The sequence below is a fragment of the Cynocephalus volans genome, chromosome 1 (genome assembly GCF_027409185.1).
Source record: "Cynocephalus volans isolate mCynVol1 chromosome 1, mCynVol1.pri, whole genome shotgun sequence".
NCBI lineage: Eukaryota > Metazoa > Chordata > Mammalia > Dermoptera > Cynocephalidae > Cynocephalus > Cynocephalus volans.
Window position 1 is genome coordinate 108,030,227 of NC_084460.1, and position 135,935 is coordinate 108,166,161.

The 135,935-nt window shown below is 49.6% G+C and overlaps 8 protein-coding genes and 3 non-coding genes across 23 annotated transcripts; 8 read left to right on the plus strand and 3 right to left on the minus strand.

Annotated features, from left to right (window-relative positions):
* Positions 1 to 5,447: 5,447 nt before the first annotated feature.
* On the plus strand, positions 5,448 to 18,029 carry ECE2 (endothelin converting enzyme 2). Of its 3 annotated transcripts, none has more exons than XM_063089608.1 (19): positions 5,448 to 5,486; positions 5,739 to 5,963; positions 6,161 to 6,296; positions 6,522 to 6,737; positions 7,202 to 7,326; positions 7,451 to 7,597; positions 7,746 to 7,811; positions 11,161 to 11,349; positions 12,030 to 12,172; positions 12,679 to 12,793; positions 14,168 to 14,278; positions 15,170 to 15,268; positions 15,370 to 15,447; positions 15,998 to 16,101; positions 16,296 to 16,406; positions 16,531 to 16,598; positions 16,753 to 16,943; positions 17,055 to 17,150; positions 17,853 to 18,029. In XM_063089608.1, the coding sequence occupies exons 1-19, from the start codon at positions 5,448 to 5,450 to the stop codon at positions 18,027 to 18,029; spliced, it is 2,436 nt and encodes an 811-aa protein (XP_062945678.1). The 3 variants fall into 3 exon arrangements, with proteins under 3 accessions (XP_062945678.1, XP_062945686.1, XP_062945695.1); XM_063089616.1 differs by having other exon boundaries at positions 5,739 to 5,825; XM_063089625.1 differs by lacking the exon at positions 5,739 to 5,963.
* Positions 18,030 to 24,353: 6,324 nt separating this feature from the next.
* PSMD2 (proteasome 26S subunit ubiquitin receptor, non-ATPase 2) lies at positions 24,354 to 32,993 on the plus strand. The gene is made up of 21 exons (XM_063098511.1): positions 24,354 to 24,539; positions 24,984 to 25,040; positions 25,409 to 25,573; positions 26,450 to 26,571; positions 26,739 to 26,963; positions 27,256 to 27,414; positions 27,567 to 27,711; positions 27,878 to 27,938; positions 28,193 to 28,339; positions 28,508 to 28,614; positions 28,806 to 28,933; positions 29,155 to 29,242; positions 30,041 to 30,203; positions 30,329 to 30,430; positions 30,635 to 30,780; positions 31,043 to 31,126; positions 31,299 to 31,467; positions 31,558 to 31,652; positions 31,828 to 31,954; positions 32,390 to 32,508; positions 32,653 to 32,993. The coding sequence occupies exons 1-21, from the start codon at positions 24,405 to 24,407 to the stop codon at positions 32,833 to 32,835; spliced, it is 2,727 nt and encodes a 908-aa protein (XP_062954581.1). The 5' UTR covers positions 24,354 to 24,404; the 3' UTR covers positions 32,836 to 32,993.
* A 3,828-nt stretch (positions 32,994 to 36,821) lies between these two features.
* On the plus strand, positions 36,822 to 56,416 carry EIF4G1 (eukaryotic translation initiation factor 4 gamma 1). Of its 5 annotated transcripts, none has more exons than XM_063106120.1 (33): positions 36,822 to 36,956; positions 37,777 to 37,833; positions 38,058 to 38,151; positions 38,446 to 38,532; positions 39,608 to 39,784; positions 39,951 to 40,050; positions 41,123 to 41,235; positions 42,058 to 42,150; positions 42,355 to 42,421; positions 42,714 to 43,538; positions 43,809 to 43,897; positions 43,990 to 44,176; positions 44,259 to 44,392; positions 44,534 to 44,692; positions 44,832 to 45,020; positions 45,212 to 45,409; positions 45,631 to 45,777; positions 46,022 to 46,258; positions 46,394 to 46,498; positions 46,579 to 46,738; positions 46,949 to 47,049; positions 47,812 to 47,914; positions 48,152 to 48,254; positions 48,488 to 48,720; positions 48,871 to 48,989; positions 49,115 to 49,287; positions 49,605 to 49,730; positions 49,885 to 49,966; positions 51,950 to 52,048; positions 52,165 to 52,299; positions 52,443 to 52,524; positions 52,665 to 52,805; positions 55,787 to 56,416. In XM_063106120.1, exons 3-33 carry the CDS (start codon positions 38,092 to 38,094, stop codon positions 55,969 to 55,971), a joined length of 4,809 nt encoding a protein of 1,602 aa, XP_062962190.1. In that variant the 5' UTR covers positions 36,822 to 36,956; positions 37,777 to 37,833; positions 38,058 to 38,091; the 3' UTR covers positions 55,972 to 56,416. The 5 variants fall into 5 exon arrangements, with proteins under 5 accessions (XP_062962190.1, XP_062962207.1, XP_062962217.1 ...); XM_063106137.1 differs by having other exon boundaries at positions 44,835 to 45,020; XM_063106147.1 differs by having other exon boundaries at positions 36,823 to 36,956; positions 38,386 to 38,532.
* LOC134365871 (small nucleolar RNA SNORD66) lies at positions 43,593 to 43,666 on the plus strand. The gene has a single exon (XR_010022193.1). It is a non-coding gene; the product is annotated as a small nucleolar RNA SNORD66 (small nucleolar RNA).
* LOC134365868 (small nucleolar RNA SNORD66) lies at positions 46,793 to 46,868 on the plus strand. The gene has a single exon (XR_010022192.1). It is a non-coding gene; the product is annotated as a small nucleolar RNA SNORD66 (small nucleolar RNA).
* Positions 56,417 to 57,014: 598 nt separating the features above from the next.
* FAM131A (family with sequence similarity 131 member A) lies at positions 57,015 to 65,724 on the plus strand. 3 transcript variants are annotated; one of them, XM_063100471.1, is made up of 7 exons: positions 57,015 to 57,188; positions 58,327 to 58,387; positions 59,378 to 59,520; positions 61,781 to 61,874; positions 62,129 to 62,311; positions 62,494 to 62,610; positions 63,934 to 65,724. In XM_063100471.1, exons 4-7 carry the CDS (start codon positions 61,805 to 61,807, stop codon positions 64,407 to 64,409), a joined length of 846 nt encoding a protein of 281 aa, XP_062956541.1. In that variant the 5' UTR covers positions 57,015 to 57,188; positions 58,327 to 58,387; positions 59,378 to 59,520; positions 61,781 to 61,804; the 3' UTR covers positions 64,410 to 65,724. The 3 variants fall into 3 exon arrangements, with proteins under 3 accessions (XP_062956541.1, XP_062956532.1, XP_062956523.1); XM_063100462.1 differs by lacking the exons at positions 57,015 to 57,188; positions 58,327 to 58,387 and adding an exon at positions 58,464 to 58,730 and having other exon boundaries at positions 62,494 to 62,553; XM_063100453.1 differs by lacking the exons at positions 57,015 to 57,188; positions 58,327 to 58,387 and adding an exon at positions 58,467 to 58,730.
* A 325-nt stretch (positions 65,725 to 66,049) lies between these two features.
* Positions 66,050 to 79,867, minus strand: CLCN2 (chloride voltage-gated channel 2). The gene is made up of 24 exons (XM_063094705.1): positions 79,796 to 79,867; positions 77,396 to 77,552; positions 77,116 to 77,247; positions 76,624 to 76,752; positions 76,404 to 76,537; positions 76,225 to 76,302; positions 76,053 to 76,131; positions 75,793 to 75,918; positions 75,613 to 75,697; positions 75,422 to 75,523; positions 74,429 to 74,513; positions 74,126 to 74,281; positions 73,477 to 73,546; positions 73,114 to 73,224; positions 72,690 to 72,903; positions 72,227 to 72,360; positions 71,824 to 71,996; positions 71,588 to 71,702; positions 71,310 to 71,383; positions 71,015 to 71,074; positions 70,842 to 70,880; positions 70,569 to 70,673; positions 66,368 to 66,454; positions 66,050 to 66,244 (listed from the first exon to the last, which is right to left on the minus strand). The coding sequence occupies exons 1-24, from the start codon at positions 79,865 to 79,867 to the stop codon at positions 66,050 to 66,052; spliced, it is 2,712 nt and encodes a 903-aa protein (XP_062950775.1).
* Positions 79,868 to 81,785: 1,918 nt separating this feature from the next.
* POLR2H (RNA polymerase II, I and III subunit H) lies at positions 81,786 to 85,872 on the plus strand. Of its 2 annotated transcripts, XM_063109579.1 has the most exons (5): positions 81,788 to 81,986; positions 82,927 to 83,010; positions 83,095 to 83,188; positions 84,035 to 84,118; positions 85,496 to 85,870. In XM_063109579.1, the coding sequence occupies exons 1-5, from the start codon at positions 81,914 to 81,916 to the stop codon at positions 85,611 to 85,613; spliced, it is 453 nt and encodes a 150-aa protein (XP_062965649.1). In that variant the 5' UTR covers positions 81,788 to 81,913; the 3' UTR covers positions 85,614 to 85,870. The 2 variants fall into 2 exon arrangements, with proteins under 2 accessions (XP_062965658.1, XP_062965649.1); XM_063109588.1 differs by lacking the exon at positions 82,927 to 83,010 and having other exon boundaries at positions 81,786 to 81,986; positions 85,496 to 85,872.
* A 3,350-nt stretch (positions 85,873 to 89,222) lies between these two features.
* THPO (thrombopoietin) lies at positions 89,223 to 92,812 on the minus strand. Of its 3 annotated transcripts, XM_063075565.1 has the most exons (6): positions 92,800 to 92,812; positions 92,440 to 92,567; positions 92,076 to 92,162; positions 90,122 to 90,289; positions 89,808 to 89,888; positions 89,308 to 89,691 (listed from the first exon to the last, which is right to left on the minus strand). In XM_063075565.1, the coding sequence occupies exons 1-6, from the start codon at positions 92,810 to 92,812 to the stop codon at positions 89,308 to 89,310; spliced, it is 861 nt and encodes a 286-aa protein (XP_062931635.1). The 3 variants fall into 3 exon arrangements, with proteins under 3 accessions (XP_062931618.1, XP_062931635.1, XP_062931627.1); XM_063075548.1 differs by having other exon boundaries at positions 89,223 to 89,876; XM_063075557.1 differs by having other exon boundaries at positions 89,308 to 89,871.
* LOC134365730 (small Cajal body-specific RNA 8) lies at positions 91,673 to 91,796 on the minus strand. The gene has a single exon (XR_010022160.1). It is a non-coding gene; the product is annotated as a small Cajal body-specific RNA 8 (non-coding RNA).
* A 3,743-nt stretch (positions 92,813 to 96,555) lies between the features above and the next one.
* On the plus strand, positions 96,556 to 105,086 carry CHRD (chordin). Of its 2 annotated transcripts, none has more exons than XM_063107613.1 (23): positions 96,556 to 96,703; positions 96,935 to 97,038; positions 97,507 to 97,636; positions 97,767 to 97,895; positions 97,980 to 98,079; positions 98,223 to 98,310; positions 98,675 to 98,816; positions 98,932 to 99,072; positions 99,157 to 99,239; positions 99,317 to 99,464; positions 99,625 to 99,731; positions 99,851 to 99,970; positions 100,577 to 100,733; positions 101,076 to 101,296; positions 101,758 to 101,871; positions 102,202 to 102,474; positions 102,563 to 102,656; positions 102,742 to 102,798; positions 103,056 to 103,159; positions 103,605 to 103,707; positions 104,018 to 104,172; positions 104,328 to 104,427; positions 104,767 to 105,086. In XM_063107613.1, the coding sequence occupies exons 1-23, from the start codon at positions 96,556 to 96,558 to the stop codon at positions 104,820 to 104,822; spliced, it is 2,874 nt and encodes a 957-aa protein (XP_062963683.1). In that variant the 3' UTR covers positions 104,823 to 105,086. The 2 variants fall into 2 exon arrangements, with proteins under 2 accessions (XP_062963683.1, XP_062963692.1); XM_063107622.1 differs by having other exon boundaries at positions 104,770 to 105,086.
* The last annotated feature ends 30,849 nt before the right edge of the window (positions 105,087 to 135,935 follow it).

The following is a 135,935-nucleotide window of genomic DNA, read 5'->3' on the forward strand; positions in this document are numbered from 1 at the left end:
TATTTAAATTAAGATGAGGCCATACTGGATTAGGGTAGGCCCTAACTCCAGTCACTTTATAAGAAGAGGACAGATTCACAGAGACACATACACACAGAAAAGAAGGCCACATGAAGGAAGCAGAGATAGAAATGATAGAGCTACAAGCAAGGAAACTCAAGAGTCGGGCCGACCCAGTGGCGCACTCGGGAGAGTGCAGTGCTGGGAGCGCAGTGACGCTCCCACCACAGGTTCAGATCCTATATAGGAATGGCCGGTGCACTCACTGGCTGAGTGCCGGCCACGAAAAAGACAAAAAAAAAAAAAAAAAAAAGGAAACTCAAGAGTTTCCAGGAGCCACCAAAAGCTGGAAGAGGCAAGGAAGGATTCTTCCCTAGAAACCTTCTGAGGGAGCAAGGCCCTGCCGACACCTTGATTTTGAACCTCTAGTTTTTAGAACTGTGAGAGAATAAGTTTCTGTTGTTTCAAGCCATCAATTTGTGGTACTTTGTTACTGCAGCTCTAAGAAGCAAATACAAGCAGTTACAAGTATTTTGGGTGTAATCTTTTTACTATCATCTCTCATGACTATGTTTCTCCTCTTTTAAACTCCGTCTGGGGGCACTTTGCTCCTACCCTGTCCATTTGAAGGAAGCCCACACTGTGAGGGTATTTCCAGGATTCATCCCATTTAAAAGAAGCTGAAAAATTACAAAAAGAGAATGAGATAGATATGTGTGAACAGGCATGGTAAGATCTCCAAGCCTTGCCAAAATGTCACCATACAACAAGTGTAGAGTATAATTTCATATATGTGCAAAAAGTATATATACACACACTATATATATACATACATATAGTGTGTTTAGGTATGCAAATATATGTAAAAGAAAGATCTGGAAGGATCCATACCAAACTGCTAATAATGGTTATCTCTGAGGATGGCCCTGGGATCCCAGCAGAATGAATTTCATCTTTTATTCTATATACTTCTGGAGTATATTACATTTGCAATAAAAAGGTTTTAATGATTCTTTTTAAAAGGTTTAAAACCAACGAAATAGTCCATTTACCAAACATCATGCTCTTGCTCCAGACAAATCATTTGACTTTGAAATGAGAATAGTGTAGTGGTTAAGAGCGTGGAGTTTAGATTCAAGTCAAGGCTCTGTCTTGTACTTGCTGTGTGACTTTGGGCAAGTTGTTATACTTCCCTGTGTCTTAGGTTCCTCATCTGTCAAATAGGAACAATGATACTGGTAGAACTTCTCTTATTGGGTCAATGCAAGGGTTAAGTAAGTTAACATATATAAAATGCTTAGGTAAATGTTGGACTACAGAAATGTTAGCTATTATGCTGTATTATACAGAAACAAATACAGAAGAAATTAAAAGTAACATCATCATCAGATACATTAATACTAACATTTTGTCACCTGCCCTTCCAATCTTTTTGTAACCTGTACTTTTATACTTTTTACTTCACAAAAATGAGATTTTGTAACCCTTTTTCTCCTCCACTTAAATCCATAGGGAGAACATTTCCTCCTAGCATTAATTCTTCTTTTCTGTCATTTGTAAATATTACATAGTATCCCATTTTGTGAATGTTTGATTTATCAAGTCCTCTACTCTTGGACATTGAATCTCCCCCCTTAGTTTTTTGGGTTTTGTTTTGTATTATAAAAAGTGCCGTAATAAACAAATGTTGTAGGGAAAAAATGGCCACAATATTTTGTAGTTCCTCCAATCAAGAAGTAGAGCCTATTTCTCCATCCCTGAATCTGGTTTGACCATGTGGCTTAAAGCCCAATGGGAATAGTAGCAGATGTTATGCAAGCAGAGGCTTAAAAAATGTTTTTGTACTGGAGCTTGCCGCCTTTTTTGTTGCTGAGAATCCTAAGACCACTATATGAAGAAGCCTGCGCTAGCCTACTAGAAGATGAGAGACTACAAAGAGACAGAGTTCAGACATCCTAACTGAAGCCCAAATATGTAAATGAGGCCTTTCGAGGCCATCCTAGACCATCCAGCTCCTGCTGAGCTGGCTCCATGCTGAAGAACCACCCAATCAAACCATAGAACATGAGAAATAATAAACATTTGTTATTATGGTTATTTTGGGGGGACAGCTGGCTGGTATGAGGATCCAAATCCTTGACTTTGGTGTTATCAGCACCATGCTCTAACTTACTAAGCTAACTGGCCAGCCCTTCTTTTGTTATTTTAATCCACCATGTTTGGAGTGGTTTGTTATGCAGCAAAAGCCAACTGATACAAATGTCCTATGGATAATGATTTTCTGAAACAAATTCCTAGAATTATACTTTCTGGGTCAAAGAGTGTGCACACTTTTGCATGTTTTGATTCTTATTGCCAAAAGGTCGTATCAATTTATAAGCCACCAGCAATATATGATAGTGCCCATATTTCCCATATTTCTCAATACTGGACATTGTTGTTTCTTGTTATCCTCATGACTACATTGTGCTTGTAAATTTAACACAATTGTCCATTTCCTCTCAATTTACAATCAACACAGGGAAAGAAAGACCAGAAAAAGTTTACCTATGTAGGAAAGAAAGAGAAGAGACAAAAAAATAAAATAAGAGAATAAGAGAAAAACAGAGTCAAAGGTGATAAACACAAAGGAAAGAAAATAGACCTATAGAATAGAATATCCTAGGGCTAGCCTGTGGCTCACTCAGGAAAGTGGTGCTGATAACACCAAGGCCAAGGATTCAGATCCCTATAGAGGGATGGCCGGTTAGCTCACTTGGGAGAGTGTGGTGCTGACAAAACCAAGTCAAGGGTTAAGATCTCCTTACCGGTCATCTTAAAAAAAAAAAAGAATAGAGTATCCTGCAAACCTCCTATACAGAGGGTACCTAACATGTAGTCAGGAATAGTGATGAACCTAATAAGTGATTTTGGTCATGAAAAAGGCATGAAAAGAAAATGTCCATCTAGGCCAAACCTAGTGAATTCAAGAACACTGTAAAAATAGCTACCAGGCTCTTTCATAGGTGGTTGCATTTAATTCTCACAGCACTTCTCTGAGCTAGGGATGATTGTTCCCATTTTATAGATGAGAAAAATTAAGGGTAAGGATAAAAATCATACAGCTGATAAAGAATTGAGCCCAAATTTTAGTCCAGGTCTGCATGACTTGAAAACTGATGTGGTACAGGCCAGCCAAGAAACCAAACAAATGAAAACTGAGATGTTTTCACTTACTCTTCCTAGAGGAGATTAGCAAAATACTAGCCACTAACGTTGGGAGAAAGTACAGCTTCTTTTTGACTCATATTGCTAAACTGTTCTTCAGAAAGGAGCCAGACTCCCTGGGTGTGAATCCCAGCTTTGCCGTTTACTAGCTGTGTGGCTCTTAGCCTTTCTATGCCTCAGTTTTCTCATCTGTAGAATGGCTTCATAGGTGTCATGAAGGTAAATGAGTATATAGATGTAAAGCATCTAAAACAGTGGCTGGCACATAGTGAAGTGCTGCATAAGCTTGCTATTTCCACTGTGGTGTTGCAGTGGCCATGGGACTATTTCTAATGATCTTGCTGCCAGGAGGTCATTATGCAGTAGCTTTGGTTACACTCATATGGCCATCCTACCCTGCTGCCATGTTTTCTTTCATCCAGTCTCATGGGGAAAGGGGGAAAAGGTGAGTGCTCTGATGTCACATTGTCATCAAAGTGAACATGAACAACTCCAGAGACTTGTCCCAAGTAGATTTCCCAAGGCCTTGATATTGCAGCCTCCAGTATGGCTGGATGTGAAAGCTCCTTGCTCAGAGAACCCCTGACTAACCTAGAACCCATATGCCTGCTCTACCATGTGGGAAATAGTACAGGCCACCTCCAGCCTTACAATTCTCATTTCTACCTATAGCATGTGAATGATAATAATAATTCAAATGAAATAAATAAATTAATTAATAATAATAATAATAAAAAACACTGAGTGCCCATTATGTGCTAGGCACAGTCCTAAGCACTTTACAAGTACTGTTTCATTTAACTCTCACAACTGCTCTTTGAAGTAGGTCCTATTCTTATTTTATTCTACAAATGAAAAAACTGAGTCTGAATCTAGAATCTTTCACCCTAACTGTGATACTGTAATGTCTCCTGTTTGAGAACATTCAATTTTGGGGTGGAAAATGTCAAAGAAAGCAATCCAACACTTTTCAGCCTCATCCATCCATCATCCACTCTATCTCAGGCACAGGAACATTCCAGTTAGAACCACTTGCAGCGAGATGTCTGAGAACAGAGGTGGGAGTTGGGAAATGGATTATGTATTTGCCACCACCCCAAGCCTTCTCAGGTCAAATTCTTGTACTCTCTTGGTGGGGAGAGATGTGGGGTGGGGAGAGATGAGTTGCTCTCTCTTCTTTTTCTGTTTGTAAAAACCACTAGGCACTCTTCAGTGCAGCAGACTGCACCAACACCGGGCCAGATTAAGGAATGAAAATATGGAAGGCAGATGGCAGATGCATGTATGCTACACTATTGCCTTTCAGTTAAGTATTGCTTGGTTTTTCCCCCCCTTGTAAACCTCCCGAATAAAATGGTTTGCTTTCCTCAAGATAGAAGTGTTAGCACGTCTTTTCTTTAAATATCTGTGCATGGCTGTTTTTTTCCCTGCCAATTTGTCACCATCTGTAACCCTCCCTTTATGAGATGATCTGATGACAGCAATTATCTTGGAGAGTAAAAGTGCAGTCTTGAAGCAACATGTAAAAGTGGAGTCAGTGTGGGCTGTGTGTGTAGTGTATGCTGCCCTGTGCTTCGTGTGTGAACGACAGTGCACTTTGTGGGTTGTCTCTGGGTTTGTAGTGCACGCATACGTTGTGTATGTTTACAGTGCGTATACCTTCTGTGAGTGTCTTAGGGGGGTGTGTGTGTGTCCATATGCCTGCCTGTGTACTTGGGGTCTGTGTGTTCTCTGTGCAGATGTTGTGTGGACACCCTGTGTGTGGGTGAACTGCGTGCGTGCTCTGTGTGCACTGAGAAGAGCGGCCGTGCGGACTACTGGGGGAGGATGTTCCTCAGGAGGGCATCATTTCTCTAAGGTATTTAAAGGGGGTGGAGTGGAGAAGGCTTGAAATTTGGGGAACTGGGCCAAGCAGTATTAGCAAGGTTGGGGCCTGGGTCAAAGGAAAGTAAATTATGGGTGGCTTGCGGGAGCGTGCTGCCGAGATCGGGGGCTGACCAGGAAGAAGTGGCGGAGAGCCGCGGGCGCGCTCCTCCCCTCCCCCACGCTCCCCCCACTCCCGGGCACCGCGCCGCGGGGGAGGGGGACTCGGGCAGGCGGGGGCTGCGGCGGCCGAGCGAGGGGCTGTGGCAGCCGCCGAGATGGCGGGCTGTGGCGGGGCCGGGCGGGGGGCCGGGGCCGCGGCTCGGGAGAGGGCCGGCCGCCGGGAGCCCTAAGACGACACCCGGCCCGACTCTACCATGAGCGTCGCGCTGCAGGAGCTGGGCAGCGGCGGCAACGTGAGTGCGGGCTGCGGACTCGGGGGAGAGGACCCGGGTAGGGGAGGACTAGGCGGAGGGACGGGCGGCGTCGGGCAGGGGTTCCGGCTCGCGGAGATGGGGGTGGGGGATGGGGACGGCGTCAGAGGGTCCCCAGGCCGGCACAGCTGGGCAGGCCGGAGAGTGCCCCCCGGGCGAGGGGCACTGGGGCGGAGCCGTGGGCAAACAGCCCTCTCTGCCTGACCTCGGTTGGCGCCCCCGACTGTCTGGCAGATGGTGGAGTACAAACGGGCCACGCTTCGGGACGAAGACGCACCCGAGACCCCCGTAGAGGGCGGGGCCTCCCAGGACGCAGTGGAGGTGGGCAAGGGGGTTCCCCCTTTCTCACCAGGCCCAAGCTCTGGCATGACGCCTGGCACACCCAGGAGCTCTGGGCTGTTCTGGAGGGTCACCTGCCCCCACCTCCCTTACATCTCTGGCCTCTGCGCTGGGACTATGGTGAGGCGATTCTAAGCCATGACGTTGCACAAAGCAGGCTCAGGGCTCAACTCGGCCTGCCTCATTGCCCCTGGGCCCAAAGTTAACCCTATTAGCGTTTTTTGCTCCACGGCTATGGAAACTGCCTGTGCCTTCACCCTCTGGTGATCTTGGGTCCCCTGCAGCTCAGTTGCCTTCTGTCCCCCTGTGTTCCCCAGGTGGGATTCCGGAAGAGGACAAGACAACTCTTAGGCTCACACACACTGCTGGAACTGGTCTTGGCAAGTGTCTCTCTACTGCTGGCTGCACTGCTTCTGGGCTGCCTTGTGGCCCTGGGGGTCCAGTACCACAGAGGTAGGTGGGCTCACACCTATTACCAGCCCTCATAGATGGGGAGGGGGTGCGGTCTGGAGGCTGAAGGACCTCTAAGATTTTCTCTGGTTGAGGCCAGCCTTCCACACAGAAAAGCCCTTGGCTTTTCTTTTTCTTCCCAACCTTGCTGCTTTCGTGGCCCTTCCAAACAATTTGCTTCTCCCAGATTGACTGTCTCCTACCCTCTGGCCATGTCCACTGCCACAGACCCATCCCACAGCACCTGCCTCACAGAGGCCTGCATTCGAGTGGCTGGAAAAATCCTGGAGTCCCTGGACCGGGAGGTGAGCCCCTGTGAGGACTTTTACCAGTTCTCCTGTGGAGGCTGGATTCGGAGGAACCCCCTGCCGGATGGGCGTTCTCGCTGGAACACCTTTAACAGCCTCTGGGACCAGAACCAGGCCATACTGAAACTCCTGCTTGGTGAGTGGTGCTGTGAGGGAGGTGTTGTGCCAGGTATATGCCTTATGCTCACCACAGGGCCTGGCACTTAGTTGGTACTGCATAAATGTCCACAAATGAAGTGGATAGCTCTGTGAACACTCCTGAGGGAGGGGATGCAAAGAGAAGGGGCTCCTGAGAAGTGGAGGTGAGTTTGAGGGGGTCAGACCTCTGAGTATAATGGAGGGGCTCCTCTCTGCACTCTGCCTGCAGCACTGTTGAGGTATGTTGGACATCAGGGGGCCTATAGTGCCTAGATCTCTTTGAGGGTTTCCATGCATAGGAGAGAGGAAACCACGATTTGCTGTTTCAGACAGTCTTCCTGGGTCTACATTAGGAGGACTGCTCATTGAGAAGCCAAGGAGAAGAACCGAGAAAGGGCCAGGGACTCCCCCTCAGCGGTTAACCTAATTAATTACCACCTGGACCCTTGTTCTACCCCACAGAAAACACTACCTTCAACTCCAGCAGCGAAGCTGAGCGGAAGACGCAGCGCTTCTACCTGTCTTGCTTACAGGTGGAGCACATTGAGGAGTTGGGAGCCCAGCCACTGCGAGATCTCATTGACAAGGTAGGGCCACTGGGTCGGCTGCGGGCAGGAGGAGCGGGGGGGGGGGTGCCCTGGGAGAAGATGTGGCCCAAGATAGCTTTGGGGGCTCTCTGTGCCATAGATTCCACTTATGGTCTCTACTCAGATCGGTGGTTGGAACATTACGGGGCCCTGGGACCAGGACAACTTCATGGAGGTGCTGAAGGCAGTAGCAGGGACCTACAGGGCCACCCCGTTCTTCACCGTCTATATCAGTGCCGACTCGAAGAGTTCCAACAGCAATGTTATCCAGGTGCAGGACTGGGGAAGGGTGGGGAAGGACTTCAGGTCCCATTGCTGAGTCCAGACGCCCCTCTCCTGTGACAGACAGGCTGGGCTGGCTTCCCTTGCACAGGAGTCCAGGTTCCTGGGAGTCTCACCTTCTTTCTTTGCCATTGCAGGTAGACCAGTCTGGGCTCTTTCTGCCCTCTCGAGATTATTACTTAAACAGAACTGCCAATGAGAAAGTAAGTAGCATCCTCAGAACCCCTGTCTCCACCCCTTGCTGAACTGGGCTGATCCTTGTTTACTTTTCCCTTTGCTCAGGGTCAGTGTGGGGAAGGCGAGTCTATCCTGTCACCTAGTGAGCCAACTGCCCTCTCTTCTTTCCTTTCTGTTATTCTTTCTGGAAAACATTTTATAGGAACCTACTGTGTGCCAGGTGCAGTGGCGGAATCCTGAGATATAAGTTTCAGAGCCGTTGTCACAAGAAGCTTTCAATGTTGATGGGTATATTGACCTAGATAGTTGAGAACAAGGCTCAGAAGAGGGTCTCTAGAACTCAGGAGAGACTCAGGTAGCCAGAGAAGGTTTCCTGAAGAGATTTGAGCCAGGCCCTGTAGAATATGTAGGAGCAAATGAGGACGTGCTACGGAGAGGGAACAGTTTAAATAAAAGCATTGAAGAGGGGAAAGGCTAAGTGTGTTTGGGCCATGGGAAAGGGTCCAGTTTGACAAAATGTGGTGCTCAAAGCAGATGGCAGGCTGGGAGGGTGGGCAGGGACTAGGACCTTGAATGCCACACTCAGTAGCTTATTCTACAGTCCTCAGAGAGGCATTGCATGTTCCAGAGCAGGGAGGGAGTGACCCAGTGAGCAGTGTCGTGGGAAGCCAGTTTGGCTGGGGTGTGAGAAACCTGGAGATGGGTTAAGAGTCTCTGCAGTACTACAGACTCTGAGTCAATGGCTCAAATGGAGGACATGGCAGAGGGAATGTTAGGAAGGGGAGGTTGCAAGAGATGCAATCAAGTAAGAATCATGAGTTGTTGGTGACTGTAGGTTAGAAGAGGGAAGTGGTAGGGATTGAGGTTGAGCTGTAAGCCTGAGTGATGGTGGAGCGAAGGGGCCCTTAGGGAATCAGGGGCCATTGTAGGAAGAACCAAGTTAGGTATAATGGGGAAGAGACAGTGTAATGTCACAGGAAAAGGAAAGAGTTTGGAGTCAGACCAGGGTTTCAATATCAACTCTGCTGTTTGGTGCAAGTGGGTTATTCTTTTTGAGGTTGTCTCCTTATCTGCAAAAGGGGGATCATAGCATCTACTTCATATAGTGTTTGGGGTGGGTGGGAGAGGTGCAAGCTTATGCTCCAGCATGTGGCCAACACTCAGGGTGCTCATTTTAGACGTGTGAGTTGGAGGGACCTGGGCACCTTCTATACGGAGAGGTCCTCAGGTAGCTTTGAAAGTTGTATGGAGTGCTGGAGAGAAGACAAACCTGAAGGGAGCCATTGGCTTGAGGGGCATCTTCTTAGAGGCCTAGACAAAGGCTCAGGAGAGGTGAGAGAAAGGGGGAAGAATACAGACAGGAAAGAAGGAGATCCTTGTATTTTAAGGGCAGTGAGAGAAGGAGGCAGCAAAGGAGACTGCTGTGGAATAGGATAACCAGGAGAGTAATTTGTCCTTCTGTCATTCACTCACAGACATTGTGCATTCCTTGGCCAGACCTTCCTCTAAGCATGTAGTGACTAAGACATAGCCACTGCCCTCTAAGTGGGGGAGAAGACAGGAAATACCTCATTACACAGTTGTCCTGTTTACAGTTGTTGGGACTGTTATAGAGGAGAAGCATGGGGTTCTGAAAGTGACTATAATTGGGAACCAGCCTAGTCCTAGGGTGAGGGAGGGGATTCTGCAAAGGGAACAGCTTCTGTAAAGGCTCTTAGTGGGAGGGAGTATTCTCTATTGACTATACTCAGTGGAAGAGGGGAGAGGAGAGTAAACAGGTGTGTAGACTCATATTATTAATGAATATTGTGGGTCAAGTTTAGGACTTATCCCAAAAGAAATGGAAAGGGAAACTTAAAAGTGCTGTGAGCAGATGTGTGATTTTGACATCACCTGAGTCATGGGAGGAAAGAATTTTGAGGATGCAGGAGAGAACCACATCATCCAACACTTTGGAAAGGGCGAGGAGAAAGGCTTGGGTTTGGCTGTCAGTGTGTCACTGACTGCCTTGGGTGGGAAACCTCCTGTGCTGGGATCTAGGGGAAGCTGAAGCACAAAAGGTTAAGACAGGATAAAACTAGGAGGAAAGCAGGGTTCAGGAAAGCCTCAAAAGTAAGTCTTAAGCTGAAGGTAAAGAGGTAAGGAGAGAAAGGAGTAGAGTGAGATACTGGTGGAGCTAACCATCCCCCTTAGGGGCTAGGGTGGCTGGGATTGGAACTCAAACCTCTTCCTCTGATGCTGCCTGCAAGGAAAAGGAGAGGTGGGAAAAAGGAGAAATTCTGAAGTGTAGAGAATGGTTATTGAGAGATCTAAAACCTCTCAGTAGAGCAGAAGAGATAATGGCCCTTGACAATTAAAGGAGTCCCATGTGTGGCTTCAGGCTGAGTGTGGAGTGGTCTCTGGGAAGAGGGCCATGGGGAGTTGGTGCTGAGCAGTGCTGAGGGTCTGTTTGCAGATTTTCATCCATTTACTCAGCAAATATTTATGGAGCACCTACTGTGTGGCAGAGTGTGCAAGAACCTGAGATTACAGTGGTGGTGGAAGCAAAGCCCCTGCCCTCTTGGAGCTTGAGTGCCGACAGGTGATGAGGCACATGAATTTGTGCTGGGCCCAGGTAGTGCTGGGCCCCTCAGGGCTGGGCCACGTTCTGACTCTGCCATCTGCTAGCTTGTGATATGACTCCCATCATGTCACCTTCCCAAACTTGTTCCCTCGTGTATAAAATGGGACTAATATCCACTTTATGGAACTGCTGAGGAGGGTGGAGGGAAGATACATTATATGTAAAGCCTCTAACAGAGAGTCTGGTACCTGTATGCCCACATCACTAAATATTTCCTTTCTGTGCTTTCTCTCCCTTGGAGAACAGAGGAGAGTGCTGAAAGCAGCAAGTGTGAGGCCTGGCAGGATGAAAGGTAGCAAATTCCCTGTGGGGTCCAGGCAGCTGTTCAGTGAAGACATGTGGCCACTGATGGGCTGGGACAACTAGAAGGGCTTTAGGAAATGAGGCGAAGCAGTACGGAGCAGGTCCATCCACTGGACAAATATTTACAGAGCACCTATTTTGTACTAGGCTCTGTTCTAGGCCCTAGGGACACACTGGCGAATAAGCCACTGTAACTTGGAACAGTGCTCACCTGGAACTCGCCTTTTCCTTGGGGAAATAGATGACAAACAAGTGCACAAATTTAATAGGACATAGCCAACAGTGGTAAGCAGTATATTAGAAATGAAACAGGGTCATCTAGAAAGGCTTCCTTTAGGAGGATCAAGCAGAGGAGATAGTGAGCCCAGGTGGTGGCCAGAACAGACAGATCCTCTCTGCCTTTAGCAGGACTTGTTGCTGGGCTCTGAGGACTATTCGGGCCTTGACAGGTGCTCACTGCCTACCTGGATTACATGGAAGAGCTGGGGATGCTGTTAGGTGGACAGCCAACCTCCTCACGGGAGCAGATGCAGCAGGTGCTGGAGCTGGAGATACAACTGGCCAACATCACAGTGCCCCAGGACCAGCGGCGCGATGAGGAGAAGATCTATCACAAGATGAGCATCTCGGAGCTGCAGGTGGGGCAGGCAGGGACTAGAGATATCTGGGAGGGGCCAGCCTCTGGTACAGACCACCCAGATTCCCCTCATGCGATCTTCCTGAGGCAGCCAATCCTTGCTTTTCCGAGCTTCCTGACTGCATTGTTGCTATCCTGGAATGAAAAATGGTGTCCATTTTAGGCCATCTCTTGCTAGGCCATCCTTTGGTCCCTTTCTTCTTGCCTGGGGATGCATGAAGGGTTTGAGTTAAAAATTTATAACTTGTATGAAATGTCCATAAAACAGTCAGAATAGATATGGAAGTGTCTTCTGGAGGGCCCTTACTGTGCCACGTATCAACACTTTAGGTGCTGGATTATGGAGAAGTTGGGGAAGGGGGCTTTCTGGAGGAGAGGCCAGGAATGTATGAGGGGTCAGGGGAGTGGTATTTTATCAGCTGTTAGGAAAATATTTGAATATCTGTGCCCTAGCTTAATATCACACATGGTGGGTTTTCTTGTATAATAAGCGGTTGGGCTCCCAGATTGGGGGGTGCTCAGGCCTGGAAAAGGGTTTATTGAAGGAAGGAGTCACCAAGCAGCCAGTAGCTGTTGCTATGGCAATGGGAAGGACTCCCAGGCTACAGCATGTCAGTGGGGGAGGGGTCTGCAGGAAGCCAGGTGGGCTGGCAGGGAGGCCTGAGATTTTTTTGCTTTCAGACTTTGGCGCCCTCCATCGACTGGCTTGAGTTCCTGTCTTTCTTGCTGTCACCACTGGAGTTGAGTGACTCTGAGCCTGTGGTGGTTTATGGGATGGATTATTTGCAGCAGGTGTCAGAGCTTATCAACCGCACGGAACCAAGGTGGGGGGAAGCCCAAGATCCTGGGAGTGGGGTTCAGGGCTCTGTGAAAGTCTCGACAGAGACTGGGCATAGTGCAGCGGCACAACTAGACAGAGCAGCATTTGATAAGGCTCTGGGCTGCCCAGTTAGCTCAGTTGGTTAGAATGCAGCCTTGTAACACCAAGGTCAAGAGTTCAGATCCCTGTACTGGTCAGCTTCCCCCCCCCAAAAAAAAACACACAAAAAAGAGATAAGGCTCTGGACCTTCCAAACATCAAATCAGAATGTCTGCAGACTCTTTCTCTATGCCAGGGTTTCAGGGTGCCCATTTGCAATCTCTATTTCCATGCCTTGTTCCAACTTGACTTCTATAGGCAGGTGTGTGGTCCCAGGGTGAAAGAGGCACTCTGGACAGCTTCCACATATGCGTCTCAGGACTCCTGCTGCCTGCACATCCCTATGGGCTGGTTTTTGGGGGGAAAGGGTACCCTGTCTGCCCCTTCCTTATTTTCTGGTCTGGATGCCAGCATCCTGAACAATTACCTGATCTGGAACCTTGTGCAGAAGACAACCTCAAGCCTGGACCGACGCTTTGAGTCTGCACAAGAGAAGCTGCTGGAAACCCTTTATGGCACCAAGAAGGTGGGCTCTGTGACTCTGCCCCTGCCTTCTGATCCAATCTAGCTGATGCTGCACACCTACAGTGTGTCAGGCACCATTTGCTGCATGGTGCACAGGTACATAGTATGGAGCATAAAATTTGGAATCAAGTTGGCTTGGGTTCCAATTCCAACTCCTTTATTTTTAGCTTATGAGACCTTGGGCATGTCACCCAGCCTCTCTGACTCTCCATTTCTGGGTCTGTGAAGTAGGAATAGCTTGCAAGGTTGTCACGAGGATTAACTGAGTTAATGTAAGTGAAGCACTTACCCAGTCTATGGTATATATAGGTACTGAGCTTTCATGATGTGGATGAAGAAGATGAATAAATGCTGTTTGTAGTTTCAAGGTGCACCATTAAGCCTGGGGTGGAGTGGACATATAAACAAATACATTATATTTGGGGGTGATAAGTGCACACATTAAGTGAAAGACCTTCATTGTGCTATAGGACAGAGGTGGGGACAGCACATTCTACCTCCGGGAACGGTGGGGGAAGGCATCAGGAAAGGCTCTCTGAAGAGGTGTCGAAGAATGAGTTCCTCAAGGAAGTAGGGGAGAAGGGCATCCCAGGCAGGAGGAACAGCATGTGAACATTCTCAGAGGCCAGAAGAAGCCTGGTGGATGTGCACGTGCTCTGGTGTGAGCTTGAGAACAGGGCAACACAGAGGCTGAGTTCAGTGAGGGGGCATAGGGCAATCCATGAAGGGACCTGGATTTTGTGTTAGGAAGTCTGGCCTTGCTTCTTTCACCGATGGGGAACCATAGGAGTAACCATGTATTAGATAATCTTTATGGCGACTACATGGAAGATGGAGAAGAGTGGCAGGGGAGGGGATGAGAATGGAATCAAGTGTCTAGTTAAGAGGCAACTGCAGTTTTCAGGCAAGAGGTGATAGTGTCACAGGAGGGGAAGGGCAATGGGGTAGGCAGGAGAGATGATGAAGAAGTAGAGTTGGTAGAAACTGGTGATAGACTGAATGCGGGGGTCAGGGAGATGGAAGAAGCTGGGATGACTCCCAGGTTTCCGGCATGAGTGGCCGATTGGATGTAAGACTGAGATGTGGAGTGGAGCAAAGAAACTTCTGTACTCCAATGGGCCACTTAGACACTTAAGAGGAGAGTGCTGAGAATAGAGGGAACAGCAAATGCATCCCTCCTGAGGTTTTACTGCTGGGCTTGGCACACTTTGGGACATTGCCCTTCATTTTTCCTGGAGTCCAAGGGAGAGACGGCACCCCAGACCCAGGCCTCTGTTGTCCAGAGCAGAGAAGGGCTAGCCCCAGAGACAGAGAAAGGCCCTCAGACTGTCAGACAGAGCCATCTCTGGGGGCCTGGCTCTTTGTCCCTTGACAGTCCTGTATGCCGAGGTGGCAGACCTGCATCTCCAGCACAGATGACGCCCTTGGCTTCGCTCTGGGCTCCCTCTTTGTGAAGGCCACCTTTGACCGGCAAAGCAAGGAAATCGTGAGTCTCCAAGTTTCTCCAACACTACCCCCTTGTTTTATTTAAAACATATTGTTCATATATGTGTGTACACATAGGAAAAACAACTGGAAGAAAATTTATAAACAAATCAACAGTGGTTGCTTTGGGCAGTGGGATTGTGAGGGATTTTTAAAAAAAAAAATTTATGTGTTTTCCAAATTTTCTACAATGAATTTGTTGCCTATATAATAAGAAAAAATAATATTTATTTATTAGGAGATGATAATGGATGTGCTTAACATATTATCCACAAGGGTGTTTATGGCAGCGTTGTTTGTAGTATGGGGAAATGAAAACAGCCCGAATATCCAACCATAGGGTAAAGGAAAAATAAATTGTAATTAGGACGGATTATGGAGGCAGCCTTTAAACTGATGATTATCTTTAAGTGAAAAAGAGTAGGTTATAAAAAATATGTATATATATATGTTATATAACATAATTCCATATTTTATATGTATATCTGGGCAGGGAAAAACTCTAAAAGTAGATAATCAAAATGTTAAAAGAAGTTATCTCTGAGTAATGGGATTATGAATGGTCTATTTTCTTCTTCAACTCTTCTCAATTTTCCAAATTTTCTATTAATGCCTTTCTTTCACAATCAGATAAAAATCAATGCACTATATTAAGTTATAATTTTAATTTAATTAACTTATTGTCGATTTAAAAAAATTAATTAGAAAAAAAAGCCACCCATAATCCCAGTTCCTTCACAAATGGTGTTTCCAGATGCTCCGCCCTATTTTATGAGTCCAGCCATTCCCACGTCTCCCCTGGAGGGACCAGGATGGGGCATAGGGTGGATGGGGAAGCAGGGATGAGTTAAGTGCAGGAGGAGGCTGACTTGTGCCCTCAACCCACCCCCAGGCAGAGGGGATGATCAGCGAAATCCGGACTGCCTTCGAGGAGGCCCTGGGACAGCTGGTTTGGATGGATGAGAAGACGCGCCAGGCAGCCAAGGAGAAAGTGAGCCGTGGCTAGGGTTGGGGCACCATCTTGAGGTGGGGATGGAAGATACAGTTTTGCTGGGAGCCTGGAGAGGGAAACCTTTAACCTGGTCTCTTCAGGCAGACGCTATCTATGATATGATTGGTTTCCCGGATTTCATCCTGGAGCCCAAAGAGCTGGATGATGTTTATGATGGGGTGAGTACCTGTGCTAACCAGTATTGAGCTTCAGCTCCATCGTGGGGGGACACTATTCCCTGGGCTCTGTAACTGGGACTCAAGCAGTGGTGGTAGGGAAAGAAGTGCATAGCATGTTGGCTCCTTTTAGAGGCAGATGCAGTCTAACAACAGTGTTTAAATTTTGGCTCTGTGCCAGGCTGTGGGCCACACAGCAGTAAAATATAGTGTTAACAAGCAGGGATTTGGAGTCAAACCTGAATCAAAGCCTGTTTCTATCCCTAACTGTGTAACCTTGGGCCAGATATCTCCAGGCCTCAGTTTCTTCATCTGTAAAATGGGGTTCTACTAGTACGTACCTCATAGGGGGGTTGTGATAAGAAAAGAAGGCAGTGTGTGAAAAATACAACATCTGCAACATAGTGCTCTTTAAATATTGGCAATTATTACTTGATATTTTACAGTTGAGGAGACTGAGGCTTGGAGAGGTGCTAATTAGTAGTCAAGCTGGGACTATTATCTTCTCCAACATGTTCTCTTGTTTGCTTTCTACTTCCCACCATTCCCACAGTATGAAGTCTCTGAAGATTCTTTTTTCCAAAACATGTTGAATTTGTACAACTTCTCTGCTAAGGTGATGGCTGACCAGCTCCGTAAGCCTCCCAGCCGAGACCAGTGAGAATGGGGGGCCACAGACACTTGGGGCAGCAAAAGAGGTGGGGAAAGGTTTCAAGGGATGGGAGAAAGGGATGGCATGGCTCATGCCAGACCGGAAGTACAGGCCCTTGCAGAAGGTAGGATAGGACTGTTGGGCTGGGAGCAGTATCAGAAGAGTCAGGAGCCTCAGCCTCTCCCTCTTCCTCCCCCAGGTGGAGCATGACCCCCCAGACAGTGAATGCCTACTACCTTCCAACCAAGAATGAAATCGTCTTCCCTGCTGGCATCCTGCAGGCCCCCTTCTATGCCTGCAACCATCCAAAGTGTGTCTGAGACAGGAGGGGCTGGGTGCCAGGGCCTGGGCCTGTGGGTGAGCTTGGAGCAGAGCTGGTGGTAGGTTCTGGAAGTGGCCTACCATGACCTCACTCAGCATTCCTCACCCACCAGGGCCCTGAACTTTGGTGGCATCGGCGTGGTAATGGGCCATGAGTTGACACATGCCTTTGATGACCAAGGTAGGGACCTGTGGAGTTGTCCCCTCTGGCCTAGAGTTCCCCATGGCTCCTGAAATCCGTTGGGATGTTGGGGCAGGCCCCAGGGGACCAGGGCTGGTGGGGGTGCTCTGGGTGAGTGCTGGTCTGGTGGCATGCAAGGGTGAGTTCTCCTCAGGGCGCGAGTATGACAAGGAGGGGAACCTGCGGCCCTGGTGGCAGAACGAGTCGCTGGCGGCCTTCCAGAACCACACAGCCTGCATGGAGGAGCAGTACAACCAGTACCAGGTCAATGGGGAGAGGCTCAACGGCCGCCAGACGCTGGGGGAGAACATCGCCGACAATGGGGGACTCAAGGCTGCCTACAATGTGAGTGGCCTGGTCAGCCCTTCAGTGGCTGAGACCCAGCAGCTGGGGTGGAAGGATGTGGGTGGATGTGGGCAGGCCCTGATGGACTTGCCGCCCACTGTGCCCACCCAGGCATATGAAACATGGCTGAGAAAGCATGGGGAGGAGCAGCAGCTGCCAGCCGTTGGGCTCACCAACCACCAGCTCTTCTTTGTGGGATTTGCCCAGGTATTGCCCTCCTGGGAGGCCTGGAGGGCTCCATCCCATTCCCTCTGGAGTATGACATAAGAAGTCTGGGGTGTACAGGAAAGGGGCTGGGAAATGGAGTGGAAGTTGGGGTGCGGAAGGTGGGCTGGGACAGCCTTGTCCTCAAGCCTCTAGGCAGCCTGGGGAGGTCTGAGGAGGGAGAACTCCTCAGTAGGAGTGTGCCCATCTCAAAGGGCAGGTCTGCCCTCCTGGAGGGAGCAGGAAGGGGAGCAGGCATTATCCTCATGATGCTCCTGTGAGGTAGGTTTGAAGGAAGAGACTAAAGCTCAGGGGCACAAAGGGGCTACCCAGGAATAAAGTAAGTGTGGAGCGAGGACTCGGGTGAGCTCTCCTCTAGGTACTTTGCACCATAGCAGGCAGCCTCTGGGACCTCTGCTTTTCCCCCTCAACCATGTCCATGCTGGGCAACCAATGTCCAGGGCAGTTTTGGGAGGAATTCTTCAAGGAATTTGGGAGGGAAAGCACATTCTCTTCCCTTTTTGCTGATAGCAAAGGGGTTGGAACTGAGATGCTGGCTGAGCCCCCTGCAGTGTCCCTGAGGCCTCCTGAGCGGAGGGGCTGGGGCAGTGGTGGTCTGTGCCCCTGGGTTGGTTCTGCTATAGCCAAGTCTGTGGCTCGTTCTTCTCTAGACTCCACATGTCCCATGTCTGTCCTGGCCCGCAGGTGTGGTGCTCGGTCCGCACACCAGAGAGCTCTCACGAGGGGCTGGTGACCGATCCCCACAGCCCTGCCCGCTTCCGCGTGCTGGGCACTCTCTCCAACTCCCGTGACTTTCTGCGGCACTTCGGCTGCCCTGTTGGTTCCCCCATGAACCCAGGGCAGCTGTGTGAGGTGTGGTAGGCCTGGATCTGGGGAGAAATGGGTGACTGGTGCTGAGCCTGGGGCAGCTCTCTAGGCAAGGCTGTTTGCTCCCAAGGTTGGGAGAAAGCAAATACAAGTTGGGCCGCTCCACACCACAGGCGACATGAGTCCCAGTCCCTCCTCAACCACCACATCGTGCCTCTGCTTTGGGGATGCCCCTGCCTCCAGCAGAGCCCCCACCATTCACTGTGACATCCTTCCATGTTACCCTGCCTGGAAGAGGTCTGGGCAGGGGCACCAGTCCCCTCAGGAAGGAGTCTGCCTCTTCTGGCCCCAAGCTCACTCAGCTTGGTGGCCATGGGGCCCACTATGCCTGCCCCACGCTGACCACGCAGGGCCTGGGTGGTGTCCCTCCCCAGCTTCTCCCTGAGGTTCACCAAGTGCTCACTTTGGAGTGGCCTTGGCCCGCTTTGGCCCCACACTCAGGGGCTGCCCCTTCCCCATGCTCCTTGTGCTGTGGCTCCCATTACTGTTGCTGACCCTCACAGACCAACTGTGCTCAGCTCTTAGTGGAAGCCTGAGGGTCTTTAAAAGACTTCCTGCTGCCCCCGTTTTCATGGGCTGAGAGGGAAAGTGTGTATATATAGGGGTGCTGGTTCCTGTGTCTTAAGACACAAATCTTAGTGGGTGACTGGTTCTCCCTGGAGCAAGCAGGAAAGCAGATAGAGGTGGGAGAGGGAAGGATAGAGTTTATTTTTACAGGGAAGAGGGTGGGGAGGGTGTGATCCTGGCCCCGTAGGACTCTGTGCCAATAAATAGACACACATCAGTCAGCCTGTCTCTTCCTTCAGTCCTGTTTTCATTTATTCATTTACTCATTCCACCAGTATTTATTGAGCAACTACCATAGGCCAGGCACTCTTCGAGACACTCCTTTACTCACTCACCAGATACAGGGAACTAAGGTTTGGAGAGACAGAGAAAAAGAGGCAGGATGGAGGAATAGACTTAAGTTGAGTGTGGCTGGTCAGATTGCGTCCTCTGCTCACTGGTGGCCGTATCCTCATTGCCGCCTGTTCTGCAGCTGGAGGATTTGCTGCTCCCCTCCATTGTGCATGCAGCTAGGCCCAACACTGAGTCTGGGTAACTACTAAGCCAGGGTCAGCTTGGAAGATGAGTGGCCTTTGCCGTGCAGCAGAGGGAAGCCCTGGCCAAAGTATCATACCACTTCTGGAACTCAGGGCACTGGCCTCTGCTTGTAGCTGAGAAGACAAACATTTCCTGTCACCTCAAAGGCTCAGAGCTCCTGAGAGTCAGTCATTCCACCTACACATCCTCATCGAGGCCTACCAAGTGCCAGGCACAAAGACTGCCAATGTGGCCTCCACCCTCCAGAGAGAGGGAGGAAAAAGGAACTTTTTTTGAATACTGCTTGTGTTCTAGGTGCCTGTGCTAGGTGGCTCATTTCTTTACTCATTCATCCATTTGTTAACTTAAACATTCACAGATGTATTTCCAAAAAATCTATTGATTACCAACAATATGTCAGAAACTGGTGATACAAAGATGAATAAGATAGTTTTTCCCTTTGGGACTTTCTGTTTGCACTTTCACCTTCATGAGCTTACTTAATCCTCATAGCAGTCATATTTCATAAGTGCTCTACTACTCGGCATTACAGATCTAACCCTAACTACTTCACTATAGTCAAAGAGACTTGGATTGAAATTGAAGCTGTGATAGTAATATGAGCTTAAGCCTGTTCCCTAATCTCCATGAGCCTGTTTCTTCATCTGTAAAATGAGAACTACGGCAAAACAGTGGAGTCCAATCTCAATTCTCTTTAAGACTCAGTGCAAGTAGGGGCGAGTTTGTTAAATTTGGAAAGGGAAGAAGGAAGCTTTGGTAGTAATTGTTGCTAGGGTCCCTGGCCCCTTGGTGTTGACACTAGCATGTGTCTCACTGTCTGTATCCTGCCCCAGCTCTTCAGGTCACCAGACTGTCCCCATAAAGAGCTGTATGTGGGTCCCCATCATGTTATCTGGAAATGCTAGATGCTCACCAAGGCAAGGAAATAGCTGACTACTCAGAAAAGAGCAAATTGTTCTCTGGAGCTCCATGACCAAGGAAAGCATGGCCTGAGACTCCGAGAGCACAACTCCAGGGTAGACAGAAAAGTGTATTGGAAGGAGTATGGTCATCACACCTGGAGACCTGGCCCTGACTCCAGCTCTGCCACCCCCTAACTGTGTGTCGCCAGGAATGGCTGATCCCCTCTTCACATCTTAGTATCCTCAGCAGTCTGTAAAATAAGTGGATTGGATAAGATGATCTCTGAGGACCATTTCAGCGTTAATGCTTTAAGAAGTGAATACATGGGCATAGCAAATTCCAGAACCCAAGGAGAGATTAATAAATGACTTTTGAAGTTTGTGTATTGCACAGTAGGTGAGATTTATAATGTTAGAGAGCACAATGACTGAGGAGAGAGGCTTGTCAGGATAAACCTTGCTCTTCCCCTGACACCTGATTTTAGACACCAACTTAGGATGCTGACCAACTGGTCAGTGTGGTATTAAGACTTCATATATGCAAAAAGGTCAAAGTGTCAAATAATAACAAAAATATAATAATAATAGCCAGCTTTCATTACTGAGTCCTCATTTTGCTTGAACTTGTGCTAAGTACTTTAAAAATATTATCTCATTAAATGCCCCCAACAATTTATAAGGATATTCTATCATTGTCTCTATTTTAGAAGTGGAGAAACTAAGGAAAAACATTACATAACTTCGAATGTCAGACAAGACAGACATTAAAGACAGACATCTGTATTAAAGTCAGATTTGGAACTCATGCTTTTAATCTCCAGCAGTTAGTCTTCTATGCCATGGTAGAGTTTAGACTCAAACATAGATGTCTGTCTTCTGGGCAATTTCATTATGCTTTGAGTGGGACTATCACCAGCAGGTGTGTTTCCATGCAACCCAGCTCTCCTGGGCCAGGCACATGTGACAACCAGGCAGCTGCAGGAAACCTAAGCACACGCTGAGCTGGAATTAAGCTAGGTAGCACCTGTTTGTTGAGCACTCTTCAGGTGCTTGGTTCCAGAGGCAAGGCAAGGTGAACATCAGGTGACAGATGTACTCTTTACCCTTATATATGCACCTGTGACATACTCTGGTGTGTTGAAGCAGAAGGGGAAACAAAGGATGGTGCTCCTGGGTTGACACATGAAAGCAATTATTGGTAAAGTGCTGGGCAATCCCTATGCTGTTCCATTGGGAAGTCTGATTGATTCTTATCCACAGTAATGTAATGTATGCCGAGAGGTATGATTTCACACATGGCAGCACTCTGGAAATGTCAGACTGGAAGAGAGTCCCCCCCATAAAAATAAGCACAGTTTCAGTGGGCCTATTATGATTCACAAATGGAGAATTCTGACAATTTTCCAATGACCAGCTCTGGGCTCCAAAGAGCGCCTCCAATGGGTCATTATTATACACAAAGATGACCTGAAGATGAATGCAAAGTCATTCATTCATTCAACAAATATTCATCAAAGCCTATCACAAGCCAGGTATTAGGCTGGGTGTTGGGTGCACAAAGATGAATAAGACACAGTTCCTGTCCTCTGAGAGCTCACAGTCTAGGGAGGAAGAGGTATGTGCCGAGTGTGGTGGGAGCACAGGAAAGAAATGAATAATCTGAACGGTAGACTAGGAAAAGCTTCCTAGACCAGTGACATTGAGCTGGAGCTCAGAGGATGGGTGAATCTACTAGCTGAAAATACCAAAGGGCATACCATACAGAAGGAATAGCAATGTGAAAAGGCTGACCAGCTTGAAGGGACAAGCCATGTTCAGTAATGGTGAAATGTTTAGGATGATCAGAGGGGGTAAATAAATGGATATCATGAAGGATGAGAGTTTGGAGAATGGCAGTAGTAATAGAAGATACAGAAAGAGTGGATTGGGCCAGCCAGTTAACTCAGTTGGCTAGAACACAGCCTTATAACACCAAGGTCACAGGTTCAGATCCCCATACGGGCCAGCCGCAAAAAAAAAAAAAAAAAAAGGAATTGTAACATTTGTTGCCCTTGGAATTAACAGCAAGAAGGGCTACAAGGCAATCTGGCTGTTTGAAGAATATCACACAAAGTAGTAAACCAGTGGAAACAGTGCAACGCTGTGTGGTGGTATGTAACTGATGGCTTTGGGCTGAATGGTTCCCAGATGAGCAAGCCTTCTGTAAGATAAGTAGTTCTACAGGCCAGGTTTTTTTTGGGGGGGGGTTGTAGGGAGGGGCAGCAGGCTTATGGATGCAATTTGAGAAAAGGAGGTAGGAAGGGGCAAGTAATGGGTTGGCCCCTAATTGGAGAGCAGTTTGGCCACAAGGCTGGGAGTTTGGCCAAATGGTAGGAAGGAGTGCTCCTGGGAGGGCAGTCTGGCTGAAATGAAGACTGAGGCAGGACATCTATGTTATCAAGGGGCCTTGAAAATAACTGCCAGACATTTGCATTTGTCTAAGAGAGGCTTGGAAGCTTGAGTGCTTAGAGGTGGGGAGCAGGGGACAAAAACATTTAACTGAGCACTGAAGATTTGAGGTAGTTAGAAAGTAAAATGACGACTGCCTCCTTTCTAGTTACCATGCACCTAGCTAGGCACTTTGTACACACTGTGTCATTTCATACTCACAACTACTTACAAGAGAAATACTTTATTACTCACATTTTACAGAGGCAGAAACCAGCCTGAGAGAGGTTAGGGAGCTTGCCCAAGTCTCATAGCTGGTGAATGGCAGAATTTGGTTTTAAACACCAAGATCTATTTGTCTCTAAAGCTTATGTTCTCTAACTCCAACTTTTTATTTTGAAACATTTCAAATCTAACAAAAAAGTTGAAACATAGTACAACTATTCATATACTCTTCATCTGGAGTCAATAGCTGGTTAACAGGCTGTTATTTATGCCACACCATCATCTCATCTCCTCTAAGGTACTGGTTGGAATATGACTGGTATATAGCACAAACCAAGATCTAACAGAAGGAAGTTATGGAAAGAGGAGAGATTTAGGAGAAATCCCTCTACAGGAAAATGAAATGTATGGACATCCTGAGGTGGGGATAAGATGGGCAGAACAGCTCCAAACTGTTCAATTTCTGTCTGCAGATCAGGGTTGGGGGAATCACTGGCAATGGAAATGGAAGTTCATCCCTAGAATCCAAGCATTGATTGGAAAAGAGCAACAGATTTTAAAAACGGGCTTCAGAACTTTATATCTATATCTGTACATTTAGCCAACATTCATTCAGTGCTAACTAGCATTTTCTACATTCATTAATGCGTATGAACCCATAAAGTAAGACTCCGTGCCACATGATGAGTATTCCCACTAGGTGAAGGGGAAAGAGTTACTTCCTCTTTTCTCACCCTGTAGACACACACACACACGCAGCACAAGTTGAAGAAGAAACTTTGGGATCTGCCTGAAACGATCTAGGACTTGGAAGACTGAAAGACTGTTTCAGATCCTGATCCTATTACTTTATATGATTTCCTCCGTAAAATGGACACAACTCTACTAATTTCAAAAGGTTGTGAGAATGATGTGATCACTTAAAAGCAGTCCTGACACACAAGCAGGTCAGTCATAGTCCTCCTAAGTCATAACAGGGAGAGGAAGATGAAAAGAGACTGCGGGCAAAGACCTGGTCTTGTTCTGCTTTTAGCTCCAGAACTCGGCAGCGGGGCACAGAACTTTATTTGTTGACATCTACTCCACCTGGCTCCCAGAAGGATTTAAGATGGTAGCGACATCCTCACGGTAATATCAGAGCATTCTTCTTTAACTGGGGAGGAAAAAAATTTTTTTAACTGAGTTAACCCCGCCCACCCCCCTTTTTTGACGTCACTGGGAGAAATATTATGCGGTTAATATTCCACAGTGGTGTGGGGTGAGATATAGATTATACGGACGGCAATCAAGCTTCCGGAATTTCTAGAATCCTGTCCGTTTGTCGCATCACGTAGCCAATTGGAGTGTCACTGTGAGTTCTATTCACACTCTTATGAGAAAACCTCTGGGCACGGAAAAGTCGGTATGTCGGCTCGCAGCTCAGCTCATTCATTTACAGCAGCGAGCGCGACCAGCCCCACACTGCACAGCGGGCTTCAGGAAACTACGAGGAGCTCCGAGTCCGGGCGGCGCCCGTGGCGCGCGGGAGGCTGGAGATTGTAGTTTCCGTCCGGCCTCCGTGGGCGGGACCGGAGGGTGGCCTGGCCCGGAGCTTCCGGTCGCGGGCGGGACCTGGAGGAGGAGGGCGCCGCGGACGCCGCGCGCCAGGCCGTCTGGGAAAAGGGGCGGTGTGAGCGGATGCGCGCGCAGCTGGCTGGCAGCGGCGGCGGCGATGGAGGAGGGTGGCCGGGACAAGGCGCCGCTGCAGCCCCAGCAGCCCCCAGCGACGGCCCCCGGCGGCGCGGACGAGAAGCCCAGCGGCAAGGAGCGGCGGGATGCCGGGGACAAGGACAAAGAACAGGAGCTGGTGAGGCGCGGCCCCGGGAGCCGGCCGAGAAGGCCGCGGGCTGAGTCACTGCTGCTCCGTAGGCCGTGGGCCGGACTCCCAGCGGCCCCATCACGCCCGGGAGGGGACGGACGGGGCGACCCTGGGGGCTCCCGGCACCCTGCCCCTCTGCCCCTCATTCTCCGTTCCGTGCTGTCACCCTCGCAGTCCCCACCAACCCTCGCCACCGCCTCGTGGGGTGGGCTTGGGCGGATCACTGTCACCCCATTTCCTAGAATGGCATTCAAGCAGAGACTGGCTGAGAAGCCAGGCTGCCTCTGTACCAGGGCTTCCCCTTCCCACTGTCTTCCCTTGTTCACCTGGTGCCTAGGAGGCAGGCTCACTCTCCATCTGCCCCAGGGTGAATGGGAGGAGGATGTGTTTGGGATCCCTTCTCTTGTTGAGCTTCTTCCCCCAACTCTCTAGTCTGAGGAGGACAAACAGCTTCAAGATGAACTGGAGATGCTCGTGGAACGACTGGGGGTGAGTCGTGATGTTAACGTGAGCGGGTGCATATTACTTGATTGGGATATTACTTGATTGCATTTTGAGGCAACAATTTTTATGTGAGGTGGTCTGTATGTTAGGGTCAGTGTTATGACAATGTTGTGAGGGAGAAGAGTTACAAGGGATATTTGAAAGGTTTTGCAGCTTTCTCTTGTGGAAGAAGCAGAGTTCTTAACTCTTAACTGGGGTTATTTGTTTTTATGTCAGGCAGTGTGCTGGGAGTTGGGGAATCACAGATGAATAAGACAAAGTTATTTCCCTGGGGGAGTTGTTAATTAAATGTCTCTGTCTTACAACTTGGAGGGATGTGATTCCTTTTCGTTTGAGCTCTAACTTCTAATTAGGAGAAGGACACATCCCTTTACCGGCCAGCCCTGGAGGAACTGAGGAGGCAGATTCGTTCTTCTACAACTTCCATGACTTCAGTGCCCAAGCCTCTCAAATTTCTGCGTCCACATTATGGCAAACTGAAGGAAATCTATGAGAACATGGCCCCTGGGGAGAATAAGGTAAAATTATTTCAGAAGCTGGTGGAGGCCTAGTTTAGGAATTCCTTTTCACCTAGACCATGGTGCTCATGGTGAGTGACTGGAAGCCTGATAGGTCTAAGACCTGATCTAGTTGAACAGAGTTCATCACAAGTCAAAATACCCTCAAAAGAGCTGAAAGGAAGGTCAACCTCTGAGAAGACACTGTTTCTGGCATTTGTGTTGGACCTTAGGATTTCATAGCATGATCTGTTTTTAACTTGTGTTTAACCTTGACTCTCTTTCTTTCTATCCTGTGTACATTCATTTCTTTTTCTTCTTTTCCTTTTTGGCAGCTGGCTGTTGTGGGGATCTGAACTCTTGACATTGGTGTTATAACACTGAGCTCTAACCAATACATTCATTTCTTTAATTTCTAAAATATACCCCAAGTTGTCACTTCTCTGCCTGTTGGTACAACCCTAATCCAGGAAATTTTTAGTTCTCACTTGGTGCAGCAGCCTCCTATCTGGTGTTCTTGCTTTTGTCCTGGACCTCGTACATAGTCTGTCTTTCATGCAGCAGCATGAAAAATGATCTTTCCAGATTATGGGTCTTTTCTGCTTAAAATCTTTTAATAGTTTATTATTGCAATTAAAATTCAGAGCCTCCATCTTTCTTTGCTTTCTCCCTTGTGTATCACTCTTCAGCTATGTTGGTTTAAAGTGGAGACAGCAACACTACCCTTAGAGTTATTGTGAGGCTTAGCTTAGATAGCATGTGTAAATTGCTAGTAGAGACTGGTATATAATTAATAGTTAATTTTGGGGACAGTAACAGTGCTCTTGATTCCACAATGTCACACGCGCCTTACCCTGGACTGTTGGGTTTGGCTTCAAAGGACTGGTTTCTTTATAGCGTTTTGCTGCTGACATCATCTCTGTTTTGGCCATGACCATGAGTGGGGATCGTGAGTGCCTCAAGTATCGGCTAGTGGGCTCCCAGGAGGAATTGGCTTCATGGGGTCATGAGTATGTCAGGTAAGATCTTTTCTTGGGAATCTGAAAGGGACTCTGATGCATAATTCTGAGTACCGTCTGCCTTGTAGTACCAGTGTGTTGAATTTTCTAGACACTGAATTCCTTGGCCCACAGGGAGGTGCTTCCCCTGAAGCTGTACTCCCTTAATGGTCTGGGCCTATCCACAGGCATCTGGCAGGAGAAGTGGCTAAGGAGTGGCAGGAGCTGGATGATACAGAGAAGGTACAGCGGGAGCCACTGCTTACCCTGGTAAAGGAGATTGTCCCCTACAACATGGCCCACAATGCAGAGCATGAGGCCTGTGACTTGCTTATGGAAATTGAGCAGGTGGATATGCTGGAGAAGGACATTGATGAGAATGCATATGCAAAGGTCTGCCTCTATCTCACCAGGTGAGTGATCATGGTAGCGGTGGGTGGCAGGCCTGCTCTCCGCAGCATTTCTCTCTCAGTTATGCCTCCTCTATTCTCCCAGAGCATCTGTTTCAAGGGTAGCATCAGGCAGGGGTTAATTTGTTGATGTCTGTGACTTTCTTGAGGACAGAGACTTTGTGTCTCCCTAGTAGTCCCATCATCTAGCATAGTGCCTGGTGTATAATAGACATTCAGTGTTCATTTTGGATAAGTGAATGAAAAGGGGTAAGTGAATGTCTGGGACTCTCTGAATTCTTTTTTACCTTTGTAGTTGTGTGAATTACGTACCCGAGCCTGAGAATTCTGCCCTACTGCGTTGTGCCTTGGGTGTGTTCCGAAAGTTTAGCCGCTTCCCTGAAGCTCTGAGGTTGGCTTTGATGCTCAATGACATGGAGCTGGTAGAAGACATCTTCACCTCCTGCAAGGATGTGTATGTAGGGAAGAAGCTGGCAAAGGAAGAGATAAGCTTATGCATGGAGCATTTGCATGAAGAGCTGGGAGTTGTAGTTTCTGGTTAGTTTGAGGGGCTTTCCTGTGCCATAGTGGATGGGGATGAGCAGATATGGTGGCTCTCTCCCACAGGGTAGTACAGAAGCAGATGGCATTCATGTTGGGCCGGCATGGGGTGTTCCTGGAGCTGAGTGAAGATGTAGAGGAGTATGAGGACCTGACAGAGATCATGTCCAATGTGCAGCTCAACAGCAACTTCTTGGCCTTAGCTCGGGAGGTGAGACTCCTTGCCCTTTTCCATCAAGGCTTTTGGGTTGTAATTCTATCTTCCATTTCACCTCCCTTACTATACCTCTGATGATAATAGCCATTCAGTGGGATAGCAGAAGGGACAGCTGGGGGAATACTGGGGGAGCAGTTGTGACCCTTTGACTTCTCTTCAGCTGGACATCATGGAGCCCAAAGTGCCCGATGACATCTACAAAACCCACTTAGAGAACAACAGTGAGTAGCCCTGTCTGTGTGTGGGGGGATCGGAAGATTGTTAGTTATGCTCTTTGTATTGGAAGTGATGGCTTGGCCAACATGCTTACTCTATAGAGCTCAGAATTTCCACAAACCTTTTCTCCAGTTCACTGCTTTGAGGTATAGACAGAGGATCCTAAGGGGTCAGCTGGGAACCAGAGACTGGCCACCATGCTGTGTTCCTTTCTTATCCTACTCTAAACCAACCTTTTTTTCCTCTCCCTCCTGTGCAGGGTTTGGGGGCAGTGGCTCTCAGGTGGACTCTGCCCGCATGAACCTGGCCTCCTCTTTTGTGAATGGCTTTGTGAACGCAGCCTTTGGCCAGGACAAGCTGCTGACTGATGATGGCAACAAATGGCTTTATAAGAACAAGGACCATGGTATAAGTTTGTTCCTACTTTATCTTTGTGTTGCATTGGCCATTCTTTTTCCTCCTAGAGTCATATTACCTGACAAAGAATCCATGGTGTAGTTCCTTGGAGAGCCCTTTGTAACAGCTTCCTCAGGGTAGGGCCATTTTAAGACTGATTGATTCTTCCTTGGTGTAGGAATGTTGAGTGCAGCTGCATCCCTTGGCATGATTCTGCTGTGGGATGTGGATGGTGGCCTCACCCAGATTGACAAGTACTTGTACTCCTCCGAGGACTACATCAAGGTTGGTCTGTGCACAGCCCATTCGTAGGGACTTCCCCTGCCATGTTTCAGTGTCCAGCAGTGCTTTCTTTTCACTGATGAGGTCTACCCAGTTTTTAACTCCAATTAAAGTGGGTGCTACAATGAGGCCCATGTGGGATCCTTTGTGATGAGGGAGGTAAAGTAACCTGAATGAAGAATCTGCTTTTTTAGTCAGGAGCTCTCCTTGCCTGTGGAATCGTGAACTCTGGGGTCCGGAATGAGTGTGACCCTGCTCTGGCACTGCTCTCAGACTATGTTCTCCACAATAGCAACACCATGAGACTTGGTTCCATCTTTGGGTAAGGCTTCTTGCTTCTCTTTCTGGTAGTGCTCAATCTGTAAGCTCTGGAGAACAGGAACTTCTCATCTTTATATTGCCAAGGTCTATCACCATGCCTGTTGAGTATTTGGCTCTTGGGATGTTTGTTGAAATAATGAATAAATGACCAATCCTCTTTTTGCTTCTTTCTTGTCCTGTCCTTGGGTATGTGTTGGGGTCTGCCTCTCCATGGCTTTTCAGGCTAGGCTTGGCCTATGCTGGCTCAAATCGCGAAGATGTTCTAACACTGCTGCTGCCTGTGATGGGAGATTCCAAGTCCAGCATGGAGGTAAGTACAGGTTGATGGTCATTTAGAGAAGGTGCTCTGAGTCCTATTACCGTCTGCAATGAATAATAAAAAGAAGTGTGTGTGTGTGTGCGAGAGAGAGAGAGAGAGAGAAAGAACGAGCACACGTGTGTGCTGGGGGGAAGGTATCACCTCAGTGAAATCCCTTAGAACTGGGATTCCAAGCCTTGAGTGGTATTAAGGCTAAAGAACTGATATTTTGGTATTGAACTCCAGACCTTGGGATCCCTGAGGAACCACCTAGACTAGAGTGAGGAGTAACTTAATGCAGCTTAGGATTGATCATTCTCACTCAGTGTTTTAGTTATTGGCCAACTTTAAATTTCCTTACTTGTGCAGAATCATTTTAGTGATGGATAAATATAGTATTGTGGCTAAAATACAATGGTTTAGAGTTAGAAAGGCCTGAGTTCAAACCTGCCACCACTGCTTACAAGGAATGTGATCTTGAACAAGTAACTCAAATCTCTTTAGGCCTCATTTCTCTCATCAAAAAAATGGAGAGTAACAGCAAGACCTGTTTCATAAACAGGATTAAATGTTAGGATTAAATGTTAGTAGTATGCAAAGCAGTCAGCATGGTGGCTGGCATATAGTAAGTACTCAGTGAATGGTTGCTGCTATTGTTATTTTGACATACCATCAGAAAGGGATTATTACCTAGTGTGGTTAGGGAGGATGTCTTACAGTGGCCTATAGGAATTAGTTACCTTGAATCAAGAAAGATATACAAGTATTTTAATAACTCTCTATGTTTAATACTGATTTTCCTGTTTCTAGGTAGCAGGTGTGACAGCTCTAGCTTGTGGAATGATAGCAGTGGGTTCCTGCAATGGAGATGTCACTTCCACCATCCTTCAGACCATCATGGAGAAGTCAGAGACTGAGCTCAAGGACACTTACGCCCGTTGGCTTCCTCTTGGACTGGGCCTCAACCACCTTGGTGAGGGGATGTATCTCTAACTGGGCAAAGGGCTGATGGTAACTGGATTCAACAGGGAGGGTTTTTGTGTCAGACTGTGCTCGATGGAAGCAAGTATCATTTGACCCCTTGAATTTGTCCTATAGGGAAGGGTGAGGCCATTGAGGCGATCCTGGCTGCGCTGGAGGTTGTGTCAGAACCATTCCGCAGTTTTGCCAACACACTGGTGGATGTGTGTGCTTATGCAGGTCTGTGTCTTTGTCACCCTGTCTTATGCTTCCCCAGAGATTCCTCACTTCTCTCTTGGTCCTGGTCCTTTTTTTCAGCTTGTTTCTCCTTTCTCGTTAATTCTGTTCTGCTTTACATCCTTTAGGCTCCTCCTTTTCCAAAGTAAGCTTTTCCTTGGTGCCTTCTCATTTCTACCCTTTCTCACCTATACCACCCTGTTGCAGGCTCCGGAAATGTGCTGAAAGTGCAGCAGCTGCTCCACATTTGTAGTGAACACTTTGACTCCAAGGAAAAGGAAGAAGACAAAGACAAGAAGGAAAAGAAGGACAAGGACAAGAAGGAAGCCCCTGCTGACATGGGAGCACATCAGGTTATGTGGGCGGCTGGGCAGTCTCAGAGTGAGGCTCTGAGAAAAGATAAGCATGTAGGGGGACAGGGGAGCTATATTTGTTTTTGTTTTAGAGCCCCTGTAGGTATTGCAGTGTATTGAAATAGCATGAGACCAGGTTTTGTACATGAGGGGTAAGGGTGTTCCCCATAGGATGGCTTTTTCTTCTTAGATGGGACTTGAGTCAAGGGTGACTGCTTTTTGTTCTTGAGCTTAGTGGGTTCTGCTGCCTCTTCAATTGCAGGGAGTGGCCGTTCTGGGGATTGCCCTTATTGCTATGGGGGAGGAGATTGGTGCGGAGATGGCACTACGAACCTTTGGCCACTTGGTGAGTACAGCATGGCTTGGGTTCCCCAGAGGAGACTTTTCTGATGGGTTATCTTGGTGAAGTGGTCTTTTTGCTGTGCCTTTTCTATGAAAGTTAAGGGCCTCTTTTACCCATCAGTCAGTTCCTGACCTTGTTTTTGTTGCTTTCCCTTATAACCATTGTTAATCACCAGCTGAGATATGGAGAGCCTACACTCCGGAGGGCCGTACCTTTAGCACTGGCCCTAATCTCTGTTTCAAATCCACGACTCAACATCCTGGATACCCTAAGCAAATTCTCTCATGATGCTGATCCAGAAGTTTCCTATAACTCCATCTTTGCCATGGGCATGGTAGGCAGTGGTGAGTATCAGGCAAGAAAAGATCAGAAGCAGATTGGGGGACAATTTGAGACCCTTTTTTCCAAGCCTCTGTAATTCTTAACATTTCCAGGTACCAATAATGCACGTCTGGCTGCAATGCTTCGACAGTTAGCTCAGTATCATGCCAAGGATCCCAACAACCTCTTCATGGTGCGCTTGGCACAGGTAAAGAATAGAATTCTTCTCATTGGAGTGTGCCAAGGGAAGCATCTGTGGTGATGGAAGGGGGACATGGAGTCTTGACCTGAGAGGGAAGATGTGAGCAAGTCGTGGGATTTCTGTTTGGCTGATGTCTCCTCAGATATGACTCCCCACCTCCACTTCCCTCTGTTTTTTTCAGGGCCTGACACATTTAGGGAAGGGCACACTTACACTCTGTCCCTACCACAGTGACCGGCAGCTTATGAGTCAAGTGGCTGTAGCTGGGCTGCTCACTGTGCTTGTCTCTTTCCTGGATGTCCGCAACAGTGAGTTCCTGTCAGAAATCTTATATTGTGGCACTTAGTGCCCATCTCCACCCCACCAGGGCCACCTTGGTAATTTAGGATCAAGATCCCAAGTTAGCCCTGTACCACTCTAGGTTCCTGAGGTTCTTTGAGCCTGTGACAGGCCTCATGAGACTTTAATTTTCTGCTCTTTTGATCTGGTCCAAGGAGATTTGAGCATGATGAGCCTAGTATCTGCTCCTAAGTGACTGGGGAAAAGCGATTTCCAAGTCTGAGGGCTGAGGGCAAAATGAGGTGGTGGCATGTCTGGTTAGTAGGAGGGTATATGAGGGGAGGAGTGTGGGTTCAGCTATATGACCGAGGGTTTACAGGTTCAGGGCTGGGGTGGGCTCCCAGCGTTCAGGTCATGCTTGCCCTCTACTGTCTCTAACTGTTTGCCCTGTGTGCTTCTCTCAGTCATTCTAGGCAAATCGCACTATGTGTTGTATGGGCTGGTGGCTGCCATGCAGCCCCGAATGCTGGTTACGTTTGACGAGGAGCTGCGGCCATTGCCTGTGTCTGTCCGAGTGGGCCAGGTGAGGGGTTGAGTAGAGGGGAGGGCTCAGGCTATATTCTAGAACTTGCACATATACTTGCTTCTCTGAAACTGGTATATGGGCAGTGGGTTGTTGCTACTCTCCCATCTGGAGTCCCTTCAGTTCCATTTTCTCACCCTACAGGCAGTGGATGTGGTGGGCCAGGCTGGCAAGCCTAAGACCATCACAGGGTTCCAGACACATACAACCCCAGTGTTGCTGGCCCATGGGGAACGGGCAGAATTAGCTACTGAGGAGTTTCTTCCTGTTACTCCCATTCTGGAAGGTTTTGTTATCCTTCGGAAGAACCCCAACTATGACCTCTAAGTGGCCACAGGGGCCCTGAGCTGCAGCCGATGTATCAGCAGGCCATGTTCCCTGCTGCCAGGGGTGGACACTGCTCCAGACCTTAGAGGGAATTGTTACCTCCTGTTCTTTTGTTACTGAGTGAGGTAACTTTGTTGAATAAAGACCTTTATCCCCAAGGTCTCTCTGTGTCTTTTTTCTGGGGTATCATGGCTGGAAGCTAGACAGAGGTGGGGAGTGGATGTGAGAGGGCATTGTTTGTAGCAACCATGATCCTCGGCTAGCAGGGAGGCTGCTCTGAATGGAAGGAACCCCTTTCCCTTCTTTCCCTCCTACTTAATTATCTTCTGCTTTTGTTGTTTTCTTAGGACCCTTGAGAAGCTGATAATGGATCTTCCTTCTAGGAGATGCATATACACAAATTTTTACACATATTTACAAATAACTTCCCATGGGGCTTGTGGGTCCTGTTTGTCCCCCAACCCCCAATACATCTCCTTCAAGCCCATCATCTAACCTTGGGCTAAGGATGCCCAAGAGTGGGCAGCTCCACTCTTTGCTAACTTGACTTTTGTGCTGCTGGACATCTTTACCTCCTGGGACCCTCTGACCCTCTTGGGAGGCTGCTGTTTGAGAGATTTAATCATATTAACATCTACTTCTAGGCTATCCTTGTTGAAACTGGATTTAAGAAAGCTCAGGGATGACTGGTTAGCTCAGTTGGTTAAAGTGCAGTGTTATAACACCAAAATCAAGGGTTTGGATCCCCATACGGGCCAGCTTCCCCCACCCTCTCCCCTACCACACACACACACACAAAAGCCTGATAGTGTAACGATGGGAAAGATGAGTTACCTCCTTCCTGGAATGTAATCACTCTTGATCTGCAGTGCTCTTTCCTGGTGGGGCTGGTATGAGTGTATCTACACTGGTACTTACGACCTGGACTTTAGAGTAAGATATTTTCTTAGTGGCTTTTCACATTCAGTCACTCATTCAGGAACAAATGTCAATGGAACCTTATTCTGTTTTTTTTGGGGGGGGGGGAATCTTATTCTGCATTGGACATTATTCTAATTTGTAGGGATGCAAAGATAGGAAAAAAAAAAACCAAAACAAAAAACCCTATCTTCAAAACACTTAGTGTAATGGAAAAGAAAATCACATGAAAACAATTGTGATATATTTAGATCAATACAGTGCAGGAGTGTGAACAAGGTACCCTGGGATCACTGAAATATGGCCTAAGTGTTGGTAAGTCAGAGGAGACTTCTTTGAGGAAGCTTAGACTTAGAGGAAAATGAGTTTGTCTGGAGGAAAAGAGGGTAGGATATAGCTAAGGGAGTAGCAAAGGCAGAAAGGAGGAAAAGCTATTTGTTTTTAGAAACTGGGTAATTTGGTTTGGCTTAAGTATATAAGCACCTGGGAAAAGTGGGTTTTCAGCTAGACATTGAGGCTCAAGACCAGGTTTGGAAGACCTTTGTTGTGCTAAGAATTTGCCAGTATCTGTCAATGGGGACTATCAAATGAGTGCAGGAAAGTGACAGTGATCAGCTAATGCTCACCCTGGAGGCTGGGAGACCAGGCAAAGGAAATGAATGCCTGAAGTAGGGCAGTGGAAGTGGGGAGATGGGGAAAGTAGAAGAAAGATTTTTCTGAAGATAAAAGTCAATAGGACCTTGTGTCTGATTAGATGTAATATGTGGTTGGGGGAGGAATGTAGGATGAATCCTAGATTTTCAGGTTGGACACTATTCATTGAAAAGGAATACACAAGAAACAACATATTTGGGAGCAAGGTGGGGAACTCGGTTGAGTAGGGAAAGATGACAAATTCTTATCTGGGCATATGTAATTTGAGATGCCTGTGGGGTAATCAGGTGAAGATGGCTTGCAGGTAGTATGTTGTTCCAACTGGAGTTCAAGAGAGTAGTTTCTTTTTCTTTCTTTAAGAAAAAAATTTTTTTGCCGAGACAGTAGTTTCTGAGTCAGGAATGGGTTGAGGAATCACTAACAGGTAGGCTGTAATTGGTTTTTATTAGTTTGCTTAGGGAAAAAAAGGGCAGAGAAGGGAGCCCTACATGACAACAGTCACAGAACTCAAGAGTGTCACAGAAAACACTCTAAATCTGCATTTTCACTCTATCGTTCCTCCTCCTCCAAATGTATACAGTTGTTTCTCAGTATCCACAGGGAATTGGTTCCACTACCCCCTGGGGATACCTAACTGTAGATGCTCAAGTCCCTTATATAAAATGGCGTAGTATTCGCATATAACCCAGGCTCTTCCTCCTGTATGCTTTAAATCATTTCCAGATTACTTCCTAATACAATGTAAATGTTATGTAAATAATTGTTATACTGTGTTGGTTTTCATTTGTATTATTTTTTATTGTTATTTTTTATTTGTTTCCTCTCCATCCCCCAATATTTTTCTTTTTTCTTTGGTAAGGGGATCCCCTCCAATATTTTGAGCAGTGGTTGGCTGAATCTGCAGATGCAGAACCTGTGGATATGGAGGGCCCACTGTATTTTGCTCTCTTTTTCTTTGAAGCTGCTGCCCTACATCTTTTTTTAATTTATTTTATTTTATTTTTATTTATTTTATTTTTTATTTTTTTAAAAGATGACCGGTAAGGGGATCTTAACCCTTGACTTGGTGTTGTCAGCACCACGCTCAGCCAGTGAGCGAACCGGCCATCCGTATATGGGATCCGAACCCGAGGCCTTGGTGTTCTCAGCACCGCACTCTCCCGAGTGAGCCACGGGCCGGCCCCCTACATCTCTTCAGAGAGGCGCCTTTGGAGAGGAGATTATTGTGCCTGACTTTGCCCACCCTACAATCATACATTTTTTTTTCAATCATACATTCTTGATGGGAGTGATGAGGGCTGTTTTATGCCACCTCACTACCACACCAAGTCCTGTGATGTCATGAATATCAGGAGGCAGTATATGATAGCTCGAAAAATGGACTTTGCAGTAAGACTTGGTTGCCAATTCCAGACTTCACTTCTCTGACCTTTAGTTTTCTGAGCTTTGCTAGGTACTAGGCACTGTTTTAAGCGCTTTCACATGAATTAACTCGTTTAATCCTCACAACGCAATAAAGTGGATATTATCATTATGAGAAAAAACGTGGTTAAAAGCTCTGACTTGGGCCACACTGATTTCACATCTTCCCATTTTATAACAGACAGTAAGGTGGTAGGTAGTAGGCAATTTTCCAGGTAATAAACATTGCATTGGAGTTTGGATTCAAATGCAAGCTATCTTTTAGCTTGAGCCGTGGGTGGATTCGGCTCTAGGATGGTCCCTTCTGGCCTCCAAGATGTTTTGGCAGCAGGGCGGGGGTCTTGGGATTGCTTCCTCCATCATTATTCCGAATTTTCCACGATTGAGTTTTGCCCCACCCTAAATGTCTATCTTAGTAAACGACAAATCTCATACTACTTAAACCTACTTAGAATCTTTCATTTTAGCACAGCATTCAATTTCCTTTGTTAATGGGACTTCCAATGATCTACATTATTTTCAAAACATATATTTTCAATTCATATAGTTTTTTTTTTTTTAAAGATGACTGGTAAGGGGATCTTAACCCTCAACTTGGTGTTGTCAGCACCACGCTCTCCTAAGTGAGCCAACCGGCCATCCCTATATAGGGATCCGAACCCGTGGCCTTGGTGTTATCAGTCACGGGCCGGCCCCATAATTCATATTGTACCACGATTTACTTAGCCAGGACCGAGTCTTTAATCTCAGTATTCTCAATCCTCGGCCAGCACTTCGCCTAGCACTTAGTATGCGCTCAATAAATCCAAGTTAAAAGTATGAATGAACTAAAGAACCACCGAACAGAGACAGAGAGGGGAGCCGGTTTAGGCGTTCCAAAGTTCGGTAAGGGACAAGGGGGCGGGCAGTGGATGTCACTTGACGAGGCGGGGCAAATCCCATGTGCTCCGCGGCGCTGGGCGCCCGGCGCGACTCCACCCTCTGCGCCGGTCACGTGGGGGCGCCGGCTGCGCCTGCGGAGAAGCGGTGGCCGCCGAGCGGGATCTGTGCGGGGAGCCGGAAATGGTTGTGGACTACGTCTGTGCGGCTGCGTGGGGCTCGGCCGCGCGGACTGAAGGAGACTGAAGGTAAAGCCGCCATGTCCGGGCCCGACCCGGCCCCCCCACCCCCTCCCCCCGCATCCGCCGCCATCCGGGCCTGGACCGGCCACCTTGCACCGCCGCCCCAGCGCCCTGGTCCCGCGGCCCGAGTCCGGGCCCCTGCCTGCCAGGGCCGGATCCCCGGCCCACGTGTGCCCGGCCCGGCCTGGTTGCTGGGTGGGGGTGGGGGAGCGCGGGGCCGCACTATGCGGGCCCCGCGGGCTGGGAGGGCGCCGGGTTCGCCGGCTGCGAAATGCCACCTCGGTCCGACCCGAGGAGGCCCGGCGGCCCATGGGCGCAGGCACCGCAACTCCCGGCCCGCCGCCCCCTCCCCCTTTCGCGGCCGGGCCGCCGGGAAGTGACACGTTGTTCTTTGGCACTGGCCGGCGCTGCGCAGGGAGGGCGCAGGGGAGGGAGGCAGCGGCGGCGGGCAGGGAGGAGCCCCCGGCCCCGCCCGCCCTCCGGGTCGACCCTTACTTGCCTTGAAACCGGTTCCTCTACGGCTGTCGGCCGCCGTCCGCCTGGCCTTTTAGGGCCCCACTCCCGCCCTTCCTGGCCTACACTTCTGGGCGGCGGCGGGCCTCGCCTCTGGCTCCGCTCGGGTGCCCCCGCGGCAGGCGTACCTTGTGTGTCCCGGGGCCAGGCGCCGAACCCGGTATCCCCGGGTGGGGGGTGGGAACACTACGGCCGAAGCAGCTAGCTCCGTTTGCGATCCGGGAGCCTGGTGCCAGCGAGACCTGGAATTTCCGGTCTGGTTGGTCTTGGGCCCCGCGGAGCCAGGTTGATACCCCTCACCTCCCAACCCTAGGCCCTCGGATGCCCAGAACCTGTAGGCCGCACCGTGGACTTATTCCTAACAGAGGGGGTGAGTGAGGGTGCTGTTTGAGCAGGCCAGGGGGGCGGTTGTAGGTGGTGCGGGTTTGACAACGTGTTGGTGGGGACATAGGCTGGATCTTTTCTGCTCCTTCACCCCTTTGGCACCTATCGGGGCTCCGTGTTGGGCCCAGCCCTTGCTTTAACCCTTTCCCCACTCTATTTGCTTTAAGCTTGGGTCCCTTCCCGTTTCCGAGCTCCACTCTTTCCCAACAGGTGCTGGGGGGACCCTGATGTGGCACCAAATGAAATGAACAAGGCTCCACAGCCCACAGGCCCCCCACCCGCCCCATCCCCTGGACTCCCACAGGTAATTAGGGAGGAGTTAGCAAGGACTGGGGTGGGGGTGGGGGAGACCAGGCAGCCGGTCAGGAACAGGTTCCAACCTCTGGATTTTCCCACCCCCATCAGTGTCAGGACAAAGTGCAGCTGCCTGCTGCCAAATTGATACAGGGCCCCTGGGCTGTCCCGGGGGCCATCGTGGGGAGGGGGTATGTGGACTGCTGAGACTCTTGTCGCAGATCTGCTCCCCTTATTTCACCAGCTTGGGTTTCTGCCTCACCCGGGCTTCCCCTCTTGCTGAACTCTGGTCTCCCCCCTTCAGCCAGCGTTTTCCCCGGGGCAGACAGCACCGGTGGTGTTCAGTACGCCACAAGCGACACAAATGAACACGCCTTCTCAGCCCCGCCAGGTGAGGGGCTGTGGGGAGGGGAGTAGGGGACCTGGGTGGGAGCTGCGGATAGCTTTGGCAAGTTTAGGCCTAGGATGGAAACTGTGGAGGCCACGTACCTGGTCCCAATTTCCTGACAGTTGCTCTGTGTTCTTTCATGGGGCTCTGCACTTTTACTTATGGTGATTGGCCCCTTGGGGAGAATGTAGATGGTGAGGGTGACATTACTGGGGTCTTAGTATATAGTGTTTTGGGCCCTGCTGCCAGCTCTTGTTTTCCTATTTCCTCCTTTTACTAGGAGGTTGTCATTGCTCCATTCCCCTTCTCTGCTTTCTCTTTGGGCTGTGGCAAGAAAAACACTTCAGCTAGTTCTTGCCTTTCTCTATTCCCCAAGTTCTTCCTCACTAAGTGGGAGGATTCTTGTCCTACTACTTGCATTGTTTTTCACCTCATCACCTTGGGGATAATTCTCTTCTTTCCTGTCCCCATGTGCTCTCAGGGAGGATTCAGGTCTCTGCAGGTAATACCCCTTTGCTAATCCTGGGCCATCTCCTGGTCTCACCCTTACTCTTCAGCCTAGTCAGGAGCTAGACGCAGAGATTGGGGGTCTTTAGGGTGGGGAATTGTTTGCTGTCCAGGTCCTCAATCTGGGGCTGAGTGATGCATGTTAGGGGCTGAAAGAGCGAGTATATGGGAACTTTGAGACTGTTGCATGTTAACGGTTGGCTCCTCAGTATCTTAGGTGGAGCAGTGCATGCTGGGATGTATGTTGCCAGAAAGGCCTTAGGCATGATGCATCTGAGTGTTAGGAAGCCTCTGCGGAGGGATAGCCTGTTGGAAGTGACATGAATGTGTATGACAGTGAGAGAGTAAATATACACGGAATGTAGAGTGTACATCTGAATCTGGAGAGTATATGCGTAAGTACAAGAGGCCACTTAACCATCAGATGGTTAAGTGAGTCTTGGAAGGATTGGTCTCCATGCTCTGAAGCCCACAGTACTTCTTTCCAGACTATAGACACATTGTGGAATGGCTATTTTGCTTTCTACTTCCTCTCCTTCCAAATGCCAACAGCTTTCCTCCTTCCTGACAGCACTTCTACCCTAGCCGGGCCCAGCCCCCGAGCAGTGCAGCCTCCCGAGTGCAGAGTGCAGCCCCTGCCCGCCCTGGCCCAGCTGCTCATGTCTACCCTGCTGGATCCCAAGTAATGATGATCCCTTCCCAGATCTCCTATCCAGCTTCCCAGGGGGCCTACTACATCCCTGGACAGGTGAGGCTAGGGCTTGGGGGCCTCTTTTCCAGAGGTGGGACTTCCTTCTTGTCATTGCCCAGTTAGCTTGTCCTTTCTTGCCATACATTCTCTTTGGAGTCTGATATGGTGCTCGTAGCTCCCTCAACTCTTCTCCCCTCCTGTTCTTCTCCCTACCCCCCACCAGGGGCGTTCCACATATGTTGTCCCGACACAGCAGTACCCTGTGCAACCAGGAGCCCCAGGTTTCTATCCAGGTGCAAGCCCTACAGAGTTTGGGACCTACGGTAAGCAGGGGAAGGAGTCAGAGGTGAGGGTGAGTCCCAGAGAGCATCTAAACGGATCTACTGATTTTTAAATCACTAGTCCCTTCCCAGCTGTGGCTTTTGGTCTAAAAATGATAGGGTGGTAGGGGTTAGTGCTTTATATTTAACTGGTGTTGGTGGGGGGAGAAGATTTGATCCTATTTCTAAGAGAATTGGAGTTTTTTCCCCATGTCAAGGAATGTAGGATCAAATGCCAGCTTGAGGGCCTATTGTTAGGCATTTCCTGTGACTCCTTCCACGTTTGCGGGGAGCCCATGTAACACAGATTTGGGAGGTTTTCATCGCTATTATTTATTTATATTCTAGGAAAGGATTAGTTTGTTCTTTGTGGTAGTGGTTTCCAAAAGTTTTTGATGATTGTCAGGAAAAAATTTTGAGTGTGTACCTCTAATACATGTATGGTTTTGTTTGTATATATGTGTGCATAATTTACAAATAACACACTCCAGGCACTTGTTGAAAACAACTGGAAATTATGGGTGAGATTAAAGAACGCACCGCACTTTGGAGACCATTCCTTTAAGGAATTAAGTTTTCTTCATGCTGGGCCTAGTTCATCATGTTAGCTTTTGTTTCCTTGTCCCTTTACAAAGAGCTGGATACTGAAACTGGACTCGGGTTGAGTGGAACAGGGCCGGCAAATCTCTTTTTCTCATTCCTAGCCAAAGACTTGATTGTGTTTCAGGTTCAGAGTATATGTGTACATGTTGTTGGGGGTGAGGTGCATACACATGAGTATCTTGTGGGGTACAAGAACAGACATAAGTCCTCCTGGTAGCTGGTGGGGAAGGAGCGCCTGCCTGCAAGGTGTGTGTGTCTGTGTCTGTGTCAGGAATTCTTGTAAATGCAGTTCAGACTGGTTCCCCAACTTTGACAGACACCTAATTCCCTGGGGGAGGAGGGCGGGGCAGGGCAAGGGGCCGGCTGTGGGTGATGAGAGGTTCTGGAGATGGGAGGTGTTCAAGCAGGCATTAGTATATGGTTGGGCCCTGACGCTGCCACCATTCTTCCTTTCTGTCCCCCCTCCCCCAAGCTGGCGCTTACTACCCAGCCCAAGGGGTGCAGCAGTTTCCCACTGGTGTGGCCCCCACCCCAGTTTTGATGAACCAGCCACCCCAGATTGCTCCAAAGAGGGAGCGTAAGACGGTGAGTAGCAGCAAGGGGCTCTGGGACATCTGGGAAGGGGAGAATCGAGGTCAGCTACTGCCGGGACATTGTGTCTGAGGGAGCAGGAACTTGAGGCAAGAGATCTTCAACTGAGAGTGGGCAGAGAATGAAGGTCTGTGGAGTGCTCAGGTTCTTTGTACGATACTAAGATTTCAGCATAGAAGCAATTTATAGGAAGTCTGAAGTGGCTGGCTGGGAAGTTCCTGAGAGACCTGGGCTCTGGGGCTTCAGAGAACTATGCTTAGTTTTGGGTTTCTGGTGGCTTGCCTTGGAAATGGTTTGTTTTCTGTGGCCCCACCCCCACCCCCCACCTTCCAGTCTTGGAAGCTCTTGAAGCCTCCGCCTCTGCTCGGTCCTCAAGCCCTGGGCGTGGTGCCCAGAATAGGGTGCCAGAGCTGGGGAAGCCGCTGAGTCACCCTGGCTCCACCCACTGGATCTGGGCCCTGCCCCCAGAGATCAGGCAGACTTAGCCACAAGTGAGCCGGATGGGTGCTAGATGGGGGTCCTGGGCCCCAGGGTGTGCAGCCACTGACTTGGGGACTGTTGGTGGGGCATGGGTGAGGGAGGGAGAGGCATTGTGATGTGTGCTCTGTGAGGTCAAGAGTCTCTTAGAGGTGGGGGCTGGGGTAGGGACTACAAGAGCAGCTGGATAGGTTGACAGTAGAACTCATGGGGTTTCTGGCACCCACCTACCTGCTACCCAGTGGGGGTGGGGGGTTGGCCTTGGAGTCTTAGGAGTGGGCAGTGTGGAGGGGTGGGCTCCTCCTGCTTCCCACTCATCCCATAGCATTCTTTCCCCAGATCCGAATTCGAGATCCAAACCAAGGAGGGAAGGATATCACTGAGGAGATCATGTCTGGGGCTCGTACTGCCTCCACACCCACTCCTCCCCAGGTACTGTCTGCTTGTTGAGTGATGTCCTGGCTGAGATGGCTGTTCTGCCCTGGACTCCCAAGTCCCTTGAGTTTATCCTTCAACTAAGGGATTTATTTCCCTGCTTTCCTGGATTTCTAGGCAGAGCTAAAGTAGAAATGGCTCTAGTAAAGAAGGGTTGTGGGACTCTTCAGTGCAAACTTGGTAACCCTTTATGTCCTGCAGACGGGAGGCGGTCTGGAGCCTCAGGCTAATGGGGAGTCGCCCCAGGTTGCTGTCATTGTCCGGCCAGGTAAGTAAGCAGGTGGGACAGAGCTTTTATGGAGAAAAGGAGAGTGACAATTTAAAATGCTGAGGAGGTAGAGTGACTTGAACTGGGTGCCAGAGAAGAATGGCTTAAGTTTCAGGCAGTGGGATTTTAAGGGTGCATTGGGTTATAGATGAGAAGGGAAAAATAGCTTAGGTGGGAGAAGCTTGGAGAGCAGAGGTGTTAAGTTGGGAATGCTTTGTCTGGGAGGAGGAGGAGGTACAATAGCAATGAAGGACTTGCCTTTACTTTCTCATTCTTCCTTCCTGTCGTGCAGATGACCGGTCGCAGGGAGCAATCACTGGGGGCCGGCCAGGGCTGCCGGGCCCAGAGCACAGCCCTTCAGAATCACAGCCTTCATCACCTTCTCCAACCCCATCACCACCCCCTATTTTGGAACCGGGGTCTGAATCTAATCTTGCAGTCCTCTCTATTCCTGGAGACACTATGACAACGGGGATGATACAAATGTCTGTAGAGGAATCAACACCCATCCCTCATGAAACTGGGGAGCCATATTGCCTCTCTCCAGAACCCACTCCGCTCGCTGAACCCATATTGGAAATAGAAGTGACACTTAGCAAACCAGTTCCAGAATCTGAGTTCTCGTCAAGTCCTCTCCAGGTTTCCACCCCTCTGGCATCTCACACAGTGGAAATTCATGAGCCTAATGGCGTGGTCCCATCTGAGGATCTGGAACCAGAGATGGAGTCAAGCCCAGAACTTGCCCCTCTCCCTCCCCTGACTTGTCCTTCTGAATCCCCTGTGCGCATTGTTCCAACTGCCCAACCTGAGGAATTGCTCAACGGAGCCCCCTCGCCACCAGCTGTGGACTTAAGCCCAGTCAGTGAGCCAGAGGAGCAGGCCAAGGAAGTTACAGCATCAGTGGCCCCCTCCACTGTCTTCTCTACCACTCCAGCTGTGGCTCCTTCAGCTACTTCCCCTGCTCAGGAGGAGGAAATGGAGGAAGAAGAAGAAGGAGGAGGAGGAGAAGCAGGAGAAGCTGAGAGTGAGAAGGGAGGAGAGGAACTGCTCCTCTCAGAGAGCAACCCTGTCCCAGCCCACTTGTCCCAGAATTTGGAGGCAACAGCAGCCACCCAAGGTAAGGTGTGGCTGGAGGGTGGAGGTGGGGTGGGCTGTGGGGTGTAGTTTCTGTGTTTACTGATGACCTCCCATTTGTGCCATTGTATCTGGTCATAGGAGCCCTGTGATGGAACCCAAGAGCTAGATTAGGGGCTTTTAAGCTTAGAGAGGCTGTGATGGAAAGAGGAAGTATGTACTGTGGCTGCTTTTGTTTTTCCCAGGGTTTAGGGGTACTCCTTAAATTATTCCCACCCCCACTTTTTTTTCTTTTCTTTTTTTTTTAAATCAGTGGCAGTATCTGTGCCAAAGAGGAGACGGAAAATTAAGGAGCTAAATAAGAAGGAGGCTGTGGGAGACCTTCTAGATGCCTTCAAGGAGGTAAGGGAGCAGAAAATAGTGGAGGGGAGAGAGCATTTGGGTATGGAAAGTTGGCCATCCTGTAACCAAAACCGGATATTCTCTGGTTGCAGGTGAACCCAGCAGTACCAGAAGTGGAAAATCAGCCTCCTGCAGGCAATAATCCAGGTCCAGAGTCTGAGGGCAGCAGTGTGCCCCCACGGCTTGAGGAAGCAGATGAGACCTGGGACTCAAAGGAAGACAAAATTCACAATGCTGAGAACATCCAGCCTGGGGAACAGAAGTATGAATATAAGTCAGGTATGCTGAAGGAATGATTGAGTATGCTTGTCAGGGCCCCAGGAGACAAGAGTATGTTCGGTTCATCTCTTCTTCCTTGCAGATCAGTGGAAACCTTTAAACCTTGAGGAGAAAAAGCGTTATGACCGTGAGTTCCTACTTGGCTTTCAGTTCATCTTTGCCAGTATGCAGAAGCCAGAGGGATTGCCGCATATCAGTGATGTGGTACTGGACAAGGTTAGTGGCTTGACGGGGAGGGGAGTAAGTTTGGGCTAGATGGGCAAAGTGGGCTGGATGGATTGGGGAGGAGCTCGAAGTCCTGAAAGAGTAGTCAGTATGCCTAGCTTGCTTCTGAGACCTTTGCTTTTCTCTCTGCAGGCCAATAAGACACCACTGCGGCCGCTGGATCCCACCAGACTACAAGGCATAAATTGTGGCTCAGACTTCACCCCATCCTTTGCTAACCTTGGCCGACCAGCCCTTAGCAACCGAGGGCCCCCAAGGGGTGGGCCAGGTGGGGAGCTGCCCCGAGGGCCGGTGAGTGGGGCTGGCTAAAGGGGCAGATGGGATGGGGGTGGATAGCTGGTGTGTTATAACAAGATGAGAAGTCTGCCCTGGAGATGTGTGGTAATGATTCCACAGGTTGTGCTGATTAGCTCTGTCTTCTCTTGCTTAGCAGGCTGGCCTTGGACCCCGGCGCTCTCAGCAGGGCCCCCGAAAGGAGCCACGGAAGATCATTGCTACAGTGTTAATGACCGAAGACATAAAACTGAACAAAGCGGAGAAGGCCTGGAAACCCAGCAGTAAGCGGACGGTGGCTGATAAGGACCGAGGGGAGGAGGATGCAGATGGTAGCAAAACCCAGGTACTGGCAGGTCCTACTTTTGGTCTCCATTCCTTCTCCTCAAGGTCTGCCACCTGAGCTAACTTTGCTCTCTTTGCATCTGTCCATCCTATTGCTAGCATCTGCCTAAGTCCCCACCACTCTCTCCTGTCCCTTTCAATGGCCTTTGTTCTTCTGAGAACCTCACTGAATTCTGTTTCCTCTCCCCCCAGGACCTGTTCCGCAGGGTACGCTCCATCCTGAATAAGCTGACACCCCAGATGTTCCAGCAGCTGATGAAGCAAGTGACGCAGCTGGCCATCGACACCGAGGAACGCCTCAAAGGGGTCATTGATCTCATCTTTGAGAAGGCCATTTCAGAGCCCAACTTCTCTGTGGCCTATGCCAACATGTGCCGCTGCCTAATGGCGGTTAGTTTCCACTGTTTTCTAAATCTCATGGTCTAGCTTCCCACTTCTATTCCTAAGACTCCTTGAGTCCAGCTTCTTGGTTTTCCTCATCAACAGCCTGGGCTGTTGATGGCAGTCAGAAGGAGGCAGAGCTGGGGGCCAGAGGACGGGCAGTTAAAGACTCTTAGAGGGCTCTCCCTGCCCTGGACTAGTCTGAATGCAGCATTCTCTTTGACCTACAGCTTAAAGTGCCCACGACAGAAAAGCCAACAGTGACTGTGAACTTCCGAAAACTCTTGTTGAATCGATGTCAGAAGGAGTTTGAAAAAGACAAAGATGATGATGAGGTTTTTGAGAAGAAGCAAAAAGAGATGGATGAAGCTGCTACGGTGAGAGAAAACCCACCACCAGTTCCACTCCCTGCCCTCTCCCCACCCAGGTGCTACTCAGCTGTAAGAATTTGGGTTAGGGTTAAGTGGGAAGGGGGCGGGGATAGTGGTATCTTGGGGAGTTTCTGTGTCTTGGGACCTGAGTGCTTACTGCTAGGTTTGGATATCTGGATAGTAAAGGAGAAGGGTTTTAACCCAGTGGCTGGGTATCTTTTTGACATGATCACTGCTCCATGACTCGCAGGCAGAGGAACGGGGACGCCTGAAGGAAGAGCTGGAAGAGGCTAGGGACATAGCCCGGCGGCGCTCTTTAGGGAATATCAAGTTTATTGGGGAGTTGTTCAAGCTGAAGATGTTAACAGAGGCAATAATGCATGACTGTGTGGTCAAACTACTAAAAAACCATGATGAAGAGTCCCTTGAATGCCTTTGCCGTCTGCTCACCACCATTGGGAAAGACCTGGACTTTGAAAAAGCCAAGGTAGGGGTTCTGGGATGTGGACAGAGATGGGCTAAAGTTTGTGGGTTCTGCTGAGCCACAGTGAAGGAGGACAGGGCTTACAGTTGGAGGTAAGGTATTAGAAGTTCCTGACCTGATCCCTTTGCTTCTCTCTAGCCCCGAATGGATCAGTATTTCACCCAGATGGAAAAAATTATTAAAGAAAAGAAGACATCATCCCGTATCCGCTTTATGCTGCAGGATGTGCTGGATCTGCGACGGGTATGTGTCCTCTCCGTCCCACTGCCAGTGTGCTGTCCCCAGTTCCTGACATAATTGTAATTGGCCTTCTGTCCCCACAGAGCAATTGGGTGCCACGCAGAGGGGATCAGGGTCCCAAGACTATTGACCAGATCCACAAGGAGGCTGAGATGGAGGAGCATCGGGAGCACATTAAAGTGCAGCAACTCATGGCCAAGGGCAGCGACAAGCGTCGGGGTGGCCCTCCAGGTCCATCCATCAGTGAGTTTGACACTAGGATTGAGGGGGGCAGTGAAGGGACTGAGGGGTTGTGCTTTCCACTGATGACTTCCTGTTAGTGCCACGTGTCTGGGCCACTGAGACCCCATGATGGAACTGAGGATCTGAGGAAGGGAGGCTGGGGGTGGTCCAAGGGAAAGGAACTGCTAGGACTTACTCATTATTCCAGTATGCCCCTTCTTTTTGTCCTAGGCCGTGGCCTTCCACTTGTGGATGATGGTGGCTGGAACACAGTCCCCATCAGCAAAGGCAGCCGCCCCATTGACACCTCACGACTCACCAAGATCACGAAGGTAGGGGCCTGTATTGGAGGGGGTGATGCTGGTGAGATGGAGGGTAAGGTAAAGAGGGATCAAGGCCTTAAGCTCAGGTTTGGATCTTAGTCTCCTCACTTTTCTGAGGCTGGGAAGATGATGACTGAATTTTTCTTTTCCTCTTCAATTAACTGGTTATATTGCTAGAGACAGGACTGTCAGCTCTAATGGGAGGTGTATTCCCATTGGTCTGGGCAGAGCTGGCTCATTAGCTTAGTTGGTTAGAGCACAGCCTTATAACCCCAAGGTAACGGGTTCAGATCCCTGCACCGGCCAGCTGTAAAAAAAAAAAAGACCATTGGTCTGGGCCGGCGATTAGCAAAGTGACATGCAGACCAAGTACAGCATACCAAATCCAGCCTGTTGCCTGCTTCTGTACCTCCCACAATGTATGTCTTTACATTTTTAAGTGGTTGACAAAAATCAAAAAGTGAACATTTTATGATGTGGAAATTATATAAAATTGAAATTTTAGTGTTCACAAATAAAGTTTTATTGGAGCACAGCCACACTCATTCCTTTAAGTGTCATCTATGGCTGCTTTCATGCTACAGTGGTAGAATTGAGTAGTTGCAATAGAGACTGCATAGCTTGGAAAATCTAAAATATTTACTGTTTGGCTTGTTACAGAAAAGTTTGCCTGATCCCTGTTTTTGGCCATTTACTATACCTGTGTGGATGGTGCTGGCAGGGGGTGTCTGCCAGGTCAGACCCATGACTCTCCTCCCTTTCCTTCCTCAGCCTGGCTCCATTGATTCTAACAATCAGCTCTTTGCACCTGGAGGGCGACTGAGCTGGGGAAAGGGAAGCAGTGGAGGCTCAGGAGCCAAGCCTTCAGATGCAGGTATGGAGGCCACTGTAAAGAACTGGGTGGTTATTATTTTGCTCCTTGAGGGGCAGAGCCTTACCTTTAGGGGAAGCTTTTAGTACAAAGGGGTTAGGTAATACAGGTGGCACGTATGTGGTTCCAGGGATTGAACTGCTTTACCATGGGACTGGGACCAAGTGTCCTAGACTGGCAAGTAGGAGAGAGAATGCAAGAAACTTGAAAGATTTTAATCTAGTTTTTCTGCCTCCCCAGCATCAGAAGCTGCTCGTCCAGCTACTAGTACCTTGAATCGCTTCTCAGCCCTTCAGCAAGCAGTACCCACAGAAAGCACAGATAATAGACGTGTGGTACAGAGGTGAGGTTTCCTAGATGTCTTTGTTCTTCACACTGAGTATTACAATTAAGTTTTGGTTGTTGGCTTAGGATGGGAATTCCTCATTCCTGTAATGCTGGGAGCCCCTGGGTTAGATTGGGACATATTCCTGATGCCAAGAACAAGGCCCAAGAGTTGCTCAGCATGTTGGGTAATTACATGAGAGAGTACCTGGGCAGTCCAGGTGAGAGACAATGTGTTTGTTTTTCTTCCAGGAGTAGCCTGAGCCGGGAACGAGGTGAAAAAGCTGGGGACCGGGGAGACCGCCTAGAGCGGAGTGAACGGGGAGGTGACCGTGGGGATCGGCTTGATCGTGCAAGGACACCCACCACCAAGCGGAGCTTCAGCAAGGAAGTGGAGGAGCGGAGTAGAGAACGGCCCTCTCAACCTGAGGGACTGCGCAAGGCAGCTAGCCTCACGGAGGATCGGGACCGCGGTCGGGATGCTGGTGAGGAGAGGGGCTGGGAGAGGAATGGAGAAGAAGGGTGTTGACCCGTTTGGGACTCTCTGGTCTCCAGCTGTCTTGAGAGCTCCAGACCCATTGGCTAGGAGGAAGGGAACTGAAGAATTCTCTGTGATCTGTGTTCCCCTCCCATAGTGAAGCGGGAAGCCACCCTGCCCCCAGTAAGCCCTCCAAAGGCTGTACTGTCTGAGGAGGAGCTGGAGAAGAAATCCAAGGCCATTATTGAGGAATATCTGCATCTCAATGACATGAAGGTAAGCAGTGGGAGGTGTCTGAGTGAGGAGTGGGCAGGGAGGGAGCCGTGCTGGCAGGCATGGGGGCATGGGGTCTGAGCTAGACAGTGACTGCTTTCTCCCTCTGATGCCCTGTGCGCCCTCAGGAGGCAGTACAGTGTGTGCAGGAGCTGGCCTCGCCCTCCCTGCTCTTCATCTTTGTACGACATGGCATCGAGTCCACACTGGAGCGCAGCGCCATTGCTCGTGAACATATGGGACAGCTGCTGCACCAGCTGCTCTGTGTTGGACACCTCTCCACTGCTCAGTACTACCAAGGGTATGACCAGCTTCTGTGGACCTCCCACTTTCACATATTCAAACATTTCTGGCTCCTTTGTGGGACCCCTGGGACCTTGCATGAGAGCACAGGCTCCTCAGCCATCCTGGTCAACATTACTTTGGGGGTGCGGAAGTGAACCATCTAAGGACAAGGAAGTGGTGTTAGCTTGAGGTAATTGCTCCATGTCTAGAAAATGTTCCTGGGGAGCTCTGCGGTTGATCAGTTAGCCTTGCCATCCATGTTGCCCCAGAATGAAGGAGCGGGGAGGCCTGGCCCATCTTCCCTGGAATGGCCTGACTGAATTCTCTTTGCAGGCTGTATGAAATTTTGGAATTGGCTGAGGACATGGAAATTGACATCCCCCATGTGTGGCTCTACCTAGCAGAACTGGTAACACCCATTCTGCAGGAAGGTGGGGTGCCCATGGGGGAGCTGTTGAGGTAAGCACTTCTTGGTGGAATTCAGGGGAGGTAAAGACAGGAGGAGAGGGGGTGGGGAGGGAGGTGTGGCAAGTTGGATGCCTGGATTTGGAGAGGGATGTAGTAGTGTTGAGAGGGTTATGGAGGCCATTAATACTGGGTTTTTATTTTATAGGGAGATTACAAAGCCTTTGAGACCCCTGGGCAAAGCTTCTGCCCTGTTGCTGGAGATCCTGCGGCTCCTGTGCAAAAGCATGGTGAGTGAGGGCTTTTCAGAGGGTGATGTGTTCAGGACTCCTCCCACTGTGTGTTTTGGCTGTTTGCAGTGACCCTGAAACCTCATCGTCCTTTGGTGGGATGGAGCAACGGTGATGGTAGTAACACGTTGGTACCTGGGAGAGGAAATGTTGAGATGGGCAGTCTCCCTCAGACCAGTTGCTATCATGAATTCGGGCTATGACTGGAGGTGAATGACAGTCTTAAGACTGTAGGCCCATGATTGATTGATTAATTCAGCTAGCATTTCTTTGAACGTTTGCCATACACTAAGCACTGGGGAAACAGCAGTGAATAAAACACAGGAAATGAGTTGGTAGAGAAAAAGTAAGAAATAACAGCTTAATAAAAACTTTGTGAGGTAAAGTGAAATAAAACAGTTGAAATGGAGTGCCTTGAGTTCTGTGAGACTGCAAAGTAGTAGCTGGCAATATTCATGAAAGAAGGCTTTCCTTGAAGGGTGCTGAAGCTCTTTGTGAGTTAATTGATTACTAGCAAGTGTAAAGGTGAAAAGGTGGGGAAAGGCAAGTTGAGTGTGGGGCATGGTGTAGTTGTAAGAAGTTGAGAAGTGCAGTTTCAAGAGCTCAACTATCTGGAACCAGGAGGAACGAGACTTCGGATTGAAGGCAATTGTTCCTTCAGCATCATAAATCCTTTCAGTTAGACATACCAGGTTTATGAGTCCGTTAAAACAGAAATACCCGAAACTGGGTAATTTATAAAGAAACAGTATTTATTGCTTACAGTTTCAGAGGCTGGGAAGTCTAAAGTTCAGGGAATACGTCTGGTGAGGGTCTTTGATGGTGACCTCAGCGATGCAGGGTGTCACATTGTGAGATGGTGGAGCAAGGAAAGATAAGGCTAATCTCATCACTCTCCTTTTAAAGCCACTGGAACCATCCCAAGAACAGATCAATCCATTCACAAGGGCATAGTCTTCACAATCCAATCACCTCTTCAAGGCCCCAGATTTAACTACCACAGTAGGATTTCCCACCCTCTTGACACTGTTACGTTGGGGATTCGAGTTTCTAATAGGTGGACTTTGGGGGACACAATTCGATCCAAGTAACCAGGTCAATTTGTTTTTAAAAAATAAGCATATTTGGGCCAGCCAATGGCTCACTTGGGAGAGTGTGGTGCTGACAACACCAAGTCAAAGGTTAATATCCCTGTTACTGGTCATCTTTAAAAAAAAAAAGCATATTGAGCTATTTTATATTTTAGCTATGAAAGGAAAGACTTGTAGTATTTTTAAAATTCAGTTTATCAGCTGAGACAATTTCTAGGGGTGGTAAAATGTGAAAAAACGGGCATCTTGTAATATTTATTGTAACTGCAATAATCTTGTTAAGGGCTGATACCAATATTCTGAATATTTGTTGTTATAGAAGAGTGATGCCTTAAAGGTCTCTTGACCCTTACAGAGAAGGGGCTTATGCTGCTGTTTTTGTGAGGATTTCTGGTTTGTTTTGGGGTTGGGGGTGTATCTGCTTCTAAAATTTTCTCGACTTAGGAAACAAATAGCATACTTGTTAGAAGTCCTTACCACAAGCAAGCATTCATTACTTGTAATAATGAAAAACCAAGCCATTTTAGAAAAAGAAATATAGGTGAGATTGGAAGGCTAGGGTGAGGTATTTGGATTTGATTTTCCTTTTTGAGGTCCAGTAATTCTTTGAGAATTTTGCCAAAGCTAATTAACATTTTCCTAAAGGTATTTCCCCCACCTTAGTGTCATAGCACTCTGGTGGATGAGTTCTTGTTTATTTAGATGCTTATTTGACTGATGTCCGTGCCTTGCACTAGACTGTAAGCATGAAAGGGCAGTGCCTGTTTGGTACTTACTTAGCTCCTAGCAAGTGCCTGGTGGGTTTACAGTAAATACTTGTTGGATGACTGTTGTGGAGCTCTTAGGTCCTTGGAGAGGGAGAGGATTACCGAGTTGGTCTTGTGTTTTCCAGGGTCCCAAAAAGGTGGGGACACTGTGGCGAGGGGCTGGGCTCAGCTGGAAGGAATTTCTACCTGAAGGCGAGGACGTTGGTGCATTCATCGCTGAGCAGGTTTGGGGCTGGAGTTAGATTAATTTTAACATTTGGGGCTGGCCATTCTTGTCCCTCTTCTCTCATCTCTCACATGGTGCACCTTACCTCTTGACTATGAGCCTTTTTGGTTGCAGAAGGTGGAGTATACCGTGGGAGAGGAGTTAGAAGCCCCTGGCCAGAGGGCACTCCCCTCTGAGGAGCTGAGCAGGCAGCTAGAGAAGCTGCTGAAGGAGGGCAGCAGTAACCAGCAGGTGTTGGACTGGATAGAGGTATGTTTCTCCTGGATGTTGGGGGAGGGGGGAGATAATAGACAATTTAATGGATAATTTATTGGGGAGGGGTTGGGGGCAGCAAGAATGAAGACTTCAGGGCACAATGTAGAACTTAAGGGCCATTTGTTTCTCCTGCATAGGCTAACCTGAGTGAGCAGCAGATAGCATCCAATACGTTAGTTCGAGCGCTCATGACAACTGTCTGCTATTCTGCAATTATCTGTAAGAGGAGCCAGGGAGAGGGAGGGGCGAGGGTGGGCCCAGCAGACAAATGGAGGGAGGGGGGTTTCAGTCTTTCCCTTCTAGTTCTAAATCAGGCTAAGGGTATATTATTCCACATATCCCTGTCTTCTTCCCTGTAGTTGAGACTTCCCTCCGAGTGGATGTTGCAGTGCTGAAAGCGCGAGCGAAACTGCTACAGAAATACCTATGTGATGAGCAGAAGGAGCTGCAGGCACTCTATGCCCTCCAGGCCCTTGTAGTGAAATTAGAACAACCTGCCAGTAAGAGCCAGGCCACAGGGATGGGGGTGGGGTGGAGGGACTGCCAGAGAGCTGGGGTAGTCACGGAAGGGTTGTCAACCCAAGAAAGGTGGGTAGTCATTGGAGAGAAAAATGCCCTGGAGGTTTGATTCCTTCCCCTTACGTTTGTTTCCTTGCTTACAAATGGAAGGAGTTAGATTCATCCTTGAGAGGTTTTTTTTTTTTTTTTTTTTTTTTCTATGAAGATGACTGGCAAGGGGATCTTAATCCTTGATTTAATGTTGTCAGCACCACGCTCTCCCAAGTGAGCTAACCGGCCTCCCCTATATAGGGATCCGAACCCATGGCCTTGGTGTTATCAGCACCATACTCTCTCAAGTGAGCCACAGGCTGGCCCTCAGCTTTGAGGGTTAATTGACTACCTGCTTTGTGGTTAGGCATCTGATAGATGCCAGCAGCTCAAAGGTGATAAGTGATAGCATCTTCCAGGTATGGGCCCCCTCTGCCTGGCACAAGGATGAAATGCTTCACTTACCTTGCCTCATTTAATCCTCACACCTTTATTTAGGGTATTATCCCCGTTGTCCATATTGGAAGACTGAGGCCTAGGTTAACATGTCTGAGTCAGGGCACTGGGATATTTGCAGTAAGTAAGTTGATCACAGTTCCCATGCTGGCATGGAGTCAGTAACGGTTGAGTGTTGTGTGTTGGAAGATGGGAAGATGGGTGCTCTGGGGGGAATACGTGGGTCTTAGGGATGGTGGGTGGGAATTAGCTAAATGATAAATGGGAGAGGGGTGCAGCACTTTAAACAAAGGCTCGGAGGTAGAACTTGACACAAGGGAGAAAAACTGGAAGGAAGGCCAGCATGGGAGAGCACAGCAACCGGTTGAAGTGAGGCAGGATGGGAATGGAGAGATGGACATGGGCCAGATCATGCATGGCCCTGTAAGCCATGGAAGAGTTTTGGTCTTTAGCTAAATGTCAGGAAAAGGCCTTTGTGGGATTTTAAGAAAGGAATCGAAGGATTTATTTTAGTTTTTACATCACCTGGGTCATAGTGGGAAGAATGGTTAGAATAGGGTGAGAGTGAGCACAGCTGGATCAACACCAATAGCTCAGCCTCACTGGTGACAGTGGAGATGGGGGAGGAGTGGGAAGTTTGAAGAGATACTTAGGAAATGGAGTTGACAGCTTTTAGTTACACTGGCCTGGGGCCATGACAAAATTAGAGGTCACAGATGACTTCCAGGATGGTTTTAGCAGGTGAGGTGATAGTGTGGTGCCATTAGCTGGAGTAGGGAATGCTGGATAAAGTTGAGTTTGCAGTCCCTGGGTGAGGGGATCAGTTATGTCAGGTAGACAGCTGGGTGTCTGGATCCATTTGTAGATGAAGAGGTCAGGGCAGGAGGCAGCTCTGAGTTGCTGGCATGTGGTAACGCCTGTGCAAATCACAAGAGAGAAAGGGGTGAGGGTCTGGGCTAGAACCCTGAGGAGGTAGAGGACACAAAGGTAAGGACCAAAGGAGGACAGAGCCCTGTGACAAAGGACATTTTTTAAAGAGAGCGAAGTGGGCCATAATGCTAGGTGCTGCTGAGAGTTCTGCAGGAGCAGATCTGAAAATCAAAGGCCTCTGGGATATAAAAACATGGAGGCCACCCTGGCAAAAACAGATTTGGTTGAGTGGGCAGGGGTCAGACTCTGGATTGGGAAGGACTGAGACAGGAAGAAAGGAAACAGCAATTGTGGACAAAATCTTACTTAGCAGTAAGAAATAGTGGTTGAAAAGGGGGCCTGGGCTGGCCTGTTAGCTCACTTGGTTAGTGTGCAGTGTTATATAACACCAAGTCAAGGGTACGCATCTCTGTACCCCTTACCAGCCAGCTGCCAAAAAAGGAGGGGGGGCTGGTTGGTTAGCTCACTTGGTTAGTGTGTGGCGCTGATAACACCAAGGTCAAAGTTTTGGATCCCTGTGCCAGTCAGCTGCCAAAAAGAAAAAGGGTGACCTTTTGTAAAGTTTAGATGGGAGAAACTTGGGCTGGAAAATATAGGGCAGAATGGATAATCGATTGTATAGGGTCCTCAGGCTGGGTTTGCATAGGATTTGGAACATAGATGTGGGATGGTGAAGGGTCTGCTGCTGCTATTGCTGGGGAATGAGGGTGAGAGGCTGCTGTGCCCAGAGGCACAGTTTGAGGATTTTGGGGTGGGTATATACCCTGAGGAACATCCTGGCTTGCAGCTTCTAGATGGCTTAGTCAGGATTTCACCTCTGTGTGGACTTCAGATCCTTACTGTGCGTTTCTTTGTTTTGAGGAGTGTAAAGTTTGGTTTGGAAGACTGGCAATGCAGTGTGGGGAATGGAGTAGGTTGTGTTCAGGAGTTACAGGACAGGTGCTTGGGAAAGCCTACCCCAGCGGCCAGGGGTGGAGACAGTGGGTCAGAGCAGGGGGTGCCTGAGTTGTCTTGAAGGAATTCACTAGGAAGGTGACAGGAGGACAGATGTTTCTGGCAAAGGATGTACCACTCACAGTGTCAAGGCCAGAGAGGGTGTGTATGTTCAGGAGATATGTGGGAAGGAAGAGGAAATTGGGATCAAGAGTTTGTCAGATTCCTTTTGGGGGCCAGTGAACGTTCAGGTTACACCCTTGATGTTTGTGAGTGATACATCTGACATTAGTGATTCCCCAGATTCAGGAATACCAATTCTGTGTATAGTTTTCCCCATGAAATATATCATGTGTGGAGAAGTTTGAAGCTGCCGTGTTGGGGCAGGGCGAGTTTATCAGGCTTTTTATGGCCAAGTGACTCATTCCTGTGTACCAGTCTCTTAGATGATGACATTAGCATCCTTTCAGAGGTCTAGTCACTCTGGAGTGGTCAGGTGGAAATGTCTAGATTGTGGGTCATGGTCTTGTTTTAACAATGGAGCTTGAGAGGGAACCTTGGGGACAGGCTGGGGTGGCTGTCCACTTCTAACTGCTATCCTGCCTGCTTGCAGACCTGCTTCGGATGTTCTTTGATACCCTGTACGATGAGGACGTGGTGAAGGAGGATGCCTTCTACAGCTGGGAGAGTAGCAAGGACCCAGCTGAGCAACAGGGCAAGGGCGTGGCCCTTAAATCTGTCACAGCTTTCTTCAAGTGGCTTCGTGAGGCGGAGGAGGAGGAGTCTGACCACAACTGAGGGCGGGTGGGGCGGGGGACTTGGAGCCCCATGGACACACGGATGGCCCGGCCAGACGCCTGGACTGCAGGGGGGTGGCAGCAGCGGCGGTGGCAGTGGGTGCCTGTAGTGCGATGTGTCTGAGCTAATAAAGTGGCTGAAGAGGCAGGATGGCTTGGGGCTGCCTGGGGCCCCCCTCCAGGATTGCTGCCAGGTGTCCCTCTCCTCCCCCTGGGGCACAGAGATATATTATATATAAAGTCTTGAAATTTGGTGTGTCTTGGGGGGGCGGGAGGCACCACCACCTGCCCCTGGGGTCCTTTTTTATTTTCTGAAAATCACTCTTGGGACTGCCGTCCTCGCTGCTGGGGGCATATGCCCCAGCCCCTGCACCACCCCTGCTGCTGCCTGGGCAGGGGGAAGGGGGGGCACGGTGCCTGTAATTATTAAACATGAATTCAATTAAGCTCAATGCCTCTCTGCTTTATGGCCTACTCCCTCTGGAGAAGGGGTGTGGATAGGTGGGCATCGTCCTTTCCAGAGCTGGCACTGTAGCATTGTTCCCTGTAACTCGGCACCCCTCCTGCCTCTTACCTGGTCCATGATTTCGGGGGTCAGGGGATCCAGTTTCCTGGAAGGTTGGGCCCTCGAGGTGGGCATGAAGGGGTTCCCTCTTGGTTAGGAGAGAAGGGAGACTAGTGGTTGTGGGGTGCTTACATAGGACATTCTTGCTGGACTGTTGCTCTCCTAGCAGAATGTTAATCCAGGCTACTGTGTGTGAAGGCTCAGTTTCGAGCTGTTGATAGCCAGAGAAGCCCTTTATGGCTTCAAGGTGCCATCTGTAAAGTGAGGGGCCTGGAGGCAACGAGGATTTCTGTCCCCGTGTAGCATGAGTGGGCATGGCCCAGTGGGTGTCCGCAGAAACCGGCCTGCATGGTGCCCCCAAAGGGTCGGGAGGCGAGGACGGGCGTTTTCCCTTGCGTAGCCGTGACGTCGGCCTTGCCCGGCCCGCCTTGGTGACGTGGAGGCCACGCCCCTGCGCTGACGTCACTGGCCCGGTTCCCTCTCCCGGGAGCAGCGGCGGACGCGCGGCTCCCACCCCCTCCCCTCACTCCCCTCCCCGGTGGTGGCCACGGCCCGACCCTCTGCAAGGCGATGGCTCGGGCCCCGAGTGCGGGCTAGCGTGCCTGTGTGCCCGGCCATGGGCTGTATCGGCTCTCGGAGCCCAGCGGGTCAGGGTAAGAGGCGGAGGCCGGGCACTGGTTGGAGAGGCGGGCTACAGCCGCCCGGTGCGCGGGCCGCGAGCGGGTGGGGTCCTTGAGGAGGGGGCCGATGTCGGGAGAGGGAGGAGCCTGCACCGGGGAGGCGGGCCAGGCAACAGGAGGGAGGGGGAATGAGCGGGGAGGGGGCGAAGTCGACTTCGGTTCCCTCGCATGGCCTGCCTGCTTCTGGGCTTTGCAGGGCAGACGCGTGGTCTCGTCGCCCTCAGCCTGTTCCCACTGCTGAGGGTGGCAGGAGGTGGATGGCCTTGGGAGGGGCTAGTCAACCTCCAGCCCCTGGCGACTGACCTCGCATGCCCACACACCCTCACTGGCCTCCACCTCTCCTCTCACTGCCCTGGGAGTGGCCCTGTGCTGGCAACCTGCCTCTCCCAGATGCGTCCCTAGCCTCTTAAGGAGGTAGCCTTTAAACGTAAGCTAAGCACCCTACCATAGAGTTTTGGCCTAATATTCCCGCTTCAGAATTACCTGGTTGATGAAAGGGACTGAGGCCCCACTTTGGGCACCTGTGAGCACCTAATCACCTGTCACCTCTTATGACTCGTAATTTCCTTTCCCCACCCCCAACAAAAACAAGAAGGAATCGCCCTACTCTGTGGAGGGGAAGAAAGGGAGGCCATCAGGGCTTCCTTCCCACAACTGCTGACCCCTGCTTGGGACTTAGTTTCCATGGATGGGGATGCATGCTGGGGCCTGGCCTTAGTCCTGTGCATCTGAGGTCTGCCAGCCTACTTTACTTCACTGTCATGGATTTCTCCAAGCCTATGGCCAGCCAGGCAGGGACTTATGACATTGAAGGCTGGGTTTGGAATGGGTCTTTGTCCTTCAGGGCAGGTGGTCAGTCACACAGGCCTTAGTGTGGTTGGTATTTGAGGTTCTTCAGAGCTAAGACTGGCTGAGATTTGCATTTCCCTTGAGGAACTCTGGGATTTGTAGTACTAAATTAACCTTATGAGCTTGGAGTTCAGGAAGTCATCCCCTCCTGTAGACAAGGGAGAGTTTGGCTGACCTCAGGACTGGCCTCAAGAGCCCTGCTTAGATACCAGCTGGGGGCCAGGGATGGCCTGTAACCTCCTGTCTTCCTTCTGTTTGGTAGCATTTCTGGGGACCGCCAGCTGGCTGAGGCTCAGGGACAGAGACTGCTGCTCCAGCTAAAGGTCAGTTGTGATGTATGTTGCCTGTTGGTACTGTGTAGGGGATGGGCCTCAGCACCTTGAGCCCCAGAGAGTTGGGCCCGTATCACTCCCACCTCCTCAAAGCCATGAGGAAGGAGTGTTCTCTTTATGTGACTAGGCACAGGTTCCAAGTGGGGAGGGGACTGGCTCAGCATCCGGAGCCAAAACAGGAATAGAACTGGCAGCTCAGCCTGGAGCAGTTCTGGGCTTTTGGTTCTCCGCATCAACACAATCAGCATGCCTATGATTTCTGTGCTGGGCAAAATGTTTCTGTGGCAGCGTGAAGGGCCTGGAGGACGATGGACTTGTCAGACAAGTCGCAGAGGTGAGACCAGGGACTGTAGATGTGATCTGGAAGGTGATGGGAAGCTGAGCAGTAGGGTGCTTAGGTGGCAAGAGGAAAATTACTCTGGCTTAGATATTGGGAACCAGGCTGGTGCCAGAGGACATCAGGAAAAGGCTTTAGGAGACCGGGTGAAAATCAGAAAAAATCACGGGTTTGTCAGAAAAGAAGAGTAAAGAACTATGGACCAGCTAAGGCTGGTGAGGGGAAAGAACCAGGGTAGGAGGAGGACAGAAGAAAGGCAGCAAGCCTTTAGAGGGTCCAGGGTGGTAGTGGGCTGGGGGTCATGGGGGTGGAAGAATCAGTGTGCTTTCTGAGAGAAATGGGTAGCTATGCTGAGAAACTGGGAGAAGATTAAGAATTTATCAACGTTTGTGTTTCACCCTAGAGTTTTGATGACAAAACATATCCAGAGCAGGAAGGTGGCCAGTGGCAGCCACAAAATGACCTCAGAGGTCTGAGAGTCAGGGCTGTGGGATAGGGGCTTTCAGAGGTGAGAGCACCTGGTCCTCACGGATAGTCTAGCAAGTGAGGGAGGGGGAGGAGAAATGATATAGCAACACTGGATGAAAATGGGGATCTTGGTAGAAGTAGGGGCCCAGCTGAGCAGCCTTTCCCCTACCCCTCAGTGTCCTCGGACCCAGCCTGGGCTGTGGAGTGGATCGAACTTCCTCGGGGTCTCTCTCTATCCTCCTTGGGATCTGTCCGGACTCTCCGAGGCTGGAGCCGGTCCCCCCGCCCTTCCTCCGTGGACAGCCAGGACTTGCCAGAGGTGCTGGGCCCCTAGTGTTGGTGGGGGGAAGGGGGCCGCATCCACGTAAAAGGGATCTGTATCCCCCACCCCCACATCCTCAGCTTGCTTCTCTGCTTCTGGCTCCCTTTTCCTGCAAGTGGAGGCGCTATCCGGCCGGCGGGCTCCAAGGCCGCCCCCGCGCCGGTCTGTTTCTCTTCTTCTCTGGGAGCTGTGCCAGCGGGCGGGCGGGCAACCTCGCGCCTTCGGCGCTGACGTCAGCGCATCCCGGGCCGTATCCCGGGAGACCCTGTTGCATGGTGATGCGTTGCTAGGGAGACATACACCTTTTCTCTGGGCCTGGGCCGCAGCTGCGCGGAGTGCCAGGCGGGGATGGAGGCCGCTGGGGGGAGGGGAGAGAGGGGAGGGGGAGGAGGGGAGGGAGGGGAGGGAGGGAGAACGAGCCAGGAAACACCCAGCAGGTGCTCCTCCCCCCAGGGCTGGCCGGAGGCTACCGGCGCCACCCTGGGGGCCCTGTCAGCCAGGTACCGAAGGGGAGGGACCAAGAGTGGGCCTGAGGTCAAGGGGCAGGTGGAGGCCACTCTTGTGAGGGGCAGGAACTCATAGAGAGAGCTAGGCAATGCCTGGGAGGGGGTTTGTGTCTCTGACTTCATTCATTGAGGGAAACATTTGCTGGGGCTTGTCAAGGAGCACAGAGCCAGGTGCAGGGTGGAGTTAGAAACCCGTGTGGATCAGACTCAGGCCCTGCCATCCCGAACTCCCTCAGGAGAGATACAAGGGCAGTGCTTGGGTGGGAGGTTCAAATAGGACAGAGAGAGATACTGTGGGCTGAAAGCATTATTAGGAAGTGGCACTTGAGGCAGGTCTTAAATGGTAGGGAGCATTTTTCCAGGTAAGAATGGCATTCTTGGCCCAGAGAAGTTCCTTTTTCTGGAGGCAGGTGGGCTACTTGCTGATAGGGAAGATGGAGCAGTGGGGTTTTATTGGGCAGATGAGATCAGTGGTGCATTTCAACGCGGCCTGGAAGGAGACGGGTTTCACAGAGTGGGGTCCCAAAGTGCCTGGATATGAAGACTGCACTAACCTCACTGGACAGTGGGGGAGCCCAGAAAAGATTTTGAAGATACATGCTGTGACCAGTTGTACTCCAGGAAAATAGTTTACATTTATACCTTATCTCATTTATTCAGCCTATGCATTTTGAGAGATTATTCTGTATTAGGCACTATGCTAAATACTGGGGTGCAGCAGTGACCAAAACAGACTAAATTCCTCAAAGAGCTAAGACCAGTGAGGGAAACCAACAAAAAACAGGAAACACACAAAATAGACCATAATTATACACTGTGATTAAGGGCGACAAATGGGGTTAGTATTTTGTTAGAGACTACAGAGGGAGGACGGACCACTGAATGGGTGGCCAGGAAGGCTTCTCTGACGGGTGATATTTCAGCCCAAACTGGAAGGATGAGAAAGGGCCAGCCAGCCATGGGAAGAGAGGGAGGGAGAGAGGGAACACTTATACACACAACATTTTGGGCTGAGAAATAGCATAGAATTGGAGGAGTTTGGGGGACCACTGCTTGTGCTAATCTGGGCAGGGGGCACTGAGGTCTTGAGGACGGGCAGTGGCAGTTGGAATAGAAAGGACGAAGGTAGTATCAGAGGAAGTGTGGAAATGGAATCACTAGGTCTTAACAACAGATATGGGGAAGCAAAGCTTAGGGGAAGCATATTAAACTCAGTAATGCTGAGGTTGGAGTCAGGCTGAACAGGAAAATGGTGGGGTGATGCAAAGTAAGGAAGTCAGGAAGCAGGGCCAGATGTGGGGAGAAGGTGTTGGATCTGGTTTTGGTCATGCTGAATTTGTGGCTTTGGTAGGCAGTCTAGGAACAGCTAGAATATGGATCTGAAGACTGAGAAAGAGGAGGGGATCTTAAAGAAGTCCCTGATGCCATACCCTCTGCCTCCCTTCTCTTCCCCCTTCTTCACTTCCTGACCCTGGGAGCTGGGAAGGTGGAAGATTAGCTGTAGTTCTGCTCCTCTGGGCCTGCTTGAGTTTTCATTGCTCCCTGGGAAGACAGTTCGCTGTTTCTAGCTTCTTACCCTCCTACATTTCCCAGCAGCCACTGGGACACATGTGCTACCCTGACATCTCTTCCCAGCTCCCATTTCCTCCTGACATCTTTGGTGGGGTATGGGTGGGAGGGGGGCATGGCAAGGGTGTGGAAGAGGTAACTGCTGTCAGAGGGGCACTGACTTACTGATGGTGTCACCCAAGGTGAATGTTGGAGACACAGTCGCGATGCTGCCCAAGTCCCGGAGAGCCCTAACTATCCAGGAGATCGCTGCGCTGGCCAGATCCTCCCTGCATGGTATGCATCCCCCTCCCATGTTTCTGGCCACTTTGTCCTTCCTCCTCCCTTTCGCACATGTCCTTTGGGACTGCTTCCTGTGAGCACTTGCTGGGATCTCCCTTTTCCACCCTCTCTCGGATGAATCCCAGTCCCTCCTCCCACCCACCCAAAGGCATACATAGATCCTAACTGCTGCCACCCTTCTACTTCCCTGCTGAGGTACTCCCTGGCTTGTGCCCTTACCATTCTTCTCCCCTCTCCCCAACCTCCAGGTATTTCTCAGGTGGTGAAGGACCACGTGACCAAGCCTACTGCCATGGCCCAGGGCCGAGTGGCTCACCTCATTGAGTGGAAGGGCTGGAGCAAGCCAAATGACTCACCTGCTGCTCTGGAATCAGCTTTTTCCTCCTATTCAGACCTCAGTGAGGGTGAACAAGAGGCTCGCTTTGCAGCAGGTGGGTGGCAGAAAAGGGATAAGCCACATACTTGTTATAGGGCTGTTATCTCTCATCTCCTCGGGTCTGACATGGGGGTTAGAGTCATTCCACAACCCTGTCTCTTCCCTCTGCTATCTTGAAGCTGAGCCCTAGTCTTAGTTTACCTTCTCTGCTAATGAATTCTGTGTCCTCTCCAACAGGAGTGGCTGAGCAGTTTGCCATCGCAGAAGCCAAGCTCCGGGCATGGTCTTCAGTCGATGGTGAGGATTCCACCGACGATTCCTATGACGAGGACTTTGCTGGGGGAGCTGACACAGGTGAAGGACCTCCTGTGCTAGTGTTGCCAGCTGGGTGGACCCACCTGATAGGCCTTGTGATTCATTCGGAGTCACGACCATAACACCCTCAGTCTTTGGAAGGGGAGGAGGGAGGGGTAGACTCTGTCCAGGTGGTCCTTGACACTCCAGGGGCAGGAGGGCTGTCTACACTAATGGGTGGGAAATCATCAGTTGGAGTAGTTCCTTCCCATGTGCTGAGCCTTCTTTGCCTGTCTGTGTAGTTGGGCCTTGTCCTCAGAAAAAAAAAGGCCAGAGACCTCAGTGACACCTTCTGTGCAGCCATATCTCTGGGAGGGTCTGTAGTGCCCTTGCCTTTTCCTTTCCGAGGCAGCCTTCTGGCTGGCTGTGGCAGGACAAATGACCTGCAGTGCAGCAGCACAGCACCTCACAGGGCTGCGGCCCCAGGCAAACAGGAAGACATGCTGGGCCTGGAACACCCACAGGGCCATGCTGGCTCCAGCTCAGCATCTTTGCATTCCAGCCTGTGGGCCTTTCTCTGGGTCAGTGCTTGCAGAGGGGATCCTGTGGGGCGTGCAGCTGTGCTGGGCCCTCCTTTCATCTTCCATTCCGTGGACCACATGGCTGATTTTCTCTGTAGTTTCTGGGCTCAAGCCTCACAGGCCACCATCCCTTCACCCCCACCTTTTTGCCTTTGAAGATCACCTCTACCGGCCCCCTCCCGTCCAGCTAATTAACAACTTCCCCAAGGCAGACAATACATTACAGCAGGTCTGAGAGTGGCCAGAGGGGATTGATTTGGATGCCCGAGGCCAATATGGAATCCTAAACCACAAGCATTTTTGTTTGATTGAGTTCCAGGCCTGCTTTGACCGCTCGGATAATGATAATAACTAACATTTATCCAAGGCCACTGTGAGTCCATGTGCAATCTTTGTGCAAACTAGAAAAAGGCGCCCCTTTCTCTGGCAGGCACAGCCCCATGCCAGGGCATGCTGCTTGGTGAGCAGAGTGAGGGCTGAATTTCACTGCCTTAGACAGGCTTCCCTTGTGCAGTGAACAACCTGCATAACCATATGGGGTGGCCCTGCATTTATTACTTGCTTACTGTGCTGCTAGACTCTTGTTCTCTCAACAACCCCATAAGGTAGGTATTAGAATCCCCAATTTACCATTAAGGAAACTGAGGCATTGAAAAGTTGTGACTTGCCCCAGGTTGCCCAGCTTCTATTCACTACCCCCAGAGCTACACCAGGGATGGAACAGGGCGGGGGGATATTACTTCCAGGTTGGCCAACTCAAATGGGGCCAGCAGGGCTGTCTTCTTTTCTCTCCCCCTTGCAGACATGGCTGGGCAGTTGCCCGTGGGACCTCACCTCCAGGACCTCTTCACTGGCCGCAGATTCTCCAGGCCTATGCGCCAGGGCTCTGTGGAGCCTGAGAGCGACTGCTCGCAGACCGTTTCCCCAGATACCCTGTGCTCTAGTCTGTGCAGCCTGGAGGATGGGTTGTTGGGCTCCCCAGCCCGGCTGGCCTCCCAGCTGCTGGGCGATGAGCTGCTCCTTGCCAAACTGCCCCCCAGCCGGGAAAGTGCCTTCCGCAGCCTGGGCCCCTTGGAAGCCCAGGACTCGCTCTACAATTCGACCCTCACGGAGTCCTGCCTTTCCCCTGCTGAGGAGGAGCCAGCCCCTTGCAAGAACTGCCAGCCGCTCTGCCCACCACCAATGGGCAGCTGGGAACGGCAGCGGCAAGCCTCTGATGTGGCTTCTTCTGGGGTGGTGTCCTTAGACGAGGATGAGGTGGAGCCAGAGGAACAGTGACCCAAATCATGCCTGGTGGTGGCATGTGTCCCCTGGCTGCTGCTAGGGGCAGAGCCTCTGTGCCCAAGTGTGGGCTGAAGGCTCCCAGCAGAGCTCTGCAACCTAGAGGGCTCCTGGGAGCACTCAATTCTCCGTTGTGTGTTTTGCATGAAAGTGTTTGGAGAAGAGGCAGGGGCTGGGCTGGGGGCGCATGTCCTGCCCCCACCTTGGGGTTTGCCGGGGGTTGCCCGGGGCCCCTGGGGCATGGCTACAGCTGTGGCAGACAGTGATGTTCATGTTCTTAAATCAAAAACACCACACACATTTTCTCCTCAGATGATGTGAACCCCTAAGGGGGTTGTTGTGACTGGGCTATGTGGGGGTGGAGTGGGAGGGAGCCCGGCCACTCCCTCTGGCCTCCCCATGCCTTGCTCTTCTGTTTCTCTCCTCACCTCTGAGTCTATGTGCAGTGCTTGATACAATCACCCTTGCCTGGGTGGCCTGGCTCCTGCCCTCCTAGAGCCTACGGATTGAGCCGTCCCCCAAGGGCCCCTTGCCCAGCTGGGCACATGCTGTGCTTCACTTCTCCATCGTCTCTAAATCTTCTTCTTTTTTTCCTAAAGACAGAGGGTTTTTGGTCTGTTCTTTCAGTCGGATCTTCTCTGGGAGGCACTAGAATGATGGAAGCATGTGCCCTCCACTCTTTTCCTGGCCCCCCTGATGGGTCCTGGGCCCCATCCCAGCCCCTCCTAGGATGTGTGGGCAGTGTCCTGCTGGTTCACAGCCAGCCAGGCTGCCCCATTCATGCAGAGTTCTCTTTAGTGTGGGGTTGGAAGAAGAGATGGCTCTGGTTGCTACAAAGCTATGACTTCGATGTTCTTCCAGAGAGGGCCACAAGGGGGCCACGGGGTGGCCAGGCAGTTGTCAGCTGATGCCTGCCCAAGGCAGGAATTGTGCCAATGAGTGACAGTCATGAGGGAGTGTCTCTCCTTGGGGAGGCAAGGAGGTAGTGCCTTTCTTGGCTGAATGAAAGGCCACAGCTACAGTACTGCCCACCTCCCCACTCTACTCTCATCAAGGGTGTTAATAACCCATCAGCAGAGGCCTCTGACAGATCCAGCATTTCCAAGGACACTGAACAGATTTCATGGCTGCAGGCAGGGTGGGTGGCTGCAAAATAAGGAGCCTTATAGGCTTTGGCAGGTAAGAGTGCCCAGGGTAAGAACAAGAGCTAACGGGCACAAGCATTCTATATATGAGTGGCTCATTAGGTGTTTATTTTGTTCTATTTAAGAATTTGTTTTATTAAATTAATATAAAAATCTTTGCAAATCTCTATATACATCTGGTCGTTGGAGGTTCCAGTATAAACCCATCTTAGTTTCCCCCCTCAAAGGGGGAACAGTGTTCAAGTGACAGCCGCCTCCATCCTGCCAGGGTAGTGCCGATCTTCCTGTCCTTGTAAAACTTGCTGCAGGTGGGTCAGATTCCAGGTAGAATGAATTGTGAAAAGCTGGTACCCCAGGTCTGGAAGCGGGGCTGGGGCTCCAGCCTCTAGCTGCAGGTGCCTCCTGCTTTCCCAAAGCAGAAGGAACATGAGAGCTGTAGGATCTGGGTCCACAGCCATGGCCAGCACCATGCTAGGCGGCCCACTGAGGGGTTCACTGGCACTTGTCATCGCTATCAGAAGGGCTGCACTCCCCGGGGAGGGTGTGGTGGGAGCGAGGACCCCAGAGTGCATGCACCTCAGTGGTCTCGGTGTCACTGCTGCTGGTGGCACTGTCTCGGAAGCTGGCGAGGGGTGGCCGGACTTTCACACCCTGTGCTGTGACAGAGCCCTCGATAGCCTTCCGGAGCTGGAAAGGTGAGAGTGTCAGATGTCTGGACTCAGAGCTCCCTGCTTAGACTCCTCGACTGCACTTCTCCCAGGTGAGCCTTTTTGGAAGTGGAAGTGGCTTTGATGGCCACTATCATCTTACCTCCTTTAGGGTAACAATTCCAATGAGTCTGCCAATACTGGTGACATAAGCGTGGTCCACTCCGAGCAGTGAGAAGATGGTGTGAGTCTGTAGGGTGGAAAGGAACACAGTGGAGTTGATGTGCAAGGGGGCAGCTCTAAATTACAGGCCCAAGGGGCTCAGGATAAGGTTAGGGGGTAGAATAGAAGGGGTGCCACAGATGGTGGGGGGAGGGGGACAAGAATGCTGGAGAGAAAATAATTATGTTTCTGTGCCCCCAGGCCTCAGAAACTTGATAGCTAAAATCCTATGTTGATTACATTGATGGAGACACAGGACTCAGGATTCTTAGTCCCATGTTAGAAAGGAGGATGCAGGAGAGAACTGTTCAGACGTGAAATCTAATGACTGGAGGCTCCATGCTAGGTCCTACATTATCATTTAATTTCAGTACTGTCCTGAGAAGTAGGTATTATGCCCATTCTACAGGAGAAGCTTCCTGAGGCTCAGTGGTGAAGTGACTTGTTCCAGGTGCGGCATTAGAAGTGGCTGTGCAGTCCCAGACTACTTTTCGTCATACAGAGAGAGGCAGCACAACCTTACTCCTCTTCTGCAGATGTCCCTGTTATTCATGGATATACCCAGCAGGGAGGTCCACACCCCCCTTAGGGGCACTGCACCCTGAATCCTGTACCTCTCACCCACCTCAGTGGCTGACACCTGCTTCCCATTTGCCCCTCTAGCTGGCTGGCCAGTTTTGACATCTCTTCACCCTGGCACTGATGTCCCAATCTTGACGTCCTTGAAGCAGTCTATCCCTCTCACACAGTTTGCCTTTTCTGGGGTCCAAGCATCATCCCAGATCCTATTGAGAGAGAGCTTGCAGTCCGGGACAAGAGTCACCTCATCCCATCCCCTCATGTTTTTTGCTTTGGGCCCTCCCCCAAGCTTTCAAATGTAATCATCAAGGCTTCAGAAATTCTCAGCCAGTTCCCCTTGTGCTCTAAGTGGATTTTCTTGGGCCAGATGTCTTGAAAAAATGCTCTCCTGACTCAGCAGTTCCTGGAATTTTTGGCCTATCATTTATCTCACTGTTCTATGTTTACTTGTAAGCCTCTTGGCTTAATGTTTGAATCAAGATAAGCAGTAATAACCCAGTTTCTTCAGTACCATTCAGAATTCATTTAAATTGTCTTGACACTTTTTAAATGTTTTGAAATTCCTTAGGAAGGGACTTCCAGAACTTTCCTAACTTTGTACATCAAGGGCATGACAGTGCTTATTAAGGGGGGCAAGAGGTTCAGCTTTAGAATAAGCTCTTCTGCATTCCTTCAATACCTATAACATAATTGTCATGTGGTTAGCAAGTTCCTCCTCATATCTAACTTGAAACCTGCATGCTACAAATAAGCTTTAATTTTGTTCAACTTTAGAGGGAAACATCTTTATTATAAGGTTTCCTGTTTTAATAATCCCTTAGCCTTATCTTCTTATGGTCAAGTAATCCCTCTCATCTTCTCCCAAGGAGCCTATTAAATAGTTCCCTTGGATTTTCTTTTTCTCTACAATCCTGATCAGAGTGAGCTTCTGCCAGGCTCTATGCCTTTTAGGTTTGCAAACCACTTGTTCCTGGCAGTCAGCAAGCCTTACCAATCTACTTCCTGCACATCTTGGCCACTCGCCCTCACTCCCAGCCTCACTATCCTCACCAGGACTGGGGCCACAGCAGCCTAATGGGTTCTCCTGTTTCTGTCTCCTTTCTTCCAGCTTGGCTCTGCCGTCCTATGCACTTTCTCAAACTTGAATGGAGCCCAGACTTCCTAGAATGGCCCTAGCTGATCCCAGCCTGTCTTTCAGGCCTCAAATTCTGCTGGGCACCCCAGTTTACAGCCTCACAGAATCACTCAACTTTTTCTGAAAACATCCATTTCTTCCACACTTCAGTTTTTTCCTCATTACTTTTAAAGTCCCCCATTGTTCATCTCTCAATATAAGGAGTAGTAGTAATTCCTAACATATAATGAATACTTACTATGTGCCAGGCACTATTGTAAGTGCTTCATGTTTCAAATCCTTTAATCCTCAGAAAACCCAATAAAGTATGATCCCAATTTTACAGATAAGGGAAATGAAGCACAGAGAGGCTAAGAAATTTGCCAAGTTTACACAGCTACCTAACGTGGCAGAGGATTTGGGCTTAGTGGGTCTAGCCTGAGCTCTGGTACTCAGGCCTCCCCACCTCCCCCACCCACTGCTTCTCTGTAGGTGGCCCCTGCATGAATGCAGTACTTAGCTGGTACAGTGATCTCCAGTTGCAAATAGTCTCCAACTATTCTCTCTCCCCTTTGAATATTCCCCTCCTGAACTTAACTGGGCTACTACTTATTGATTTCTCAGGCCTCAAGGACATGTTGAATTCTAATCTTTTATGTTCTTATCACTTCCAGTTCTTTGTACTTTTGTTAGTCGGTTCCTCAAAGGCTTCTTCTCTTACTCTGATCCTTAAGTTTGTAACAAACACTTTGTTCTTTTTCATTTTAATTTAATTAGACATAAGGGAGCCCACTGGAGGGCCTGCACTTCTTGGGCTTGGGAAGAGTGAACTGACAGGAAGAGGGACAACGTGGCCTTCTGAAAGAATCCTGGGAGCTGGGCCAGAAAATCTGGGCTCTGGGCCTGACTCTACTATATTGACTCTGGCAAGTGACCTCCTCGCTGCATGCCTCAGTTTCCCTATGTATTAAAATGGTTAAGATCACAGGATTTGAGTCAGACCATCTTGAATTCTAGGCCCAGTTCTGCTGCTTACTAGCTGGGTGACTTTGGGCAACTTGCTTACCCTCTCTGAATTTCAATTTCCTCATCTATAAAAATCGGAATATCACAATATCTTATAGTGTGGTTGTGAGTATTAAGCATGTGAAGAGCTAAGCATAGTGTCTGGTGCCTACGACAAGCACTGAAAAAAACGTCAGCATTATTGACATCATCATCATTATGGATGCTTGAGGATTAAGTAAGATGATCAATCATTGTGGAAAAGCTTTAGAGGTCTTAGAAAGAAAGGCTTTAAATAAAAGCCCAACGTATTGTTCTCAGGCCAATCTCCTCTTTCCCTGCAACTGAACTGTACAGTTCCCCACTCTCTTTGATGTGAGGTCTTTACCCAAAGGCTTATAAGTTCCTTTACTGCCTTTTGCTTTTGTTTCCCTTTTGTCCCCTGCTCTTCCTGCTTTGACCTCTGCTTGTTTGTGCAATGCTGGCTTTTAGGGACGGCTTGTGTCTAAGCTAGATGCCCAAGCTGCAGGCTTTGGAAGTGTTCACCTGCTGCTTATTTTCTTCCTCCCAACCCCCCAACGCCTCAAGGCTTGCATGTTAAATCTGTCAAAAATTTAAAATACCCCTTGGTTTTTACTAGTCCCAGGAACTGTACTACCAGTCTGCTGGGCATTCCTGTACTTCCTGCCTTCACTTGGAGGCCTGATGGTGCCCAATGACACTGCATGCCCCATCCTTTGGAGCCCTGGAAGCAGTCCTCCACTGACAGCCCCTGCCTTCCTTTGGCGTCTGCCTCACTTGCCACCAACATATCTATACTCAGTTCCTCTCTTCATTTCTGCAGGCTGTTTTGCCCTTCTGCTAAGCTATCTTCCTGTGTCCCTACCAGTTTTCCTTTGGCCCGCATTAAGTCAGACTTTCTGGGGTCTGACATTCCAAGCCCCCTATTGGGTGCTTCTCATCTTTGTTTATCTCTTCTCTGCAGTGTCCCCACCCCTACTTGGATGTTTGTTAGCTTGTTTATTAGATTTTCTTTTCCTGCCTGTTTCTCACCCATTTTTTTCAGCGTGGGTGTATCAGCCTTGTTGAGCTCTGGCAGCCTCCTGCCTAGTTCTGACCCTGGCCTGGCCTTCTGGCTTCCACCCAGCTCAAACCCTTTGTTGCTGCTTTGGTTGTTGCTTTGGTCCAGAGTTCCCTGAGGGCAAGGCTGAGCAGAGGAAAAATGATGCCTGGCTCTACAGTACAGCAGGAAGAGGCTAAGGGGCCCTCGCTCCCAGCCTTACTTCGTCTAAAGCCAATATGTCTGAAAAACATCTCAGCACAGAGCTCACTCTCTTCTCCTCCTTCCTTCCCCACTGGCATGAGTCCAAACTTGGGGGGACCTAGATCCCCACCCCATCCTCCTGAGAGCAGGGCCAGCCCTGGGCTGGGCCGCTGGCCCTACCTTGTGCAAAGAGGTTCGCTCCACCAGCTGGAAGGGGGCAGGATCAATTTTGCAGTCACTGAAGTTGACAGGTTCATCTAGTTGCTGCTCTTCCCACTCCAGAATCTGAGTGAAAGGGATGAGGAAGGTGACGGTGAAGGTGCCACTCTCAACTCCCTGAAAGCTGGCCTGCCCTTTTGCTTACTCCATGGTCCCTCCTATAAGGATAGCAGCCAAGGTGATGACTGAACACACCCAGGAAGAAACAGCGTCCAGAGTCCAGTGGCACCTTACCTCCTCAGGGCTCATCTCGCCTTCCAGGTCTGAGTCACTCTAGGAGAGAGGGAGGGAGGTTGGCAGCTAGGGGCTGGGGGAGGCACCCCCAGCAGTGAGGAGGTTTACCCAGCCTAGACCCCACCCCTCCCTGTCCAGTGCTCTTGAGATGCAGGAAAAGATGGTGCACTTACCGCCAGGGAGATTCGGACCCGCTTCAGCTTGCGCTTGTCACAGCATTCCGTCTTCTCCAACTTTGTTAGAGCCAAACCAGAGAAGAGGAGTTGAGGTTACAGGGAGGGGGAAGGTGAGGGAAAGCGGTGGCACCCAGGAGGAAGGGCATACTGGAGGCCCAGAGCTGACAGCTAGGAGGGTAGAAGAGCAGGGAGAATGAAGGCAGGCATTGCAGGGTTAATGGAAAAGTGGTCTCAGAGTCAGAGAGGGAGTTGCAGAGAAAGCAAGCCAGAAGGAGAGGCTACAGCCACTCACCTCTGAAGCAGCCTTGGGAGGTGGACTGCCACAGAAGAGGCTCCGGAGTGTGATGCCTGCCGACTCCACGTTCCCTGTGTTCCCAAACACAATGTCATCTTTGGGGAGAGGACCAAGAGAGATGAGGAAGGCAAGGGGACAGGCGTCCCAGTTCTAACTCTGGCCCACCTGGGAAGCCTATTCCAGCTGGGATGGGCTCCAGCAAAAGGGTTGGGCAGGGACCCTAATGGATCTCAGTGGCTGGACTCAGGCTCTATGGATGGAGGAGATGAGCTCACCTGCGGTACTCTCCCCAAGGCTCATGGTGTTGCTGGGCCCCCTCTTGAGAGCAGGCTTTAGGGGCTTGTGAGTCTCTCCTCGGACTGCAGGGAAGCTTGGGTCCTCTGTGTTCACCTGCATGGGCAGGAAGGGGTTGGGGACCCTGTGGCCTCAGACCACTCTCTATTTGCCTGCCCAATCAGTCTATACAGTGAAACTTAGGAAGTCTTTGTGGCTGTGAGGCTTTTCCCCTCACCTGAAAGTGGACAGAAGCCTCTGGGCTAGGGGGACTCTCCTGATCAGACGGTGGTGAGGCCTGGGCAGCTCTACGCTCCTGCATGTACTGCCGTCGCCGGGCCGGGCTCAGCTGGGCCCCCAGCAACGCCATTACCTGTGAGCGCTCGATGGAGCCCAGCAGGATCATGGACTCTGGATAGAGCAGGTAAGAAGACTCAGGAACTGGGGGTGAACCTTACCCCCCAGGCCTTCTCTCATACCTACAGTGGGACACAAGCCACACACCAGAGGGAAACCCCTGCCTGGCAAGTGTTGGCCCATTCCTTTTGGAACCAAGGAGGCTGGTTCTGAGCTCCCTGCCCCTTCTTGAACAGTGACTATGGGAGATGCCCCTAGCACCTGGGCCCCCCTCCTGGCCTCACCAGGGGACTCTACTAGGGCCAACATGCGGCCCTTGGTCCTGTGCAGTGCCACCCGCAGGTCCCGGAAGGTGCAACTGAGGGCCACATGGGGAACGTCCCGCACCATGATGTCTTCCACTCGCACCCGGTACTGCCTAGGGGCAGAGAAGGGTACTTGGTTTGTGGTCAGCATGGGGAGAGCAGCCCAGGGTACTATCGTCCCAGGGCCATAAGGAAGGCCCCAGAGCCCACTGGGACAGGGGCTGAGGGCCAAGAGTCAAGGACTGCTCCCCCACCCTTTTTTCTGAACAGTTGAGGTCAGGTACAACTCCCCTAGGTGTGGATGAAGGTAGCTCTGACCAGGAGGGAGCAAGGTGAATTTCACCAGCTTAGGACCTTGCTGGAGGTGTGTGTGAGGGGATCCTAGGATCCTTCTGCCCCCTTGTCTCCACCCCCACCCCTCTGGGCACCCAGCCCTCCGTACTGGTGGCGGCCCCAGCCCAGCTCGGGCAGATAGGGCAGTTTCTTGATTCGGATGATGCTGTCATAGAGTGAGGGCTGAAGGCTCTGGGCAACAGCATTGGCCAGGATGACAGCAATCATGACGGGCAGGATGTGGGCGATTTGGCCTGTGAGCTCGAATACGATCACAGCTGTGGATACTGTGTGTGTCACTGCTCCCGCCAGCGCAGCAGCCCCTGGAGACAGCCATCATCAGTTTCCTCAGGATGCCCAGGCCCCAGAAGACCTTTCTCACCCGGGGTGGGTCCTATTGGGGTCCCTCAGGGCTGCTCAGTACAGTCCTGGGGATTGGGCCTCTGCATTCCAGGGAAGCCTGGTTTCTGCCAGCAGGAGGCACTGGAGCCTCAGTCCCCTCACCTGGGCCAGGGGTCTTCCGGGGCACTCACCAACCACTGCATAGCCCCCAGGCACAATCCGGTAGGTGCTGCTGTCTGTGTGAATCCCATCAGGGAACCAGGCGGCCATGCTTTCACCCACCAGACGCCCAAATGCTGCTCCTTCAGGGAGGGGGGTGGGAAGAGAAAGAGGTAGTGGAGGGGGAGGGTGGGGGCACTAGGAAGAGAGAGGGTCAGAGGGTGGGGGAGGGGCCAGTGGGTCATTCAGTGCAGGGGACAGCCCTGCGGGGGTGGGGTTCGGGCTAGGGCTGGACCAAAACCCACTCCTGGGCAGAAAGGGGATGGCCAGGGAGTGGCCAGAGGGTGAGGAGGGTATAAACCGTAAGCTGGGAGAACAGGCAGCTGAGAACTCACCAATGACAAAGACAGGCATGAAAGCCCCACAGGGCACTGGGATGGTGGTGGCCAGTGCAGACATCCAGAACTGCAAGCAGGAGGCAATTCAAACTAGCAGATGCGCCCCAGGCACCAACCAGCTCCACCCAGGAGAAGCCTACCTTGCTTATCAGTCAGGCACAAACTTCCCATCTATCCCAGAATCCCCCCAAGGTGAAGGGAAGGGGAAGGACTCTGGAACCAGATGGCTTGGGTTCAAGTCTGCCACTTAGCTGTTTGACTTTGGGCCAATTACTTAACCTCTTCATGCTTTGACTCCCCATCTTTAAAACAGGGATAAAAATATAGTCATGCACCTTGTAATAATGTTTAGGTCTGCATGTACGAAAGTGGTTGGAGCAATACGCTATACCACAAAGCCTGGGTGTGTAGTAGGCTATACCTTGTAGGTTTGCATAAGTAGACTCTGATGTTTGTACAATGACGAGATCACCTAACAATGCATTTCTCAGAATGTATCCCCGTCGTTAAGTGATACATGACTGTAGTACCTTTCTCATAGCATTGGTGTGAGGCTTAGAGGAGTTAATATATGGAAAGTGCTTAGAATAGTGCATGCACCTAGTAAGCCGATGTAAACATTAGCGATATATATAAGGAGCCCCACCTTCATGAGAATGAAGATGACCAAGGTAAGGAAGACGTTGGCCCGTGGTGGGCTCCAGGCCTGTGAGGTGCTGGGTGGTTCTAGCTCCTCCACCAGGCCCTGACGGACCCATGTCCGGTTGTCAAACAGGGTGACCAGTGTCTCTTTCTGTGAGAGCTAAGGAAACAGAGAGGGATGAAGGGAAGGGGCCCATAGGAATCCATGGCGCACAAAGGATCCCTTAGTCATTCATGCTGGGGTTGTTGGCTTTAGAAGGAATGCATCCCGACCGAAGGCGCAAGTTCCTGTTCTGCCCGGGGTTACCTGTCCAGCCATGAACTGTCCAAAGCCAGGAGGGAAGGTCAGAGTGGAGATGAGCAGGGTCACCAGAGCTGGGAAGAGCAGGCGTCTAGAGTTGGAGGTTTCATGGCATCAGACATGGGTGGTGATGGGCTGGGTATCCTCACATACCTCAGGGCTGAGGTCAGAGCACAGCCTTGGCTCTTACATGAAATCACACAGTCCTGAGAGAAGTTCCCCTTTGCCATCTATGATATGATAGCTCCAAGGCTGATGGTGGACTGGGGTTATAAGAGCTGGGGGGTCTGACCCAATGGCCCTTCTGTAGGCCCCTGACTCCATAAGTGGGTAGCGGCAGCAGAAAGTCCATCTCTCCAGCCCCCTCTTGGACACCTCTGAGCTGTGACTCCACCTTCTACCCTTAGAAGCACCAGCTGAAGGGCACACTGTGTGAGAGAGCAGAAAAGTTTCTGCCTCTGTCTGTCTCTTTGTGGTGACTTAGAATGAAGGTCAGTGTTAAGGGAAGCTACGGTCACTCATGAAATTGACCAAGGTGTAGTAGGGAGCAGGTTCAGTTGGCTGCCCTCTTCCTGAAGGATGTCTGTCCCAAAGGAAGTCACGTCTCAGGCCACCCCATTCCTAATCCTCAGGATCACAACTGAGAGAGCTATGTTCTGGAGATAAAAAATCTCATCCATCCCACAGGTCATGGGGGAAACTGAGGCCCAAACACTTTCTGGGAGCACTGCTATCTGGGCCAGGCTGGAAGACCTAAGGAAGCCTCAATCTTTGATCCCAAATGCCCTTTGCCACAGACTAAAAATTCAAAAGTACCTATTTTCAGGTAATTCATATAAACACCAAAATGTTCAGTCAGCCTGGAAAACACCATTGGCTGATTTCTCTGTGGAATGTCTGTTTTTGACTGGGCCACTATCTCACCCTCACTGTCCCCTGGCCCACTGTGGCCTCTATCCAACCCAAAGCAGCCTGGAGAGGAGCTCAGAGCAAACTCACTTCCTCATGAGGAAGCGATTGATGGTTTTCTGCTTCCGCATCACCTGGACAATCTTCCTGTTCAGGTAGACAAAGAGGGCTCCTCCGAAGCCACTAGCAATACTGGAGAGGGAAGAAGTACCGGGGTACAAGGGGGTCTTCTCATGGGAACCTCCCTCCTCTCCAACACCCCAACCTCCTTAGCTCCTCACCCAATGACAGCAAAGGCTGGCAGCTCCTGCAGGTCAAAGGGGAAGTCGAGCCGGAATCGGGTTTTGAAGAGAGCAGTAATGGTCTCTGAAGGGAGGAGTAGCAGAGGAAGGCAGGTCTAGCCCTGTGGGCCCCCCACCTGAACCATCTCTGTCTCCCCTCACTCCGCAGGTGTCCCCCACCTTCGTCACGGTTCCAGACCGCCAAGACCCGGAAGATGAAGGCACTAAAGGTGGCAGCAAAGAAGCCCCGCCAGTAGTTCCGCACAGCGAAGAAGGTGGAGGTGACCTCAATACTGAACAGGACTCCTGCAAGGGGGCAGGGGACAGTGCAACTTGAGGCCTGGGCCTGGTCTAAGGAATCAGACCCAAATGAGAGGGGCAAAGGAGGAGAGGCCAAGGGTGGGGTTGGGGGGCTGGACTGACTGAGGAGCCCTGCCTACCACCAATAGGTGCCGCAAAGCAGCAGCCCACTCCCACGGCACAGGCAGCAGCCAGCATCTCTGTGTTTCGGGATTCATTCTGGCAAGAGTGGTGGCAAGCGGGAGTCAGTCATGGGTTCAGTAGCGCCCCCCCCAACAGCCCCTCCCCCTTGCTCCCCAGGGTTCTCCTTACCTCATAGATACCCCCAAAGAGGGAGAGAAACTTGCTGAGAAGGGCGGCACACATGCTTGCAATATGCACAAAAGGGCCCTGGAGGTGGGGGCAGGTGATGAGTAGGGAAAGGGCCCGCCCTGACCTTGGCTTGGCCTCTTCCTCCACTAAGACTCCTTCATTCCCCAAACTGCAGTTACCTCTTTGCCAAGCGGCATCCCGCTGCCCAGGGCACAGGTCAGCCCGATGACCTTAGCTACAAAGGTCTTGAGGGTGAGGTATTCTTTTAGCACCACTCCCCGCAAGATGGTCTTCATCTCGGGGATGCCGGACCCTGGAGAGGTACAGTTCCTGGAGAATCACTTGATATGCCCATTTCAGGAGGCCCTATCTCTGCCCTCCCCTTCTTTCCTATTGTACCGACAGCCTGAGGGGCCAGGATCTGTGTGAATCCTGCTGAGAAAGTGATGAGGACGACAGGGTAGGTGACCCAGGCCAGATACTGAAGCAAGATGTTGGCGTTCAAGCCCCTGGACATCCACTGCTGAGCTGTGGGAACAGGATGCATTGCTGGACTCCCAATGCACACAGCCACTCCCTGCCTGGTCATGGGAAACACTGACATGACAAGTTATCCCAGGGAATATCGTACAGAGCCTGGGCACAGGCGGAAGGGAAGGGGCCTTAGAGGGCATTCATTGGGACAAAGACTACTGTAGGTAAGAGAGTCACTTGGAGATGGGAGGCAAGAAGTTGTGGCCTATGGGGGTGGCAGTGATTATGCCTGAAGATGGGCAGTCAGACTGGCTGGAAAAGTGGTCAGTGGCCAAGTAGTCAAGATGCCTGAACAAGTGTGGCATGGAGGGGGTAGGCTGGTTCTTCCCACACTCCCCTGCCAGCCCTTGCCCTCACCCTGCAGACAGGCAGCGATGGCATAGTCCATGGCCCAGCTGACCAATGCCATGACAAGCCCCAGCAGGACCAGGAAGATCCAGTCTTCACCAACCCTGGACACCAGGAACTTGTGGCAGCGTACAGAACAGACTGGCAGCAGGGAAGGGAAGAATGGGGAGGCTGGCACCAAAGTGCTCCTACCCCTACTCCCCTTCCCCTCCCCCCACCAGCAGCTCTAATGGCCTCTGTCCCCTTCAGCACAGCATAGCCAGGTCCCCTGCCCCAACCCCGGTCTCACTGCGGCATCGGGCACAACGGCTCTGTCCATATTCCAAGAGCTCTGGGGGAGCCCGAGGGGAAGGGGGACCCTTCCAGGGCTCAGGTCCTCCCAGGCGAATCCGAGCAGCTTCCTCTTTGGCAAAGGCCCCGAGGTCCTGAGTATACCGGCCATACATCTGGAGCAATGGAGAAGATGGGGCATTAGTGGTCATGGGCTGGGTGGGGATGCAGGGCGGGTTCCGGGGGCCTCCCTTCCTCCCAGCCCTCACATCATCTATCTCCTCTTGAACCTACAGTTCCCACTCCAGCCTGGGGTGTGGGAATAATGCACATTGCAGACTGTGGGGGCTGTCCTGGCTAGAGTGGTGAGGACAGCCAAGGTACAGGGACATGGCTCTGGGGGTGGCAGAATAATTGGTTCTCTTTTCACAGGCCTGGGGTGGGGGCACTGAGGAGGAGTGGGAGGCAAAGCCTCAGAGGAGGAAAGGATGGAAAAACCTAAGGCACAGTCTGAAAGTGGGAGGAGGGAAGGTCAGAGAATAAGGATGGTCAAGGGCACGTAGGCAACAACAAGAGCCTCATGGAGCTGGGGGCAGCTGAGTTGGGCCTAGGAGCAGGCGCGGCCCCAATCCTTATCACGTTCCTGCTGGGCCTCTGGCCTGTGACCAACTCAGCTGCACCCCACCCGCCCAACTTAATCCCCTTGTCACCATTCCCCCCCCCCCAAACAGCCTGCCAGCCCAGCTGGAAGAGGAAAGCATTTCTCGGTGGGTGGGGAGTGCTTGGTAGCCCACTCTGGAGCTGTCCTGAGTCCAGTGGAAGGTTGGGGGATAGAAGCTGTCACTGTGGATGCTGGGTGACGGGATGGGAGAATCTCTGAGCCATGACTAGACCTGCCAAGCTGGGCGTGTGTTGGGGGGTGGGGAGGAGTAGATTCTGGCTGCCATCCGCAGAGCTTCGGGACACAAAGGGCTCCTGTTGGGGCTGGGGGGGGAGGGAGGGGAAGATAGTGACAGAGAGAGGGTGAGAGATAGCGAGTAAGAAAAGGGAGAAGCACAGAGAAGAGAGGGAACTAGAGAGAGGAGAAAAGGAATACCAAGAAAAAGAGGCGAGGGGAACGGGCTGAGAAGAGAAAGAAGATGAGAGGGGAAGAAGTAGGGAGGAGGAAAAAAGAGTATAAAGAGGCAGTCACAGTGTAGGAGGGTGAGAGAAAGACAAAGGAATAGGAGGGAGAAGGGGGAGAGGCTGGAGCAGAGAGCTCTCTGGGAGAGAGCATGACCCTGAGAGCTCATTCCAGAGATAAGGAAGGAAGGGAAGGAGATGGAGAAGTGACTGGTGCATCAGAGACACCATTTCAGAGGCCAGTGCCTGGCTTCCTTGGTCAATGCCCCTATCCTCGGCCTGTGCAGATCGATAGATACTGTTCACCCTATCCCAAGGGCTTGCCTCTTGCTCTGTCCCCATCCCTGCCACCTCTCCCTGCCATCCTGTTTCCTCCAGTCACTCTCTCTTGTAACTGGGCATCTCCCAGACTCAGTTACAGCCCAAGCCCTCTCTTCCCAGAGAGGTTTCCCTCCCTGCCTCCTTCTGGGCAAATTCTAGCCCAAGGTGGTAAAAAGGAAGCATGGGGCCCATTCCTCTCCCTTGGGTTTGGGTCCCCCACCCCAGTGACATGAAAAGGGTCAAATGGCTTCTCAAACACTTACTAACAGTGGTAGCCATGAGTCAGCTCAGAACCCAGGACCCTTGCTTCTAATGAGGTCAAGGGACACCCTAGGATGGGTGGGGGCTAGATACCCAGAGTCAGCATGGACAAAGGTCCCAGTTCCCACACCCATTCCCGCCTGACCCATCCTTCCTAAAGCTCCTGTCCCCCAGGGTAACAGGCCACCTTTTTCCAGAGAATGGACTGAGATGTTCCTGACAATGCCATGTTTCTAGCCCCAGAGGTAGGGGCTGGGGTTGGGTCTGATCATCTTTCTACACACTCTAGAGCACAATGTGCTTACAGCACAGTGCCACGCACATGGCAGGGACACAGGGAATGTCTTGGATGGTGGAGATAGGGGTGTGGAGAAAGTCCAACGGTGTGAATGGTGCTAGGGAGGAGTAGTGGGGTGCTAAGACTTGGGCCCAGGTGGTGAGGGGGAGGAGCAAAGAAAACGTGTGTGTGGGAAGGACACCTGGGACAAGCACCTGATGTCCTTGTCCCATGCAGGCCCCCGGCCTCTGCCAGAAACCAGCATGCAGATTTCCATCCCTTTGGCGCTGCAGCCTCTCAGAATCCCCAGCCTCAGTTTCCCCAGCTCAGAAGGCCGGGGAGGGATTAGGCTAGACCCCTGGTCCTCGCGCTTCCAAGGGTAACCTGGAGCGGAGGTCCCCGAGCGCACTCCTCAGGGCTCGGCTCGGCGTCACTTACCAGGGTCTGCTCGTACTGCAGCGCCCGCGGCTCCATCCCTTCCTCCGCCCCCGCGGCCGCCGCGGCCGCCATCTCCGCTCACTGCCCTCTCGCCTCTGGCTCCGGCCTGGACTAAGCTCCCGGCCGGCAGAGCCCGCGCCGGCACTCGTCCGGTCCCCGCAGCCCGGGCGGCCAAGTGCGGAGTGCGGCGGGCCCCGAGCGGGCGCCGCTGGCGCAGCCTCCCGCTCCCGTCCTCTCCTCGGCGGGCGGGCCGGGGGCGGTGCCCTCTGCACTGCTCCGCCCGCCGGCCCCTCGGGAGGGGCCGACCCAGCCCGGCTGGGGTCTGCGTGGGGCCGCCTCTCAGGCTCGGGAGAGGCAGCAGGGGGCGCCTGGAGCGCGCCAGCCCTCACCCTCTCCGGGCAGAGGCCCGGGAGCTGAGAGCGGCGCCCGGGGCTAGGGCGGGGGCGGGCCCGCTGGCACGTGGAGGGGCAGGGCCGAGTCCGAGGCTCCCTTCGCCCGGGCGGGAGGGGCTGGAGACAACGGGGCTCTCTTTAGGGCTTGGTGCTGGGGGCAGCAGAGCCCTATAAATCGGACTCTTACGGCCCAGTCAGGAGCAGCCCCTTCTTTGATTTCCCCGGAGGGACTAGCGGCTCAGACCGGCCTAGGAAGGCCCTCTCTGCCCCATCAGGGGTGAGAAGCAAAGCTGGGGGAATTTGGAGGGGATTCTGGGCCGTCTCCCTCATCCCCTCCCTTTCTCCTTCCTTTCCTCGGGGCTCCCCCACTGAGGTGCACCTGGAGCAACTGGGACTTCGGGGTGTTTGGGGGTGAAGATGGGGAGGGAACAGGGAAGGGTAAGGCCCAAGAGAAGGGAGCTGTAGGTGCCCAGGAAGCCAACCCTGGGAGGCAGGCGTGGGGGAGCAGAGGTCTCTTCTCCCTTGCAGGGCCCAAGGAGAAACCTGAGTAGTGCTGAATGGCCTGATGGGGCTCTGCGTTCTCTATCAGGGTCGGGGGAAGGATAAAACAGAGGGTGGGCTGAACACAGTGTGGATGGGCAGTGCTGGAGATAGTGTCAGGAGAGAGGGCAGCGCCCAGGACGTGGACAGTGTGCGGGAGGGGGCAGTATCAGGATAAAGGGGCATTTGGGAGGCAGAGGAGGTGCTCAGGTGAGGGGGCAGTGTGAAAGAGTAGCCAGCACCCAGGAGAAAGGGGCAGTGTCAGGGAAGAGCTGGTATCTTAGGGAAGGGACAGTGCCAGGTTGAAGGGGCATGTAGATCAGTGTCTAGGAGAGGGCAGTGGTGGGGGAACAGGCAGTACAAAGCTGAAGGGGCAATGCCTGGGGGGAGAGCAGTGAGGGGGGTTAGTGCCAAGCTGAAGGGGCAGTGTGGTGGAAGAGAGAAGGGCCCAGGGGAAGAGGACAGTGGTGGGGTGGTGGTGAGGGTGCAGTACCAGGGGAGGGGACTGTGCAGGCTTTCCTCTTCCTCATAGTGACATCATGGCAAATTCCCAAACTGGACGGACTTGTCTCGGGTGAGGTCCAGCAGAGCTGAGCCGGTCCGGGCCGGCCCGGGGGCCTCGGTGCCAGCTGGAGGGGCTGGGCATTATCCCCTGCTGGACCAATGCTCTGGGGTGGGGTTCTGCTCCACTCGCCCTCGACGCGGACTGTGCCCTCGGCAGGCAAACGGACCGGCAGGGTGGGGCTAGGGCCGGGCTTCTCCCGGCCAAGGATCAAGGTCCCCGCCTGGGTTAGGCCCCCATGCATTCCAGTCTTCGGGACCCGGATTCTGAAGAGGGCGCAGTAGAGACCCAGCGGAGCAGGAGAACCAGCGCCACCTCCACCAGAGGTGGGACTTATTGTGTCCCCGCCCTAGGCGGAGTCACCTGGATCTGAGACTCGCCCTCGAAGCCGAAGCCTCTCGGAAGCAATCTTTAGGGGCGGAAGTTAAGAAGCCCCGACCAGGAGGCTGCGGAAGTGGCCGCGTTGCTGCATGTTCCTGCGCACGCGCTATTGTGCTCTCTCGCTGCTCCTCCTGAGGTGCTGCTTTCCCCCTTTCTCCTCTGGTTTTCTCTACGCGAGGTGGTGCGCGTGTCCCCCAGTCGTGGTCGCGCTGAGCCCTTCTCCTGTTCTCGTGGCCCCTCACGATGGCGGGCATCCTGTTTGAGGATATTTTTGATGTGAAAGACATTGATCCGGAGGGCAAGAAGTTTGACCGAGGTAAGTAAGGTATTTAGGAGCTGTTTGAGGGATGAGGCTAACTTCCTCGGGGACGCACCCCTGGGGCCCGTGTCCACCCAACTCACGTGATCTGCCCCTACCAGCAGGTCCTGATGTTGAGACCTCCCTCAGGAAACATTTTATGGACGAAAGAAGTGAGACTCCAAGCTCTCCCTTCACACATACGGCGCCCTGTGCCTGGGGTGGCCTTTGGTCATGGTGCTGGCCAGCTCCCGGGCATCTCTATAATCGCTGCCTACTCTGTGCTAGGCGTTGTACTGTGCACCTCAACACACAGTTTGCCTTATTTATTCCTCTCAAAAGCCCCCACGAGGTAGGTGGTGCCTTCTCCCTTTTGCTCTGAGAGTTTAAGTAACTCATCCAAGGCTGCGCAGCCAGTAATCTGACTTCAGAGCCTATATTCTTGTATTGCCCTTCGAACCTTTAGAGTTTCTTTTGTAGTCCTCATTGAGTTAGAGTTAACTCCTTGGTATATACCTCTTAATTCTGTCATTGATCAATAATTGTTTCTCCTTGATGTCTCTTTCTTTGCCTGGAGAGTCAGATGTTTTTCAGGACAGACACCAGCTCTTATACATCCCGGTAATCCCCTCAACACAGTGGATGAGTGAACAACTTGTCTGGAGTCAGGTTCTAAAGCATCCAGGCAGGCCTAGAACCTGGATATTATTCACTGCCAGAGAATCTTTGATTCTTTTCTGAGGATTCTGTTCACTTGCCATAGTTTTTAATCCCCTTTTCCTTCTTGCATATTTGGTTCTGATTGAGACTGCACTTCTGTGAAAGCAGATAAGAGGCCAGTGGATGTAAACTGGGTTAGACTGGGTGTTCTGTTGTGCGTTACCTCCAATTTGGGATCTGTCTTGTCTGCCCTTGGCTTGGCAATTACCTCTGCCACTCTTTTTCTACTTGTCCCCAGTGTCTCGACTGCATTGTGAGAGTGAATCTTTCAAGATGGACCTCATCTTAGATGTAAACATTCAGATTTACCCTGTAGACCTGGGTAAGTGATTGAACACAGACAAGAGCAAGAAGCTTTTTGCCGTGTCAGCTGTATTTCACCCTCAGATATTGCTCTTATTTTCAGGTGACAAGTTCCGGTTGGTCATAGCTAGTACCTTGTATGAAGATGGTACCCTGGATGACGGTGAATACAACCCCACTGATGACAGGCCTTCCAGGTGGGGGAGTATAGAAGGGAGTAATTGAAATATGCCCTCAGGACTAAGTAGATAGGTGGTATAGAAAGACCCTTATTTAATTCCCGGGATAAATGGTGATCAGCAGAATCTGAGTAACATTAAGGAAATTATTACACTTAAGCATTTAAGAGTTGGCTGGTTAGCTCAGTTGGTTAGAGCTCAGTGTTATAACACAAAGGTCAAGGGTTCGGATCCTTGTATTGGCCAGCCAAAAAAAAAAAAAGAAAAGAACTCAAACAACCATGTGTTTATCAAAAACAGTGATTATGTGCTTGTGAGTTTTACCTTTTTGAAGCCTGAGGAAATACTACTGAGTGACCCAGGCTGTGTTGGCCTTGTGTCTTGGGAGAGAGCTTGGTGTGATGGAAACGCTTTGGACCCCCACTGAGTTCATTTCTCAACTCTACCACTTATTTGTTGAATAACCATAAGCTCTTTCTTCATCAGTAAAATAGGGATGGTCGTGCCTAGCTCATAGGGTTGCTGTGCGGACTAAATGACATCATGTTTGTGAGGTGCCTATTGTTGGAATGCTGGCATTTAGTCACCGGGTACCTTTTAAAATTTATTTATTATTTATTTATTTATTTTTATAAAGGTGACCGGTAAGGGGATCTTAACCTTGACTTGGTGTTGTTAGCACCATGCTCTCCCAAGTGAGCTAACTGGCCAGCCCTATATAGGGATCCAAACCCGTGGCCTTGGTGTTATCAGCACCACACTCTCCCAAGTGAGCCACGGCTGGCCCTACCAGGTACCATTTTTAAAGGGTCTCTGATATCATTAATTACTATTAAGAATAACTTTGCCACTATTGTTCCACAGGGCTGACCAATTTGAGTATGTAATGTATGGAAAAGTGTACAGGATTGAGGGAGATGAAACTTCTACCGAAGCAGCAACACGCCTGTAAGTTCCATAGTTTTGTGAGAATCTTTTTTCCCCCTCCCTGTTCTTAAGGGGAAAAAGAATTTGGGCCATGTTCCTGCTTCCTGTGTTACGTCCTTGCCCTCAAGCACCTCAGACCTAGGTGGGCCCTAGAGAGAAACTGTTCTGGGAAGTTTCCAGTCTGAGTGACAGGCTGCTCACATTGCTCTTGGTCAGGACCTCAAGGCCCAGTGGGCCAAATGAGAAACTGATAGTCTTGCTGTGTAAAGTACAAAGCAGAGTTGCTTCCCCAGGAACTGATTAAACTGCTAGGCTTTTTTGTTTTTGTTTATTTGTGTGTGTGTGTTGCTACTCTGTAACCCAATCCCTAGTTCTATGGTTTTCCTGCCCAACTATTTTTTCTTCTCTTTGAAATCTTATTAAAACAATATGTGATCTTTGTAAGAAATTTGAAAAGCAGAGAAGAAATGTGAAGAAGGGGGAAAAAAGTTACCTATAATTCCATACCCAGAGGGAACCTTTCACATAAACATTTTTTTAATATTTTAGTTTTTCTTAATATCGATTTTTTTCTTTGAGAGCATGTTGTTTATCACAATATTTTCTTCTGCTCTTTTTGCTTAACGTTATATAAAGTATATTTCCCCATGTCAGTTTAAAGCTTTTCCTGGCATTTTAATAGCTGCATAACATTCCAGTAAATAGATGTACAGTCATGTTGCTCCTAAGCTACAAATCTGTACAGCATGTTACTATACTGAATACTGTAAGCAACTGTAACATAATGGTGAATATTTGTGTATCTAAACATATCTAAACATAGAAAAGGTAAAATATGGTGTAAAAGATAAAAAATGGTGCACCTGTATAGGGAACTTCCTGTGAATGGAGCTTGCAGGACTGGGAGTTGCTCTGGGTGAGTCAGTGAGTGAGTGGTGAGTGAATGTGAAGGCCTAGGACATTACTGTGCACTGCTATAGACTTTATAAACACAGTATGCTTAGGCTACATTAAATTTTTAAAAAGAATAATTGCACAACGATGTTAAGACTGCTATGAAGTTACTAGGTGACAGAACTTTTCAGCTCCGTTATAATCTTATGTGACCACTGTCGTATATGTGATCCATTTTTGACTGAAATGTCGTTATGTGGCACATGACTGTGTCTTAATTAATTTGACCATTCCCCTAATTTTGGGCATGTGGGTGTTTTCCACCTTTACTAATATAAAGAACACTACCTTGCACACATCTGCATTTATCTTTGTCTTAATTTTGTTTGCTAATGACAAAGCCCTATAAGGGTGCCTCTTCTCTTTTTTGGGCTGGGATGGAGAGCCGCTGAGTAGCAGCTGCTCCAGACCTCAGATTCATGGGACTGGGGCCTTCTGTTTCAGCTCTGCCTACGTGTCCTATGGGGGCCTGCTCATGAGGCTTCAGGGTGATGCCAACAACCTACATGGATTTGAGGTTGACTCCAGAGTTTATCTGCTGATGAAGAAACTGGCCTTCTGAACCTCGTGGGAAACCAGCCTTGCTGCTTAGTCACTCAGGACATGGATATTGTTCAAGCCTGAATAGCAGTTTCGTTGTTCACCTGATAAGGAGGGGCTGTCTCTGTTCATTGTGGGTGCATCTTTAGCTGGTCTGGACTCAATGGAAAACTGACTTGCCTGTGAAAGATACAGTGGGAGAGCTTAAAGTGAATCAGAAGTTGTTTTGTGGATATGACTTTTTAATTAAACTTTACTTTTTCAGACTGTCCCCTTCTTAAAAAAATTTTTTTTTCTGTTTACTTTAAAATCATTTTTTCCAGTTTATCTGTGGGATATTGTTTCTGGCCCAAAGCCACATGATCACATGCCAATGTAAGATTTATCCCAACCTTTTGGTATCTGAGTTCAAGGTTATCTGAATCTTCTGGCTGACTATTCCAAACATTTATCCTCCAATGTGGTTTTCTGTCTGGGAAAGAGAGTTTTGTCCTTTTGGCCTCTGAGGGTACCCCAGGCACAGAAGATACCACCCACTTGGCATAGAATTTTAAGTTGGCAAGGAGCACTGCTTGTATCCTTTTGACACTTTTAGTCTCATAGGAAGTCAGTTCACGTTGACTTGAATGAGTCACTTGCATGGCCTGGAAATGTTCATCATTTTAATACAAGCTTTAGGTAGAGGCTTTTAGACATAGGCATGGGGCATGACTTGAAGAGAGTAGAAAGAGAGAACTTAGTGGTCATAGAAATAGGTGGAGAAGCTGGCTCTGCTCTCCATTCCAGTGGGGACCTGGGAAGGAGGGTAAGTGGTGGTGCTTCTTACTAGTGACACTGAACAGGGAACTGCTGCACAGACCATTGAAGTGGACAGGGCAGCAATACCAATGAGGTTGGCAGTCCAGTGCCAGTGCCCAGGACAATGCAACAGTCTTAACTGCAGTCACTCGCTTATAAGTGGGGGAAGAAAAAGGAAATGGTGATGATTATAAGGACTCCAGCATGTGAACTGGCCCTTCAGCCTAGCATTAGAGGTCTCTGAGAAAGTAAATGGGACCCTGTTTTCCCCTGGGAAATTCAGGGTAATAATCCAGAAAGATTCTCTGTGAGTGTGTATTAAGCAGTTGTCTGTTTTGATCTGGTTTTGCCATGGGAGCTGATCTCCCTGCTGGGATGCCTGGGGTATTTCCTTCCCCATCATTTTCAGGTCTTTACATGAGGTGTTAGAAATAGTATTTAGGGAAATGGGTTGAAAATGAATGGTCTCAGCAGGGAGGAGGAAAAGGTGTTTCTTTTACCTCACTATGTGGGGGAAGGGGTAGTAGGAGATGCACTGGGAGTTGGTAGAAATTTTTACGGAATCCTAGAACCTTTCTATGAGGTCAGGTTTTTTGGGGGGTTGCAGAAGGATGGATTTGGGTTATAGTGGGAGAACTTAATTACCAGTAATATAGTTCAGGGTATCATAGCAGACTGTTGTGGCTGCCTTAGAATGGCAGAAGAAAGAGAAGTGGTGTAAAGTTGAATAGGGATAAGAGTGTTCTGGTTGTAAAGTTTTTAGTTTTCTGTCAGAGTAGAAGGGGTAGAATCAGCCAGACAGAATGATTTGGGAATGGGTTAATTCTTAAAAGAGGCAGAATAGTTCACATTGGAGGAGCCCATGGGTTTTTTGCATTTTCCCTGAGCTAGAGTAAGTCAAATGCCAATACCAGATGCCTGGAACTTTCTGGTTACATTGGCAGCTTTGCCATCCTTGCCTCTTATCTGACTGTGCCAAGAACCCATAATTCTTTGGCTCCTTTGGCATATCTTGTCATGGGTGCTGGCTGTATCATGTGCCATAAGATGTTTCATTTGGTCATTAAATTTAACCTACTTCAGTATTTTAGTAAATTACAGTTTCCACTTAACCATTCCCTTGATTGCATTCTGGAATATGTAGCGTGGATGAACTAATTCTTTCCTATGCAGAAACTAACACCAGACAAGATTATTGAGCTTTATGCATTTGTTGATTCCTTCTCCATGGTAACAGTTCTGTCCATGAAGGGAGAGAGGGGCACCAGGAGATGTCTAAATGGTCACCCCACCAAGAGCTTTAGTTTTCCACTCAGAACTCTTTAGTTATTGATGTATTTATTCCATAAGGACTTGGAAATCTTTCCCAGTAAACAGGATTACTGAATGATATATTTAAAAGTGCACCACACTGGGGAGAATTTGGACCCAAGAGTGAGACAGACAAGAGTGTTCCTTCTTTTCCTTCTCATAGGCTATGTAACCATTGGGAACTCACCTGGCTTCTCTGAGCTTCAGTTTCCTCATCTGTATAATGGAGATGATAGTACCTACCTTATAGAGTTGTGTGAGTGTTAAAAAAGGTAATGTACATAAGGATCCTGGCACATTGGCTTTCATTTTACTGGTTTGGAATGCCTTTGGTGATCCTGTGGTATTTGTGGCAGTGTTTGGAACTCTGAGTTCCTGGCTCCTCTACCTACATGGTAGCCTTTCTGCCTTTCCTTTGGCATGGGGGAGAAGAAAAAGCTTCCACTGGTTTTCCTTTGGAGGTAGCAGGTTGACCTTTGTAATGGAGTTTTTGTTTTTGTGCCACACAAACCTCTTCCTGAGCACCAACGCAGCACTTATTTGTAAAGCCCCATAAGTCTGACTTCTTTTCTAGAGATCCCCTAGCAAAGTTTATGGTGGTCACATAGGGCTGCTTTTTAGATGCACTTGTGGGAAATTGGGAAATGAGCCTTCAACTTGACTTGTGCTGTCCTGCTGTGTGAGCTCAAGAAGCCTGACTCATGCCACTTCCTGCACTTCTCCTGACCTCCACAGGAGGGAGGCAGGAGCCCATGCCTGGCGAAGCCTCCTGCTGAGCTGCTGAAGCTCCAGCTGTTTGCTCAGCTGTAACACCCAGGTCTTGCCTTTACTGAATTGTCTGCATGGGCTTACCTGGGTGTGAGGCTCTCCAAGGTTTCCTGTTAGCTTTTTTTGAGGGGGGTGGGGGTGGTCAGGGGAATCTATTGCCCCCTGCGAAAAACATCTTTCCCCTGTTTCTTGGTTACCTTTTGGGTACTCTCATTTATTCTTTATACAGGCTCAGCTTTGTCTGTTGTTTAGGACAGCCTTTCTAAGAGACAACTTATTCATTTCTTAGGAGTAAGTATCTCTTAAGAACATGGCATCAAAGAAAGTCCCACAGAGAATGATGGTAAAGGGGAGGGGCACATAGGAGGGCCTTAATCTTGAAGCAAAGGAAACTACCCTTTCTCTGTTTTCAGACACAAGGTAAGTCTTTACCTCTGTTCAAAGGCCAAGCCAGTCCAGGCCTTTGCAGAATTAGCATGTGAAAAAGAGCACGTAGAGAATTAGTAAGTTGCAAATTGGTGTAGAAAATAGACCAAAGATAATTAGCTGCTCAAGATGAATATTTTTGATAGCTTAAAAAAATAGCTTCTGAAGTTTTCTAATGTACAGTGAAAAATGATCCCTTTTTCTGTCCCGTTTATCCCTCTTTACCGGGGCTTTGGGTTTTAGGTGAAAGCAGGAAATTTGGTATAGCTGCAGTTGTCTCCCAGGGACCCATGAGACACAATGCTGATGTTGGCAGTGTCTGAGTACCTTACCCTTCCTGAGACAGATTCTGGGAGTGAGGGTGGGCTGCAATTAGAATAGGGCTGGTAGGGTTGGGTATGGTAGCAGAAGGGTCAGGAAGCAGGGGGTGGGGCTGGACCATGAGGGTAGGCAAGGTGGGTGAAGGAGAGAAGAGTGTGTACTGTCCAGTAGAAGGATGGGTTGAGGAAGGAGAATATCCAGGCTGGAGGTTGGGTGGCAGAGCACCTGTGTCTAAAGTTCCATGGGGATTGTCCGGGGATTCTAGGGTCCTGGGTGGGGGTCCTGGAAAGAGTCCATGAGTTCCGCTCAAAAGTCCATGTGTCCTGTTCATGTATCCAGGGATTTGGTCCAGGGACCTGGAGGTTTGGTTTAGCAGACCAGGAATCTTGGCTCTGAATCCCTGCAGCCTGTTCAGAAGTCCAGAGCCAGTAGTTCTGGCTGAGACACTGGCGTTTGTCTCCAACAATCCAGAAGTCCTGTTTGGGAGCTTGTTTAGTGTGAGGAATAGAGAGGTACTGCTTGGGACAGCTGTGGTGGGTAGGGCCCGCCTGACACAGAGGGTGGGCCCTCCTACAAGCAGCAGGAAACGCACCTTTCCTCGGAGCAGTTGTTGGAAGCTCAGGAAGATGGCATTGGGATCCTTGTGAGCTGTGGTTCTGCCCTGTTGAGGAAGCTGAGGGCAGAGGATGAGCCTGAGGCCAGAGTACAGGGCTAGATATCAGGCCTTCCTTGTCTATGTGGGAAAGATGGGTACCAGCACACAGGCTTATGACTGGGAAGGAACACTCCTTAGTAAATCAGCTCTTCTACCCTCAAGATCCTCGGAATTCACTTCTTCCCTGAGGTCTTCTAGGTGGACTGAGTCAGGAAAGGACAGTTTCTATAGATACCCTGACTGGTGCTTACCTGGGTTCCAGGGAGACCCTGCAGGGCCCCAAGGAGGAGGCGGACCTGTCCAGAAAGCTGTCCCAGGAGGGAAGAGAGGCAGGTGGGTCCCAGTTGTCCCCGTGCTGCCATCACTCCCTCCAGCAGAAGGGTCACTGCTCCCAGAATGTCCTGTGCCTTGGTCTGCTCCTGGAAAAGAGATAGAAGAGAGAAGCGGACTCCTTCAAAGGGCATGCTAATAGTGGGTGGGGAGCCTGTAGGAATAGCCAGCAGAATGAATCATAGGCGCTGAGAATTGGACAGGACCAAGGTCCCACCCAGCACAGGAATTCCTTCACAGTCTTCCGACAATTGGTCATCAGCCTCCACTTCAATAACTCCAGTGTCCGCTAACCCAGCCTGGTCTTACACTTAGTTGCAGTCAGAAAAGTTCTTTTTTTTTTTTTAAAGATGACCAGTAAGGGGATCGTAACCCTTAGCTTGGTGTTGTCAGCACCACGCTCAGCCAGTGAGCTAACCGGCCATCCCTACACAGGATCCGAACCCGTGGCCTTGGTGTTATCAGCACCACACTCTCCCGAGTGAGCCATGGGCCAGCCCCTAGAAAAGTTCTTTTTTTTCTTACATTGCTGAAATCTGCCCTATTATTGCATTTACCTCTTAGTTCTAGTGTTGCAAATCTACTCTTTCTGCTACAAAACCTTAGGATCATATGATTTTTAAACTAAATGTAGACATGAGACTCTATCATAATGATAAAGAAGAAGGGAACAGACTTACTAATAAATGGCAGAGCTGGAACTACAAGGGACCTATAGGAACTGCCCATCATCCCTGACCCAGTCCCCCTAGAAGACCTGAGAGAAGAAAGGGGATTCTAGAGGTCTTAAGGGTAGAAGAGTTGATCAAGCAAGGAGTGCCTCCTCCCAATAGGTTTCCTGGTCCCAGGCTAAAGCACTTCTTGCTGTACCATAAGACTAAGACTTTTCTCCAAGCCAATCAGACAGGTTTTGTTTTTTTTTTAAAAACCATTCCTCATATAACATGTTTCTAACTTCTTACTGTTCAGACTGCTTCCTTCTGGACACATGTTAGTTTAATACGGTCCCTCTTAATAAGTTAGCATGTGTTTTGAGCAGGTTATGCAGTACTCAGGCCAGTACTTTTAAGTGCAGGCCACTCAGAATAGAAGCGCGATAGGAATATTTCCACAACGTGGGTGCTGAACATCTAAAGTGGCCTAGAATTGCTAGCTTTTAAAACAAATGCTTCAATAATGTTACATGCTAAGTTTGGGATCAACGTACCTCTCCCAGATAGTTTTCATAGGAAGTACTAGGGCTAGAAGTTTAAATGAGGGAAGCAGGGCATTGTGGCCTGAAGACTGGAAGAGGATTTTACTCAATTAATTTACACATGTAGAATCATATATATATCTCTGTTAAAGTTCACCTTGTTTTTGACCTAGGCTTTCAGCGATTTGAATCTTGATTGTCCTTTTTTATGTTAGTGGTACTTCCTAGCTTGGTGTCACCTGTGGATGACAGATCAGACTTACTTTTTTTTTTTTTTAACTGTCTGCCCTGTATCTGTCCGTTATGATTTTACTCAATTCGTCCCAGTCATCAAAAGGCAGTTGATTCTAGGGAGGTATGGTGAAAATTAGAGCACAGTATTACTTTTTCATGATAACTTAAGAAGGTTGGATGGGAATAGGTTAAAGGCATGGCTGTGGGAGACTTCTATCCAGCTTTTTATGGTGTTCAGCTTTGAATCCATTTAACATAGCAAGGCTGTAAGCCATCATCTTGTCCACAGGATATCATCATAGGCAAATATAGATTGGGTTAGGGTGGCCAAACTGAAGGTGAGATATTCTTAGGGAGCTCAAGAATTTTGAAGAATCCTTGAGAAGCTGTAGGAAACTGATGAAAACAAAACTTAGAGAAGCCAAAGTAAGGGATGGCTTTCTTACCGTCTGGGTTTTCCATTCTCCCAGGCTAAAATCCACAGCAGGCAGCAGGACAGGTATGGACAAAGGGTTAATGTCTGGGCACTGGCTCTGTTGAGAAACATTGATGTGGGGGGGAGAAGGGAATTGAAATATAGGGGGTATGGTGGTCCAGTGACCAAGAACATATTCCATGAGTAGAGCTTTTAAAAGAGGGCTCTATTGGGAATCATAATCCTTGTTGGGGAGTGGTGATCAGTAGGTGGTAGTCTTACCAAAGACAATATTGGAAGAATAATCATTGGGCCAGGGAGTGAGAGGAAGTGATGGGAGTGAGGGTATCTTACCAGCTGAGTGGATAGAGGGGATAGTGCTTGGGAATTCTCACCAGTCTGCCTTGAAGGACATGCGAGTCACGAAGCAGTTTATTTAGGAGTCGGGAGTCACAGGCAGGAGGAACCGGGCTGGACAGAGTTAGTCTTGCAGTTAGGAGAAGCATGACCACGAGGAGCAATTCTTAGATGAGGAGAGGTAAGGTTGAAAGGAGTGGATAAGGAAGATATCATCATTGGGTAGCAGTCCAGGAATTCCCATTTAAAACCCAGAGCTGAAATCCAGGGAATCTGCTACTTGGACACCTTATTCCTGGGAGATTGGGTTTCTCCAGCCCCCAACACCTGCAGCATGTCTCTTTTCTCTTTCCCTCTCTGCCACATTCTGATCTGGCTGTAGCCTCTCCAGTTCTTACCAGTCAGCTCCATTCTGGCTGGGGTGTCTGGCTGGAGTGGCTCCCTGTATGGGGCCTCTCCCCTGAATCCTTCCTGAGGCCATGGAGGCGGCTTGGGCTCTTGCACTTCTGGGCAGAGTGGGGTGGGGCACAGGTGGGCCGAGGAAGAGCATCTGGAATCTATCCTGAAAGTGACAGGAATAATGAACATTTAATCAGGTTTCAAGGAAAAGACTGGCTGGCAGGGGGAACAGATGCTGGGAGGGCTTGAGATGCTGACCAGCCTAGAACTGCGGAAGCTGACTGCTCCCGCATTTTCTTGTGATTACAGCATGTGGTGTCTCTGTCAGGGCTCCCCTGTGAATCTAATATGGGCTCCTACTCCACCCCCCGCCCCCTGCCCCAGAGCAGCAGGACAGGATATGTATACACACACATCTTAATTGGCCTCAAATTCTGAGCAACTATTCCATCCCTATCTGGTATGGGGATAGAAAATGAAAGTATTGTGGTGCAACCCTGGAAAAGAGAATGGAAAATGGGATATAAGGCCAGGATGAGGAACTAGCAAACATGCACAATGTGTTGAGGGGTAGCTTCAGTGTTGGGGAGTGGAGTTGATGAGGGGAATTGGGCAAAGATAACCGGGACTACTAGAGGTCGAGTATTAAAAGGTGGTGTAGGAGAAATTAACCTCTCATTCTTTCCCTATTTACCTCCACACATAAAGCCTAGAACTGCTAAAGAGCAGCAGGACAGGAGATCCTCCTGGAGTTTTTCTTTGCACTCTAAGTTCTGAAATACCTCTTATCCAAGGCAAAGAGATGGGCTAACAGTCTTGGGACTTCCTTCCTGAGGTGAGTTGCCCAGGAATGGGCACCTGCTGAGCAAGGTGATGCCCATCTTACTTAGCTTACCTCACCTTAAACACCCAACTTATCTGTCTCATAGCCCTGTACCTGCCTCCCCTCCCCTCCCCCCTCCATAGATCCCTTCCGGTTCCTTCACAGGACCCCCCACATGGCTTCCTCCTCCTTTCACAAGTTGTGCAAAGAGGCCTGCACCTGATTCAATATTGGGATTTCCTGTAGGTCTGTCAACATGCATGAGCTCTCCTCCCACTACCCTCTCCTTGTGCCCTGGCTTGCCTGACCCAGCTTCCCCAGCCCTGGGATTCAGAACCTTAAGCTAACAAGGAATGACTGGGTGAGAATAGGGATTGGGCTCTGTCTGTCTTGGTACTTATGTTCCCTAAGCCCTAAATGCACCTTCTTTCTTATTTTCTCCCTGGGCCCATGTCCCCTTTCCCTAGGGCCAGGCAGGACTGTGCTGTATTGTACCAAGTCTGTGATCAGTCCCTCAGAAATCAGCACCCCACCCCCTACCCCCTGCTCTGTCCTGCTCCTCCCATTCTGGGAAGGCTACACTCTTCTTGACAAAGGTCAGTGCCTGTAGGTTCCAGTTATCCTGCTCCTCCCCCAGCTGAGAGCCCAATTCCTCTTTTCTGCCCTTCCTACCCTCACTTAACCCCAAATCCTTCTTGCCACTCACCAGGTGGAGAAGGGCTCAAGGACTCAGGTGCATAGCAGGCAGCACTCTGGGGAGCAGATGGGTAGGAAGACATGTGGCGTTGGGGCACAGCCCCTCCACGGCAGTGGGGTCACACTCCTGCCTGAGCCACTTTTGCCCAATCAGAGCAGGGAGCCACCAGATACTGGTGAAGTCCCCCGGAAGTGACGCCTTCTCCTCCCACCCGCGCTGGACCTGGAGCCCCTGCCTGGACCATGGTCCACTAACTGAGCCCAGCTCCTCCACCCACACATATCACAGGGCGGATTTGGATAGGGGGATCTGTCTTTTCCTAAGAGATGGGAAACCTGGCACGTGTCTGGGGAAGGAGATGGGAGAGGAACAGAGTTTTTTTTCCAGGAGGAATATGGCAGGACATTTTTGTCCTTGGAGAAGAGGCACAGAGGTCTTGTTTAAGATTGGTGGGGTTTTCAAGTCCTTCCTATACAAATTTCTTTTTCCTGGTCACCACACCTGCTGCTGAAATCCAGTAGGACTCTTGCTTTCCTGCTTTTCTCACCTATAACCCCCTAGGGAGTCTCATATTGTCATTCCCCCTTTTCAAGTGGGAATCTGGGTATGGCCTATATTAGAGAATGATCTTATTAGGGGTCAGTGTTATGCGGAAAGGATTTGGCAGTTTGAGAGGACTGGAAGGTGTGGGGTGTATGTGTGCACGTGAATGTGTGTGTTAAGCCTGGACCTAGGTATTCTGCTGAGACCTAGCAGCCTGCTTATCTCTGTGCCCGTGCCCTCCTTTGCTTGCCATATCTTTCTTCTTCCATCTTCTACCACTCTATATGTGACAAGAGGAATAACCAGGCCCATGTGTCCCTGTCTTAGGAAAGACAGCTGCTAAACCTCCCCTGCAAATACCTCCCCTCTGGCCCCCCTTTTCCTTTGGCCCTGACTCTGGTTCCTTTGCTTTCCCCTCAATCCCAGTCTCCCCACAGTCTCTGTCCTCAGGGCCTCCTGGCCTGTCCTTGTTCCCATCATCCCCTCCCCCCACCTTCAGTTCTTCCTCAGGCTCTCTCCTGTTCCTCCTCCCAAGGATGGGGCTGTCTGCTAAGGAGTATGGCCTAGATCCCGGAATTCTCCAGTTCAGCCAGACGAGATGCCTCCCAAGATTAGGAAGGAGGGTGCTGGGATAGCTGGGAGGATGGTGGACATGTGGGGGTGGGAGGGGACAGAGAGGCAGTCATGACCAGGAAACCAAGACAAAGGAGGTTGGGGATGGGCTGGAGAGGCAGAACTTACCCTGGATGAAGAAAGAGGGTGAGAAAGCAAGAGGGTGATGGTTGAATGGGCCCAAGGACAGGTTACAGTGGACAGGAAACACTGTCACTAGATAGAAAGCAGAACACTGCCTGCTTCTGGCTAGGTCCCTGTCCTGGGGAACACTATAATGAGGAGACATCTCAGAGAAGAGATGGGGACACAGGTTAGGCAGTGAGAGAGGGTGCTGTGGGCCTAGAGTCAGTACATCAGTTGACGGGCCCTTCCTGCACAAAGTTGTCATCCTTAAAGACAAGTCTTCATCCTTCGGGCAGGAACCAGGTCCTCGCCCAGTGACCAGTCCAGGCCTCAGGCCCAGCCTCTGCCCCTCCCTGGCCTGAGGCTCCCGTCCTGGGCCGGACACGCATCTCCTGGTCCAGCCGCCCTGTGGCCGCCGGCAGCGGGGGGCTCCAGGCCCGCCTCTCCTCCCCCTCTTCGCGCCCCCTGGTCCCTCCCCTCCCCCCACGCCCTCCGCTCCCCCTTCCCCTCCAGCCCCTCCCTCCTCCCCTGCCCGGTCCCAGCCCCTCCCTCCCCTCCCCCACTCGCGATCCGGGCCGCTGTTGCTGGGCCGGACCCCCCCCCCACCCCGGGCTCAGCCCGGCCCCTCGCAGAGCCGCCGCTGCCGCCCCGTTTGCTGAGGAGGAGGCCCCCGGCCGGGACGTCGGGCGCGGGACATAAAACGGGCCGGAGCCGGCGCCCGGGGCACTAGTGCCGCGTACGGCCCGGGTCAGCGCCCGCCCGTGCTCCCCCCGGCCGCTCCTCCCGCCCCGCCCGGCCCGGCGCCGACTCTGCGGCAGCCGGACGAGCCCCTCGCCGCACTGCCCCGGCTCTGGCCCCGGCCCCCTCCCGCCGTACCGCCCCGGCCCGGCCCCCTCCCTCCTCGCTGCCTCGCTCCCTCCGCCCTCCCGCCTCCCCAGCTGTCCCGCTCGCGTCATGCCGAGCCTCCCGGCCCCGCCGGCCCCGCTGCTGCTCCTCGGGCTGCTGCTGCTCGGCTCCCGGCCGGCCCGCGGCGCCGGCCCCGAGCCGCCTGCGCTGCCCATCCGTCCCGAGAAGGAGCCGCTGCCGGTTCGGGGAGCGGCAGGTAGGTGGGCACCCGGGGGTAGGCGCGGGCGGAGCGTCCGGCTCGGGGTAAGTCGGCGCTTGCCCGGAGGGGGTGCCCGGCGCAGGTGGCTCGGCGCAGCGGGCGGCCTGGAGGGGTGGGCGGGGGCTCGAGTCGCGTCGTGCCGGGGGACCCATGGCCCGGCGGGCAGCGCCCGGGGCGGGCACACGGCACGAGCGGGGCAGCGGCCGCCAGCCAAGCCCGTCCCCGCAGGCTGCTCCTTCGGCGGGAAGGTTTATGCCTTGGACGAGACGTGGCACCCGGACCTGGGGGAGCCCTTCGGGGTGATGCGCTGTGTGCTGTGCGCCTGCGAGGCGGTGAGTGGACACCGCGGCCGCGGACCGGGCCCTTGCGGGTGGGGGAGCGCTGGGGTCCTGGGACATCGGAGTGCACTCGGAGCTGCTGAGGAGAAAGGCTAGTCCGCAGATAGTTGGGATATTTTCTGCTGGAGGAAGGGGTATTGCCCCCTTCAAGTTTCAGGTGTTTACTTTTGATCGCCTACTATGTGTCAGGCTCTGTGCCAACTCCGTTTCGTCTGTCTCTCACTTAACTCCCATTACATCCTTGCTAGATAGATACTATTATTATCCCCATTTTCCCCCCCAGATAGGGACCCTAAGGCCCGGAGAGATTAAATAATTTGTCTAGGGCCACCACAGCTTCTAAGTGGCACAGCTGTCTAAGTGGCACGACCTTGCCCTGGTCCCTGGACTCTTCCCCTCGCCCTGGGTTGTCACCCGTTGGCATCTTGCATTCATTTGTTTTCCCTTCTTCTCTGTGAGCAGCCTCAGTGGGGTCGCCGTGTGAGAGGTCCCGGCAGGGTCACCTGCAAGAACATCAAACCCGAGTGCCCAACCCTGGCTTGCGGGCAGCCGCGCCAGCTGCCAGGACACTGCTGCCAGACCTGCCCCCAGGGTAAGGCCCACCCCGCCTCGAGGGGAGCGCGGCAGGGCCGTGGTACTAGGTCTTGGGCCAGTTAGATTGGAGTGGCCAACTGGCCCTCTCCGTGGCCAGCTGAAGCCCGTGTCCCCTACCCCCCGCGCAGAGCGCAGTAGTCCGGAGCGGCAGCCGACGGATCTGCCCTTCGAGTATCCGCGGGATCCGGAGCACCGCAGTTACAGCAACCGCGGGGAGCCGGGCGCTGAGGAGCGCGCACGTGGAGACGGCCACACGGGTAGGTGGGGGCTGGGGGTGCGTCCGTGGGGCTTGGCCTCTAGCAGCGGTTGACAGTGCTCAGGCCATCTAACTCCCCATGCAGACTTCGTGGCGCTGCTGACAGGTCCGAGGTCGCAGGCGGTGGCACGGGCCCGAGTCTCGCTGTTGCGCTCTAGCCTAGGCTTCTCCATCTCCTACCAGCGGTAAGAAAGAGAGAACGGGAGAAAGGAGAAGGAAGGAGGAGGGGTGAGCTGGGCAGCGGGAGGGAGAACTGGGAGAGCCAGCTGGGAAGGGCTGCTTCTGGCCCAGGCTTGGGGTCCGGCCTTACCCGACCTCTCATTCCCAGGCTAAACCGCCCCACCAGGGTCCGCTTCTCAGACTCCAATGGCAGTGTCCTGTTTGAACACCCTGCAGCCCCCACCCAAGATGGCCTGGTGAGATGATGCCATTTATGAGCACTTACCCAGTCTGGGCACTGTGCTGAGAGCATGCTCTGCATTGCCTCCTTTGGTCCTCACAACCGTCCAGTGGGAGGAAGGCACTGCCATTATGATGCCCATTTTACAGATGAGGAAACTGAGGCTCAGTAGCAGAATGTGATTTGTGCAAAGTTACACAGCTAGTAAGTGGTGGAGCCAGGATTCATACCCAAGCATCTGGCTCCAGGGCCCCTTCTTAAGCTTCCAAGGAGGGCCTGGGGGCTTCTTTCCGTATTCCTTCCTCACCAGGCCTGGGCCTCTTGGCTGGCCTGTCCTGCCTACTGGCTGAGTGTGGGGCCTTCTTGTCTCCCTGCTCTAGGTCTGTGGGGTGTGGCGGGCAGTCCCTCGGTTGTCTCTGCGTCTCCTTAGGGCAGAACAGCTGCATGTGGCACTCGTGACACCCACCCACCCTTCAGGGGAGGTCTGGGGGCCTCTTATACGACACCGGGCCCTGGCTGCAGGTAAGGGGAGCCAACATCCCCTAGAGGTGAAGTTCTGAGTATTCTCTGGCTCCAGGCATGGGGTGGGTTGAGGAGGGGGTTTTCTGATGGGCTCTTATGGTCCTCCCTCCCCCAGAGACCTTCAGTACTATACTGACTCTGGAAGGCCCCCCACAGCAGGGTGTAGGGGGCATTGCCCTACTCACTCTCAGTGACATGGAGGACTCCTTGCATTTTTTGCTGCTGTTTCGGGGGCTGCTGGAACCCAGGAATGGGGGTAAGTGGGATGGAGGAAAAGTGTATGAGAAGGGTAGGGAGAGCACTTCTCTCTCAGGAATGTTTACATGCGTGGCCATTGCAGGACTGGCCCAGGTTCCCTTGAGGCTCCAGATTCTACACCAGGGGCAGCTACTGCGAGAGCTCCAGGCCAATGCCTCAGCCCAGGTGAGTGAGGGTCTGGCTCTTGCCGTCACCTGCTGTGGTGTCTCGCTGTTGCCCACTACGCCCTGCTTTGTCTCTAGGAGCCAGGCTTTGCTGAGGTGCTGCCCAACCTGACAGTTCAGGAAATGGACTGGCTGGTGCTGGGGGAGCTGCAGATGGCCCTGGAGAGAGCAGGTGGGCCAGGGTTGCGCATCAGTGGACACATTGCTGCCAGGCAGAGCTGTGAAGGTGAGGCAGAGTGGGGCCTGGCACTTTGGGTACGCACAACCAAGAGGGGCTGACAAGTGCTAGGGGAGGGGCTCAGTTGGGTGTGGTTGAGATCCTAGGGGCTGGGAGTATGAGTGCCCATGGGGGCAAGCCTTCCACCACCTGTCTTGACCCTCTGCAGTCCTGCAAAGTGTCCTTTGTGGGGCTGATGCCCTGATTCCAGTGCAGACGGGTGCTGCTGGCTCAGCCAGCCTCTCACTGCTAGGAAATGGCTCCCTGATCTACCAGGTAGGAGTCAGGAGCTGCAGCAGGGGGGAGGGAGCAGGGCAGAGCTTTGTCCTGCAGTGGTTCAGGCCTCAGGCCTTTGCTGCCACTCCAATTGGCTGTCCCCCAATGCTGCCCACCAGGTGCAAGTGGTAGGTACAGGCAGTGAGGTGGTGGCCATGACTCTGGAGACCAAGCCTCAGCGGAGAAACCAGCGCACTGTCCTGTGCCACATGGATGGGCTCCAGCCAGGAGGACACACGGTGAGGGCTCCAGGCAGAGCTGGGCCACAGGGCCCATAGCCAGGGCTGCCGTTACTTGGGCTGTGGGAAGCCAGGTTGGATAAGCAGGGAGGTTCAATATCATTCACTCACTCATGGGCTCTCTGATTCATTTATTCATTTGACACATCTTTAGGGAGCCCCAGGCTAGGGTCTGGTGTTCAAAGAAAGTCAGATGTGGCCCCTATTCTCAGCAAGTTCACAGTCAAGTGGGAGGAGTGAGGTATGGAGAACAGTGCAATTAGACCATATAATAATAAATGTGATAGCAATGTTGCTACTTATTGGGACTTTCTATGTGCCAGGCACTGCAGTGGTTGCCTTATTTATACATATTTTTTGGCTTTCACAGTACTCATTATATAGATGAAGAAGTGAAGGCTCAGAGAGGCTAAGTAATTCTTTAAGGTTTGACATAGCTAGGAAGTGGCAGAGAAGGGACTGGAAAATGGGCCCGCAAGATTCTTATGTCTGCTACTGGTGTGTGGAGGTGTGTCTGGGTGTAGTGGGGGTACAAAATGTGGAAAGGCTGCAGAATCTTGGGCTTGTGTAAAAGCTGGGGTGGGCTCATCTTTCCCCGCCCCCCAGGGCATGGGTGTCTGCGCTGGACTAGGTGCCCGAGGGGCTCATATGCTGCTGCAAAATGAGCTGTTCCTGAACGTGGGCACCAAGGACTTCCCAGAAGGAGAGCTGCGGGGGCACGTGGCTGCCCTGCCCTACAGTGGGCACAGCGCCCGCCATGACAGTGAGTGCCCAAGGGGTCTGCCTGCCCTTTGGCATATTCTACCCTTTGACTCAAGCATGTGAGGGATGACGTCAGAGGGCCAGAGCCTGGTGTGCCTTTCTCTGTGCCTGGGGTCCAGGTTGGCATCTGGAGAAGGTAGGCATGTGGAGGGTGGCCCTGCTGGCAGACTTTCCCTGTTGCCATGGTACAGGGGTCTGAGATTTGCTGCTTCCAAGGCCTGGGGCCTATGGACAATGTCTTCCAGCTTATGCAGCCTGTGCTGGAGGAGATGGGGAATGCTGGGATTGAGGGGCTGCTCTAGGCTACCTTCTCACCTGTCACCTCTTCTCTGTCTGGACCCAGCACTGCCCGTGCCCCTGGCAGGAGCCCTGGTGCTGCCACCTGTGCAGAGCCAGGCAGCAGGGCATGCCTGGCTCTCCCTGGATACCCACTGTCACCTGCACTATGAAGTGCTGCTGGCTGGGCTTGGTGGCTCAGAACAGGGCACCGTGACTGCCCACCTCCTTGGGCCTCCTGGGATGCCAGGGCCCCGGCGGCTGCTGAAGGGATTCTATGGCCCAGAGGTGAGGACATGATAGTGGGGGGCAGCTTAGAAAATGCCTGCTTGTTAGCTTGAAGGGCTGTGTGGGCCTGTGCTGGGGGAAGCAGAGAGCAGGCAGCCTGGTATTGCAGAGCTGGCATGGGCTCAGGTGTCATGCAGACTTGGGATGAATCTGACAGCTTTTTACTATTCATTCTCCTTTCTATGTCCTTCTCTGGTGGGATCCCTTGGATAGTATGTAATATCCTCGACCTCTAGAGGGGTAGGTGGGATGGACCAAGCCCCCTGAAGTGGGGTGGGTTGCCATGAATTTGGAGTCAGAGAGACCTGGCTTCCAAGCTCTACACCATCGCCAATGGGCTTTGCTAACCCTGGAGACCTTATTTAACCTCCCTGGGTCTCAGTTTCTTCATCTGTGAATTGGGGACAGTAGGCTCAGCCCTAAAGTGCCTTGTTCCCATCCCTCATCCTGTTTACTCACAGGCCCAGGGTGTGGTGAAGGACCTGGAGCCTGAGCTGCTGCAACACCTGGCACAGGGCACTGCCTCCCTGCTGATCACCACCAAGGGTAGCCCCAGAGGGGAGCTTCGAGGGCAGGTAGGTGGGTGGTGTAGGTGGTGAGGATGGTGCAGAGTTGGGCTGACACTGTGTGCTCTTGCACTAGTCACTTGCTCTCTCCGAGCCTTGGGGGTGGTAGTATCGAACTCCCTGGCTGGTTGGGAGGATGAAGCCAGACAAGGTACATAAGGAGGCTGGCAGCCCACTGTACTGTCCCTGGCAGCTGGAATGATTGCTGAGGCTAGTAGCATCTTCCTAGGGCACCCCAGTACTCAGGGGGTGGAGGTGTCTCCCATTGGCTGATGTGCCTCCAATGGTGGAGACGTGAGGGGGAGCCCTGGCGCTGCCTCATTCAGCCTCTCCTCCCAGGTGCACATTGCCAACCAATGCGAAGTGGGTGGTCTGCGCCTGGCGGCAGCCGGGACCACAGAGAGACAGGCACCCGGGGCTCCGGATGTAGCAGCTGCCTCATTGGCTGCACTGCCCACCGTGCCTGGCCCTGCAGCCCCAGCGCCCGCCAAACCTGGTGGCCCTGGGAGGCCCCGAGACCCCAACACTTGCTTCTTTGAGGGGCAGCAGCGTCCCCACGGGGCTCGTTGGGCACCCAACTACGACCCGCTCTGCTCACTCTGCACTTGTCAGGTGGGAGATCTGGGAAGGGTGCACTGGGACCTGAGGCCTGAGGCAAGGGGCCTGGGCACCCCATCAACTCCCCCACCCCTCATTGCAGAGACGCACAGTGATTTGTGACCCGGTAGTCTGCCCACCACCCAGCTGCCCACGCCCGGTGCAGGTGCCGGAGCAGTGTTGCCCCATGTGCCCAGGTGGGTTCCCCACAGGGGAGGAGAAGGTAGTGGAGGGGCCGGAGAGAGGTCACCCTCTGCCTCCACCATTTCTTTGGCTTCACAGACAAAGAAGATGCCAGGGACTTGCCAGATCTGCTGAGGAGCCGAGACCCAGGAGAGGGTGAGCTGGAAGGGTGCGTGCTGGGGTGGGAGGATCCAGAGGTGCTGTTGGATTGAACAAGGAGGGGGAGAGTGTGTATGGGGGTGGGCTGAGGGGCTCAGGTTCCAAGTGACACCTGACAGGCCTCATTAGTGTGACTGGCCCATGAGTAGGCCCTTGGGTTAGGCTAGTGTGGGGCTAGCCTGAGGCTTAAGCCTTGGTAGTGGGCCCAGCTGATGAACTCAGTACTAATGCAGCTGGGCACTGTCCCCCACCAGGCTGCTATTTTGATGGTGACCGGAGCTGGAGGGCAGCGGGGACCCGGTGGCACCCTGTTGTGCCCCCCTTTGGCTTAATTAAGTGTGCTGTCTGCACCTGCAAGGTATGGCTGCCCAATCTTCTCTGGTGCCATAACCCAGCTGGCTCTGCAGAGTTGGGGAGGGGGCTTCCAGGAGAGGAAAGCCTGTTCTTGGTGAGGAGGGCTCAGGCACAGAAACAGTATGAGAAAAGTCCCCTGGCTTTGAGAGTCAGCTTCCTATAGGGAAAGGGAAAGGGCTGGCCTGGGTGTGAATTCTAGCTCTGCCAGGTGACTAGTTCCACGCGGCCCTAGGCACTTTCTGTGCCTCCCTGAGCCTCATTTCTGCTCCTGTAACCAGAGGTGATAGCCTACCTTGCAGGGTTACACTGAGGATCCGAGTCCAGGTACATAATGCCTGGGCTTGCATCTGTGAGATGTAACATTTGAGGTGTCAAAAAGGAGAGGGAGGAAGCAGGAGGCTTAGGTGCCCCCTCCTTCCTGACACGTCTCACTCCACGGATCCCTACAGGGGGACACTGGAGAGGTGCACTGTGAGAAGGTGCAGTGTCCCCGGCTGGCCTGTGCCCAGCCTGTCCGTGCCAACCCCACCGACTGCTGCAAACAGTGTCCAGGTGAGGGGTGTGGGTACTGAGGCTCACCTTTGGGGATGGGGCAGGCTTTGACTTGGATGAGGGGATGTGTAATGAGGGCAGAGGGAAGGGACTTCTCAGCTAGTGCATAACTTGGAGCCAGGGCTCTAAATGTAGTGGAAAGAATGTGCACATAGCAGTGGGGTGTGATGGGTTCCAGGCCCCACCCCGTCCATCCATCCAAATTCATTCACCTACTAAGTGCTAGAAATTGCTAGGTGTTGGGGACTTGAAGAGAAATAAAACCTGGTTAGCCTCCCAGGCTGACCCCTTCCTCCTTTCCTCCCAACAGTGGGGTCAGGGGCCCGCCCCCAGCTGGGGGACCCCATGCAGGCTGATGGGCCCCGAGGCTGCCGTTTTGCAGGGCAGTGGTTCCCAGAGAGCCAGAGCTGGCACCCATCGGTGCCCCCCTTTGGGGAGATGAGCTGTATCACCTGCAAATGTGGGGTAAGTGGGGAGTGGGAGCTTGTGTGAGGTGGGCACTGGTGGCCTGGCCTGGAGCAGGGAGACCTTCCCGGGGAGGGCAGACTCCTGGAGGTGGGCTTCTCTGAACAGACTGAAGGCCACTGTGCCCCAGGGCCTCTGTCTCTATCCTGCACCAGGCAGGGGTGCCTCACTGTGAGCGGGACGACTGTTCACCACCACTGTCCTGTGGCTCGAGGAAGGAGAGTCGATGCTGCTCCCACTGCACACCCAGGCGGCGTAAGTGAGGGAGTCCAGGGGCAGCAGCACCGTGGGACACTGGGGAGGGAAGGGGGCCCCTCCTGTGTGCCAGGAACACTGTGGTCTGCTTCACAAGTGCCATTCCACAGCAACCTTGTGGAGTTGTTATCCGTTACCTTTTCTTTACCAGTGAGTTCTGAAGCTCAGAGGAATGAAGCAGCTAGACTCAGGTCACAAAGCTGGTGTGCATGGACTTGTTCAGAAGATTCTGACTTTCCTGGGGCCACAGCAGCGACGCTCTGCTCTGCCCTCCGTGCCTTCTCCATGCCACCCCGTTCCCTCTCTCCTCCTCCAACACTGTCTCCCTTCTGCTTCCAGCAGCCCCAGAGACCAGGACAGTTCCAGAGCTGGAGAAGGAGGCTGAAGGCTCCTAGGGAGCCGCCAGGAGGCCGCATGACCAAGAGGACGGGGCCTGAGCTGGGGAAAGGGGGGGTGCCGAGGACTCTGTGTTCTCCTGTGCGGAAACCCAGTGCCTTTGGCTCCTCTGTTCTGCCTCTTCTCCCTCCCCCACTACCTCTGGGAACCACAGCCTGTAAGGGGGAGAGGCAGCTGGGCCACACCAAGGCCATATCCACTCCATCTCCTGCCCTGTCACCCTCCGGCCTCTGCCCTGGGAGCCCGACCCCTTTCCTTCTGTACATAGTGTCACTGGCTTGTTGGGATTTTTAATTTATCTTCACTCAGCACCAAGGGTCCCTCCACTCTACTCCTGCTGCCCCTGAGCTGAGCAGAGTCGTTATTGGAGATTTTTGTATTTATTAAAAAAATTTTTTTTTCAGTCTTTGGGCTCAAGGTTGGCTCTTTGTGGCCAGGGACCTGACTGGGCCCCAGTAGAGAAGGATCTGGGAGTAGGAGGTGAGAGAGAGGAGGTCTGGCTCCAGGGGCTTCCCTAGGACATGTGGAGAGCCGGAAGAGCTCTGCAGCAGAGCAGGATGGCACAGCAGTTGGCCGGCTGCACCTGGGTTCTGCAGACAGGCTCAGGACTGTCCTTGAGATAGACTACAGCCTCCAGAGCACAGGAACCCGAAGCAGGATTTAGACTCAAGTTTAGTTACCCACATGGCTGGCATTTTTGCTGACTCCGTGTTTGAAGTTGCTCCAAAGAGAGAAACAAAAGTATAACCAACCTGTCCTTTGTCTAAAGTGAGGCAAATACTTTCCTGTTATTCTTTTCTGGAAACTAATTGTGTTCTGGATCAGTTCTGGGGTAAATCCAGATCAATGTGGACTGGAATCAGCTCTGGCCCAGCTCTTGCTGAGTTTATCCTGAGATCAAGTAATGTACAGATTAAGACAAGACCCTTCTGCCCCTTTGTGCTCCTCTGCTCTGCCCTACCCTCCCATTTCTGCCACCAGGAACTGGGCATTCCCACAGGCCCCACAGGCTCTAGGGAAATGAAGGCATCAGGACAGAAATCTAACAAACATTTGAACCTGCAGATCTATGTTTTGTATAAACCACGTGGGGTAGAATGAATCTGGAATTTTATGATCTGGCAGGGCAGGGGTAAGAGAAATCACAGCCTTCTTATTTAGTTTTAGGCATGGTGTGTGTGGTTCAGAGTTATTGTCTTAGTTCGTTGAAGAATCGAGTTCCAGTTCTGCGGTTAACTGGCTGCCACGAACCTGTTTCCTTTCTGTAAAACAGATAATATCTCCCCCACAGGGTTCAATCAGAAAATGTGCATCATGCACCTCAGTGCCTGGTACATGTTAGTTGGAAAAAGCACTCTGAGGTGGGACTTCTGGAGCTGGTTTGGAATGAAAGGCAGAGAGAGACATGGGGAGGAAAGAGGCAATGGGCTTCAGGTACGTTTGGCATGATATTCTGCTGAAAGCTTAGAGGGAGAGGAGGGGCCAGGCTGAGGATGAAGGAATGACAAGGACAGGGAGTTTGGTGGGAAGAAGGGTTGAGAAGGGAAATTCTGATCCTTAGATGTAACGTGAGTTTGTTATTGATGCTTGGAGACTAGGGAAAGGGCAGAGGCAGTGGGCAGGGAGTTGGTGAGTCACCCATGGGATGGCTGGGAGGGGCTCATCCCGTGGATACTGAACTGCAGGCACCCAGTAGGGCTTCAGAACAGGCCTCAGTGGACATCGACTGAGCAAATGAGTGAACAGCTAGCAGATCCAGGCGGAGCACTGTCCTCTTTAGACAAAAGTCCTTGAAATACTTTTCTCATCCTAGCCTGCATCCAAACCTAAGCTGGCCAGTCCTCAGGCCCTGCCTGAGCCCCAGGAGGTGGTATGGTGACTCGGGAAGTCCAGCTCCGTGCAGCGTGCAAGGGGCTTCTTGTCAGACTTTCCCTTTCCCTTTCTAAAAAACCAAAGCAAAAGCAACAGCAACAACAAAAAAACTAAAACAGCAGCAACAATCCAAAGAGAGGCCATTTTTCTGGGGAGATTATTTCAGTGTCTCAGAACAGTTACTGTGAGGAACTAAAATTTGGTCTCTAATCCTGGGATCAACTAGGCCTTCTGCATTGCAGAGGGTTTGTCTGGACCTCTGAGCTTCTCCAGCAGAAAGGGACAGAAGGTAATACATAGAGGCTCTTTGTGGTTGGAGAAATGGGATAATTCTGAGACTCCTGGTTTTCACAGAGAGAACTCCTTCATGTACTGTCCTCTACTTCACTGTGTTCTACTTGTGGAACCACCTTTTATGCATTTCCTGGTGACACACTTTACCCACTTTTTAGATGCCAAATCCAGATTTTGGTATGTCAGGCGATGAACAGCCACCAGTATGGAGCGATGGCATGGTGGCGCGTCCGGCAGCCATCAGTTCAGTTTTGACCGAGTCATCAGACCAGTGTCTGTGCTAGTATTTGAATAATTTATGGCAGTGATTTAATGGTAGTTTTCTTTTCTTTTTTTTAAAGATGACCGGTAAGGGGATCTCAACCCTTGACTTGGTGTTGTCAGCACCACACTCTCCAAAGTGAGCCAACCGGCCATCCCTATATAGGGATCCAAACCCGTAGCCTTGGTGTTATCAGCACTGCACTCTCCCGAGTGAGCTACGGGCCAGCCCTTAATGGTAGTTTTCAAAGGCAGGCAATGCATGTGTGAAAGGGCCACAGGCAGAGGGAGAAGTGGCGGCTGGGACAAGGGGAGCAGTCCAGGGACCCACTGGGAGTGGGAGTCCAGGGCCCCCATTCCCTTTCAGACAGCTGCTCAACTGCTAGGAAAGCCTGCATTTTGAAGAAGAGCTGACTTCTTCCAAAAAAGTTCCAGAACAACAGTTTTATTGCATTTCACCTCTCAGTCTTTTATAAAAATAATGAGAAACAGAGAAAACAAAAGTGTAACACTTCTGATGCCACAAAATGACAGAAAGGAGAGGTCTCATAATATAAAAGTTGGGACAAGGAAGGATTTCACCAAGCGTGCTGCAAGAGACACATTTTAGCTTGTCAGATTTTAGGTAGTCAGAAATGATGTATAAAGGAAAAAAACATATATGTATGGAATGCTGGAAACACATGATTAAAGATGACAGAAGGGGAGGACTTAGGGATTATGGAATGACTATAGTGCTCTGAGAATGGAGCTACTGCTTATAACATTATTTGGCTTTGATACATGTCTTCATGTACAAAGGCGGCTGCCAGAATTATTTTTGCTCATCATAAAAGTAAATCATTGTGAACAATTAATGGTAACACACAAATGTGTGAGGAAGTAAAAAAATATTCACCTGTTACTCCAGCCCTTGGATGACCACTCTTCCAAAAAAAAATCACTGAGTATTTTTCTAGGTTTTAGTTAAAACATTTAGTTGCCTAGCCCCAGCCCCTCTCCCACTCTGGGTCATGCCCCTGAAGCACATCAGCCCCCACCTGTGATGTGGCTGTGGTGTCCCAGCTTAGAGTATTTGTGTGATAGCCTCCAGAGCTGGAGCAGACATAGGGTGCATTTAAGGGAAATCTGACTTTTTGCACTGAAAAAAGGAATTTGAAAAAATCCTCGACAGTTCAGAGTATCTGACAAATTGGCATTCAGTAATTTGATTTTCAGCAAATTGACCAGAGTCCACCAGTGAAGTCCCAGCTCCTTAGCTGAGGGGTGCTGGGCAGGCCTGGAGGTTGTCCTGTCCTCATGTGGGCAGCAGAATTTGGCCAGTAGGATTTCTTCTGGCAGGCCAGGGCCACTGCCATTCCTTGGGAGGAGTCATTCACACTTCTTCTTGTCCACCTGCCTTGGCCTGGCTGGCTCACTGGCTGAGACTCCAGGTTTTTCCTCCTCTGTTGGAGTCCCCCATGCTCTGCTGAGATCACTGGTTTACTGCAGGGATAGAGACTCTTCATCCTCTCATTTGTGCAGTGGGACAAGTGGGGGCACAGGTGGATGTGGCAGGTGCCAGTGGAAGGGGAACTGTCCCATAGCACTGCACTGAGTACTTCTCCATGCAGAGGCAGAAAGGCTGCTGTCTGGGTACTGGGAAGACAACTCTGCCAAGTACATATTCTTCCAACCTAGCAGCTGGTGGACCTCATGAGCCTGACGTGGCTGATGAAATAGCACACGAGACTGGAGCAGGTGGCCATGGCTGTGACTTTCCACACTCATGGCAAGAAAACCCTGGAGATCTCATGCACAGCCTTGGGGAGGCATGCCACTCTTCCTGGAGGCCCTGGTGCTTAACATGGAAGCCCAGGTCCCTCCCCAGTCCCTACTCTGAGGGAAGGTGAGGAGAAGCCAGTGGCATTCTCCCTTACATGAATATAAACACAGGAAAGAGCTTGTTCTTTAGAATCCAAATCTTCTGTAGTCTTTCCTGCCTTCTGCTTGGGTAGCAGTAGAGACATATTCTTTATATTTGTCTGGAGGGAGAGTTGTGGGGGAGGGAGGGTAGCAAGAAGCAAGACAAGAAGCTGCAGAGATGGAGGCCAGGGAAGAAGCCTCCCACGGAAAAGTAGCTGAAGGCCTTTTATCAGGAATGATTTCTTTTACAAGTAGTCAATTTAATCACTTTAAAAAAGCTAATAATTGCATGCAAAATGCACCAAATGATCCTTAGGTAATGGTTTCTTCCTCCCATCTCCCAGGCATCCAGGTCCACTTGCCAGAGAGACCCATTGTTACCAATTTCTTGCATATAAGAAAAACCTTTTAATAACAGGGAAGTCTAAGAGCCAAGTTTAAGTTGTTTGCATTGTTGTGATACAGGCCAGTGCTTTTCAAACTTTAATATGCATATGTATCATCTGGGGTGCTTGTTTAAATGTAGATGCTGATTAAGAAGGTCTAGGGTGGGAGTGGTGCTGAGATTTCGCATTGCCGACAAGCTCCCAGGTGATGCTGACGCTGCTGGTTCAAGAACACCCTGTGAGTAGCAAGGATGTCAACAGTCCATCACTTCACATTTTTAGCAAAATCTGCCATATCACCAAGGCTTCACGTAAGATTATTCACTCAACTAATATTTATTGAACATCATCTTCTTGCCAGGCACTGTCCTAGTTGCTGGGGATTCAGGAGTGAATGAAACTGACAAAAAGCCCTGCCTGTGTGGAGTTTATAAGCTAGTGGGGGAAGATAGCCAGTAAATATAATAAACAAGTCAATTATATAGTATGCCAGAAGAAAATGGTGCTATGAAAAAAAATAGAGCAGGAGAAGGGGAACTGGGAGTTGTAGGGGAAGAGGAGCTGGTGTTACTGAAACTCAGAGGTCCGTTTGCTCACTGCTCAGTGGCCAATAATTGAGAGACAAGTGCTGATGGTGTAAGGAAAGGTAGCCTCCAATCAGGAAACTGGCAGTCTGGGGAAATGGTGGTCTTACGTCTCAAAGACCATCCCCACTTTTTCCAGACTTGCCAAAGGGTTTCTATAGGGACAGGTGGTGTGGGCACTTATTCGTGGTGACCTAAGCAGGGATGTGCAGGCATAATCATAAAATTCCAGATAAACATCAAAGAACTTTTCAGGTAGAAGCTGATTCGTGGTGACCATCCTCCAGGAAGACAAATCACGGATTCAGTTCCTATTAACCTCAAAAAGATCTAGTTAGTAAGTTAGTAAAGAATGGCCACCTGGGTTAATAATTTCTTCTATAATTATTCTGTGTACAATGTGAGCAAAAGTCATTATGTTCTAGCAACCATGTGAACAAGAATCATTGTATTCTAATGTCCAGCTGCAAGCTATGCAATTCGGGTTACAAGAGTAAGGATAAACAACTTTTTTAATTTAGAAGTTTAACAAAATGGAGTCACTTCTGTTCAGCCTGTTACACGGGGTGCAAGTTTAAAAAGGAGATCAGAGAATACCCCATGAGGGGACATCTGAATAAAGATTTGGAGGAAAGGGTATGAACCATGGGATATGTAATGATTTAAAAAAATTATGAATGCAGATAAATTCCTTGAGATGAGAAACAAAGAGAAGACACCTGCCATGATTGTGAGATTCATGTGAAATCAATAGATTAGTAGATGGCAGAATTCAGAGTAAGAGAGGACTCTGAGAAAACGGGCCCTTTAGGATATGGGGAAGGGAACTGGACCTCCACAAGAATAGAGGATGAAGTCTTGATTCAATTGTATTTAAATCTCAAAGGACACGGTGTCTCATCTAACATTTAAATTACATACTATATAAAGATGAATATGACCAGAGTGAGAGTTAAAAAAAATAGCTATTAGGCCAGCCTGTGGCTCACTCGGGAGAGTACGGTGCTGATAACACCAAGGCCGTGGTTTTGGATCCTATATAGTGATGGCAGGTTGGCTCACTGGCTGAGTGTGGTGCTGACAACACCAAGCCTTTAAAAAAAAAAAAAATAGCTATTGCATGGTAGAATTAGGTCACATACATTAATGTGTCAGTTTTGTCTGCGTGAGTTTGCTTACAAGGTGCAACCCACCCAGGCGTTTCCACGAGTCTGGAAAAGGAGGAAGAAGGGAGGAGGATCTATTCAGGACTAGGAATGTACCCTATTGTGAAATCTCTACTAAGGAAGAGTTGCAATTTAAGTACATATTTTTTTGGTGGAAATGTTAGACGCTAAAATGCCACACGAAGCATGGAGGTTTCCAGATTGGCAGACAAGGTAGGCTGCAGTTTGAAAATCTCATTGAACGCCACCGAAAGGAGCATGATGCCAGAAAACACAAGCAAGCTCCTGAGGGCTCTGAGGGAAGGGGTGAATGTGAGTGAAGGGAAACAAGAGAAAGATGGTGAGTACCTGGTGGACCCATCCTGGAAGGGCACACTCCAGATTTGGAGGACAAAAGATGTCTCATTCTCCGCAGCAGCTCCAGCAGCTGGAAACAGCCCAGCCCATTTGCCCTCCCAGGGGAGCAGGGGGCCCACCTAGGAAGAGGCCCAGAACCCCTCCTTTTGACATTCTTCCCCCTGGTTCTAGGAAGTCTAAATGAGATTTACTTTCAGGACCCCCCCCACCCCCCCGCCCCTGCCTTGGCAGAAACATTACTGCACCTGTTGGCTGATGCCTGAAATTCCTTTAGTAGAGGTTTTTCCTTCTGAAGCTGGAAGATGGGAGTTTTAAAATACTAAAGACTGGTTAAGATATTAGGTCATCTGCTGAAGTATAATCTATCAGTCAACAAATATAAATGATTATTGTCAGATCCTGTACCTTTTTGACAAGGCAGAGGGTTAGAGAAAGGGATGGATGACTGAAGGTTGAGGAGGCAGGGAAATGGGGACTTCACAGCCAGTGTTCCGGACAGGGACATTCACAAGGACCAGGCTAATTTACCTTCAACAGCTCTGCGGAGAAACAGTCGCTGTGTGGGGAGGAGTGTCTGTCCTGCACATCTGTGCACTCACCCAGCTTAGCGGGAACTCCGCCACTCAGACATATGATTCACATCAACTGTGTTTTTCATGAGTTCTAGAGACTTTTTTTTTTTTTTTTTAAAGCAAGACTGACATCATTATGAAGGAACTTTTTTCTCATAGGTTCCAACCAAGATACTAGTGGAAAGGGCACCAGCGAAGACCTTCAGAATTAGCCTTTTCCCCCTCCCCTCCTCCAGAGATAGGTGAGTGAGGAGACTTCATGATGGGAAGAAAAGAAATAATGTTTTCTTTTTGTCTGATCATAAATGTAATGATTCTTCATTACAAAAGTTTTGGAAAACAGGAAAAATGAAGAAAATGTAATAAAATTAAAACTCCAACTCAGAATGATTCTTATTTACCTTTGATTTTTTTCCCCTAATCTTTTTTTCCTGAACATTAATATACCTGATTTATTTCAAAGTTTTAGATCGTAGTTTCAGTGGACCATGTTTTTTAATTCTAAAAATGTTTGCTTCAAGTAGAAAATTTGGCTAAAAGAAAAATCAAACAAAACAAAACAAACCAGAAAAAATTCTCTGAGAAGAGTACAAAGTTTTAAAAAGTATTTTCTTCTTTCTGTGTGTTTTGCTGAGTTTACTCTTTGTTTATAGTTTTATATCCCTCTTTTCCTTGCTTGGCCCTATTATCACACATATCATAAGATTCTGCCACGGACTGTCGGAGTTTTAAGAGACAATGCCAGGTGGCTGCTGTATTTGCACATCTGGAGGAAGCCAGATGCCGACGCCTGAGTGACATTGAAACCACGCAGCCTGAGCGCCCTGTTGATGGGATAGACTCAGCCCTTGCTGCAGCCGGTTGAAGGCAGAGCAGATACTTGGCGACCGTGCCTCGGATGAAGAAGTAATGAGTCTGGACATCCAAAATGAACCACAGTTGGGAGCAGCGGGGAGCCATCACGGAGCTGGAAAGTGCTTGTTTCTCAAGAGGTGCAGCAGCCAGAGGGAGTCTGAGATGCGACTCTTGGGGAGGAGGGGCGTCCCTGACATCAGTCAAAAGCCGCTCCAAAGCTGGACGCCCTCTCTCCACATAGCTGTGGTTACCTTAATAGTTTGCAACGTGTGTATTCATTTGGGTTGCCAAGAAGACTTAGCTGAATGGATTGGGCTCAGTAGACTGACATTTTGTGAGGAGAAAGGAGGCAATTGGGGGTGGGAGAGCCCTCTGAGGAGCAAGAAAAGAAGCCTGCTTTGCTTGTGACCCTTTTGGTCGTTTGACCTCCAACTCCTCAGTTTACTCACTTGTGAAAACTTCCCAGACAGGTGGCAAGTCTTGAACTGGCAGCAGCTTTAGTAGAGTGGTTGGAATTGAAGGACTGAAACGTGTTAGGTGTGTGACCTTGGGCAAGTCATTTGCCATATCTGATCTTTGGATACCTGCAAAATGGTGATAATGGTTAACTGCATGATTGTTATAGGGACTTTAGAAAATGTATGTAATGTGCTTGGAATATAGTTGGCACTATAATTGGATCTGATAAGGGGTGTGAGAATCATTAGGGAGGTGTGAAGTGCTCTTCATGCCCATGAAAGGGTGAGGTCATTTGGGGTGGAGGGGACTCAGTGCTCAGGCTTCCTTATGTGACAGGACAAAAATAATTACTGTGGGCACGGCCACAACTTTTCTACCTTTAGCAGCCTGTCAAAGAGAATCCTCTGCAGCCAGCCTAATCCCAATCCTCCTTTCCCACGCCAGAGAGGGAGCATTCTTTCCTGCTGGAAGTGAGGCTAAATCATTCTGCCCAATGAAGTGCTGAGAGAGCCAGGTGCAGGGGTGCAGACTTTAGGCTGGAGGTGCTGGGTGCGGGGGAGGAGGGTGCAGAAGTGTAGTGGGTGAGAGGGGAGTGGATGTGAGAGCAAGGACCTGCTGACGTGTTCCTGTGGCCTGTGTTAATGGGTCTCCTTTAATATTTTTCAAGAGGTGAATAAAAATGGAATTCCTTTTTTGTGGTAAAATATATATAACATAAAATTTACCTTTTTAACCATATATAGGTGTATAAATCAGTGGCATTAAGTACATTCACAATGTTGTGCAACCATCACCACTACCCATGTCCAGAACTTTTTCATCATCCCAAACAGAAACTCCGTACTCATTAAATAAGAACTTCTCACCCCATCCCCACCCCCAGCCCCAGTAGCCTCCATTCTACTTTCTGTCTCTACAAATTTGCTTGTTCTATATTCAAGGCACCTTATATAAGTCAAATCATACAATATTTGCCTTTTGTGTTGGGCTTATTTCACTCAGCACAATGTTATCAATGTTCATCCATGGAGTAGTGTGTATCTAGTAGTATTGGAATTTAATTCCTTTTCAAGGTTGAATAATATTTCATTATACGAGTATGTATATGCCACGTTTTGTTTATCCATTCATCTGTTGATGAACATTTGGGTGGTTTCCACCTTTTGGCTATTGTGAATAATGTTGCTATGAACATTGATGTATAGTATCTGTGTGAGTCTCAGCTTTCAATTCTTTGGGTGTTTATCTAGAAGTGGAATTGCTGGATCATATGGTAATTCTGTGTTTAACTTTGGAATTCCTCTTTAAGTGCTTTGGCTGTCAAACTGCATCTTTCGTCCTTACTATGTTTCTCAAATCCTTTCATTTTGTTATTGTTCCTCCACCCCTCCCCCTTTATTTCACGCTGTTGATTTGTTGGAGAAAGGATTATTTGTCTCTAGAGAATAATCCACAGTCTTGATTTATTTGTTGCCTACTTGTAGTGCCTCATAATTTGTTCCTCCATCCCTCATATTTCATGTAAAGTGAGAGTTAGATATAGCCTTTATTGGATTCTGGTTCAAGTTTTAGGGGTGCTCTGTATTTCCCCTTGGATCATATCAGGAGGCAAAAATGTACTTCTTAAACATGAACATAAATTTACTCTGAAAATGAACCACTCAGGTATGTGAGCTAAAGCCTCTTTATCTTGTGATATGCATTCTTAATTTCATCCATAATGCTCTGGGGTATGTACTGTCATTTCCACTTTATAGACAAGGAAACTGAGGCTTAGGGAGATTAGGTAAGGTGTGCAAATGTTAGTAAGTGGCTGAGCGAGGATTCAGATGCAGATCTGACTCATGGAACATGGATTCTAGGATCATTTCAGCTCCAAGGGTGGGGGTCAGCCTGTCCAAGGGTCCACAGACTCAGTGTCCAAGATCTAGGCCCCCTTGAGGAAGGATTCATCTAGTCCTCATCCAGTTCATGGCATTCTCTAGCTAGTCGTAGCTGTTTCATTGCAGGTTTTTGAGAGGTCTGCAAGGTACAGATTGTATAGAGGAGCAGTTCTGGCCTGGGAGCTTTTCCAAATACCCTATGTCCTGTTCCTAAAGCACAGTGTCTGGGGATGGGGTCCTAGCAGCAACAGTTTTAGGAAGCTCCCCCCCCTGAGGATTCCGGTGCAGGTGAGGGATGAGGACAAAGGTGGGCCTTAGAGGCACGGGCAGAAGATGTGACTGGCCTTGCCTCGGTGCAGAGCTCGCCCTCAGAGCAGCCAGCCAGGGAAGGGTGTAGTGACTTTGGTATACCTTGGTTAAGAGCCATGGTCATAATCTCTTATCTGTGCTCATGAAAAGTAAGACTGTTCTGCGATGGTACCAAAGTCTCAGGAGTCCCCCACAGAAGTCTGCTAAACCCCAGACACTTGTGCATTCTGGGCAAGTTTACTTGTTTGTCCCCGCCGTGTGCTGGGTCAATTGCCATCAGCTGCCAAAAGGTAAGGCCAAAGCCTTTCCCCTTATTGTGTTTCTCTAGGTATTCTAGGGTCAAGAGAATGGAGATAGAAATTTAAATTAGAGCCGCCCCCTGAACTAATTGGTGTCCCTCTTCTCAGTTACTGCTTTCACCAGCTCTGTCATCCATTATCTCCCAATTCCCCACCATGGGCCTAAGTCCCAGCTGCTTGCTGGTCATTTCTCACTACCTCCTGCACCTCTGCCAAACATCTCACCCAGAGCCTTGTCTGGAGATGACCAAGATGCACAGATGTTGGCCTGCCCTCATTCTCGGTCCTTGGGTCATGGGGCATTCTTCACTCTTTTGTCAATACTCAGAGCTTCTTGTCACCTATCCCCAGATTTCTGGGGCTCACATTCCTCCTATTTCAGTTCAGATTTTTCGGGGGAAGTGGATGTATGTGTCCCACAGCAGAGCTGCTTGAGTTCCTAATTGTGATCCCCCCACATTGCCCCCCAGGTTTTACTCTGCAGCCTTCTGGGATGAGGCATGCCTCCTTCTCTTCAGTCATCACCATCATGGCCATTTATTGAATGTTTATCATGAATTGATAAGAGCCTAACACACATGTGGTCCTCAAACAACCACAGGAGGTTGTGAGCATTGTCATTCCATTCCTATTTTGCAGATGAGGAAAACAAGGCACATAGAAGTAATTTTCCACAGTAATGTAGCTGCGTAGGTTCCTCATGATATACCACTCCCTGGCCCCTTTAACCTCAGATCTTTGCATTCCAGGAAGGAGGTGAGTTTGAAGGATTCAGGAACAGCCTCACAGGCCTCTTGGGCCACCTGGATCCCACTGCTGCCCCGACCTTCACGCCGTGGTGTCGAGTCCGGCCCACTTCCTCATTATGCTGATTCCCTTCTTGGGATCCCAGTTAGCGCTCACGTTATGGCCTTCCCCTTGGCCTCTTTGGCCCCCCATCCTCCACCCCCACCCAACAGTGATGTCTGTACATGGGCGAGCCTCAAATGCAGTTAGGGTTCAAGTTATCTTCCATGGGATACAAAGCATATCATTTCATGTCTCTAAACGTTTTGTGACAACTTAGTTGGCACAAGGGTGCCCACAAGGTGGTGACACTCAACTCCACAAGCCACAGTGTGTGTAATGTTAACAACCTTGATCCGTAAGTGTCAGGATTCTTGCTGCTGTTTTTGTTTACAGTTTTTGCTATATCACATATCAAATATTTTGTACTTGCGTAATAAAGTAAAATAAATGTAATCTGGGAAAAAATTTAAAAACGTAGTTTAGTTTTCTTCTTTGTAAGAGGGTACTTCAAAAAGTTCGTGGAAAAATAGAATTAAAAGATAGTACGAATCTTTCCGCAAACTTTTTGAAGTATCCTCTTACAAAGAAGAAAACTAAAACCACCTATAATTTTAATACCCAGAAATAACTATTGTTAAGATTTTGGTGTAACTATCTAGACTTTTTCCTATGCTGTTATAGATACATGATTGCATCTTGCTCTTTCGGTCATATATAGCAGAAGTCATCCCTAGTAAGCTTAAATAAAAAGGAAAACGTGTTGGGGGGTGGAGAGCATTTGCAGAATGTCGGGCCCTTGGCCTTGTGCAGCGGGAGCCAGGAGTCAGGAAGCTGTCTGGAGCCAGGCCTGCTGTCTGCTCCGAGAAAACTGAGGTGAATGGACCTGTTGACACTCATCTCGCTTCCCCAGCCCTGCCCCCTTCTTCTGGTGCCTTTGGGGACTCCTTTCCCAGTCTGTGTGGTATTGGGGGACTGTCAGTCACAGTTTCTACCCCCCATCCCCAGATGCACACACACACACACCGGGGGAGGAGGGTGCATGGGTCAGCATTTTTGGGCTCACCTGTTAACTCAGGGCTGGAGTGTGGCCCAGGCAGCATTAATCAGCCTTCCGTGGGACAGATCCATGTACATGAGGGGGGGGAATTCTCATGTCCCTGGGGTTATTATTAAGCTGGAGGAGATGAAGTCTGGCACTTCTAAAAGCCTTTATACTTATGATGGGGAAAGAACTAGATCCAAGTAGAGTCAAGAGGTGGAGAGTGGGACAAGCTCTGTTGCACAGGGACGGTGGGCCCGAAGCAATACAACTCTTTTACTTAGCAGTTGTTGAGCTCAAATCGTCCCTTTTTGTTCAAGCTGGTTTGATCTGAGTTTCTGACACTTGATTCTGAACGGATGACCTGGCCAATACCATTATCTCGGCTAATCTACTACAGTTCCCTCTTTTGGACACAGGTCTTTGCTGCTTTTCCAAGTACAGAATGGTATGCCCACAGCCTGATGGTTTACACTTAGTCCCGGCCATGCTCAGAGACTTCCTAGCTGTGTTTGAGCCCCAAATCCCTGGAGGGGGAATTTGGCCAGAGAATGGAGCCATACAGGAAAATGATGGCTGCCAGAGGCCCACCTCTGTGGGAATGTGGGTATTTAGGTGGGAGAGGGGTTCACAGAGAGAGGACCATTGTGAACCAGGCAGGTACACTGGAGGTATTTCCTAGGGGTCAAGGTGTATTTATGCAATGGGTACATTTTCATATGGGTAGCTGCCACCGATACCTTGGTCTCTCTTGCCCTGAAGATGCCAGGACCTGTTTGTCACTAAGGGCCCTCTGCCTCCTGCTCTGGGCCTTTCTGCTCCTTTCCTGGGCTCCCCCTCCCCACCCTTCACTCCAATCAAGGCCCTGCCTGGGGTAGACTTTGCATTCTGGGTTCCTATCATCTAGTAAGAGAGACTCGACATGTGCATGAAATCCCAGTGACACTAAGCAGAGTGTGAGGACATGTGGGGCCAGTGGAGATCAGGGAGGGAGCCATACTCCTGGCTGGGGGAGTCAGGGCAGACCTTACAGAGGAAGTGGCTCCTGAGCTGAGCTTTGGAGGATCCCTAAGCTTAGACATTGCAAATGGAGGGAAGGGCCCAGGGCTCTGGGGTGGAAAATTGCAAGACAAGAGTGTGGACTTAGTGGGGCTGGAAAGGAGTATGGAGTAAGAGGATAAGGCTGGACAGGTAGGCCTGGGCAGCCTGGGAGGGCCCTGAATGTCACATATGTTTGCAGCAGGAGAACCAAGGGCCCCCGAAGCTCAGGGCTGAGAGGATGGCTTGCAGGTAAACTGTCTCCTTGGGCCAGCACCACCCTTAGATGTGGGCAAGCAGGTTCCTCAGAGGGCCCAGTGCTTTGGAGTGCCTTTCTCAGAATGTTGTAAACTCTCCTTCAATGTCTTGGACAGACTGGGCTGCGTGTCCTGAGCCTGGACTGCAACTGTGTGGGTAATGGTCTCCAGAAGCCCATTCCTCAAAAATTTCTCCGATGACAAAGACCAGCCAGAGCTGCCCTCCTGGCAGATTGCTGCATCAAGATCAGGACCCGTGTGAACCTGGGCCCTGTTACTCTCCTTTGGGGTGTTGTCTGACTCTCTACTCTGAAGTGGAGTGAAACAGGTGCCCTGAGGAGCTCTGGGACTCATGTCTACAATGTAGTCCTGGGGTCTGAGCATGGACCCCACCTCCTGGAGGGCAGCCTGGTGAGTGGATTGCTTCTGCTGGCCAGCGCAGTGTTTCTTTTGTGGGATCACGTGAGCTGGGTCACCTCTGTCAGACACAAGTTTAAGGCTCTGGGCTACAGATGGTCCATTGCTAACTGTAGTGGATTGAATTACGTCCCCCCAAGACTCATTGAAGCTTGAATCGTATCCCCAGAAACTTACACCCCACTATGCCTGTTAACAGGGCGGGAAATCCTATTATGGTAATTGAAAGGTGGAGCCTTGAAGAGGTGATTGGATTGTAGCACTGTTCAGTAGTGAATGGATTAAAAATGGTGGTCAGGGCTGTGGTTCTGAGGGCTTTAAAAGAAGAGAGAAGAGAGTCTGTCTCTCTCTCTGTTCTCTCTGTTTCCACCATCTTGCAATGTGAAATCCCTGGGTCACTGTTGCTACCCCCAGATGGACTTTGGACTTCCCAGCCTCAGAAACTGTAAACAATAAATTTTGTTTTCTTTATAAATCACCGAGTTCCATGTATTCTGTTATAAGCAACACAAGCGGACTAATACACCAACTCTTGGTCTTGACCGTGTGTGTGTCCCTATGTCAGCTCTTGCCCATTGGTGTTGTCTTGGGTCTACAACACCCATAAGTGGTGGGGGTGGCAGCAAGTGTACCCTGTGAGTCCTCCACACCCTGCCAATGGCACTGGGGCAGTCAACTCTGCCCCTCTGTGGTCTCCACACCAACGTGCTGGGCAGTCCTCTAGGGTGGCACACCTATCTTCTCCAAGGGCTCTCAGCACTGGCTCCACAACCCCAAGGGGCCTTTCCCACAGATGTCCTTACTTGCCTTGACAGTTCTGCTGAGCATGAACAAGACCGTTCTTCTCACTCTGTCCATGGGACCCGTCACTGACCCCTTCTGCTGGTGTTGTGTGGAAGACTGAGGTGCAGTTCACAGAGAAAGAGATCACATTCGAGGCATTCAGTAATTGTGACATAAAGAGCTCTAGAAAATTCATGGTTGGACAACGTGCTGTTCTATGTTTACACTACAAAATTCCATGTGATAAATCTAACATAATCTGAAAACAAATTAATCACGAAGGCTGTTTTGCAACCTCTGGGTTAGTCTTGCATTTGTGATCATTATCAAGGAAGCACAGTCACAACCTTGGAGAGAATCACTGGAAGCCAGTACTCATGGGCTGCACTATGGATGACACAGCGTCCTGAATAAAGATGGAACCAGCATTAAATAAATGGTACTAAGGCATTGCAGAGGCAAAAATCTATATTGTTTTGGTATAAATTGGTTCTGAAGAGCCTTGTAATAACAGTCTTGCCACCTGAGATTTATGAAGTTAGTTAGGAATGACAAATTTGACCATAAAAAACCTGAAGAGATGGTTCCTTGACTGAGCAGAAAGAGATGGTGCCTGTACACTGTGGAGAGTCTTCATGTGCACCGACTGGATGATAAACAAATACGTAAGTATCTCTTCAATCTATCAGTAAATTTCACATGGACCCATGACTTTTGTAATACATTATAAAATCAAATTGTTTATATTGACAGGGACTCCACAAAATATATTTGCCCAGGGCTTGCATACCCTAGGGGTAGTCTTGCCTTGAGCAGGGCTTGAGAAACCACAGGCCCGTACCCCTCACCCCTTTGGTCAACCCCATCCATCCTGGCCTTGAGGAAATGGTCCTGTACCTGTGTGCCTGCCTGGCTCCATGCACCAGGGGGATTTGAAGGAGAAGAGAGGTGTAAGGGCATGGAGACCTGGAGTCGGGGAGGAAAAGGTCACAAGTCAGGAGGAAGAGCAGATTGGTGGGAAAAGGCATGTGGGTCAGTCTCTGTTGAGACAAGGTGAACAGCCCTAGCCAGATGCTTGAGCCATAAAGCAGGGCATTGTCCTGGGCTCCTCCCATCCCTCAGCCCCCACAGTCGATTAGTCACCATGTCCAGCCAGTTCTGCCTTCCTATGGAGCTAGTATTAGTCAGGGTTCTCCAGAGAAACAAGAGCCAATAGGAGATACATACAGGCATGCATGCATACATACATGCATACATATTATCATGTATTATGGGAATCGGCTTATCATGAGAATTGGCTCACATGATTATGGAGGCTGAGAAATCCCACCATCTGCTGTGTAGAAGTGGAGACCCAGGAAAGCTGTTGGCGTAATCCAGTCTGAGTCCAAAGGCCCAAGAACCAGGAGCTCTGATGTCTGAGGGCAGGAAAAGATGTCCTAACTCAAGAAGAGAGAAAGAATTAGCCCTTCTTCACCTTTTTGTTCTATTTGGGCACTCAAAGGATTGGACAGTGCCCACCCACGTTGATGAGCATGGATCCTCTTTACTCAGTAGACTGATGCAAATGTTAATCTTCATCTCTCCTGCAAGCACCCTCACAGACACACCCAGAAATAATGTTTTACCAGCTATCTGGGCCTCCCTTAGCACAGTCAAGTTGACCCATAAAGTTCATCATCACAGAGCCGTTCTGACTCTCCTCTTTATTCCACTGCCCCTGCCTCAGATGGGGTGTCACTGTCTCTCTCCTGGACCACCGCAATAGCTTCCTCACCACTCTTTCTCTGCTCTCCCCCCCCTCCCCATCTCCTTTAGTCACTTTTCTTCTTCTAATTTGCTATTAATTTTTATGAAAGCTTTACATGCATCTAGTTTAAAGAGTGAAATAACTCAAGAAGACTTTACCAGAAATGGTAGCCTCTGCTCATCCTTCCTCTCCACCTTCCCTCTCCCCCATTTTCTTCTTCCTAGAGGCAACCACTTTTCATTCACAGAGCTGATTGCTTTCCTATTTGTGTGTGTGTGTGTCTGTGTGCGTGCGTGTGTGTGTGTATTGGGGGAGGGTGCTTTATTGCAAGTTTTGCTGCAGGATGGTCTGGGCTGGGCCAGGCTGCTTGATGGGGAGTGTGGATATGAGCATTTAGGGCTTTCTTCTTGGGCTGGGCAGATTCCTGCAGATGGCTCTTCCAGCCCTGACTGGGGATAGAAACCTGTCTGCCAGTGTTGGGGAGGAGACAAGGGAAGAGGCTGGGGAGGCGCAGGTCTCAGTATCCAACTTGTAACTCCCCGTTTGATCCCATTTTCAGTGTGGTGCCTCCGCCCTCACGCTGCTCGATGTGCTAGTTCAGAGAAACCTCGATTTTACCCTTTCAGAAGAAAAGCACCTCTAGTCTCAGTCAGAACGGGGCGGGGGCGAGAGGAATCAATCCTCAATCCTCCTGTTTTTGGCTCTAGCTTCACCAACCTCCTCTTCCTCCCTTTCTGAGGTACCAGGAGCCACCAATTCTTGAGCCGTTTGTTGATTCTGGGGCATAAATAGAACTTGTTTTTTTTTTTTTTTTTTTTTTTTTCCTACTTCCCTTGAGGTTCAGTATTGAGCTTTTTTGATTCTGCTACATTGGTTGCTATTTGTTTAGCTGCTTTCCAGCTTCTGAAATGTTGCTATTGATGCCTCTTTTGTTCTCTTTTTCCTTATGGGTTTTTAATCTTAAAAAAAGAAAACATTTCAGGAAGAAGTAGAGGCGAGTGCATGTGCATGTGCCTGACCCACCACCCCTGAGCTACCAGAGCAATTGTTCTAACGTTTAAATCTAATTATGTCTCCCTCCTGTTTGAAATGCTTCCACGCCTCCTCATAGGCAGCAGGATAAAAAATAGAAATCTTGTGTATGGCATTTTTGATTTCTGCCCCAAAGCAGGGTTTACTCCCCTCACAGACTAGACTGTATGTGATTCCATTAATTTTAATGAAACAGAAATTTCAGGACACCTAGAGACAGAAAGAATCAAAACTTTACTTTTGTTCTCTATTAAATGCCAATGCCAAAACAGTGCTTAGCTGTCACCTGCATCACTTTTAGCTCTTTTTCACTGGGAAACTTTAATTGCTAAGCAGTCAGGAGCCCTGAAATGGCTAGGGTTGGGGTTGGGGCTCAATGATGGGAGTGTGTGTGTGTGCGTGTGTGTGCGTGTGCGTGTGCGTGTGCGTGTGTTCACACCTGCAGCCCACAGCCTTGAGCCTCTGCAGGGAATTTCCAGTTTATGCTGCCAGCAACTACAAGGCGGACTCTTTTTTGTATTCTTTCTGGGGCATAAATTGCAGCTGGTGATGACATTTGTTCAGTCTCACTCACTGCTACATCACATTGGACCACACAAATGCTTGGCCAAAGTAATCCTATTAGACCTAAACCAGAGGGACAGGCTTTTCCCTGAATGGATGAGGGAGATGTGCATCCACAGGGTGAGCTGGTAGGATCACCCAAAAGGTGGGGGAATTGGCATCTATTTTCTCTTCTCCCTTAGTGATAACATGAAGGAATCCTCAAGAACAAGCGAAGTTCCTTTTGGTAGACCTTGCTTAAAAAAAGGATGAATTGATTTACATATTCTATCACCTTATCAAAGAACGGCAGCATGGGTGGCTTTAACAGAGCATGAGGACCCATGTTGATTTTGCTGAGAATCTAGGATAAAAGACTATGAAATCTCTTCACTGTGTGTTTCCTGTATACACGTCCCTCTTCTCCAAAACAAATCACATTGGTTTTCTCTTCCAACCATATAGACCTACCCATACCTGCCAGCAATGGCCTGTTTTCTCTTACAGGAAGTTCTCATGGTCTGTTGCCTCTGCCTGGTTACCTATCTGCCTCGTCTACTGCAGCGAGGTTGGCCTATTTGCTGTTTTCAAACACGCCAGCCATGTTTCCTCCTCCAGGCCTTTGCATTGGCTGTTCTACTTGCCCGGAATGTACTTCGCCCATGTCTCCACATGGCTTCCCCTCATTTCATTCAGTCTCCACTCAAATCCTACCTCCAGGTCATCACTGTCAATGCTCTCCACCCAAAGACCACCGGGAACCCACCCGTTGTGGGGCACATTGGGTTTGTTGCCTGTTGCAGTGAAGGGTAACACCCACAGTGGGGCACCGTGGGCGTCTCAGTATGGGGGTGTCAGAGAGGACTTATAGGTTTTGGGCTTGTTTTTGTCTAGATCCATCACAGCCACAGAGTGGCCTTGTCTGATGTTGATGTTCTGTGAAATTGTTTATGTTCAATGGGAGAGCACCATGGCTTCACTGTGAGGGCCAGGCCAAGACCTGGACGGCAGAAACTAACAGCAACTGGAGGGTTCGAATGAACATGGATTGAATGAATTGATGAAATCCGTCCTCCTGGTAAATTCCTACTCCACATTCAAGTGTGCCCAGGCAGAAGCCCCTCTTCTGGGAAGGCTCCCTGACTATCCCAGGTAGACCTAGACCTGTGCTCCTACTGCAGTCTTCACAGACTCTCATTAAAGCAGTTATAAAGAGTCGTGTCAGGAGGGCCTGCTCTCAGTCTCCTCACTGTGCCGTGAATGCCTTAAGGGCAGAGACAAGAACTTTCCCTTAGAATCCCTAGTGCTAAACACAGAGAAGGTGCCTAATAACTTTAGCATGACTGACAGACCAGCTGAAAGCCCAGCTCAACTGTGCTTGAATTGTGCCTCTGGCAGGGGCTCCAGAGTGCAGCCTGCGTTCTCTGAGAGTACGGGGCCTGCAGGTCACTGGGTGGGAAAGAGTTAAACAGAAGAAGACCAGGTACCAGCAGCCACAGGCTATGTTTGTGAGTTTGTAACTGTCAGGGGAAACTTTAGGTCTGCACACTCTGGCCCCCATGTGAGACCTCTGCAGTGTCGATTCCATCTGAGCCTGCCTTCTCCTGCTGTCCAAAAAAAATCCCCCATCTCTGCTGTCCAAGGCCCAGAGGAGGCTGATGGAAGCCTGCAGTTTCCAGGAATGAGATAGAAAGGGGCAATAAGAGCCCAAGCACCTCCAAAACAGGGGCCATGTATAGGGGAGATAGAAGAGCTATCTGATTATCTGGTTCTATTCTCGCAGCAACCCATTAAGGTATGTACAGTTATTATGCTTAATTTACATAATTAAGGCACAGAGAGGTTAAGTAACTTGCCCAGAGACACACAACTAATGAGTGACGGAGGTCGGATTCAGACCCAGATCTATCTAGCCCCAAACCCAAGTTCCGGAACCCTACACAGACTGCCCTCCCACAGTCCTCTGTGTGGCCTTGAGGCAGGTTTGGACATTTGAGTTAAAGAACCCATTGAAAGAACTCTCTGGACCAAGTGGCCCCTAGAGTCAATGTTCTGAGGCTCAGCAGGGCCAGGCAGGAACTACCTTCACAGAACAGGCCTGAGTGGGGCGGGGTTTGTTCTGGCACAGCAGGGCAGACAGTAGAGAGAATTCCAGCCTGGGCCCTGTGTAAGTGGAACCTATGGCTGCCTGTGCCATTTCCACAGGTCCTAGAGCTGGGGGATTGGGTGTACAAGTATGTGTAAAACCTTAACTCCTTGTTGGCCACTTCTCTGGCTGAGGGCACTGCAGCTTCCTCTTGTGGCCACCAGGGGGAGGTGCTCCCCTGGGAACTGTTTGCGGAGGAGCCTCACCCTTCCAGCTGCTCTCAGTGGCACCTGCGGTCCCAGGGCCACTCCCCGCTGTTATCCTCAGGCCCAGCTCTGCTCTGAGGAGAGAGGAGAGTTTGCTGATGAGGCTTCATCTGCATTCTGTGGCCTCCCCTTTCAAAGAGGAACTTGCAGAATGTGTGCATGTGCGTGCGTGTGTGCACAAGTGTGTGTGTGAGACTTGGGGACACATGGACTCCACATTCATTACCCAGAGAGGAAACATATTCCATCACGAGCCGCTGGCCCTCAGATAACATCCATAGTAAATCCCATGCATGAAAGCCTACTGAATTTTTATGAAATGTTTGCTCCTCCTTTACGTTTAATAAAAGGAGACATAGGACTTCTCTACAGGTATGGTGGCAACCACACAGTTCAGTCCTTGACTTCCAGTTGAGATGGTGTAGTGAGTTCATGTTGTGGCCTACTCCCTCTGTTCCAAACACATAGCAATAATAAGTAAAACAGAAAAAAAAAAAAAAGATAAACAAAAGGACATAGTTGGGCCCCCAAATAAAAATGGATATCTCTGTGCACCAGAAGCAGATCAGAAATGCAAAGTCGTGAATGCAGCTGAGGGTCTGCTGGCCTTGGGGTCGGGAAACAGCAGTAGCCACCAGAGACATAGCTCCTGGTAACTGCAGCTAAAGGGCTCCACGCAAGACAGGGGACAAAAACCAGCCTCCTTGAACCCAGGGGTAGGGTGAGGCTTTCTTTGCTTGTGATAGCAGGCAGAAAAAAAAAAAAAAAAGGCCAGCCGTCCCTGTACAGCCTAGGGTTTGAGATGTGGGAAGATGAAGACAGCCCCTTGACTAGGAACTGAGCGAAGCCACCCTCTGGCTACGTGCCTGTGTCTGAGATGTCCTCATACCACAATAGAGGGAGAGCCCTGAGAGGCGCTCAGCTGGGCCTGAGGTCTCAGCTCAAGACAGTCAAAGGCAGAGTGAAAAAGAGATGTAAAAACAAAACAAAACAAAATCCTCCAACTCACTGTGAAGATGTAAACCAAAATATATGAAAAATACTGGTAAGAGAAACAGTCAACAAAATCAACATTTGGAATATGAATTAATTCCAGATGAAATTAATTTTGTGAAAGTACTACAAAGAATTAAAAACAATGTTTAGGATGCTCAAGAAGGCAAATGAAGGCTTAACATCCATTGGAAATGAACAAGAAATGAATGGAGGCAGGCAGAAATATTATAACAAATAGATATGAAAAGAATCAATTAGAAATTTTGGATGTTTGGCCATTAAAAATAAAAAATACAGTAGACAAAATAAACTGTAGACTAGACACAGAGAATTTGTGAGTTAGAAGACATTACTTAGGAATTAACATGAATACAATACACAGAGACAAAGATTAAAAAATATGAGAGCAGTTATGGGACATGAAGGACAGCTTGTATGAAGAACAACTATGTCCCATAGGAGTTTACGAGGAAGAGAAGGAAGGGAATGGCAGTGAAGCAACATATGAGAAAATAATAACAGAAATTCCCATGGTGAAACTGCAGAACATCAAAGACAAAGAGAAAAAAAACCTTACGAACACCTGAGAGAGAGACAGATGACGTGGAAAGTAACTTTCAGCCTCAGCAAAAACTGAGGCTGGAGATGATGGAATAGTATCTTCAAAGTGCTAAGTAGACTTTTATTTATTTATTTTAAAATATGACCGGTAAGGGGATCTTAACCCTTGGCTTGGTGTTGTCAGCACCACGCGCTCCCAAGTGAGCTAACCGGCCATCCCTATATGGGATCCGAACCCATGACCTTGGTGTTATCAGCACAGCACTCTCCCAAGAGAGCCACGGGCCGGCCCTCTAAGTAGATTTTTGTATACAACTTATTTATAACTAAAATTCAAGACAAAAAGAGGCATTTCCATACATGGAAAATATAGACCCTCATTGAAAAAATTATTGTAGGATGTACTTCAAGAAGAAAAATGAACTCAGAAAACAGGGAAGGATACAAGAAACAGTGTTAAACATAGACATTGATAAAACTTGTTGATAAATCTAAATGAACACAAAAACTCTTTTAAAATTCTCATTTTTATTAAAGATACACATATACAAATTTTTAAAAAGTTGTAATTCTACAAGCCAGCTTCCTGTATGGCCCCCAATGATCCTCACCTCCTGGTACTCATGCCCTCTTGTCGTACATGTATTAGTCTCTTTCTCTTGCTTAAAATATAAATACCTGAAACTGGGTGATGTATAAAGAAATGGAACGTATTGCTTACAGTTTTGGAGGCTGTGAAGTCCGAAGTCCAGGGAACACATGTGGTGGTGACAGTGACCCAGGGGTCTCACATGGCAGAAATGTCGGAGCAGAGAGAGAGGGAGAGATGCTCACGTGCTCTCCTTTTAAAGCCCTCAGAAACACGCCCATGACCACCATTGTTAATCCATTCATTAGGATATGGTCTTCAGAATCTAATCACCTCTTTAAGGCCCCATCTTTCACGTACCATGATAGGATTTCCAACCCTCAACAGTTACAGTGGGGATTAAGTTTTAATGACTTTGGGGGGCCATTCAATCCACTGCAGTACCTTCTACACCGAGTAGGGCTGATTTGTATAACCAATAGGATGTTGAAGAAAATAATGGCGTGGGACATCTGAGGTTAAGTGATTAAAGACATTGCAGCTCCCACCTGGCTTTCTTTAGGATCATGCACTTCTAGAAGAAAGCAACATGCCAGCTGAGGCCTCATGCTGCAATTAATCAGCATGAATTACCACGCACGTTAGTGAACCACTTTGGAAGTGGATCTTCTGGTCTCAGTAAAGACTTCAGATAATTACAGTCCTCACCAGAATTCTTGACAGTAACCTCATGAAGTTCTGAACCAGAACCGCCCAGCTAAACTCCTGAATTCCTGACTCACAGAAACTATGTGAGGTAACAAATGTTTATTGCTTTTTCAGTTTTGTTTTTAATTGACACATAATAGTTTTACATATTTATGAGGCACAGAGTGATGTTTTGATACATGTAAATATTGCATAATAATTAACTCAGGGTATTTAAGCATATCTACCACCTTGTACATTTATCATTAATTTATGGTGGGAAATAAATGTTTATTATTATTTTAAACTGATAAGTTTTGGGAGTGATATGTTGCACAACAAGAGATAATATAGCTCATGATGAAAAATCGCAGTCCCCTGCCCCATTTTACCCTCCCCCAGTTCCCAGTTCCTGAAAACACTTTCAACTCTCTTTAGCTAATGTTTTGTTGTTGTTACTTTGGTATTTGCCTTTATGTTTCTATATACCTTGTTTACATTTTTCTTATTTTTTTTCATTTCAGATATTATACATTGATTTCCTGTTATGGCAGATGATATTATTTTCCTCCCTCTCAAACTCTCCACCCCTTCCCTTTTGAAGTAGTGAAGCGTATTTTTCAGTTATTTGGTGCTTATATTAGGACTACCATGTCAATACTATTCACAGCTAAACATTGTACTGTAATACGATTATACTTCCTTTCTTGCACAACTTTTTGTTTTCCCTGGTGATAATAATGGTCTATTTTTTGTTTGCTTAGATTTCTATTCCTATGAGTAATTTGTCTCCTCTCAGTATGTCTGAATATGTCAGATATTGTATTAATTTCATCTTTTTCTTGCAGACGTCCCCTTCTGGAACCTTCTATCCTGATCCTGTCTGGGCTTGCTGCTGCCCAGGCCTGTTGTACAGCTGTCTTCCTGGGACATCCATCGTCTGTCACCCTGGGGATTCTCTTTGCCTGTGTTCTGTGTCCTGTGTCTTTGCATATTCCCTCATTTTCATGGAGTATCTTTTCTAGTGGCTTTCAGAGCAAGGGTGCATAAGACCTAGGTACATTTTTTGAGACCATTCATCTCTGAAAATGTCTGTTCCACCATCAAGTTTGAATGATGCTTAGGCTGTACTCTGGGTTGGAAATCATCTTCTTTCAGAATTTGAAAACACTGCCCCATTATCTTTTAACTTCTGGTGTTACTGTTTAGAGGTCCATTGCTATTTTGATCCCAGATTCTATACATGAGATTTCTTTTTTTTCTTCTGGGAAACTTTTAAGTAAGTTATTTTAAAAAATCTATTTTTCTGATATTTAACGATTGTACGCCTTCTAAAATTCATTGTTCTGGGAATATGGAGATGCTCTTAATCTAGAAACACATGTTCCTTCTTCTCATGTTTTTTTGAGTTATTTTTTGGACACTTTTCTCCCCTCCGTTTTCTCTTTGCACATTTCCTGTTATTTGGATATTGGGCCGTCTGGATTGATCAAAGTTCTTACCTTTTCTCTACTATTTTCAATCTTTCTCTTTCTCTGTTTTACTTTCAGGGAGATTCTTTGGCTTTATTTCCTAACCTTCTTCTAAATTTTTCATTTCTTCTCTCATATTTCTATTATCCACATATCTCTGCTTATCTCTCCATGGATATTAACTACAGATTTTTTAAAATAGTTTTTTCCTGTTCTCTGTTGTCTTTATTTCCTCAGAATTCCTATTTTCTTTTGTCTTTCTTTGGTATGAGTGTGTCTTCCATGCAGGAAGCTCAAATGTCTGGTAATCCTTTGCTATGATCTGAATGTTTATGTCCCCCTAAAATTTGTATATTGAAATCCTTATACTCAAGGTGATGGTATTAGGGTGTGGGGGTTCTTGGGGGTGTTAGGTCATGGGAATATGAGTGAAACTAGTGCCCTTATAAAAGAGACCCAAGAGAGAACCCTCACCTCTTCCACCATGTGAGGACACAGCCAGAAGCCACCGTTTATGAGCCAGAAAGGGAGCTCTCACCAGACACCAAAACTACCTTGATCTTGGACTTTTCAGCCTCCAGAACTGTGAGAAACAAATTTTGTTGTTTATTACCTAGTTTACGGTATTTTGTTATAGCTCTCCGAACAAACCAAGACATCTTTTCTTATTAATTATTAGGATAAAGCACTAAAAAGCTGGCTAGAAGCTCTGTGTACATGGGTAAGGTTAGTCCCAGATGGGTTTCACTGTAGGGTGATCTGGCTCTGGACCATTCTCCTGTGGGTCCACAGATATCAATATTTGTAGGTCTTTTCTCTAGGGTTGGTCAGCTTCTCCTAGAAGGAATCTTCTTTAATCTGCTGACTGTGGTGGTGTCAGCCTGTCTGTCATGTTCTGGGAGCGCACTGGATCAGCCCTTCTCATACAGACTTTAAAGCAATCATTCTTGTTTAGTCCCACCCACATCCCTACTCTGGTGCCCCCCGTTTCTATGACTTTTCAAATTCAAGATTGTGCACACTGTGTCAAATTGCTCCTGCATTTACTATATGGTTGGCTATAGTGTCTGCTTTTTCTGGTATGTTGTGTCTGTTATTCCTCATCCATCTGCTTTTAAGCTCTCAGAAATTGTTGGTGTCCTTATGTCTTCCATTCTTTTGTGGTTGTATACTTAAAAAAATATGACTCAAAGCCAGAAATTTAGATATTAACAATAAAAATAACACTAAATCCTCTACATGTTTAGAACTGTTAGGAGTCTAAATAAATAAGTTCAAAAAGATATCACTATGGAAGTCACCTAACGTTTAGAACTAAATGACAGCAAAAGTACTATACATTAAAATTTGTAGGATGAAGCAGAAACAATTTCAATTTTAAGACATTTATTACAAACAAGAAAGAGTTAAAATTAATTAAGCATTCGATAAAAGGTGCTTGAAAAAGTACAACAGAATAAACTCAAGAAAAGAAGGGGAAAGAGATCAGTAAAAGCAATGGAAGTGAGTGAAATGGAGACTCATCTCATTAAGGCAAAAAAAAAAAGCATAACTAATAATGGAGTAGAAATTAAAAAAAAAATAATAGAACAACTTCATGTCAATGAAATTGAAAACAGAGGAAATGGATACTTTTCTAGAAAATATAAACGATCAAACTTGACAAAAGAAATAGAAAGTTTGAATTAACTAATCAAACATCTCCCCTTTCAAAAAACACAGTTTTTACAGCAAGGTTTTGGTGAACCTTCAAAGAACTGCTACAGGGAATTGAAAAGCAGGGAAATTAATTTTTAAAACAAAATTTTTTATTTAATCAAAATTGATTATACATATTTTGGGGGTTCAACATTGAGATATGTTAATCAAATCAATATTACTAGCATATATATTGTTACAAATAGTAATTATTCTTTATGCCCCTTGTCCAGTCTCACCCCATCCCTCCCTCTCTCCCCTCTCCCCCGTAATTACCCTAGATTTCTTCTCTGCCTCTGAAAGAATAATGGTTACTCTGTTGATTTGTTGCCTAGATGATCTGTCCAATGCTGAGGGATGTGATCAGGTCCCTCAATATTATCGTAGAGCAGATGCTTCTCCTGTCACTGAAATGGGCTTTGTGGAGAGAGACATCCTCTTCTTTTCTTTATCTCTGCTGGTGACTCTCCTTGTGCGAATGCACTCCAGTGGCTGGCAGACCATCTACTTGGTGGTTGTGGTGTCTAGCTGCTTTTGCGGCAGCCAGGGGTATTGTGGTAGCTGTGGTGGGCCACCCACATGGAAGTGATGTTTTTGGCATGCTCCTTGGTGCTGGCAGTGTGACTGGTTATGGGGAGTATCTGGCTCCTGGCTCCATACCTTGGGTCCCCAGGTGGGCCCCGAGGCACTGGCATGGTGTGCCTGGTTGTGGGAGGGTGTCCAGTCCCCTTCTCCATGCTTCAGGTCCCCAGGGTGGCCCTGAGATGCTGGCAGTGTGCCTGGTTGTGTGTGGGAGGGTCTGGTCTCCGGCTTCATGCCCTGGGCCCCTGGGTACCTGGATGTGAGAGTGGTGTCCGGTCCCCAGCTCCAGGACTCATGTCCCCTGGCGGGCCCCAAGGTGCTGGTGGTGTGCCTGGGCTGGAACTAATTTTTTGTCCTTTGCTTACTTCTAAAATGGGGGAACTTCCCGTGGAGACCAGTACTTGAGCTGTGTGGTTGAGCTAAATTGCTGCTTTGCTGCTGTTTCCCTAGGGAAGGCTTTTTGTGCAGCTCAGGGTTTAATGGTTGACCTTATAGGTACTTCTGGCTCTCCAGAGACTGGGTGCACCTGGGTTGTGTAGAAACTCCAATCTGGGCCTGAGTTTTTTCATCAAACTGCACCCCATGCAATTCTGCATTCCTGACCAATCTCCTCTGAGTGGTCCTGTGCTGAGTGGGGGGCAGATTGGCTGTCCTTGCTGTGTCCCAGTGTTCTCCTGGTGGACCCATCTCCCCCACTGCTCATGTTCCAAACACTTCCCATGGGGCAGGCCCTGTGCAGGTCACTTGCAATGACTCACCGGCCACTGAATGGCTCCTTTTTTCTGTTGCTGTGGCTCCTCGCTCCTATGTGGGTCCACAGGAACCCTGTTAGTGGCCTTGCTGGCCTGGGGGCCACCAAGGCCCTCTTCTCCCCTGCCGCCTCTAAGCAACTTCACCCGAAGCACAGCAGTGGCTTTTGCCAGCTCTTGCTCTGGGTGCTCACCAGCTCCACCTTGAAGGGGCTGGAACTAGAAAAGGGTGCGATCCTTTCTTTCTTTCCTCCTGGCTTCTCCCGCTTTCATGCACTCCATAGGTGTCTCCTCCTCTTCCCCAGAGCTCCAGCAGCCCCAGTTTGTCTGTTGTTGCTTTTTAATAGTTATAAATTGGTTGATTTGTGGGAGAGAGTGACGCTGGGGACCGTCTATTCTGCCATCTTGACCGGAAGTCTGGCATATTGTTTTAATTGTTCTATTTTAGTATTAGTTGTTATTGTTAATCTCTCACTGTGCCTAATTTATAAATTAAACTTTATAATAGGTATGTTTGTATAGGAAAAAGATAGTATATATAGGGTTTGGTATTATCTGTGGTTTCAGGCAAGCACTGAGGGTCTTAGAACCCATCCTCCATGGATAAGGGGGATTACTGTATAAGAATAGGAAAGAGAGAAATCCAAGGGTTCTTTTTTGCAGATTATAATTGTCTACATAGATAATTTAAAAGAGTTTATAGGTAAAACATTAGAAGTGTTAAATAAATTTAGGAATATTGCTAGATTCAAAGTCAGCATAGAAAAATTACTAGTCTTCCTACTCATCAATAATGACCAGTTAGAAAATGTAATAGAAAAAGCAAAGATTCCATTCATAGTGGCAAAATAATATATGAGGTACCCAGTGATTAATTAATCTAACAAAAGCTGTGAAAATTTTTATGGAGAAAATTGTAAAGCATTGTGGGAAGAATAAGAAGACCTGAAAATAAATGAACAGACATATGTTCATGAATCAGAAAACTCAATATCCTAAATATGGCAGTTTCTCCCAAATAATCTATAAATTCAATTAAATTTTAGTTAAAATCCCAATGAAATTTTTTGTTTTATTTTGGATGGAACTTGACAAGCTGATCTTAAAATTCATTTGGAAGATCAAGAGCTAGATAATTTTGGAAAAGAACATGAGGCAGTGGGGTAGAAGAAAGACTTCACCTACGAAATAACGAGACTTAGTGGTATCCTGAAGGAATAGTAATTAGAGAGTGGGGTGGTGATGCAGAACAGAGAGCCCAGGAAGAGACCCACGCACATATGGGAAAGACATACAACAGCTGTGACTTCAAGTCACTGGGGAAAGAAATTACTTTTAAAAATAAGTGATGCTTGGAAAATTGATTATCCACATGGAAACACATAAAATTAGTTCCTACTCCCATATCCCCAAATAAATAACTAAAATGCTAATCTTTAAACATTTTAAACTTTTAGAAGATATACAGAGAGATCCTTATGAAGTTTGGGCAAGTAACAATTTCTTAAACAGGACACAAAAAAACTAATCATAAAAAGAATGAACGGCACTTTGCCTGCCTTAAATGAACAACTTTTGTTAAAAACAAACAAACAAACAAAAAACCAAAAAACCAAACATGTTAAAGAAAACTGAAGACAAGACTCAGACTAGGGGAAGGTATTTGGCACTCAGAGAAATGACAAATGATTAGTATGTGCAACTTGTAAAAAAATTCTACAAATCAAATAGGAGAGAGGTAAATAATGCAATAGAAAAATATGGAAAGAGTATGAAAAGGCAATTAAGGGAAAAGGAACTCTGAATGGGCAACTTCATTAATAATCAAGGAAATAAAAACTTAAAGTACATGAGATACTGTTTCATAACCCTCAGACTGGCAACAATGAAAAAGAAATACTACCAAGTATTTACAAAGACGTAGAGCAGAAAAACAGAAATTCTTATAGGCTGCTGGTGAGAGTATAAATTGGTACAATCACTTTGAAGAGCAATTTGATTCTTCAAATTCAAAATGTCTAAAAAACTTCAGATGTGCAGGTCCTTCAACTCTGCAATTGACTTCTACAGTAACTCTCACATATACACAAGGAGACAGGTGTAGACATGTACAGGAATTCATTACAACATTGCTGATATTGGGAAAAAACTGGAAATCATCAACATATCCATCAGCAGGAGAATGAATAAATACTACACGCTGTTTATGTAGAATACTCCAGAGCAGTGAAAACGTGGATAAACTTCAAAAATGTATGTTGAACAAAAACCACTTTGTTAAATGACATATAGAATGTGATCTATTTTACATACAGTTTGAAAACATGTAATGGGTATATAGTTACATATATATATTATACAGTATAAAGATACGGACAAAGATAAATGTCAGCTTTCCATAGAGCTGGGTATTGGGTGCTTGGATGTCAGATACGTTAGTGTTTTTATTCCTTTGTTGAAATATTATAGTAAAAAAAGTAATAATCCAGACTTATGTAACTGTTAGTTTGGAGAGAGTGGCTTCTGAGCTCTTTGTGTGTGCATGTTTCGTGGCGTTGGGGTTCTTGGCATCTCTC

Coding starts and splice junctions, on each gene's coding strand:
- FAM131A (XM_063100453.1), top strand. CDS start 58,643: ATGCCTATGATTTCTGTGCTGGGCAAAATGTTTCTGTGGCAGCGTGAA. Junction 58,731..59,377: donor TTGTCAGACAAGTCGCAGAG/GTGAGACCAGGG, acceptor CCTACCCCTCAG/TGTCCTCGGACCCAGCCTGG. Junction 59,521..61,780: donor ACAGCCAGGACTTGCCAGAG/GTGCTGGGCCCC, acceptor GTGTCACCCAAG/GTGAATGTTGGAGACACAGT.
- POLR2H (XM_063109579.1), top strand. CDS start 81,914: ATGGCGGGCATCCTGTTTGAGGATATTTTTGATGTGAAAGACATTGAT. Junction 83,189..84,034: donor ACTGATGACAGGCCTTCCAG/GTGGGGGAGTAT, acceptor ATTGTTCCACAG/GGCTGACCAATTTGAGTATG. Junction 84,119..85,495: donor ACCGAAGCAGCAACACGCCT/GTAAGTTCCATA, acceptor CTTCTGTTTCAG/CTCTGCCTACGTGTCCTATG.
- CLCN2 (XM_063094705.1), bottom strand. CDS start 79,867: ATGGCGGCCGCGGCGGCCGCGGGGGCGGAGGAAGGGATGGAGCCGCGG. Junction 71,384..71,587: donor CCTTGGGGAGAGTACCGCAG/GTGAGCTCATCT, acceptor TTGGGAACACAG/GGAACGTGGAGTCGGCAGGC. Junction 66,455..70,568: donor AGCGAACCTCTTTGCACAAG/GTAGGGCCAGCG, acceptor TCCACCCTACAG/ACTCACACCATCTTCTCACT.
- EIF4G1 (XM_063106120.1), top strand. CDS start 38,092: ATGAACAAGGCTCCACAGCCCACAGGCCCCCCACCCGCCCCATCCCCT. Junction 39,785..39,950: donor CCTACTACATCCCTGGACAG/GTGAGGCTAGGG, acceptor ACCCCCCACCAG/GGGCGTTCCACATATGTTGT. Junction 40,051..41,122: donor TACAGAGTTTGGGACCTACG/GTAAGCAGGGGA, acceptor CCCTCCCCCAAG/CTGGCGCTTACTACCCAGCC.
- PSMD2 (XM_063098511.1), top strand. CDS start 24,405: ATGGAGGAGGGTGGCCGGGACAAGGCGCCGCTGCAGCCCCAGCAGCCC. Junction 26,964..27,255: donor GTCTGCCTCTATCTCACCAG/GTGAGTGATCAT, acceptor TTACCTTTGTAG/TTGTGTGAATTACGTACCCG. Junction 31,468..31,557: donor CATGGGCATGGTAGGCAGTG/GTGAGTATCAGG, acceptor TAACATTTCCAG/GTACCAATAATGCACGTCTG.
- CHRD (XM_063107613.1), top strand. CDS start 96,556: ATGCCGAGCCTCCCGGCCCCGCCGGCCCCGCTGCTGCTCCTCGGGCTG. Junction 97,896..97,979: donor ACGTGGAGACGGCCACACGG/GTAGGTGGGGGC, acceptor CTCCCCATGCAG/ACTTCGTGGCGCTGCTGACA. Junction 101,872..102,201: donor GAGGGGAGCTTCGAGGGCAG/GTAGGTGGGTGG, acceptor CTCTCCTCCCAG/GTGCACATTGCCAACCAATG.
- ECE2 (XM_063089608.1), top strand. CDS start 5,448: ATGAGCGTCGCGCTGCAGGAGCTGGGCAGCGGCGGCAAC. Junction 6,297..6,521: donor GGGGGTCCAGTACCACAGAG/GTAGGTGGGCTC, acceptor CCACTGCCACAG/ACCCATCCCACAGCACCTGC. Junction 7,812..11,160: donor ACAGAACTGCCAATGAGAAA/GTAAGTAGCATC, acceptor GGGCCTTGACAG/GTGCTCACTGCCTACCTGGA.
- THPO (XM_063075548.1), bottom strand. Junction 92,163..92,439: donor ATGTCCTTCAAGGCAGACTG/GTGAGAATTCCC, acceptor GTTTCTCAACAG/AGCCAGTGCCCAGACATTAA. Junction 90,290..92,075: donor GAGAATGGAAAACCCAGACG/GTAAGAAAGCCA, acceptor TCTCTTTTCCAG/GAGCAGACCAAGGCACAGGA.